The 144,179-nt window shown below is 46.4% G+C and overlaps 2 protein-coding genes across 4 annotated transcripts in view; both read left to right on the forward strand.

Annotated features, from left to right (window-relative positions):
• Positions 1-7,608, forward strand: part of IPO7 (importin 7) — a 56,565-nt gene extending 48,957 nt beyond the window's left edge. Inside the window, 5 exon segments of the mRNA XM_082270618.1 lie at positions 320-398; positions 400-526; positions 2,753-2,956; positions 4,426-4,542; positions 7,190-7,608. Of these exon segments, the coding sequence (XP_082126744.1) occupies positions 320-398; positions 400-526; positions 2,753-2,956; positions 4,426-4,542; positions 7,190-7,281 (619 nt within the window). The 3' untranslated portion in view covers positions 7,282-7,608.
• Positions 7,609-27,302: 19,694 nt separating this feature from the next.
• Positions 27,303-88,657, forward strand: ZNF143 (zinc finger protein 143). Of its 3 annotated transcripts, none has more exons than XM_082270748.1 (15): positions 27,303-27,451; positions 41,666-41,780; positions 44,060-44,152; positions 46,399-46,476; positions 50,747-50,824; positions 57,705-57,901; positions 57,985-58,059; positions 60,812-60,931; positions 62,486-62,561; positions 63,189-63,314; positions 69,192-69,371; positions 70,717-70,944; positions 78,730-78,857; positions 82,233-82,397; positions 88,157-88,657. In XM_082270748.1, exons 1-15 carry the CDS (start codon positions 27,410-27,412, stop codon positions 88,238-88,240), a joined length of 1,785 nt encoding a protein of 594 aa, XP_082126874.1. In that variant the 5' UTR covers positions 27,303-27,409; the 3' UTR covers positions 88,241-88,657. The 3 variants fall into 3 exon arrangements, with proteins under 3 accessions (XP_082126874.1, XP_082126876.1, XP_082126875.1); XM_082270750.1 differs by having other exon boundaries at positions 82,251-82,397; XM_082270749.1 differs by having other exon boundaries at positions 78,733-78,857.
• Positions 88,658-144,179: the final 55,522 nt, after the last annotated feature.

Here is a 144,179-nt window from a genome sequence, read left to right on the forward strand (position 1 = left end):
CTGACAGATGTCCAGGCCATGTCTTGTCAGTGGGGCCACGGGCCTAGTATTTTGGGAGGATTCACTGCTATAATGGCCGCTGGAGAGCCGACTCCTGGTAAAGTCGGACCGTTCCTGAAGAACAAGCCACAGAAATGGTCATTTGTCGTCAATACATTTTATTCCATTGAGATTTTTACACTTGCGCAAAACTGTTGATTTTTAGAAGATTGATCCCGTTCTCTGCTGATTTGAACATGTGACTTTGATGGCTTCAGGTTCATCAAAAACCAATATTTTGATAACTAATTGTTTTTTTCTGTTTTTTGCTCACGCTTAGATTACACGATCGGAAAATCTGCGTCCTTGGTCTGTGCGCCCTGATAGAACTTGATCAGAGGCCGCAGATTCTGGGGAGACGTCTCCACGCAGATCCTGCCCGCCTTCATCCTCTTATTCAACGGTCTGAAGAGAGCATACGCCTGCCATGCAGAGCAAGAGAACGACAGCGACGATGACGAGGATGGAGAGGAGGATGATGAAGCCGGTAAGTGTTGTCTCATTGGACACCCTAGGGCAGGGGTCTTCAAACTACGGCCTCCAGTTGTTCAGGAACTACAATTCCCATCATGCCTAGTCACGGTCTGTGACTTTGAGTTTTACAATGCCTCATGGGATTGGTAGTTCCGCAACAGCTGGAGGGCCGTAGTTTGAGGATCCCTGTCCCAGGGCTTCAGTAATGGTTGAATTTCTTCCAGCTATCTCTAAAGACCACCAAACAGAAATTTGCCGTGCTAAAATAACAGTCCCATAAATCTTTCAGTCCATTTAGAATTTGTATAGTCCAATCGTGAAACTAGTAGATCACTCCAAGGAAAATGTGAGGGATTTAAGTGTTCAACATCTATGAAAAAAACAGTTTGATAGTGAATATCGTATAAAAAGATGAAACACCCGGGTGCTCCTCCACCATATGAGATGGATGCTCGCAAGAAGAAATGGACTCTAGAAGTCAGCGCAGTACGATAGAATATCCTTAAGACCGGAGGAGTCGACCCTTTCCTTTGCAGTGAAACGGGAGACCACTATGGCTTTTCTTTGGTGTCCAATGGGAACACACATAGAGAATTGATGGCTCACCAGCAAATCACACATATAAAATTAATCAAAAATTTCCGTAGTGTGAAACCGTATAACATTTATTAGAGATACCAACTACTTGGAGGCCGTTAAAAGTGAGCATATATGCAATTGCAGATCTGTCCCGGGATTCAAGCCGACCACCTCATGGGGTCAGTGAGTGTGGTAACTTCGCGAGTATGGACTCTGCCCTACCTCTGAAGACTACAGAACAGAGGAGGGGGGGGGGGGGGTCTTTACGCTTACCCTAGGGCAGGGGTATCAAACTCCACTTCATTGCAGGCCGCCTTAGCTTCTAGGTTGCCCCCAATGGGCTTTTTGTAGCTGTAGTGTTAGATTTCCAGAGCACCACTGCCTTGCATCAAATGGCAAGAGCACCCCCCAAACCATCAAAAGCCAGTGTCTCTTCTGCAGCCCCCCCCCCCCCGTGCTACTGCCAGGAAGAAGCTGGGAAACAATGCAGGGTCTGGAGGAGGACTGTAGTCAGCTGCCAGTCTGCTGAATGCTGTGACTGGGGGAGGCAGAGACTACGAGATGCTGCACAGTTCTGCCTACTGCTGAGACTGGGGCCTGGGACAGACGAGCCCCTCTGCAGCTGCACAGAGAATCACCATATCTGGAGGAGTTCTGTCATTAACCCCCCCCCCCCCCCCCACTCACTGCTTGCTGAAATAAGGTGGGGACAGAGGCAAGGGGGTTGCTGCAGGAGAGGTGCAATGGCCACTTTAAACGGCCTGGTGGGTCAGTGTTTCGGCCCACAGGCCCTGTGTTTAACACATGTCTTAGGATGACAAATGTTGCTCCTCTATAGATGCAGGAGCCCCGTTGTCTGCTGTATTTATAACCCTCAGCTAATTGCTTTGCTGTATGGAAGGAAAGAACCTAAATTCCCCCCCCCCCCCCCCTTCAACATTTCTACCAGTAAATGTCCCCACAATGCCCGCCATGAATTCTTATTAACCCCGTGTCCCATCTTACTGACTGGCTGAGGTAGAGATCATGATGTCATCCGTCTGCGCCATTCAGAAGAAGCCTTGTAGTCATCCATGCTCTATTTTGTTCCTGGATTGAGAAGTGACGTTCTCGTCTCACTACTGGAACTCGGTGCTGTATGTAGCAGAGGCTAGTAAAGCGTGCCCAGTAGGTGCACCTGTTAGTGTAACTTAATAGTTCATTTGGGACAATAAAAAGTGATTTTAGGCAAAGTTTTTTTTTTTTTCCTATGGATGACAAGCAAGGACGCCTTTTAGTGACCGGACAATATAGAGGGTGTGTGCTGGACACATTTAGTCCCCGTTCACACTAAGGCGACCTGTGAGGTTACCTGGTCGCCTCACAGGTCGCCGTAGGTTGCCTTCCATAGGGAAGCTGCGGACCCATTCTAATAGGAGCGACACAAGTCGCTCCGACTTAGAAAAAGGGTCCGGAGCTTCTTTGGGGCGACCCGGAGGCGACCGCCATAGACTTCAATGTTATGAAGTCCGTGGCGGCCGCTCCGAGGTCGCATGCGCGCTGCTCGCACCGCGACCTCGGAAGTCGCCACCCCAAGTCGGATCGCGGCAATGTGAACGGGGCCTCAGTGTGTGTGGGTTTTTTTTTTTTTTTTTTTTTTTAAATTGTATGTTCCCCACAGAGCTGGGCAGCGATGAAGATGACATCGATGAGGAGGGACAGGAATATCTGGAAATGTTGGCAAAACAAGCCGGAGAGGACGGTGATGACGAAGACTGGGAGGAAGACGATGCGGAGGAAACGGCGTTAGAAGGCTATACGACTCTCATTGATGACGAGGATAACCCCATAGATGAATATCAAATATTTAAAGCTATATTTCAGAGTAAGTTTACTGACTTTTCTATTACATTTTTCTGTTTTTTGGTGATCGAACATTTTTATACCAAAAAGGTGAAGTTATTAATGAGCAGATCTACAAATCCGCTTGGAGGGAGGGGAGGTTAAAGGCCTAGCAGCTGCCTATCCCTTTTGAGACAGCGCCCAAGTGCTGCTTTGCTTCAGCGCCGTCATTCCAGGTAGAACGCAGAAGTAGCGGAGTGCTAGAAAGGAGTCTTGGCACCCGTCACTCGCTCTGTTCTCTGATCCAGTGCAACCACAACACAGCAGGCATCCAACACACCCAAAGCCATGGATGGTGAAGAATTTTTTTTTTTTTTTTTTTTTTTATATAGCTGCCATAGCTCTGCAAGTGAAAAGCTGTTGCCCACGGCGGGACTGTTAGGCTAGGTTCAACCAGTCCCATTTACAATAGTTTCCTATGGGACACATTCATATCTTTTTTTTTTTTTTTTTTCCCAGCTACTGACTTTTTGGAAAGGGTCAGCTTGCTTTGGGGAGCAGCCAAGCTGCAGCCCCATGTGTCCATTTATACACGGAGCTGCCATTCAGCCCTTGTGAGGTGTGAGGTCTTTTTGACCCCAGATCTCACAAATAGAGGTCCTGTCATGCCTATTTCTATTGCAAGGGATGTTTACATTCCTTGTAATAGGAATAAAAATGATCAAATGTATTTATTTTTTAAAAACGGTGTAAAAATAAAGTGAAGAGGGGGGAAAAAAATGTAAAGCGCCTTGTCCCCGTTGGCTCGCGCGCAGAAGCGAACGCATATGGAAGTCCCGCCCACGTATGTAAACGGTGTTCAAACCACACATGTGAGGTATTGCTGCGATCTTTAGAGCGAGAGCGATAATTTGAGCCCTAGACCGCCTCTGTAACTCTAAGCTGGTTACCTGTAGAAGTTTTTAAAATGTTGCCTATGGGCTTTTTAAGTAGCAAAGTTTGTCGCCATTCCGTGAGCGTGCGCAATTTTGAAGCATGACACGTTGGGTATCTAGTCGGCGTAACATTATCTTTCACATTATGGAAAAAAATTGGGCTAAGTTTGCTGTTTTTTAATTAAAAACAGTGAATTTTTTTCTGAATATTGCTCTTGGAACACCGCTGCGCAAATAGTGTGATAAAAAATATTGCAAGGATCTCCATTTTATTCTCTAAGGTCTCTGCTAAAAAAATAATGTTTGGGGGTTAGAAGTAGTTTTATAGCAAAAAACAGATTTTAGCTTGTAAACACCAAGTGTCAAAAATAGGCCCAGTCTTAAAGTGGTTAAAAAAAAAAAAAAAAATCACTTTAAACATTTTTGCTTTGTGTGTCCTATCATACGCTGGGAATGTTGCACGCTGTGTTCATGAAGAAGCTCACGTTGGCCTTTTTTGGCACATACTCCTCCTAATTGAAGCTTTGTGAGTATTTAGAGATCATTCCATTTTTTTTTTTTTTTTTTTTCCCCCTAGAGCTGCAAGGACATGACCCCGGTTGGTATCAAACTCTTACTCAAGGACTCAGCGAAGAGCAAGGAAAACAGTTACAGGACATCGTAACGCTGGCAGATCAGAGGCGAGCAGCTCACGGTAAACGCTGTAAAATAAAGTTTATTTCTTCCTGATCCCATTTCTTCCTGATGGCTTTGGGTGTCAGCCGGTGAAGAGCACTGCAAAAAAAATAGTCAAGATGCTGCTATTCAGCCTGCAGCCACAGATGAATAGTTTGAGAGCCTTGAACCAAGGCATGAGCGATCCTTTCTCTACCTGTACCCAGACTAATTTATTTCCAATAATAAAAAAATGTAATAAAGCATTTATTCTTGTTGTGATACAATTTTTTTTTTTTTTTTTTTCTTTTAAATTTGAGGGTTTTTTTTTTTGATTTTTATTGTGCATCCCTGTACAATATAAAGGGAAGACAGTTACAGTTTAATTTGATACAAGGTTAGGAGAGCCCTGCTTGTGAAAGCCTTCAACTTAAAAGGGGAGGAGCAGATGATGCAAAAATGTAATAACTGTGGGAATGATTGTCAAAAGTTTGCACTTCTAGCTAGAGGTGATATGGGCTTCCCTGCAATACATGAGTTTTTAGTGATCAACTAAAGGCAGACAGTAGCTTGAGATTAGACCGCTTGGGGTAGGGAGTTCCAAAGCATTGGATGGGAGAGGCTCTGGACAGATTGGGGTGAGAGCCGAGGATGGAAGAGGTTCTTGACGTGAGCTCCAGGGGATGGAATAGGCTCTGGCCACATGGGGGGTGTTAGCAGAGGAGAGGGGTAGAGGGTCTGGTTGTATTAGGGGGTGGTGTTCCAAAGGAAAGTAGAGGCACTGACAATATGGGGGTGTGTGTGTGTGAGCAGAGGATGGCAGAGTCTGCACAGATTGGCGTGTGAGCAGAGGATGGGAGAGGCTCTTAACGGTAGGAGAGAGAGACAGGCTCTGCACAGATGGGAGTGTGAGCATAGGAGGGTAGAGGGTCTGGACAGGTGGGGGTAGGGGGAGTTTTTCAGAGGATAAGAGGCTCTGCACAGACTGGGGTGTGAGCAGAGGAAGGGATAGGATCTGCTTGGATTGGGGGTGGTGTTTCAGAGGAAGGGAGAGGCTCTGGACAGATTGGGGTGTGAGCAGAGGATGAGAGAGGCTCTTGAAGGGTGCGGGGGGAGGTGAGTGTGCCAGAGCCAGGGGATTGGACAGGCTCTGCACAGATGGCAGTATGTGCACAGGAGGCTCTGGACAGATTGAGAGCAGAGGATGGGAGAGGCTCTGGACAGATTAGGGTGAGAGCAGAGGATGGGAGAGGCTCTGGACAGATTGGGGTGTGGGCAGAGAATGGGAGAGGCTCTGGACAGATTGGGGCGAGCAGAGGATGGGAGAGGCTCTGGATAGATTGGGGCGTGAGCAGAGGATGGGAGAGGCTCTGGATAGATTGGGGCGTGAGCAGAGGATGGGAGAGGCTCTGGATAGATTTGGTGCGTGAGCAGAGGATGGGGAGGGGCTCTGGATAGATTGGGGTGTGAGCAGAGGATAGGATGGGAGAGGCTCTGCACAGATGGGTGCGTGAGCAGAGGATGGGGAGAGGCTCTGGATAGATTGGGGTGTGAGCAGAGGATGGGAGAAGCTCTAGATCAGTGTTTCTCAACTCCGGTCCTCAGGGCACACTAACAGGCCAGATTTTAAGTATTACCTTGGGGAGATGCAGACTAGAATACTGCAATCACTGAGCAGCAAATGCTATCACCTGGGATGTATTTCAGTTTTCTTGTAAACCTGGCCTGTTGGTGTGCCCTGAGGACCGGAGTTGAGAAACACTGCTCTAGATAGATTGGGGTGTGAGCAGAGGATGGTAGAGGCTCTGCACAGATGGGGCACGTGAGGGTAGAGGGTCTGGACAGGATGGGGGGAGTTTTTCAGAGGATGAAAGGTGCTGTAGACAGATAGGGGTGTGAGCAGAGGAAGGGATAGGATCTGGTTAGACTGGAGGGGGAAGTGGGCGGGGAGAGAATGGAGTTCCAGAGGAAGGGAAAGGCACTAAACAAATTGGGGTGGGTAAAGTTTCAGGGGATGGTAGGGGCTCTGGACAGATTGGGGTGGGGGATGTTCCAGAGGAAGGGAGAAGCTCTGGACAGATTGGGGTAGGAGGTATTTCAGAGGATGGAATAGGCTTGGAAGGAGAACATGGGGGGAGGAGATGGGAGGTCTTGCAAGGAAGAGGATGGTTTGGGTGATATTTTGTGATGAGTTGTAGAAGGCTTGTATGTCCGTAGTTGAAATCTTATGTGTTGGGTGATCAGGAACCAATGGGGGGAGGGTTTGGCAAAGAGGGATGGTGGACATGGAGTGGTTGGCATGGTGGAAGTGGCTTTTACAATGCACTGAAGGGAGGATAGCCTGTTTAGAGGTAGGCCAATGAGGAGAGGTTGCAAAAGTGAAGTATGAGATGAGTGAATTGGAAGCTTGGTCGTATCAGTCAAGAAGTTGCGTATTTTGGAATTTTGTTCAATCTGTCAACGACATCCCTTGAATGACACCCAAACCTAACCTTGTTGCACTGATTCTCTTTATGACCCATCTTTAGAATTAAATGGTTGACTTAGTCATTTTTCCAGGACAATCCAATGGTTCCAAATTAACTTGGCAACCCCAGTCCAGATGTCCTACTCATAACGAACATCTGCAGCAGGTCACCGGTTTTGTTTTGGCTCCAATTTTAATATTTTTTCTCTTTTCGTCACAGAATCCAAAATGATTGAGAAACACGGAGGCTACAAATTCAACGCTCCAGTGGTGCCAAGTTCCTTCAATTTTGGCGGTCCGGGCATGAATTGAGCTGTTGCTTTTCTCTTCCTGCTAACGTGTGACTGATTGTAGTGAAGAAGCTTGTGTTCCTCCCAGTAGCGGTTCCAGCACCGGTTCACGCTCTCCGTCGCCCAATCCTGAACTCTTTGACATCTACCGGACACCTGGAAATGAATTCTGTTTGGAGAGCGTGTCATGAAATACCCGGCCCTGGGACAGTGAACAGAGGGGTTTCTGACTTTTATATATTTTTTTTTTTTTCCTTCCACTTATAAAAAAAAATAAAAATAGGAGCTCGATTTCCAGAACATACTGAGAAGATCAGAAAGCCGGAGGGAGGGGGGGGTCACATCATGGAGGCAGCTTTGTATTCGTTAAAAAAAAAAAAAAAAAAAAGTTTCCTCTTGGGAGGAGAAAAAAAATAAGACCACATTCAGGGGGGGCAAGTGGGGGGGGGAACTATTTAAATCATTCAGCACTCATGAGGGCCAATCACCATTTTACGTCACCAGTTTTAGTGTAATAGCTTCTAACACAGTTTCTGTTTTCTTGCCTCAGATTGGTGTTCGGTCTTTTATTGTAAACATAAAAAAACCTCAACAGAGGCAAATGAAATGTAGCCTTAGGTTAGGCTCCTCCCATTATCTGTATAGACTTTACTGTTCCTGATTGTAGAATGTCTGAACACTTGTAGCACTACACAAGCGACTCACCGATGTACATGACAGCACTTTTATATGGGAAAGTTAATCCTGCTCACCCGGTGTACAAAAATTGGCCATGTATTTGCTGTTTATACATTATACAACAAAAATAATAAGGGATAACTTAGGGATGGCTTCAAGTTAAAAGTGGTTGAACTTGACGTTCTTTTTTGTATCCGGTGACTTTTGTTGGGGAAAAGTCACTTCCTGGTCGTGACTTGAATCTGGATATGTAAAAAAAAAAAATAACATGAAAAATATTGGGGTTAAGTAATAATGCATTGCTGCTATAATTGGCAACACCCTCTGTGTCCTTTTTTGGTTATTTTTTTTTTTTTTCTGAATTCTATAAATGTACGAGTTCAATTTGGATACAAATCCAGTCATGTAAGCGCTGAGATAAAATTACCTTTTTATCTGCTGATGCATTTAGGAACACAAAGGAGATGAAGGTGTGACGTTTTGTGGATGGAACATCTATACATGCAATCTATTAAAGAGAGAAAAAAAAAAAACAAAAAGGTGAATTCGGCTAATTTGCTGACTCAGACTAGTTTCTTGGCTTTTGGAAATTCCCAGCAAAAAATAAAAATAAATTATATGAATGCATGAATTGGCAAATAAAATACATTCCTTTCTAGTTTGCTTTTGGTCTATATTAAAGCTTAACGTCAACCTTGTGCAGAAGAATATGGGTAAACCTGTATGCCACCTGGGGAGGGAAACCCCCCAAAATAAGGGGTTAAAGCAGAGTTCCGGCCTCAAATACTTTTTTTTTTAATAATTAAAAATACCCCTATACTACTAATCCATCACCATTTACAGAACCGCTATTCTCCTACTTACAAGGTGTACGGTATTGGATTTTAGTCAAAATCTTACTTTTAAAAACGCTGTCTGGGTGTGGGCATCTGAAGCCACAGTGTAATCTGCTGTGTCCTTCCCGATCCCAGGGAGTGTCGTGGGAGTTTTTCTCGATCCCAGGGAGTGTCGTGGGAGTTCTTCCCGATTCAAGGGAGTGTCGTGGGAGTTCTTCCCGATTCAAGGGAGTGTTCTGGGAGTTCTTACTGATTCCAGGGAGTGTTCTGGGAGTTCTTACTGATTCCAGCCTCCTGGGAGTGATGACAAACAGCTCCCAGGATGCAATACAAAGGCGGAAGTGATGTCGGTGGCCGCGGCCACAGAGGGGGGAGAAGGAGGAAGTACAATCAAAAATGCCCTGAAAATAAGGAAAGGGACCCCCGAAAAAAATTGAATACGCCCAATTGTTGATCAGCATAGCGAGCACTCCAGGAATCACTTAAGTTGCAAAATAGGCCGGAACTCCGCTTTAATCATTACTAAAAATAGGGGGTGCTAGTGTTCTCTGTCTGTGTTTTATCTGAAGATCAATAAGTATTTTGCATAAACCAAAATAACATTTATAGCAGATCAAATGTAAACCAATATTCTGATTTCAGTAATCTGTGACTTATATTTTTTTACAGGTACTTGTAGAGCGCTGTCAATTTATGCAATGCTTTACATATATATATATATTGTACATTCACATTTGTCCCTGCTCACAAGGAGCTTACAATCTAAAGCAGTGTTTCTCAACTCTGGTCCTCAGGGCACACTAATGCCCTGTACACACGTTCAGATAATCGGACGACTTATCGTTCGCATTTTGTTGCATGATACTAACATTGAATTCAACAATGCGTACAAACCGTATGATTTTTTTTTTTTTTTTGGGGAAAAGCTTCCTGGTTGCTTAGCTACATATCAGATGGTGCAAAACTAAAACAATGGCAGTGTTTCTGATCATGTGTGGTCTTTGTCGATCGATTTTTAGCAGACGCATAGTGTACTGATGAAACGATTGTCGTTCGTGGGGCTATCGTACGACAGAAGTTTTGTTGGATGAACTGTTGTGATCAGCTGTCCAAAGCTGTGTACTAACGATCAGATTATCATGCAATCAGGTCGAAAGCGAGTTTTATCGTACGATTATTGGAACGTGTGTACGGGGTATAAGGCTGGATACACACTATAGAACTTTTGTTGTTAGATTTACCTTCAACTATGTAGTGCAAGCGCCTGCCTGATTGCATACAAATTGAAAGTGTTTAGGATTGACCTCATATTATATGATTTTGGTAAATCTAAAGAAAATTGTATAGTGTGTATCCAGCTTTACACGCCAGATTTTAGGTATTAGATTGGGGAGATGCAGATTAAAATACTGCAATCACTGAGCAGCAAATTATATCACCTGTGATGTTTCAGTTTTCTTGCAAATCTGGCCTGTTAGTGTGCCTTGAGGACTGGAGTTGAGAAACATTGATCTAAGGCAGTGGTCCTCATCTCCGGTCCTCAGGGCCCGTTAACAGGCCAGATTTTAAGTATTACCAGTGTTCTATAAGCTTAAATGTAGACCTTAAATAATCTTAGGGTAGGTGTTATCCAAGGCCAACATCTCCTCCGTGCGTATAATGTCTTTCATGGTTGAGACCCAGGCGGCCCAAAGGCGGAGTCCGCTCCGTCTTCCAAAATAATGGAATAAGCTGACGGGCAGCCGAAAGAAAAAGACACAGCAGGCTCTTGAGAACCACAGCTCTATAAGCTTAAATATAGACCAGAAGATAAAAACACATCTATGTGCACTCTTACATTTAGAGTGCTGAACCGGCACTAATGCAGTCCGCAATGTATGTTAAGCCATGCTCCTGATGATGTCAGTGTGATGAAACGCGTTGAGGTGGAGCTTCCGATACTTGATTTTTCAGTTTACATAATTTCCGGATGGTGGAGCGTGGTTTACCATACATTGAGGGCTGTATTCTTGTTGGTTCGGCAACCTAAAATGTAAGAGTACACCTGTATGTTTTGTCTATTTAGGGGTGAAAATATATTTTTATTAATGTAGAAAAATTGTAACAAGTATAAGCAGGGGGAAGTAAAAGAAAGAGGAAAAAAAAAAAAAAGGAGGAAAGAGATAGAAAAAGTATGGAGGGGAGATCAGGAAAGATAAATTATAAGTAATGCACAGCAATAAACAGTAGAGCCGTAAACCGGCAAGGGGAGGGACCAGGGAAGGCCACGGGCAAGCTCCCGAAATTACAAGTCAAAAACATTTTTAGAAATTAGAGAGAGGAGCTTATTTTTAAGGGAGGCAGTGGAGGAGAAATGTTACCAAACAAGCCATAAGGCCATACATTTAGGGTAGGTGTTGTTATCCAAGGCCAACATCATTCTGTGTGCATAATGTCATTCATGGTTGAGAATCAGGCAGCCAAAGGCGGAGTCCGCTCCGTCTTCCAAAATAATAATGGAATAAGCTGACGGGCAACCGAAAGAAAAAGATGGAGCAGGCCCTTGAGAACCACAGCTCTATAAGCTTAAATATAGACCAGAAGATAAAACATCTATGTGCACTTTTACATTTTAGAGTGCTGAACCGGCACTAATACAGCCTGCTATGTAAGCCATGCTCCTGATGTCAGTGTGATTATACGTGTCGAGGTGGAGCTTCTGGTACTCGAGTTTCGGTTATATAACTTCCGGGCGGTGGATCGTGGTTTAACACATCGAGGACTGTATTCTTGTTGGTTCGGCACCCTACAATGTAAGGCAGGCCATAGACGATTCGAATTTCGTTCGCAAATCGTAAATGGCAGTGTTATCGAACGATTTTCGTATCGTTAGTGTGGTATGTAAAACGTTCGATTTTCGTACGACAGCAAAAATTCACATATCCAACATGTTGGGTTTTTTTGCGAAAATCGGCCGAATTTCGTATCATTAGTGGGGGAGTTGTATGATTTCGCCTAACAAAACACAGAACAGTAGGGAGTGTGTCCGGTAGAGATGTGGTTAAAAGGCACAAAAAATAGTGTTTTGTTGTACGATTTTCGGCTCACATTGATGGTACACTCGATGATGTGCACGAGTGCCGCTTTCGTTTATCGAACGATAAATCGTACGTAATTCGAATCGTCTATGGCCTGCCTAAGATTACACCTGTATGTTTTTTCTATTTAGGGGTGAAAATATATTTTTATTAATGTAGAAAAGTTGTAACAATAAACCAATCAAGTATTACAGACAATTTGGGTTTATAGGATCCAAAATTCGAAAAACAAATAAAATCCAACAGCAGGAAGCATTATTAGAGTTCAACAAAGACAGTTTCATATTAAACAATTGGGAACCAGGAAGCCATAAAAATACAGTGTTAAAGAAACTCGTTATACAAGAGAAAGCTTTTGGCTATCCCTCATAAGAAAATGTAAAAGAAAAAACTGTCAGACAACAAATAAAAAAAGTCTGTAAAGGAGAAAAAAAAATTAATAATTTTCAAGTATTGGGGGGGGGGTGGAGTAAAAAGAAAAAAAGGAGAGAGGGGGGGGAAGAGAAAAAAAAGGAGGAAAGAAATAGAAAAAGTATGGAGGGGATATCAGGAAAGATAATAAACTATAAGTAATGCACGGCCATTAACAGTAGAACCATAAACCGGCAAGGGGAGGGACCAGGGAAGGCCACAGGCAAGCTCCCGAAATTACAAGTCAAAAACATTTTTAGAAATTAGAGAGAGAAGAGCATATTTTTAAGGGAGTCAGAGGAGGAGAAATGTTACCAAACAAGGCCATAAATTTAGGGTAGGTGTTATCCAAGGCCAACATCTCCTCCGTGCACATAATGTCATTCATGGTTGAGACCTAGGCGGCCACTCCGTCTTCCAAAATAATGGAATAAGCTGACGGGCAGCCGAAAGAAAAAGACGCAGCAGGCTCTTAAGCCCCGTACACACACGCAGATCGTCGTCATACAAACGTCGGCGGACGAAAGATCTGCCGATTGTATGCGTGTTAGTATGGTGCCTCCGACAGATGTCTGCACACAATCCGCGGACAAGAGTCTTTCTTGCAAACATGAAAATTTTTGTCTGCAGACACCAGAACGGACGATTGTTCGCCTGTCAGTACAGAAATCAGCCGACAGACCGCAGATTTGCAAGACTGGGCATGCTCAGAAAATAAAAAACACAGGGAAAGTTAACCATTACATGACATCACTTCTGCAGTCAGCTGAAGTCTGCGGACAAAATTCTTGTGCTGTCCTTGTGCTGTCTTTGCACTTTTCAACAGACACCGACATCCCGGGGAGAAAAGACGAACATTTGTATGACGACGATCTGCGTGTGTGTATGGGGCTTTAGGAACCACTGCTCTATAAGCTTAAATATAGAGCAGAAGATAAAACAACATCTACGTGCACTCTTACATTTTAGAGTGCTGAACCAGCACTAATACAGCCCGCAATATATTTTAAGCCATGCTTGTGATGATGTCAGTGTGATGAAACGCGTCGAGGTGGAGCTTCTGGTACTTGATTTTTCGGTCATATAACTTCCGGGCAGTGGAGCGTGGTTTATCACATCGAGGGCTGTATTCTTGTTGATTCGGCTCCCCAAAATGTAAGAGTACACCTGTATGTTGTTTTGTCTATTTAATAAATTTGCTACACACTACCGAGTATTTCTCTTTGGATAGGTAGATGAGGTGTAATTAACCACCTGGCGCCCATGATATAGCCAAATGACAACTACAGCACAGGTTTACATTGCCGGGAGGGTGTCTATTAGCGTCTTCCCATGATCGTGGTCGCTCTGCCCTTTGGACACAGCTGATCACAGATCTGGGTGAAGAGCCAATCACAGCGGCTCTTAACCATGTGACCAGCTGTGTCCAGTCTTAGCTGATCACGGTGTAATTATCGATTATTTTTAATTAAAGTGATCTCATGATATCTGGTGAGGACGTAGTGATTTCACTGGTCACCGGGTGTTTTTCATTGGATCGGAGTGGAAAAGAAGATGAATTGATGGATCTATCAATATACACTGCTCAAAAAAAAAAAAAAAAATGAAAGGAACACTTTTTAATCAGAGTATAGCATCAAGTCAATTAAACTCCTGGGATATTGATCTGGTCAGTTAAGTAGCAGAGGAGGTTGTTTATCAGTTTCAGCTGCTTTAGTGTTAATGTAAATTAACGACAGGTGCACTAGATGGGCAACAATGAGACGACCTCCAAAACAGGAATGGTTTTACAGGTGGAGGCCACTGACATTTTTTTCACTACTCATCTTTTTTTTTTTTTTCACTAGTTTTGCATTTGGCTAGGGTCAGTGTCACTACTGGTAGTATGAGGCGATACCTGGACCCTATAGAGGTCTCACAGGCAGTCCAACTCCTCCAGGATGGCACATCAATACGTGCCATGACCACAGATTTTCTATTGGATTGAGGTCTGGACTTTGACTAGGCCAATCCAACACATTTACATGTTTCCCCTTAAACTACTCAAGTGTTGCTTTAGCAGTGTGTTTGGGGTCTTTGTCCTTCTGGAAGGTGAACCTCCGTCCTAGCCTCAAATCACACACAGAGTGGTACAGGTTTTGCTCAACAATATCCCTGTATTTAGCACCATCCATCTTTCCCTTAACTCTGACCAGTTTCCCAGTCCCGGGTGCTGAAAAACATCCCCAAAAGCATGATGCTGCCACCAGCATGTTTCACTGTGGGGGATGGTGTTCTTTGGGTGATGTGATGTGTTGGGTTTGCGCCAGACATAGCGTTTTCGTTGATGGCAGAAAAGTTCAATTTTAGTCTCATCAGACCAGAGCACCTTCCTCCATACATTTTGGAAGTCTCCCACATGCCTTTTCGCAAAATCAAAAACGTGCCATTTTGTTTTTTTTGCTGAAAGTAATGGCTTTCTTCTGGCCACTCTGCCATAAAGCCCAACTCTATGGAGGGTACGGCTTATTGTCCTATGTACAGATACTCCAGTCTCTGCTGTGGAACTGCAGCTCCTTCAGGGTAACCTTAGGTCTCTGTGCTGCCTCTCTGATTGATGCCCTCCTTGCCCGGTCCATGAGTTTTGGTGGGCGGCCGTCTCTTGGCAGGTTTGCTGTTGTGCCATCTTCTTTCCATTTGGTTATGATAGATTTGATGGTGCTCCTGGGGATCAGCAACGATTTGGATATTTTCTTATAACTTAACCCTGACTTGTACTTCTCAACAACATTGTTGTCCCTTACTTGTTTGGAAAGTTCCTTGGTCTTCATGGCAGTGTTTGGTTAGTGGTGCCTCATGGCAGTGTTTGGTTAGTGGTGCCTCATGGCAGTGTTTGGTTTGTGGTGCCTCATGGCAGTGTTTGGTTTGTGGTGCCTCTTGGCAGTGTTTGGTTAGTGGTCCCTCTTGGCAGTGTTTGGTTAGTGGTGCCTCTTGGCAGTGTTTGGTTAGCGGTGCCTCATGGCAGTGTTTGGTTAGCGGTGCCTCTTGCTTAGGTGTTGCACCCTCTGCGGCCTTTAGAGAAAGGTGTGTATATGTAATGACAGATCACGTGACACTTAAGATTGCACACAGGTGGACATCATTTCACTAATTATGTAACTTCTGAAGGTAAATGGTTGCACCAGAGCTTTTTTTTGGGCTTCATAACAAAAGGGGGTGAATACATACACAAATGCCAATTTTCTGTTTTCTATTTCTAAAAAATTGTTTTATGTATATATTTTTCTCATTTAATTTCACCAACTTAGACTTTTTTGTTCTGATCCATCACATAAATTTCAGATTAACAAAACATTGAACTTAAGGCTGTACCGTAACAAAATAAGTAAAAAGTCAAGGGGGGTCAATACTTTTGCAAGGCACTGTGTGTGTGTGTATGTATGTATGTATATATATATATAATATATATATATATATATACATATATACATATACATACACACACACACACACACACACACACACACTTGTCAAAAGGATTAATCCTTTACACTGCATTACACAGACTTCATTAGGTGATCTCTGGGTCCAAATTGAAGGTCTGCACCAAAAATAGAAAGGTTTTATTTCATAACATTAGCATGGGGAACGAAATATGAGCAGAATAAGTTTATGTAAACCCAATCACTAAAATCTTTTCTAAGCTTTGTCATCAAAGTAGCTTTATTAGGGGATTACTCCAGGATGAGAATACCTCATAGATGTGGTCAGCCTGGACAAGTATTCTAAAGTCCCAGTGAACATTGCAATTAAACGCAGCCCCTTCTAAACTGAAATGTAAGACAATTAGATAAATTTGAGAGATGTATCTGCACCCCCCTCCCCCTTCAGTTAATAGCAAAGTGACTCACAAACCTAAAACCATCCACAGCAGAAGTGCAATAAGGAAGGCAATGCCTTACCTGGAATATTCATGGAAAAAGGAGTATTAGGCTAGCCATAGACGGTGCAAAGTTCTTTCCTGCAACGGGTTGCAGGGAAGAAATTTGCATGATTTCCCCAACAACCCAGACAGTGCTGACAGGGGCAATCCCCCCAGCCGAGCAATTGTCTGCTCCCGGCGGGCTGACAGCCACTAGCGATAACCGCAAGGGATTCCGGCAGGCTGGTTGTACCCAAATTAGTTGATCAATCAACTTGGTACAGTCAGCCTGCCCACACATATGGAACTTTTCCACTGCAAGTACCGGCTCGGCCCTGCTTGCTTTTCCACTGCTGGTACCACATGGTATAGTGTCGGAACGGTTCGGTACAGTATAGGTTTGCTTTTCCACTAAAGTTAAGTGGGTGGGATAACAACGGGGTGGGTGGGATTCTCTGACCAATCAGTGGCTAGTAGTGACTGCATGCAAAGGATTGTGGGATATGGTACCAGTTTGGTACCTGTTGGAACCACAATCGAGTAGGTACCTGTTTTTTCAGAGCCGTACCGTTCGGTTCCATGCAGTGGAAAAGCAAACCTATACCGTACCGAACCGTTCCGACCCTATACCATGCGGTACCAGCAGTGGAAAAGCACAAAAGCGTGCCGAACTGGTACAGTTCCATGCAGTGGAAAAGCGCCAATAGTTTGGATGTCGGCCGATTCGAACTGTATATGGCCAGACTTAGATTTCCCAAATCCTCTTCCAGTTGGGTGTACTAGAGAGACTAGCAAGATGTTACCTAGGGTGGGACCATGGCCTGAAGCAAAACACACGCTGTGTAATTTACATTCTCCCTTCTATTTTCGTATATGGATGATGGCACTGTAATTATTTTAATAAAAAAAAAAAAACCCGTCTTAAGTACTTTTTTCCTAATTGATATACAGCTGTCCCAGCATTACCCAGCTCTCTCCCAGCCTGTCTGCAGGGGAAACATAAGCAGGAGGAGCTTCTAGTCCTTTGCTGCTGGTTACATGTTAAAAAAAAAATAAACACCCTTTGGGATACAGAGTAAAAATAAAAAATTAATATCAATACTTTTAAATTGTCATACAAATATATATATTTGAAATTAAATTCTTATTATTTTTTTGGCAATAACAGGGTGTGGGTGGATTTCTGCCAGTCACAGGCTGTGTCACGCTCCTCCAGCCTGTGTCTTAGAATAAGAGGGAGGTGAAGCCTCCATCAATCTACATGTAATATCCGGTCCTCATTGTGTTTAACTGGTTAGCTGGGAAGGAGGGGAGTGGGCAGTCATTTACTAGTGTGTACACACCCACATGTGTGACTCTATAGTCACATGGGCCGCCTAGATGTGATAGGGAGGAAATGCTAAGCATAGAAACTCACTGAAAACTGAGCATGTGCAGAGGTACCAACACTGCTCTGCAAAATTCCCAGCTGAATTGGGGACATGGACAGAAGGGGGAGATAGAGAGCAGCAGGATTTTTGCAGAATACAGCAAATTAATCTCATAGTGACTGAGTAAGTAGGATCAGCATGAAATAAACAATTTATTGATAGTTTTTTTATGATGTGGGTTTAGTGACACTTTAATCTTGGCTAGATAGGAGGTTAATCTGATAAAACATAATAATCCTGGTACCATGTGTCTGCTTTAAAGATCTGACAATGGCTCTCCTGATCTAAGCTATAGAGAGAGAGCTGTGATGTGTTAAGCCTCGTACACATGCGTCGAAAATCGGCAGGGAATTTTCGTCCGACGACCGATCCGCCGATTTTCAGCTTGTTAGTATGATGCTTCCGACAACTGACTCCGACTTTTCGGCCGAAAAAAATTCTGGCGTGCAGGCTATAAAATTTTTGTCTGCCGTCAAAACACGGCTGATTTTCGTGCAGTCAGTACAGATTTCGACAGGGAAAAATCTAATGAGCAAGACTGGGCATCCTCAGAGAAGAAAGAACACAAAGAAAGCAAACCAACACATGACATCACTTCTGAAGTAGAATTTTGTTGGGCGAGAAAATTTGTGTGCAGTCTAGGCACATTCCAACCAACAAAACACCACTCTGGACAAAAGACGGACGATCGGTCGGCCGATAATCGTTGCGTGTGTACGGGGCTTTAGTCAATAATAATGGTGAGGCTGATCCATCTTGGATGATTTGGGTGGCTTTCTTCTTAGGTTTGTAGAAGAAAATGAAGAGCGTTAGATTTCTTAAAGGACCAGGTACTGTCATGGAGTACGTATCTTTTCATATCCAAAGAGGCTGTATACTACTGTCAGATTGATATTCCAGGCCTCTATTACATTTATCCGTGAAAACCAAGCCCGTTCCGTAAAGGGAGCCTTCCTTTATTTCACGGTAGGGTCATTATGAGCACAAACTGTATCCAGCTTTCTTCCCCAACGTGGTGACAAGTATTCACAAGTATCATGAAGTGGTTCCACCGTCCCTCTGTCATGAAGTATTTGGCTTCCTTATAGGTTTTCTGCTTGATGACAGAAGGATGGTAAAACCACTTCTTGTGACCACGTTGGTGTGGCATTAGAATTCCTTTTGCCAAGTCCTGGAGACATTGCAACCAACCGGGGGGGGGGGGGGCCATACATATATAAGGGGCCCAAGCGTTCCACCCAGGCCCCATCCAACGAGACTGAGTTGTTACTGCTGTAGTAACTAGCAATAGCTAAAGCAGGGCAGCTGCAGAGTAAGCCGATGCAGCTGAAGGGATGACTCTTTCTTGAATTGCGTTGTCTCTTTGCTGAAAATTTGAGGCTGTCTCTTTGCTGGATTGGGATATCTCTTTGATGAATATATGAGACTGTTATTTTACTACATTGGGATGTGTCTTTGCTGAATATATGAGGCCATCTCTTTACTCGATTGGGATGTCTCTTTGCTGAATATATGAGACCGTCTCTACTGGATTGGGATGTCTCTTTGCTGAATATATGAGACTGTCTCTACTGGATTGGGATATCTCTTTGATGAATATATGAGGCTGTCATTTTATTACATTGGGATGTGTCTTTGCTGAATATATGAGGCCATCTCTTTACTAGATTGGGATGTCTCTTTTCTGAATACATGAGGCCATCTCTTTACTGGATTGGGATGTCTCTTCGCTGAATATATGGGGATGTCTCTTTGATGGATTGGATTCATTTTCATATATTAAGTTGTAAGATTGTTAAAATAGAAGTGGGTGCACTGAAAGATTGGGAGGGATGGCCAGTGGGTGGATTCGGTGGGATGGCCAGAGGGAAGGCCCTGCGGAATGTTGGTTGTCAGGCCCGGAGGGGCCCAGGCCTAAAGCTGTGTAAGGGGCCCAAACATTTCAGATTGCTGCCCCGCCTAGAGATAGGACCCTCCTTGGTCTTCATGAAGTGATTAAAAATTCTTCACTGTTCCATGCTGATCTTTCTGACCACTTTGCCCAAAAGGGCTGCGGGGGGACATATGCTAGCAGAAGGTCCCACATGGGGGCTAGTGCATCTAAGCCCATTGGGATGCCTTGTGAGTTTAGCAAGAACAAAAAAAAAAAAAATCACTTTGCTATTTTGAGCAGTGGCAAAGTTCTACTTGGGGACGTTATTATGGCCTAATGCTTAGCTAATAAAATTTTGATTGCAGTCAACTCTCCTTGTCGGAGTCATTTCCTTCTCGGTAGGTATTTTTATTTTCTCTCATAAAAGTAGCTGTATGTGTGGCCGGGTTTTCATTGACCCATGTGAGTATTAGCTCAGCTATGTTCTAAAGCAGTGGTCCCTAAACTTTCTAAGCAAAGGGCCAATTTACTGTCCTTCAGACTTTAGGGGGGCCAGACTGTGGCCATAGGGAGCAGAAATTGTCCTATAAATTATGTAAAAAATGCACCTTTGTTGTCCATGACAGGAATAGTTGCCCCATCATTGGTGTCAGAAGGAATAGTGCTCCAACATTGCGATCAGTGGAAAGAAAAGTGCCTTATCTTTGGTATCAGTGGAAGGAATAGCACCCCATCATTGGTGTCAGAAGGAGGAATAGCGCCTCATCATTGGTGTCAGTGGGAGTATTATCGCCCCATCATTGTTGTCAGTGGGAGGAATAGTGGCCCATCATTGGTATCAGTGGGAGGAATAGCACCCCATCATTGGTCTCAAAAGGAGGAATAGCACCTCATCATTGGTGTCAGTGGGAAGAATAGTGCCCCTTCAATAGTATCAGTAGGAAGAAGAGTGCCCCGTCATTGGTGTGAGTGGGAGGAATAGCGCCCCATCATTAGTATCAGTAGGACGAATAGTGCCCCATAATTGGTGGCAGTGGGATGAGTAGCGCCTCATCATTGGTGGCAGTGGGATGAGCAGCGCCTCATCATTGGTGGCAGTGGGATGAGCAGCGCCTCATCATTGGTGGCAGTGGGATGAGCAGCGCCTCATCATTGGTGGCAGTGGGAGGAATAGTGCTCCATCATTGGTGTCAATAGGGAGGTATGGTGCCCTGTTGGTGTCAGTTGAAGAAAAAGTCACCCATCGTTGGTGTAAGTCAGAGGAATAGTGCCCCATAATTGGTATCAGTGTGTGGAATTGTGCCCCACTGTTGATGTCAGTAGGAAGAATTATGCCACATTGTTGATGTCAGTGGGAGAAAGAGTGCTCCAAGGGTCGGATAATGGCGAGCAAACGAGTGCATCTGGCCGCTGGGCCACAGTCTGGAGATCACTGTCCTAAAAAGTCTTGTATCTGGCCCTTTAGACAAGAAGTCATTGCAATGTTATGACAGCACCGTTAAGTGTTTTGTCAGAGTCTTGGGTGCGAAGCGTGGAAGTTCCCCCCCCCCCCCCATTGCTTGCAGCTTTTTGTGATTTGATGGCCATACTTGAATAGGGATGACCATTTTGGCTGGCCAACCTTGTTTCCTAAGTGGCTCCCTAGCACCATGCACTGCCATCTATTGTAATTGTCACCTTAATATGGTTAACAATACAGTCTTTTCTGACTGAGGTAGGTTTCCCTGGTCCACTAATTTTATGATATACAGTCAGGTCCATAAATATTGGGACATGGACACAATTCTAATCTTTTTGGCTCTATACACCACCACAATTGATTTGAAATGAAACAAACAAGATGTTCTTTAACTGCAGACTTCCAGCTTTAATTTGAGGGTATTTACATCCAAATCAGGCAAACGGTGTAGGAATTACAACAGTTTGTATATGTGCCTCCCACTTTTTAAGGGACCGAAAGTAATGGAACCGAATACCAATCATAAATCAAACTTTCACTTTTTAATACTTGGTTGCAAATCCTTTGCAGTCAATTACAGCCTGAAGTCTGGAACGCATAGACATCACCAGACGCTGGATTTCATCCCTGGTGATGCTCTGCCAGGCCTCTACTGCAACTGTCTTCAGTTCCTGCTTGTTTTTGGGGCATTTTCCCTTCAGTTTTGTCTTCAGCAAGTGAAATGCATGCTCAGTCAGATTTAGGTCAGGTGATTGACTTGGCCATTGCATAACATTCCACTTCTTTCCCTTAAAAACTCTTTGGTAGCTTTCGCAGTATGCTTCGGGTCATTGTCCATCTGCACTGTGAAGCGCCGTCCAATGAGTTCTGAAGCATTTGGCTGAATATAAGCAGATAATATTCCCGAAACACTTCAGAATTCATCCTGCTGCTTTTGTCAGCAGTCACATCATCAATAAATACAAGAGAACCAGTTCCATTGGCAGCCATACATGCCCACGCCATGACACTACCACCACCATGCTTCACTGATGAGGGGGTATGCTTTGGATCATGAGCAGTTCCTTTCCTTCTCCATACTCTTCTCTTCCCATCACTCTGGTACAAGTTGATCTTGGTCTCATCTGTCCATAGGATGTTCCATAGATGTGAACCCTCTGTATTCACTCTGGTGAGGTCTTCTCTTGATTGTTGACTTTGACACACATACACCTCCCTCCTGGAGAGTGTTCTGGATCTGAGACACATACACCTACCTCCTGGAGAGTGTTCTTGATCTGGCCAACTGTTGTGAAGGGTGTTTTCTTCACCAGGGAAAGAATTCTTTGGTCATCCACCACAGTTGTTTTCCGTGGTCTTCTGGTGTTGCTAACCTCACCGATGCGTTCTTTCTTTTTAAGGATGTTCCAAACAGCTGATTTGGCCACACCTAATGTTTTTGCTATCTCTCTGATGGGTTTGTTTTGTTTTTTTCAGGCTAATGATGGCTTGCTTCACTGATAGTGACAGCTCTTTGGATCTGATATTGAGAGTTGACAGCAACAGATTCCAAATGCAAATAGCACACTTGAAATGAACTCTGGACCTTTTATCTGCTCCTTGTAAATGGGATTATGAGGGAATAACACACACATGGCCATGGAACAGCTGAGCAGCCAATTGTCCCATTACTTTTGGTCCCTTAAAAAGTGGGAGGCACATATACAAACTGTTGTAATTCCTACACCTTTCCCCTGATTTGGATGTAAATACCCTCAAATTAAAGCTGGAAGTCTGCAGTTAAAACACATCTTGTTTGTTTCATTTCAAATCCATTGTGGTGGTGTATAGAGCCAAAAAGATTAGAATTGTGTTGATGTCCCAAAATTTATGGGCCTGACTGTATATATATATTTATATTTTTTTTAGCATAGACCCTAGAGAATAAAATGGAGATATTTGCATTATTTTTTATCACACCATATTTGCGCAACGGTCTTCCAAACACAATTTTTTTGGGGAAAAAAATTCACTTTTTTTAATTAGAAAATAAGAAAACAGTAAAGTTTGCCAAATTGTTTTCTATAATGTGAAAGATAATGTTACGCCGAGTAAATAGATACCCAAAATGTCATGCTTCAAAATTGCACACGCTTGTGGAATGGTGACAGACATTGGTACTTAACCACCTCAATACTGGGCACTTAAACCCCCTTCCTTCCCAGACCAATTTTCATCTTTTAGCGCTGTTGCATTTTGAATGACAATTGCGCGGTCATGCAACATTGTACCTAAACCAAATTTGTGTCATTTTTTCCCCACAAATAGAGCTTTCTTTTGGTGGTATTTGATCACTGTCAGGTTTTTTCTTTTTTGGTGCACAAATAAAAAAAGACAGAAAAGTTTGAAAAAAAAAAAAGTTTTTTTGTTTAGGTTATAAAATTTTGTGAATAGATACGTTTTTTCCTGCACTGATGATGCCGCACTGACAGGCACTGATGAGGAGACACTGATTGGGTGGCACTGATAGGTAGCAATGATATGCAGCACTGATGGACACTGATATGTGGCACTGATAGATAGCACTGATATGTAGCATTGGTGGGCACTGATAGGCAGCGCTGATGGGCACTGATGGGCGGCACTGATTGGCACTGATGGGGGGCACTGATAGGCAGCACTGGTGGGCAATAATGGGCACTGGTGGGCAGCACTGGTGGATGGCAATAACGGGCACTGGTGGGCAGCACTGATATATGGCATTGGTGGGCAGCACTGATAGGAGGGCACCACTGGCAGGCTGTTTGCCATCCCTGGTGGCCATGGTGGGCATCCCTGGTGGTCATGGGTGGGCATCCCTGGTGGTCATGGGTGGGCATCCCTGGTGGCTCTAGTGGCATCCCCTCCCCCCAGGGCTGCACTGGTAATCAATCATCTGATTACCAGCACAGACCCCCCCTGTGATCAGTGAGTACTTAGAAATACTCACTGATCACCCCCAGCTCCAGTATCGATCCTCTTCTTCTCCTCCCTGACAGGATCAGTCAGGGAGGAGAAGAGATCGAAGCCGTTACAACGGCTGTATTTACATTGCATGACGGCTGTGATTGGACACAGCCGTCATGTGATCAGGAGGGCCAATCACAGGGCCCTCCTGACGCATCTTGTTGCGCTGTGTCCGAGGGACACAGGCACATCGGGATCGCGCCGCTGCGCGTGCCCGCGGCGGCGCGATCTCGCTCCTTCTGAAGGACGTTCCGGAACGTCCATTCAGAAGGACGAGACTCCCACCCGGCCGTATATGTACAATGGCCCGGGTGGGAGGTGGTTAAAAATCCCCATAGGCGGCACTTGAAAATTTTCTACAGGTTACCAGCTTAGAGTTACAGAGGTCCTGTGCTAGAATTATTGCTCTCACTCTAACGATCGTAGCGATACCTCACATGTGTGGTTTGAACGGGGACAGGGTGCTTTCATTTTTTTTCCTATTGTATCTATTTTTATTTTTTTTTGATCATTTTTATTCCTATTAGAAGGAATGTAAACATCCCTTAATATAATATATATAAGCATGACAGGTCCTCTTTAATGTGAGATCTGGGGTCAAAAAGACCTCACACTTAGGGTCCTTTCACACGGGGCGGACCGTTTTTTGAGCCGCTCCGGCACTTTTCTTTTTTTATGGACACTTATCTGGTCCGTATGTCCGTTTATCATCCCATCCATTTGCGGATGATAAAAACAGACCTAATGTATGTCAATGGGATTGCGGATGTCAGTGGATGACACCGCTGACATCCGTTTTTGCGTCCATTCCGTTTTATAAAACAGAATAAAAATAGGGTTTTCTTCGGTTCCAAAAAACGAAACTGATCGGAAAGGACGCAAATCGGATGTCAGCCGCAATCCCATTGACATGCATTATGTCCATTTTTCATCCGAAAACGTATGGGAGGAAAAACGGACATACGGAACGGCCGTGTGAACGAGGCCTAAAAAAGAAAAAAAATATATTTTTTTCATGATGGAAAAAAAATGGGCTCATTAAATGCGTTGCTAGGAGACGATGTTTGACGTTGCTCTGGTCCTCCAAGACCATAGAGTGGAGTGGGGGCCATCTTGCTCTCACTCGACTTCCTGCCTATACGGAACGCGGACCGGATCGTTTTCCCTGCTGCCAGCGGGTCCGGTAAGCAGGGAAAACCTCTCCCGCCACACCGTAAGGGTGATCCCGCTGCGAATTTGCCGCTGGGACCACCCTTTTAAGAAAGAGGCCCGCCGGCAGTCTGCTCACTAGAGCTCTACTGCGGCAAAGTGGCTCGATAACGTCTGGCGACGTAGACCTACATCGCCAGACATTCGACTTTCTCGGCGGCGCGCGCTGCCGGAGGCTCGCTCCCTCTGTATTCAGTCACAGCGGAAGTCGGGCCAGGGGAGGAGCAGCGGCAATCGCTGCTGCTCTTCCCTGATCGTCGGGGAATCGAGTGTGGAGATCCGCCTGCTTGTGTAAACACAAGCGGGCTGGTCTCCTAAGTGACAGGCAGGGTCAGATTGCAGGGTTCGGACGCTGCGAGAGTAGGGAGCTTCCCCCGCGGATTGGATGTCGCGGCGTAGGGAGCTCCCCCGCGGATCGGACGTTGCAGCGTAGGGAGCTCCCCTGCGGATCGGACGTTGCGGCGTAGGGAGCTCCCCCGCGGATCGGACGTTGCGGCGTAGGGAGCTCCCCCGCGGATCGGACGTCGCGGCATAGGGAGCTCCCCCGCGGATCGGATGTCGCGGCATAGGGAGCTCCCCCGCGGATCAGATGTCGCGGCATAGGGAGCTCCCCCGCGGATCGGACGTTGCAGCGTAGGGAGCTCCCCCGCGGATTGGATGTCGCGGTGTAGGGAGCTCCCCCGCGGAATAACGAACACCCCCGGCGTAGGGAGCTCCCCCGCGGGATATCGGACGCCCCGGCGTAGGGAGCTCCCCCGCTGGGTCGGACGTCACGGCGTAGGGAGCTCCCCCCGCGGATCGGACGTCGCAGGGAGCTCCTCTGCGGGATATCGGACGCCCCGGCGTAGGGAGCTCCCCCGCGGGATCGGACGTTGCGGCGTAGGGAGCTCCTCTGCAGGATATTGGACGCCCCGGCTTAGGGAGCTCCCCCGCGGATCGGACGTCGTAGCGTAGGGAGCTCCCCCGCGGATCGGACGTCGCAGCGTAGGGAGCTCCCCCGCGGATCGGACGTCGCGGCGTAGGGAGCTCCCCCGCGGATCGGACGTCGCGGCGTAGGGAGCTCCCCCGCGGATCGGACGTTGCGGCGTAGGGAGCTCCCCCGCGGATCGGACGTTGCGGCGTAGGGAGCTCCCCCGCGGATCGGACGTTGCGGCGTAGGGAGCTCCCCCGCGGATCGGACGTCGCGGCGTAGGGAGCTCCCCCGCGGATCGGACGTCGCGGCGTAGGGAGCTCCCCCGCGGATCGGACGTCGCGGCATAGGGAGCTCCCCCGCGGATCGGACGTTGCGGCGTAGGGAGCTCCCCCGCGGATCGGACGTCGCGGCGTAGGGAGCTCCCCCGCGGATCGGACGTCGCGGCGTAGGGAGCTCCCCCGCGGATCGGACGTCGCGGCATAGGGAGCTCCCCCGCGGATCAGATGTCGCGGCGTAGGGAGCTCCCCCGCGGATCGGACGTTGCAGCGTAGGGAGCTCCCACGCGGATTGGATGTCGCGGTGTAGGGAGCTCCCCCGCGGAATAACGAACACCCCCGGCGTAGGGAGCTCCCCCGCGGGATATCGGACGCCCCGGCGTAGGGAGCTCCCCTGCGGGATAATGAACACCCCCGGCGTAGGGAGCTCCCCCGCTGGCGGAGGGAAGTAGAGGAAATGTGTGAGAAGCCTCTGATGGAAGCTGCCCCTCACTGACACCACACAGGAGGAAAGCTGAGCGGTGATTGGAGGTAGCAGTATGTTGTGTCCGCTTCCCTCAGAGCCTTCTCACCCAGGTGTGCGGAAGGTGCGGTTGGACGAGCCCCGTTCTCTCCTCTCCGGTCCCCGGAGATAATTCGGGGTATATATCGCCGGAAGGACCCTCCACAGACCTCCCCGGAGCCCTTCCCGCTCCCGGCCTCCCCCCTACACAAGATGGCGGCGCCTTTCCTCAGCCCCAGAACCAGCAGCGTCTTCCTGGGCTAAGGTGGGCGGGTACCTTTTCTTCCTGACGTCCCTGCGGGCCAATCCCCGGGCGCGTTCGCTCCAGACTTCGTAAGCCGCCCGTCCAATGAGCAGAATGGGCGGGCCCTCGGATCTCCTCAGTGGAGCCCTGCGCCCTGGATAGCGGAACGAGCCTTCCTTGCGTGCGTCCGCCCGGCCAGGACCTCTCCTCCAATCAGAGGTCGCCCATGTGAAAGCAAGTCCTTGTTGTGGCCAATGAGAGATGCCGTTGCGCCGTCTCGGCCCCGCCCCCGGGCCTGATGTTATGCGGGAATCCCAGGCGCAGGGCGCAGAGCGCGGTCGTTTCCTGCCCTGATGCATGGTGGTCGGACGGAGGAATTGTTGGAAAATTGTGTCGGAGGTTGGTGTATAAATGTGTGTTACCCAGTGTGCCTTGTGTGTGAGGAGAGCCCGCCCGGGGGGACAGGCCCAGGCCTATCTCACCGCCCTCCCCCCCTCCGACACACACCGGAATACCGGGCCCAGGAGGGGGGAGAGGGACCGGGGAGGAGGGGAGTGGAGGAGGCCGGAGGTGACTTCCCTTCTACTGGGAGAAAGAGGGAGGAGGGGGCCATGTTACCTTCTCTACACAGGCCGGAGTATATATTATATATACTGCACTGTATACTCACCTCATATATATATATATTTATTCACCTCGTATATATACTCCGCTGTATACCGAGACTCCGATACATATACCTCTATTATATACTTACTGTATACTCACCTCCTATATATATATATACTCCACTGTATACCGAGACTTGTATACATTACTGTATACTCCTATATACCTCTATTATATACATTACTGTATACTGCATCCTATATACACTACGCTGTATACAGAGACTCCTATGTATACTCCGCTGTATACCAAGACTCGTATATATACCTCCATTATATACTTTACTATATACTCACCTCCTATATATACTGCATTGTATACCGAGACTCCTATATATATATACACACACACCTCCATCATATACATTACTGTATACTCCCCTCATGTATATATTTATTCACCGTCTATATGTACTCCACTGTATACAGAGACTCGTATACATTACTGTATACTCCAATATACCTCCATTATATACATTACTGTATACTGCATCCTATATACACTACGCTGTATACCGAGACTCCTATATACCTCCTATGTATACTCCGCTGTATACCAATATTCTTATATACCTCCAATTATATACATTACTGTATACTCCTCTCCTATATATAGTCCACTGTATACCAAGACTCATATATACTTCCATTATATACACTAAACTATACTCACTATATATATATATATATATATATATATATATACTGCGCTGTATACTGAGACTCTGATATATATATACCTCTATTATATACATTACTGTATACTCGCCTATATACTCCACTGTATACTGAAACTCCTATATACCTCCATTATATACATGACTGTATACTCACCTCCTATATATATATATATATATATATATATATACTCCACTGTATACCAAGACTCATATATACTTCCATTATATATATTACTGTATACTACTCTCCTATATATACTCCACTGTATACTGATACTCATATATACTGTACCGCCATTGTATACATTACTGTATACTCCTATATACCACCATTATGTACATTACTGTATACTCACCTCCTATATATACTCCACTATATACCAAGACTCATATACCTCCATTATATACATTACTGTATACTCACCTCCTATATATATATATATATATATATATACACACACTCCACTGTATATGAGATTCCTATATACCTCCATTGTATACATTACTGTATACTGCATCCTATATATACACTCCACTGTATACCGAGACTCGTATACCTCTGTTATATACATTACTGTATACTCACCTCCTATATATAGTCCACTATGTACCAAGACTCCTAAATACTTCCATTATATACACTACTGTATACAGAGTCTTCATATATATTATATATATATACTATGATGTATACCAAGACTGATGTATATCTCTATTATATACATTACTGTAAACACAGGCCTTTATATATATATATATATATATATATATATATATATATATATATATATATATATATATTCAAGTTACTGTATACTGAACCTCCTATATACCTCCATTATATACATTATTTTATACTATGTGTGTGCATATATATATATACACACACACTTCACTGTATACCAAGCTTCATTTACAGTATACCTACTATATATATATATATATATTTTACATTACTGTATAATGAGCCTTCATATATATTATATATACACTGAGCCTTCTATATACCTACATATATATTATATATACACTCCACTGTATAACTTCTGCTATATACCTCTATTATATACGTTACTGTATACTCACCGCCATTAAATACATTACTGTATACTGAGCGTTCATATATATTATATATACTTCACTCTACAATTTTATCACATTCACAATACTGTATATACCGAGCCTCATATATATTATATATACTTCACTGTATACACAGCCCTCTACTATATATATATTGCTACATACTGATCTCTATTATATACATATATCTATATACTGAGCCTCCTATCTACCCATATATATATATATATATATATATACACAGTCAGATCCATAAATATTGGGACATGGACACAATTCTAATATTTTTTGGCTCTATACACCACCACAATGGATTTGAAATGAAACAAACAAGATGTTCTTTACCTGCAGACTTTCAGCTTTAATTTGAGGGTATTTACATCCAAATCAGGAGAACGGTGTAGGAATTACAACAGTTTGTATATGTGCCTCTGACTTTTTAAGGGACCAAAAGCAATGGCACAATTGGCTGCTCAGCTGTTCCATGGCCAGGTGTGTGTTATTCTCTCATTATCCCATTTACAAGGAGCAGATAAAAGGTCCACAGTTCATTTCAAGTGTGCTATTTGCATTTGGAATATGTTGCTGTCAACTCTCAATATGAGATCCAAAGAGCTGTCACTATCAGTGAAGCAAGCCATCATTAGGCTGAAAAAACAAAACAAACCCATCAGAGAGATAGCAAAAACATTAGGTGTGGCCAAATCAACTATTTGGAACATCTTTAAAAAGAAAGAACGCACCGGTGAGCTCAGCAACACCAAAAGACCCGGAAGACCACGGAAAACAACTGTGGCGGATGACCGAAGAATTCTTTCCCTGGTGAAGAAAACACCCTTCACAACAGTTGGCCAGATCAAGATCACTCTCCAGGAGGTAGGTGTATGTGTGTCAGATCAGGAACGCTCTCCAGGAGGTAGGTGTATGTGTGTCAAAGTCAACAATCAAGAGAAGACTTCACCAGAGTGAATACAGAGGGTTCACCACAAGATGTAAACCATTGGTGAGCCTCAAAAACAGGAAGGCCAGATTAGAGTTTGCCAAACAACATCTAAAAAGCCTTCACAGTTCTGGAACATCCTATGGACAGATGAGACCAAGATCAACTTGTACCAGAGTGATGGGAAGAGAAGAGTATGGAGAAGGAAAGGAACTGCTCATGATCCAAAGCATACCACCTCATCAGTGAAGCATGGTGGTGGTTTCATGGCATGGGCATGTATGGCTGCCAATGGAACTGGTTCTCTTGTATTTATTGATGATGTGACTGCTGACAAAAGCAGCAGGATGAATTCTGAAGTGTTTTGGGGAATATTATCTGCTCATATTCAGCCAAATGCTTCAGAACTCATTGGACGGCGCTTCACAGTGCAGATGGACAATGACCCGAAGCATACTGCGAAAGCAACCAAAGAGTTTTTTAAGGGAAAGAAGTGGAATTTTATGCAATGGCCAAGTCAATCACCTGACCTGAATCCGATTGAGCATGCATTTCACTTGCTGAAGACAAAACTGAAGGGAAAATGCCCCAAGAACAAGCAGGAACTGAAGACAGTTGCAGTAGAGGCCTGGCAGAGCATCACCAGGGATGAAACCCAGCGTCTGGTGATGTCTATGCGTTCCACACTTCAGGCTGTAATTGACTGCAAAGGATTTGCAACCAAGTATTAAAAAGTGAAAGTTTGATTTATGATTGTTCATCTGTCCCATTACTTAAAAAGTGGGAGGCACATATACAAACTGTTGTAATTCCTACACCGTTCCCCTGATTTGGATGTAAATACCCTCAAATTAAAGCTGAAAGTCTGCAGTTAAAGCACATCTTGTTTGTTTCATTTCAAATCCATTGTGGTGGTGTATAGAGCCAAAAAGATTAGAATTGTGTCCATGTCCCAATATTTATGGACCTGACTGTATATATACTGTATGTATATATACACACGATATGGATAGATTAGGTTTAAAATATGGCACAGAGCAGTTTTAGCTTTCGGTTTTGACTGGACTTCTCCTTTAAAGGGGTTGTAAAGTCAGAAGGTTCATTCTATGCATTAAGATAAAAAGCCTTCTGTGTGCAGCACCCTTCATACTTACCTGGGCCCCATCTCTATCCAGCGGTGTCCACAAGTCCCTCAACCTTTCGGGACTCTCCTTCCTGATTGGCTGAGACACCGCAGCGGTGCCATGGGCTCCCACTGCTGTCAATCAAAATCAGTTAGCCAATCAGAAGAGATAGGGGGGTGGGGCCGAACGGTAGCCCTTTGTCTGAATGGACACAGGGAGCTGCAGCTCAGCTCGGGTGCCCTCATAGAAAGCTGCTTGCTGTGGGGGCACTCAAACAGGAGGGAGGAGCCAGGAGCAGCGAAGAGGGACCCGAGAAGAGGAGGATCCGGGCTGCTCTGTGCACATGTGTCACATCTTTGTTATTTAAAAAAAAAAAAAAAACCATGAGACTTTACAATCACTTTTACGGAGGGGTGGGAGGAAATGGAGAGGAAAAAAATGTAGCAGAATACATTTTGGCAAAAAATGAAGACATTTTTAATTTTTTTTTTCTGGATGTCTTTATAGCAGAAAGTAATAAAAATTGTTTTATTTTTAATTTTTTTTTTAAATGTTCTTTTTTTTAACGTATATCGCTGAAAACCCAGTGGTGATCAAATAACACCAAAAAATAAAGCTCTATTTGTGTGAAAAAAATGATATAAATCGTATTTGGGTACAGCGTTGCATGACCGCACAATTACTAGTTAAAGTAGCGCAGTGCTGAATAGCAAAAAAATGTCCTGGTCAGTGAAGGGGGTAAAACCTTCCGGAGCTCAAAAAAATAAGGCATTGATCCGTTCCAAAAAAACAGACAGTGACGGAAGGGGATGGAGATGGATTGGGAGCCAAGGAAGCAGTTTGCCTATTGAGAGGAGGAGGAGGGACTCGGGGGAACGTCTGTTAACCAATCCCTGATGTGAATAATGACCCCGGAAAGGATGACATCACTGCCGGGGTCACAGCTATCTTTCCTCACATTGTGTTCCTGAGGATTCAGCTTTTCATATAAGATCTGTGTTCAAAATAGCTGCATTGGAGGGCAGGGGAGACATAAGGGGTCTAATAGACCCCCAGTGTCTCCATAAAGTGTAGCTGTCACCTGACCGTTCAGTCACAAAAGGGGGCTTGTTCGCTCCCCTGTGATAGCAATAAAATTAAATAATTTATATAAAATATTTTGAAAAACATTTTAACCACTTAAGCCCCGGAGGATTTGGCTGCTAAACGACCAGGGGGTATTTTGCGATTCGGCACTGCGTGACTTTAACGGACAATTGCGCGGTCGTGCGACGCTGTACCTAAACGAATTTGGCGTCCTTTTTTTCCCACAAACAGAGCTTTCTTTTGGCGGTATTTGATCACCTGTGCGATTTTTTTTTTGATCACGCGCTATAAACAAAAAAAGAGCGTCAATTTTGCAAAAATAGCAATATTTTTCCCTTTTTCTTTATATGAAATTCCCCCCCAAAAAAATGTAAAAATCAAAATTTTTTAACATTTTCGGCCAATTTGTTTTATGCTACCTATGTTTGGTAAAAAAAATCGCAAAAAGCGTATTTTGATTGGTTTGCGCAAAAGTTATTGCGTTTACTGACTAAGGGAAAGATTTTTGTCATTTTTGTTGTTTTTTTTTTTAACGCGTAATGGCGGAAATCTGCGATTTATTTTTTTGCGGTACTGCGACATTGCGGCGGACAGATCGGACCCTTGACTGACATTTTTGACACTTTTGGGGTTACCAGTGACATTTCTACAGTAATCAGTGCTATATATATGCACTGTTACTGTAAAAATACACTGGTAGTGAAGGGGTTAACTTTATTTGAGAGGGAGGGGCTGTGTGTGTCCCTAGGGGCGTGATTCTTACTGTGATTGGCTGTGGCTTCAGCTGTATGCAGAGTGATCAACGGATCTACATAGTAGATCCATATGATCATCTCTCATACAGAGGGGAGAATGACAGGTGGCTTGTTTACACAAGCTGCCTGACTTTCTCCCTCTCCCCCGCCGATCGCAGAGTGGCCGGCGGACATCGGGTCCGCCGGTCACACGCGCGGGGGGGTCCGTGACCACGCGGGAGCGCGCCTCCGGCGGCGCGCGCTCGCTCCCTAGACCCTCACAAGCTAGTGACGTAGCCCTACGTCACTTTGCCTGTGAGGGGCTGACCGCCGACGTAGATTGGCGTGCGGCGGTCGGCAAGTGGTTAAAGCACCCGTATACACACCCCATATAAGAAGTGCAGCGTCTCCATAAAGAGTAGCTGTCACCTGGCCACGTTATCACAAAGGGGGCCTGTTAGCTACCTTGTAATAGCAAAAAAGTAAAAAAAATGATATAAAATAAATAATAATAATTGGAAAAACATTTTTTTAAAGCACCCCTGTACATGCACCAGATAAAAAGTGCAGCATCTCCATAAAGAGTATTTGTCCCCTCCCCGCAAAGGGGGCTTGTTCACTCCCTTGTGATCGCAAAAAAAAAAAAGTTAACAAATTAAAAATAATTAGAAAAACATTTTTAAAGCACCCATGTACACACCCTCGTGACAGCAATAAAGTTAAAAGAAAATTATATAGAATAAAAAGAATTTGAGAAACATTTTTAAAGCACCCCTGTGCACAACCCATATAATAGGCACATGTATGTAAGCATAGATTGCAACACACATGTGAGGCATCTCTGTGAACATGGGAGTGGGAGCAATAATTCTAGGCAGAGGCGTAACTAGAACCTTCAGGGCCCCGGGGCAAGAAACCATGAAGGGCCCCCCAGACCCCTGGCCGGGGCCCTTCTCTTCAAGTCGTGGGCTCTTCCCTCTGATCCTTTACTCTTGTTGCGGGGCCCTGTATTACGGTCCCGCAGCGGGACCCTTTCACAAGTTCTGCAGTGGGCCCCCTTCCTGCCATCTTGGGGCCTCCCCACGGTGGTGGAATGCCAGGGCCCGGTTGCAAGTGTGACTTTGCAATCCTGGAAGTTCACCCACTGGCGTCAGTAGTTTTTATTTTTTGGTATTTTAATTGTATTATTTTCTATCATTTTATTTTTTTTACAATGTCACTGACTAGGACTCTGTCCATTCAGAAAAGGAAGGAGCTGGTAAATTACATATTTACTGACCCCCTTCCTGGTTCTCTATTGTGACACATCCCCTGCAGCAGCCAGTAGGAGTGGGGAGGGAGTACAATGGGGGGCAGCACAGTAGGGTGGGGGGACCAGGGGAGCACACAGGGGCCCAGAGACAGCAGAACACAAGTGAACTGGATAGGAGGAGTGGCGGGGGCAGCATACAGAGGAACCAATCTCCTCCATTTTCCTCCTGCAGCTATAGGAGGAAAAAGGAGGACAGTGATTTCTCTACATGCTGCCCCCGCCGCCCCTCCTATCCAGGTGTACAGGGGAGCCGCACAGGTCCCTTGGAACATGGGGCCCGGTTGCAACTGCAACCCCTGCACCCCCTGTAGTTACGCCCCTGATTCTAGGGCCATATTTCAGGTTTGGTCTAAACTGAATACCTGAAAAGGCTTCTAAAGTGTCACCTATGGAGAATTCCGGTTACCGTAGTTTTTGTGATTCCACAGGCATGAACTACTTTAAAGCATGGCATGTTTGGTATCCATTTACATGATGCAACCCAACCTTTTATATTTTACCAAAAGTTGGGTATAATAATCGTGTTTTGCAAAAAAATTAATTTTAGTGTATTTTTGTTTCCTAAAAATATGCATTTTGATAAATAACTGCACAAATATCGTACGGCATAAATTGCAGCTATCACAATTTTATTCTCCGGGGTCTCTAACTTTAAAAAAAAATATTTACTTTTTGGGTTTACATGAATTTCTTTAAAAAACTGCAGAATTTTAAATGTGTGCAAAAAATTTTAAAATGAGGCAATTGGTTCTACTTTATTCTGTAGTGCGGGTATTACAGCGGGTAGAGCGGTCACAAATGGCGATGACTGGTGGGGCTTTCTGTCTTTAGTCCCTGGATTATTCTGTGATCACATTAAAGCCTGACAATGAACTTTCTCATTTGTTCTTTCTATCTGTTATATATGCAATTGAAAGTCTTTTTGTTATATCTGTTATTCTACTCCTTCAACCTGCCAGAAATCCAGTGAGCTTTGTAAGCTCAGTGCACTTTTTAGCGATATCCCAAACAATGTTATTAGGTCTGCCTGAGTTCTGCGACCCTCCGAACACCTAACCCTATTTAACCACTTGGTGACCGCGCACTGGCAATGTACTGCGGGCGCACAGATGCTGTAGGCAAAGCGACGTATCCGTACGTCGCTATCTACTTCCAGGTTTAACCACTTGCCGACCAGCCACCGCAGTTAAACGGCGGCAGATTCCCACAAATCGCCGTACCTGTATATGGTGGTCCACAGGAGCGACCCTGCGCACCCACTCGCCAGCGGAGAAGTTGATCCACTGGGCTGGCGGCCACGATTGCTCCCAGTGAAGAGAGAACAGCGGTCCGCTGTAAACACATCAGACAGTTGTTCTCTCTGGAATCAATGCAGAGCCCCTGAGTTTCTCATAATTTAGGAACACAGGTCTCTGTTTTGATTCCATTATATAATACAATTAAAAAAATTATAAAAAAAGTGTATTTTTTTTGTTTTTAATTATAAATTTTTACCCCCCCCCCCCCCAGTATACACCCCATATAAAAAGCATCTCACATAGGGCATACTTATGTATGTGTGTATATATATATATATATATACAGTATCTCACGAAAGTAATTACACCCCTCACATTTTTGTAAATATTTTATTCTATCTTTTCATGTGACAACACTGAAGAAATGAGACTTTGCTACAATGTAAAGTAGTGAGTGTACAGCTTGTATAACAGTGTAAATTTACTGTCCCCTCAAAATAACTCAACACACAGCCATTAATGTCTAAACCGCTGGCAACAAAAGTCAGTACACCCCTAAGTGACAATGTCCAAATTGGGCCCAAAGTGTCAATATTTTTGGCACTTTTCCACTGCAAGTACCGGCTCGGCCCTGCTTGGCCCGGTTTGGTTTTCCACTGCATGGTACGGTGTTGGAACAGTTTGGTATGGTTTGCTTTTCCACTAAAGTAGTACTAAATAAGTGGGTGGGATAACAATGATTCTCTGACCAATCAGTGGCAAGTAGTGACAAACAGTCAAGGCTGCATGCAAAGGATTGTGGGATATGGTACCGGAACGGCCCTCTTGGAACCACAACCAAGGTGGTACTGTTTATGGTACTGTTAAGAGAGCCGTACCGTTCGGTTCCATGTAGTGGAAAAGCGCCACCATACCGAACCGTTCCAACACCGTACCATGCAGTGGAAAAGCACAAAAGCGAGCCAAACTGTTCGGTTCCATGCAGTGGAAAAGCACCATTTGTGTGGCCACCATTATTTTCCAGCACTGCCTTAACCCTCTTGGGCATGGAGTTCACCAGAGCTTCACAGGTTGTCACTGGAGTCCTCTTCCACTCCTCCATGATGACATCACTGGGCTGGTGGATGTTAGAGACCTTGCGCTCCTCCACCTTTCATTTGAGGATGCCCCACAGATGCTCAATAGGGTTTAGGTCTGGAGACATGCTTGGCCAGTCCATCAACTTTACCCTCAGCTTCTTTAGTAAGGCAGTGGTCATCTTGGAGGTGTTTGGGGTCGTTATGTTGGAATACTGCCCTGCCCCCCAGTCTCTGAAGGGAGGGGATCATGCTCTGCTTCAGTATGTCACAGTACATGTTGGCATTCATGGTTCCCTCAATGAACTGTAGCTCCCCAGTGCCGGCAGCACTCATGCAGCCCCAGACCCTGACACTCCCACCACCATGCCTGACTGTAGGAAGACACACTTGTCTTTGTACTCCTCACCTGGTTGCCGCCACACACGCCTGACACCATCTGAACCAAATAAGTTTGTCTTGGTCTCATCAGAGCACAGGAGATGGTTCCAGTAATCCATGTCCTTAGTCTGCTTGTCTTCAGCAAACTGTTTGCGGGCTTTCTTGTGCATCATCTTTAGAAGAGGCTTCCTTCTGGGATGACAGCCATGCAGACCAATTTGATGCAGTGTGCGGCGTATGGTCTGAGCACTGACAGGCTGACCCCCCCACCCCTTCAACCTCTGCAACAATGCTGGCAGCACTCATACGTCTATTTCCCAAAGACAACCTCTGGATATGACGCTGAGCACGTGCACTCAACTTCTTTGGTGGACCATGGTGAGGCCTGTTCTGAGTGGAACCTGTCCTGTTAAACCGCTGTATGGTCTTGGCCACCGTGCTGCAGCTCAGTTTCAGGGTCTTAGCAATCTTCTTATAGCCTAGGCCATCTTTATGTAGAGCAACAATTCTTTTTTTCAGATTCTCAGAGAGTTCTTTGCCATGAGGTGCCATGTTGAACTTCCGGTGATCAGTATGAGAGAGTGAGAGCGATAACACCAAATTTAACACACCTGCTCCCCATTCACACCTGAGACCTTGTAACACTAACGAGTCACATGACACCGGGGAGGGAAAATGGCGAATTGAGCCCAATTTGGACATTGTCACTTAGGGGTGTACTCACTTTTGTTGCCAGCGGTTTAGACATTAATGGCTGTGTGTTGAGTTATTTATTTGAGCTGATCACCGCCATTACTAGTATAAAATAAATAAATAAAAATTCTAGTATATATCCCATAGTTTGTAGATGCTCTATCTTTTGGCAAAACCAATCAATATACACTGATTGGTATTTTTTTAATCAAAAACTTGTAGCAGAATACATATTGGCCCAATTTTATGAAGAAATTAGATTTTTTACATGTTTTTTTAATTGGATGTTTTATAGCAGAAAGTAAAAAAAAAATATATATATATTTTTTTTGTTAAATTGTTGGCTTTTTTTTGTTTATAGCGCAAAAAATAAAAACCACCAAGGTGATCAAATACCACCAAAAGAAAGCTCTGTTTGTGTGAAAAAAATGAGTACGCTTGGGTACAGCATCGCACGCCCATGTAATTGTCATTTTATGGTAACGCAGTGCCTTATAGCTATAAAAGGGCCTGAGCATGGAAGAGGGGTAAATCTTTGCGAGGTCAAACCTGCTCTGTAATGGTTTTGCACAGAAAAGCCACGATTCTCCTCTTCTCAGGTCCCCCACCTGTTGCTCCTGGCTCCTCCTCTTCTCCGAGTGCCCCTATAGCAAGCCCCTATGCTCCTGAGCCCCGACTCCCGCTGCCTCCTCACTGGCTGCAGGGCTGCTGTTAGAAATCATGGGGCCCCATACAGCCTTCCTAATGGGCCCCCTAACCCTGCCTACACCCCCATGAGGTGCAGCCAGGGCCGGCGCTACCACTAGGCGAACTAGGCAGCCACCTAGGGCGCACTGCCACCTAGGGCAGAGCCATGGCCAGTGCCACATTCCTCTCTTGTCATCTCCTCATCCCCAGTGGATGTCATCTCTAGCCACTTCCCCACTGCTCACTGAGCTGCTACTGCGGCACAGTGGCTCGTTATCGTCTGGCGATGTAGACCTACGTCACCAGACATTCCCCTCTCTCGTCGGCGTGCGTGCGGCGCCAGAAGCTCGCTCCCGCTGTATTCAGTCACAGCGGGAGTCGGGCCAGGGGAGGAGAGGCGGTGATCACCGCTGCTCTTTCCCGATCGTCTGGGAATCGAGTGTGGAGATCCGCCCGCTTGTGTAAACAGAGCGGGCGGATCTCCTAAGTGACAGGCAGGGACAGATTGCAGGGTTCAGCATAGCTCAACATGTGATCTGTCCCTGTGTCACTCAGTCACCTCCCCCCACTCACGTCAGTAAGCACCAGGCATACATTAACCCCTCCCTCTCCAATAAAGTTAACCCCTTCCCTGCCAGTGTCATTTTACAGTAACAGTGCATATTTATAGCACTGATTACTGCAGTAATGTCACTGGTACCCCCAAAAGTGTCAAAAATGTCAGTCAAGGGTCCGATCTGTCCGCCGCAATGTCGCAGTCCCGCAAAGAAAATCGCAGATCGCCGCCATTACTCGTTAAAAAAAAAAAACACCAAAAATGACAAAAATCTTTCCCTTTGTTAGTAAACGCAATAACTTGTGCGCAAACCAATCAAAATACGCTTATTGTGATTTTTTTTTTACCAAACATATGTAGCAGAAAACAAATTGGCCAAAAATTTAAAAAAAAAATAGATTTTTACATTTTTTGGGGGGGAATTTCATATAAAAAAATGTGAAAAATATTATTTTTTTTCAAAATTGTCGCTCTTTTTTTTTGTTTATAGCGCAAAAAGTAAAAAGCGCACAGGTGATCAAATACCACCAAAAAAAAAGCTCTGTTTGTGGGAAAAAAAGGACGTTAATTTCGTTTGGGTACAGCGTCGCACGACCGCGCAATTGTCAGTTAAAGTCGCACAGTGCCGAATCGCAAAAAGTGGCCTGGACGTAAGTCAGCAAAATCCTCCGGTGGTAAAGTGGCTAGAGAGGGGGGGCAGTGTGTACAGGAAGGGTTGTGTAGGGTTAAAGGGGGGCAGTGTGTATAGGAAGGTGGGTGTAGGGTTAAATTATGCATTATGTGCAGGAAGGGGGGCAATGTGTACAGTTTTTTATGGGGGGGGGGTGCAACTAGCTGGTCTTCCCTAGTGCGCAAAATAGTCTACCCTGGGTGCAGCAGAACAGCAGCACTGACTTTATCTGCCTGCACCCCAAAAATGAAAAAAAAAGTCTCTCCTCTGCTCCCAACTCCTTGGCCCCTCTGTTGATGTAATGGGGCCCAGGAAAATGTAATCTATGTCCTGGTAAGCAAGTAGAAGTGAGGGTGTGGTCTAGTAAAATCAATGTATTCATTTAGGCAGAAATGAACAATAAAGCTGCAGGGGCCCCCCTGTTTAGCTGATGAGGCCTGGGCCCAGTACAACAGGACCAGTTGTACTGCCTTATCAGAGGCCCTTACTGGCTGTGATTGACAGCAGCGGGAGCCAATGGCTCAGAATGCTGTATCTAAGCCACGGAGGAGGGAGTGAGCCTCGCTGGACTGAGGTTGGGCTCATGTAAGCATATGGGGGGGGGCAGCTGTGTGCAGAAAGCTTTTTTAACCTTACTGCATAGAATGCCTTCTGCCACGTTAAATGGAGAAATTGCTAGCAAGGGAATCATTGCTTGCAAGATATTAGATTTAGGGCTCTTTCACACACGTTCAGATCCGCCTGTCAGTTTTTGTGGCGGATCTGAACGGTCCCCCATGCATTTCTATGGGGCATCGGATGTCAGCAGAGACATGTCCGCTGACATTCGATCAAATCCGTCAAATCTGGACGGATGGAAACCCTATTGTCCGTCCAGCGGATCGGATCGGATGAGAACGGACCGAAGGTCCGTTCCCATCCGATTCCCCCATAGAGGTGCATGAGGAACTGACAGCTGTGTCTCCGTGCTGTGTGCGGCTGTCAGCCTCTGCTCAGCGGGGGATTGGCGGATCGATCCCCCGCTGAGATAAACGGAGTTGGACGGACTGTGTGAACGGGGCCTCGTTCACACGGGGAGTGCAAAAGCGTACCAGGTAAACGAGGCCCTCTATGGAATGCACAGGTGTTCTGCACCCCCATGCAGGCAGTCCCACTGCTGTCAATTGGAATGCAGCGGCTGCACGAACACAGCTGCTGCTCCCAACATCCAAGCGGGTGCAGGTAATGCACCCTGGGGCCATGCACACGCACAGTTGTCACAATGGGATCAGCAGCTATACCCGTGCAGCTGCTGCATTCCAATTGACAGCAGTGGGACTACATGCATGTGTATCACCATACAGGTAATCACGGCCCTCACACATGGAATGCATTCATATTCCCTCTGTGAGCAAGATCTTAGGGTGGTGAAACAGTTGCAGCAAACCGCCATGGCACTGTCTCTGTCCTGTCACTTCCTGTCCCCTGAACATACTGACACCAGGACAGGAAGTGAGAGTAAATCCATGGATATGCAGAGAACAATAAAAATCCAACAGATTCTAACTATTTCCTACTCTTTTCAATCAAAAAGTAAATAAAATGAAAGGAGTTTCTATTGTACGATTTCTGATAATGAATACAATGATATTAGAGTGTGTAATGCCAATATTTAAAGAAATAACCCGGACTTCTCTGTCTTCCAGGTAATAAACATGTTGCTGGCTCAGATAAACCGTGACTCGCAAGGAATGGCGGAGTTCACCGGAGGAGGCGGGGAGGGCCAGCATGTCACCCTGTGTCTCACCGAGGCCGTGACAGGTACAGTGACCTCATCTTCCTTCATCAGTGTCCCCAGAAATACATCTACTTCCTACAGAGATGAGAAACTCCTGAAAGCCGGCCTTGTTTGCCTGGATTGAAACCCCCATCATTAGTGTCAGTGGGAGGAATAGTGCCCCATCATTGGTGTCAGTAGGAGGAATAGTGTCCCATCATTGGTGTCAATGGGAGGAATAGTGCCCCATCATTGGTGTCAGTGGGAGGAATAGTACCCCATCATTGGTGTCAGTGGGAGGAATAGTGTCCCATCATTGGTGCCAGTGGGAGGAATAGTGCCCCATCATTGGTGTCAGTGGGAGGAATAGTGCCCCATCATTGGTGTCAGTGGGAGGAATAGTGCCCCATCATTGGTGTCAGTGGGAGGAATAGTGCCCCATCATTGGTGTCAGTGGGAGGAATAGTGCCCCATCACTGGTGTCAGTGGGAGGAATAGTGTTCCATCACTGGTGTCAGTGGGAGGAATAGTGCCCCATCATTGGTGTCAGTGGGAGGAATAGTGCCCCATCATTGGTGTCAGTTGGAGGAATAGCGCCCCATCATTGGTGTCAGTGGGAGGAAAAGTGCTGCATCATTGGTGTCAGTGGGGGAAATAGTGTGCCATTGTCTGTGTCAGTAAGAGGACTAGTGTGGCATTTTTTGCTGATAGTGGGGGGGGGGGGGGGGTAAATGCCCCAAGGGCCCGATAAAAGCAAGCAAAGGGCCACAGTTTGGAGGCCCCTGGTCTATAGTATGTTGATGAGGAGGGAGAGAGAGGAATAGTGCCCCATCATTGGTGTCAGTGGGAGGAATAGTGCCCCATCATTGGTGCCAGTGGGAGGAATAGTGCCCCATCATTGGTGTCAGTGGGAGGAATAGTGTCCCATCATTGGTGCCAGTGGGAGGAATAGTGCCCCATCATTGGTGTCAGTGGGAGGAATAGTGCCCCATCATTGGTGTCAGTGGGAGGAATAGTGCCCCATCATTGGTGTCAGTGGGAAGAATAGTGCCCCATCATTGCTGTAATTGGGAGGAATAGTGTCCCATCATTGGTATCAGTGGGAGGAATAGTGCCCCATCATTGGTGTCAGTGGGAGCAATAGTGTCCCATCACTGGTGTCAGTGGGAGGAATAGTGTCCCATCACTGGTGTCAGTGGGAGGAATAGTGCCCCATCATTGGTGTCAGTGGGAGGAATAGTGTCCCATCACTGGTGTCAGTGGTAGGAATAGTGTCCCATCACTGGTGTCAGTGGGAGGAATAGTGCCCCATCATTGGTGTCAGTGGGAGAAATAGTGCCCCATCATTGGTGTCAGTGGGAGGAATAGTGCCCCATCATTGGTGTCAGTGGGAGGAATAGTGTCCCATCATTGGTGTCAGTGGGGGGAATAGTGCCCCATCATTGGTGTCAGTGGGAGGAATAGTGCCCCATCATTGGTGTCAGTGGGAGGAATAGTGTCCCATCATTGGTGTCAGTTGGAGGAATAGTGCCCCATCATTGGTGTCAGTGGGAGGAATAGTGCCCCATCATTGGTGTCAGTGGGAGGAATAGTGCCCCATCATTGCTGTCAGTGGGAGGAATAGTGTCCCATCATTGGTGTCAGTGGGAGGAATAGTGTCCCATCATTGGTATCAGTGGGAGGAATAGTGCCCCATCATTGGTGTCAGTGGGAGGAATAGTGTCCCATCACTGGTGTCAGTGGGAGGAATAGTGTTCCATCACTGGTGTCAGTGGGAGGAATAGTGTTCCATCACTGGTGTCAGTGGGAGGAATAGTGTTCCATCACTGGTGTCAGTGGGAGGAATAGTGCCCCATCACTGGTGTCAGTGGGAGGAATAGTGCCCCATCATTGGTGTCAGTGGGAGGAATAGTGCCCCATCATTGGTGTCAGTGGGAGGAATAGTGCCCCATCATTGGTGTCAGTGGGAGGAATAGCGCCCCATCATTGGTGTCAGTTGGAAGAATAGCGCCCCATCATTGGTGTCAGTGGGAGGAAAAGTGCTGCATCATTGGTGTCAGTGGGGGAAATAGTGTGCCATTGTCTGTGTCAGTAAGAGGACTAGTGTGGCATTTTTTGCTGATAGTAGGGCGGGGTAAATGCCCCAAGGGCCCGATTAAAAGCAAGCAAAGGGCCACAGTTTGGAGGCCCCTGGTCTATAGTATGTTGATGAGGAGGGAGAGAGAGGAATCGTGGAGGGTAGATAAAACGTCAGCTTTGGAGAATACTATATATAGTGTTGATTGAAGTTTGTATACTGATGATGTAATTTCCTATTTTACAGATGGAGAAAGTATGGACACCATGGAAGGAGTCAGTCTACAAGCGGTCACGTTAGCGGATGGCTCCACAGCGTATATACAGCATAACGCGAAAGGTACAATTCCCGCTCATATATTGCTTACCCTCACTAGACTCACACACAGGAGCATCTCATAAAATTAGAATATTACATAAGACCAATAAAATTTTACAGGAATGTTGTCTTAGTAGGAAGTCTGTCCATGTACAGTATAGGGGGAGAAGTCTGTCCATGTACAGTATAGGGGGAGAAGTCTGTCCATGTACAGTATAGGAGGAGAAGTCTGTCCATGTACAGTATAGGAGGAGAAGTCTGTCCATGTACAGTATAGGAGGAGAAGTCTGTCCATGTACAGTATAGGAGGAGAAGTCTGTCCATGTACAGTATAGGAGGAGAAGTCTGTCCATGTACAGTATAGGAGGAGAAGTCTGTCCATGTACAGTATAGGAGGAGAAGTCTGTACATGTACAGTATAGGAGGAGAAGTCTGTCCATGTACAGTATAGGATGCACTCAGTACTTGGTCGGGGCTCCTTTTGCATGAATTACGGCATCAATGGGGCGTGGCATGGAGGCGATCAGCCTGTGGCACTGCTGAGGTGTTATGGAAGCCCAGGTTGCTTTGATAGCGGCCTTCAGCTCCTCTGCATTGTTGGGTCTGGTGTCTCTCATCTTCCTCCTGACAATCCCCCACAGATTTTCTATGGGGTTTAGGTCAGGTGAGTTTGCTGGCCAATAAAGCGCAGTGATCTCATGATCATGTGACCAGGTATTGGTAGATTGGGCAGTGTGGGGGGTGCTAAGTCCTGCTGGAAAATGAAATCAGCATCTCCATAAAGCTGGCCAGCTGGTTAAAAAACGCATCCAAGTCACATATATGTGAACCCAGCCTAAATGTCATGCATATTATTACTTGTACACTGGATCTGTCAGAAAGATCCAGAGAGTATTTTAATAAGGCCAGGTGCATGAGGCCTAAGGTTTTGTTCACATGTGTGACCGGAGGGTATTAAAACCAGGCAGTTGAGCTGCAGTTTTACCACCCTTCCGACCACACGACCTGCAGCTTTTCACGGTACACATACAGTGGCAAAAATTAACCACTTGCCGACTGCCGCACGACTATTTACGTCGGCAGTCAGCCCCTCACAGGGAGAGCGACGTAGGGATACGTCGCTAGCCTGTGAGGGTCTAGGGAGCGAGCGCGCGCCCCCGGAGGCGCGCTCCCGCGTGGTCACGGACCCCCCCCCCCCCGCGCGCGCGACCGGCGGACCCGATGTCCGCCGCTCACTCGGCGATCGTCGGTGCAGAGGGAGAAAGGCAGACGGCTGATGTAAACAAAGCCGCCTGTCATTCTCCCTGATGTAAGAACAGTGATCATACGGTTCTACTATGTAGGACCGTTGATCATTGTTCCTACACATCAAGCCACAACCAATCACAGTTAGAATCACGCCCCTAGGGACACACATAACCCCTCCCTCTCAAAAAAGTTAACCCCTTCACTGCCAGTGTCATTTTACAGTAACAGTGCATATATATAGCACTGATTACTGTAGAAATGTCACTGGTAACCCCAAAAGTGTCAAAAATGTCAGTCAAGGGTCCGATCTGTCCGCCGCAATGTTGCAGTACCGCAAAAAAAATCGCAGATCGCCGCCATTACGCGTAAAAAAAAAAAAAAACAACAAAAACGACAAAAATCTTTCCCTTTGTTAGTGAACGCGATAACTTTTGCGCAAACCTATCAAAATACGCTTTTTTTTTTTTTTCTTTTACCAAACATATGTAGCATAAAACAAAAAGTTAAAAAATTTTGATTTTTACCTTTTTGTTTTTGGGAATTTCATTTAAAAAATGTGAAAAATATTGTTATTTTTTTCAAAATTTACGCTCTTTTTTTGTTTATAGCGCATGATCAAAAAATCGCACAGGGGATCAAATACCACCAAAAGAAAGCTCTGTTTGTGGGAAAAAAAGGACGTCAAATTCATTTGGGTACAGCGTCGCACTACCGCGCAATTGTCCGTTAAAGTCACGCAGTGCCGAATCTCAAAATAGGCCCTGGTCAGGAAGGGGGTAAAATCTTCCGGGGCTTAAGTGGTTAAACAGCGTGTTGCTTTGGCCGGCAATGCATGCGATAGTAGTGCAGCATTAATGGGGTTAAATCAGCAGTTGAGGTGGCAATACATTGCCTTGCCGCCTGTCAAATGCCCTATGAAAAGTGCCCTTCAGAGGAGCCCTCAAATGTTAAAACACATTTTCAGCATCTGTGAAGCAGTACATTGAAGTAACCACAGCTCTTCTGTCTTCTGTCTGCAGATGGGAAACTAATGGAAGGACAGGTCATCCAGCTGGAGGACGGCTCTGCCGCCTATGTCCACCACGTCCCCAAAAGTGGTAAGTGTCACCACATGAGAACTTGTGTGTAGAAAGTTGGAATCTTTTATCATTTCTTTTTTTTGGGAAATATTGATTCTATTATTTGTGGTTAAAGTGTTACTGAACCAACAACAATAAAATCAGTCTGTATATGCAGTAACATACATATTCGCCAGCACACCATGGATCTTGCAAAAGCAATCCAAAAACTTTTTATTGCAGGTAGGATCACATTAAAAACAGTGCAACGTTTCGGAGTCATGCAGAACCATGACGAAGGGGTCCTGCGTTACTCCGAAACGTTGCACTGTTTTTGATGTGATCCTACCTGCAATAAAAAGTTTTTGGACTGCTTTTGCAAGATCCATGGTGTGCTGGCGAATATGTATGTACCTGTGATAGATCCAGTGTCCAGCTGGTGACCGCTTCAGCACCCACCACGTATGTGCCAATATCCAGGAAGGTGTGCGATGGGAATATGAACTTTACTGTATATGCAGTAAAGCATGCTTGTTATAAAAATAATTTTATACAGTAAACCCCCCTCCATTGCGGGGGTTACGTTCCGGACCCAGCCGCGAAAAGTGAAATTCCGCGAAATAGAAAAACCCTATTAAAATGCATTGTAGGCATGTTTTTTTTACTGTCACTGTACGTGTAAAAGCATTTTAAGGTCTTTAAACACACTTTTAAAACAATAGAAACTCATTTAAACACATAAAAGATACTGAGAGACATAGCAAGAGCTATGGAAAACACAAAAATATTCAATTTTTAATGATTTATATAGTAAAATAACATTACAAAAAAAAAACGCGAATTACCGGGACTGCAAAAACTGAACCGCGATGGAGCGGGGGATTACTGTAATTGTACTGCCCATGCTATTCTTTCCTGTGTAATATATAATAAATAAACTCAAAGTAAATGACGTATGAAAAATAAATAAACTCCAAAGTAAATGACGTATAAAAAATAATGTCACCACAAAGTGACAAACAATAAATACATGCAATTCCAGTGCATATATACCGATCAGCCAAAACATTATGACCACCCACCTAATATTGTTATTTAGGAATTATATAGCGCCGAAAGTTTACGCAGCGATTTACAACTTGAGGGTAGGCAGTACAAATACAATACACTTTAATACAGGAGAAATCAGAGGGCCCTGCTCATTGGAGCTTACAATCTAAGAGGGAGGGTCAAGATATACAAGTGGTAAAAACTGTGAGGGATGGGCTGATGGAGAAAATAAAAGAGTTGTTAGGTGGTTTCCAGATAGGTTTCTCTGAAGAGATGTGTTTTCAGGGACCGTCTGAAAGTAGACAAAGTAGGAGATAGTCGGACAGATTGGGGTAGAGCATTCCAGAGGATGGGAGAGGCTCTGGAGAAGTCCTGGAGGTGAGCATGGGAAGTGGTTACAAGGAAGCTAGAGAGCAGGAGGTCCTGGGAGGAACGAAGAGAACGATTTGGTTGCTATTTTGAGATCAGGTTAGTGATGTAGCTGGTGGCAGAGTTATGGATAGCTTTGTAAGTTATGGTTAGTATCTTGAATTTGAGTGGCAGCCAATGGGGGGATTGGCAAAGAGGGGTAGCAGACACAGAGCGGTTTGTAAGGTGGATTAGCCTGGCAACAGCGTTCATGATGGATTGAAGAGGGGATATAGTCTATTTAAAGGTAAGCCAAAGAGAAGGGAGTTGCAGTAATGGAGACGAGAGATGACCAGCTTTGTGGTGTAGTTGGTTAGGAAGGGCCGTATCTTGGAGATGTTGCAGAGTCCTGGGGGGATCAGATATAGTGAATGCAGAGTCCTGGGAGGATCAGATATAGTGAATGCAGAGTCCTGGGAGGATCAGATATAGTGAATGCAGAGTCCTGGGGGGATCAGATATAGTGAATGCAGAGTCCTGGGGAGTTCAGATAAAGTGAATGCAGAGTCCTTGGGAGATCGGATATAGTGAATGAAGGCTCCTGGGGGGATCAGATATAGTGAATGAAGGCTCCTGGGGAGATCAGATATAGTGAATGCAGAGTCCTGGGGAGATCAGATATAGTGAATGAAGGCTCCCGGGGGGATCAGATATAGTGAATGAAGGCTCCTGGGGAGATCAGATATAGTGAATGAAGGCTCCTGGGGAGATCAGATATAGTGAATGAAGGCTCCTGGGGGGATCAGATATAGTGAATGAAGGCTCCTGGGGGGATCAGATATAGTGAATGAAGGCTCCTGGGGAGATCAGATATAGTGAATGAAGGCTCCTGGGGGGGATCAGATATAGTGAATGAAGGCTCCTGGGGAGATCAGATATAGTGGATGCAGAGTTCTGGGGAGTTCAGATAAAGTGAATGCAGAATCCTTGGGAGATCGGATATAGCGAATGAAGGCTCCTGGGGAGATCAGATATAGCGAATGAAGGCTCCTGGGGAGATCAGATATAGTGAATGAAGGCTCCTGGGGAGATCAGATATAGTGAATGAAGGCTCCTGGGGAGATCAGATATAGTGAATGAAGGCTCCTGGGGAGATCAGATATAGTGAATGCAGGGTCCTGGGGAGATCAGATATAGTGAATGAAGGCTCCTGGGGAGAGCTGATATAGTGAATGCTGAGTCCTGGGGAGATCAGATCTAGTGACTGCAGAGTCCTGGGGAGACCAGATCTAGTGACTGCAGAGTCCTGGGGAGACCAGATCTAGTGACTGCAGAGTCCTGGGGAGACCAGATCTAGTGACTGCAGAGTCCTGGGGAGACCAGATCTAGTGACTGCAGAGTCCTGGGGAGACCAGATCTAGTGACTGCAGAGTCCTGGGGAGACCAGATCTAGTGACTGCAGAGTCCTGGGGAGACCAGATCTAGTGAATGCAGAGTCCTGGGGAGACCAGATCTAGTGAATGCAGAGTCCTGGGGAGACCAGATATAGTGAATGCAGAGTCCTTGGGAGATCGGATATAGCGAATGAAGGCTCCTTGGGAGATCGGATATAGCGAATGAAGGCTCCTGGGGTGATCAGATATAGTGAATGCAGAGTTCTGGGGAGTTCAGATAAAGTGAATGCAGAATCCTTGGGAGATCGGATATAGCGAATGAAGGCTCCTGGGGAGATCAGATATAGTGAATGAAGGCTCCTGGGGAGATCAGATATAGTGAATGAAGGCTCCTGGGGAGATCAGATATAGTGAATGCAGGGTCCTGGGGAGATCAGATATAGTGAATGAAGGCTCCTGGGGAGAGCTGATATAGTGAATGCAGAGTCCTGGGGAGAGCTGATCTAGTGAATGCTGAGTCCTGGGGAGATCAGATCTAGTGACTGCAGAGTCCTGGGGAGACCAGATCTAGTGACTGCAGAGTCCTGGGGAGACCAGATCTAGTGACTGCAGAGTCCTGGGGAGACCAGATCTAGTGACTGCAGAGTCCTGGGGAGACCAGATCTAGTGACTGCAGAGTCCTGGGGAGACCAGATCTAGTGACTGCAGAGTCCTGGGGAGAGCAGATATAGTGAATGCAGAGTCCTGGGGAGACCAGATATAGTGAATGCAGAGTCCTTGGGAGATCGGATATAGCGAATGAAGGCTCCTGGGGAGATCAGATATAGCGAATGAAGGCTCCTGGGGTGATCAGATATAGTGAATGCAGGGTCCTGGGGAGATCAGATATAGCGAATGAAGGCTCCTGGGGTGATCAGATATAGTGAATGCAGAGTTCTGGGGAGATCAGATATAGTGAACACAGGCTCCTGGGTTTAGTAAACCTTTAAAGTAGGATTCCAGCCTAAACCCAATTAGTCTTAAAAATGTCCCCCTAACACCTATACTGACTAATCTGTGTAAAAACTAGTTACACAGCTAATCTGGTTGAAAAAAGACACAAGTCCACCCAGTTCAACCAACATTTAAAAAAAAAAGGAACCCTCCATAGATACAATCCTATACCCACAGTTGATCTAGACTGCAGGGATATGCAAACTGTGGCCCGCCAGCTGTTGCAGAACTACAAGTCCCATCATGCCTCTGCCTCTGGGTGTCATGCTCGTGGCTGTCAGAGTCTTGCTATGTCTCATGGGACTTGTAGTTCTGCAACAGCTGGCGGGCCACAGTTTGCATATCCCTGATCTAGAGGAAGGCAAAAACATTGCAGCCCTCCACTTCTGCTATCTTCACACCTGTGGGCACGTTACGGTATACTTGATGTCCTTGTGTGCGGGAGGATCGAATGAAACAAACTCCCTTGCAACTGATTTAGACTTGAGTTAAGTTTCTGATCTTGTTTTACATTTTCCTCTTAGACAGTCTTCGTCTGGAGGATGGGCAGGCTGTGCAGCTGGAAGACGGAACCACCGCTTACATCCATCACTCTACCAAAGGTACCCGGATTTCATTACACTGCAGGCTGGGCAGAATGTTAGTCAGCTTGCAGCATTGCTGTAGGGTGCTTGGTACAGTTGGTACCAGTGCCCTCCCTATGTTAGTCTGAAGGATATAATAGCCCACCACCCAGTCTGGGTGCAATAACCTGTCCAGATAGTAATGGCAGTTAATTTGGACAGTAGTGACCCTTACCTTAACAACTTGCCGCCCGTCATATAGCAAAATGACAGCGGCAAAGTGGTTGCACTATCCTGACTGGCCGTCATATGACTTCCAGCAGGATAGACCGCTCTTTGCGCCCCCGGGGGGAGCGCAGAGCGGCAACCGATTGTGCGGTGTGTCACTCTGACACACCCCATCTCCGATCCCGGTAAAGAGCCTATGACATAGGCTCTTTACCATGTGACCAGCTGTGTTCAATCACAGCTGGTCACATAGTAAATAGGAAGTGCCGTTGATTGACTATCCTCAGCTCGCGCTTGACAGGTACGAGTAGAGGAGAGCCGATCGGTGGCTCTCCTGACAGGGGGGGGGGTCTGTGCTGGTAATCAGAGCATTGATTACCAGTGCAGACCCTTGGGGGATGCCACTAGAGCCACCAGGAATTGCCCACCCATGACCACCAGGGATGCCCACCCATGACCACCAGGGATCCCCACCCATGACCACCAAGGATCCCCACCCATGGCCACCAGGGATACCAATCAGAGCTCAGGGAGCGTGCTAGTGCCTTCCTCATCAGTGCTGCCCATCATTGCCATCTATCAGTGCCACCCACCAGTGCGCATCATTGCCATCTACCAGTGCCGCCTATCAGTGCCCATCAATTCCACCTATCAGTGCCCATCAGGGCCACCAGGGATGCCCACCATGGCCACCAGGGATACCAATCAGTGCTCAGGGAGCCTGCTAGTGCCCTCCTCATCAGTGCTGCCCATAAATTCCACCTATCAGTGCCCACCAATGCTGCATATCAATGCTGCATATCAGTGCTACCTATCAGTTCCACAGATCGGTGCCCATCAATGCTGCCTATCAGTGCTGCATACTAGTGCCACCCCATCAGTGCCTCCTCAATAGTGCCTGTGAGTGCGGCCTCATCAGTGCAGGAAAAAATGTATTTATTTACAAAATTTTATAACATAAACAAAAAAAAACTTTTTTTTTTAAACTTTTCGTTTTTTTTTTATTTGTTTAGCAAAAAAGAAAAAACCTTGCAGTGATCAAATTCCACCAAAAGAAAGCTCTTTTTTTGGGGAAAAAAATTACATCAATTTGGTTTAGGTACAGCGTTGCATGACGGTGCAATTGTCATTCAATTTGCAACAGCGCTAAAAGTTGAAAATTGGTCTGGGCAGGAAGGGGGTGACAGTGCCCGGTATTGAAGTCGTTCGATACAGCAGCTTATTCTGGTCCTCAATAATAAAGCTGATCGATCTGCAAAATGAAGAGGTCTTCTAAGATCAAACCAATACAACGCCCTGCGGTGTCACAGATATGTGGCTGACGTAGACTTCTGTGTAGTACAGCTAATAGGTTTGCTCGCCCTTGCAAAACACCCTACACCCTCCCCAGGTCCCAGCTGTACTTACCTCTGTGGGTGATGAGCTGTCGGTGCCCATGCAGTCAGTGTAGCGGTCTGGGGATTTGAAATCCTCGCTCTTCTCCTCCTTTCTGCATAACTTCCAGGACGGAGCAGAGCAATTCTCTGCACTGGCACTGACCAATCAGAATCCCTTTAATCCATCCTGCAAGCCCTGCAGAATGTAGAGGGAGAAGAGCGAGGATTTCAAATCCCGGGACTGCTACACTGACTGCATGGGAACTGACCGCTCATCACCCACAGAGGTAAGTATAGCTGGGGCTGGGGTGGGATGGAGAAGATGTAGGTGATATATTGTATCAAAAAAAGGAAAAAAACATTTTACATAAAGACAGACTAATAACCAATACATCTAAAATAATTCCTATTGTGGAATAACAATTGATACAGTAGGTCCTAATATGTAGTGCAGGTCTTCAACGCCAATGCGTTTCGCCGCATGCTTCTTCAGGGCTGAACAGACCATACATTACTTATCTACAACAAAAAGATAAAACTTAATTTGTCTATGGTCCATTGACTGACGCAGCCTCATCTTCATGAGCTATGTGGGTTCTGCTGCCACCTGCAGGAGTAATCTAGGCAGTACGTTAGTACAACATTTTTACATATACAGGGCTGTCCCTCCAGACATAACCCTCACAGACACAGCCCAGCACATCAGTGTTTCTGCCTAAAGAGTGCCTTTTGGGCTTTTCGCCATCAGGCCTCGGTTGTACAGGTTTGTAAGGCAGCACACCTTTACCAAATTTTACAAGGTGGATTTGTTGGCTTCTTCGGATGCCTCAAGGTTTTGCAGACTGCTGATTCATGAGAGAATGTTTTTTCTTATTCTCTTAGGGGTCTTTTACATAGGTGAGCTCATGTTGTTTTGGTTGAGCTCCATGTTACCCACTTGGCTAGGTTTAGCCTTTGGAGTTGACGTTACTGTCTGGTTGCGTTTTTTCCCACCCCTCATGCCTATACTGCTTTGGGATGTCCCACTCAGCTCATGAAGATGAGGCTGCGTCTGTCAATGGACGAAAGAGAAAATAAGATTTTTGTAAGGTCTTACCGTAAAATATTTTTCTCTGAAGTCAATTGACAGACGCAGCACCCGCCCCTCTGATTGGGGATGGTTTCTTTGTCTTCACTGCTTGCAACTAAACTGATGTGCTGGGCTGTGTCTGTGAGGGTTATGTCTGGAGGGACAGCCCTGTGGGCGTGTATATGTAAAAATGTTGTACTAACGTACTGCCTAGACTACTCCTGCAGGTGGTAGCATAACCCACACAGTTCATGAAGATGAGGCTGCATCTGTCAATGGACGATAGGGAAAATAAGATTTTTTGTAAGATCTTACTGTGAAATCTTTTTCTCTGAAGTCCATTGACAGACGCAGCACCGCCCCTCTGATTGGGGGCTTTTTTTTTTGTCTTCACTGCTTGCAACTAAACTGATGATTGGAGGGACAGCACAGTGAGCGTGTATATGTAAAAATGTTGTACTAACGTGCTGCCTAGACTACTCCTGCAGGTGGTAGCATAACCCACACAGTTCATGAAGATGAGGCTGCATCTGTCAATGGACGATAGGGAAAATAAGATTTTTTGTTAGATCTTACTGTAAAATCTTTTTCTCTGAAGTCCATTGACAGATGCAGCACCCGCCAATCTGATTGGGGACGTTTTTTTTTGTCTTCACTGCTTGCAACTAAATTGATGTGCTGGGCTGTGTCTGTGAGGGTTATGTCTGGAGGGACAGCCCTGTGGGCGCGTATATGTAAAAATCTAGTACTAACGTACTGCCTAGACTACTCCTGCAGGTGGCAGCATAACCCACACAGCTCATTAAGCTGAGGCTGCGTCTGTCAATGGACTTCAGAGAAAAAATTTTTTCGCAAAGATCTTACAAAAATCTTACACAGCAGGCGATAATCGGTGGGTCCTGCAGATCAGATGTCTGCCGGCACCCGCTGATCATCCTTGACACAGGCAAAACGGTGATCTGTCTTATTTACATAGCAAGGAAGGCATGGGCCTTGTTTCTGCAAAGCAGGGACATGGATCCATGTCTTCCTCTAGTAAAAGCACCTCCCCCACACCAGCTAGGCACACAGTTAACCCTTTGATCTCCCCCAATGTTAACCCCTTCCCAGCCAGTGTCAGTAGAGTAATAGTGAACTTTTTTTGCACTCATCACTGTATTAGTGTCAGTGTCCAATTTTTCTGCCACAATATCGCAGTCCCGCTATAAATCACTAATCGCCGCCATTACTAGTAGAAAAGAATAAAATTCCATAAATATATGCCATAGTTTGTAGACGAGATAACTTTTGGGCAAACCAATCAATACACGCTTATTGGGATTTTTTTTATTACCAAAAATATCTAGCAGAATACATAATGGTCTAAATTGATGAAGACTTTTGATTTTTACATTTTTTTATTGGATATGTTTTATAGTAAGTATAAAAAAAAAATATATATATATATACACACAGTCAGGTCCATAAATATTGGGACATGAACACAATTCTAATCTTTTTGGCTCTATACACCACCACAATGGATTTAAAATGAAACAAACAAGGTGTTCTTTACCTGCAGACTTTCAGCTTTAATTTGAGGGTATTTACATCCAAATCAGGAGAACGGTGTAGGAATTACAACAGTTTGTATATGTGCCTCACACTTTTTAAGGGACCAAAAGTAATGGGACAATTGGCTGCTCAGCTGTTCCATGGCCAGGTGTGTGTTATTCCCTCATTATCCCATTTACAAGGAGCAGATAAAAGGTCCAGAGTTAATTTCAAGTGTGCTATTTGCATTTGGAATCTGTTGCTGTCAACTCTCAATATGAGATCCAAAGAGCTGTCACTATCAGTGAAGCAAGCCATCATTAGGCTGAAAAAACAAAACAAACCCATCAGAGAGATAGCAAAAACATTAGGTGTGGTCAAATCAACTGTTTGGAACATCCTTAAAAAGAAAGAACTCACCGGTGAGCTCAGCAACACCAAAAGACCCGGAAGACCATGGAAAACAACTGTGGTGGATGACCGAAGAATTCTTTCCCTGGTGAAGAAAACACCCTTCACAACAGTTGGCCAGATCAAGAACGCTTTCCAGGAGGTAGGTGTATGTGTGCCAGATCAAGATCACTCTCCAGGAGGTAGGTGTATGTGTGTCAAAGTCAACAATCAAGAGAAGACTTCACCAGAGTGAATACAGAGGGTTCACCACAAGATGTAAACCATTGGTGAGCCTCAAAAACAGGAAGGTCAGATTAGAGTTTGCCAAACAACATCTAAAAAAGCCTTCACAGTTCTGGAACAACATCCTATGGACAGATGAGACCAAGATCAACTTGTAGCAGAGTGATGGGAAGAGAAGAGTATGGAGAAGGAATGGAACTGCTCATGATCCAAAGCATTCCACCTCATCAGTGAAGCATGGTGGTGGTAGTGTCATGGCGTGGGCATGTATGGCTGCCAATGGAACTGGTTCTCTTGTATTTATTGATGATGTGACTGCTGACAAAAGCAGCAGGATGAATTCTGAAGTGTTTCGGGGAATATTATCTGCTCATATCCAGCCAAATGCTTCAGAACTCATTGGACGGCGCTTCACAGTGCAGATGGACAATGACCCGAAGCATACTGCGAAAGCAACCAAAGAGTTTTTTAAGGGAAAGAAGTGGAATTTTATGCAATGGCCAAGCCAATCACCTGACCTGAATCCAACTGAGTATGCATTTCACTTGCTGAAGACAAAAATGCCCCAAGAACAAGCAGGAACTGAAGACAGTTGCAGTAGAGGCCTGGCAGAGCATCACCAGGGATGAAACCCAGCGTCTGGTGATGTCTATGCGTTCCACACTTCAGGCTGTAATTGACTGCAAAGGATTTGCAACCAAGTATTAAAAAGTGAAAGTTTGATTTATGATTGTTAATCTGTCCCATTACTTTTGGTCCCTTAAAAAGTGGGAGGCACATATACAAACTGTTGTAATTTCTACACCGTTCACCTGATTTGGATGTAAATACCCTCACATTAAAGCTGAAAGTCTGCAGGTAAAGCACATCTTGTTTGTTTCATTTCAAATCCATTGTGGTGGTGTATAGAGCCAAAAATATTAGAATTGTGTCCATGTCCCAATATTTATGGACCTGACTGTATGTGTGTATATATATATATATATATATATATATATATATATATGTGTGTAAATCTATATCCAATTTGTTTTCTGCTACATATTTTTTGGTAAAAAAATATCGCAATAAACGTATTTTGATTGGTTTGTTCAAAAGTTATCGCCTCTACAAGCTAGGGGAAAGATTTATGTCATTTTTTTTTACTAATAATGGCGGCGATCTGCGATTTTTAGAGGGACTGCAACATTGCGGTGGACAGATCGGACCCCTAACTGACATTTTTGACACTTTTGGGGGTACCAGTGACATTACTACAGTAATCAGTGTTAAAAATATGCACTGTCACTGTAATAATGACATCGGCAGGGAAGGGGTTAACCCTGTGGGTGATCAAGGGCTTAAATGTGAGCCTAGGAGAGTGATTCTAACTGTGTGGAGAAGGGCTTTTGAAATGACCATAGAGACCTGTGATCCTATATAGAAGGATCTGTGATCATTCCAGGGAGAAGAACGGTCAGCTGTGTTTACAACATCCGACCGTCCTTCTCTCTCAGCTGGGAGCGATCGCGGGTGGCCGGCGGCAATCGCGGCCGCCGGCCCCGTGCTTTGGCATCTCCGCAGCGGAGTGGGCGGCGGGAGCGCCCTGCCGCCGGGGCGCGCTCACCCCCTAACATCAGGCGCGAGACCGACGTCGGTTCGCGCAGGGGCCAGGCGGTCCTTAAGCTGTTAAAAATTGTCTGTCCGTCTTTTTTTTTGTTTATAGTGCAAAAAATAAAAACCCGCATAGGGGATCATATACCACTAAAATAAAACTCTACATCACATCAATTTTATTTCAGTACAGCGTCGCACGACCATGCAATTGTCAGTTAAAGTAACGCAGTGCTGTATAGCAACAATGGCCAGGAAGGGGGGAAAATCAGGAAGGGGGGGAAAATCTTCCGGTGGTCAAGTGGTTATAGACAAAGTTCTCAATATACCTTTTGAAATAAAAGGTCACCGTTCTTCCTGATATTTATAACAAAGCCCCATTTTATAAGTAGATCTGACATTTTCCTTCATACGTAATGTTGAAAGGTTTGCTGGAACTCTTCCTGTAGAGAAACATGGCGGTCTCTGTGTTCCGTTCTGGCAGACTCCTATGACCAGAGCTCTGTACAGGCCGTGCAGCTCGAAGATGGCACAACGGCGTACATCCATCATACGGTGCAGGTCCCGCAGCCCGACACCATCCTGGCTATCCAGGCAGACGGCACGGTGGCGGGTCTACACACGGGAGAAGCCACCATCGACCCGGACACAATTACTGCTTTGGAACAGTACGCCGCCAAGGTAAAGCTTTGATTTTAATCGGTTTGGCTGTTAAATGTGGATCATACTCAGGGCAGTGTTACAGAATGTTGGATTTGTTTCAGGTGTCGATCGAAGGTGGAGAGAATGTGGGCAGCAACACCTTAATCACCGAGTCTGAGACAGAGAAGAAAATGCAGGTTTGTTTAATGGGAAACTCCTGAGTGTTTTCAGTTACTTTGTCCTCATTCCCCAACATACACTGCTACAAAGTATTACACATCAGATCTGAATGGGGAAAAATATCATACTGGAGATCTATACTGGTATGGATTGGGTAATATGTTAGGCTCTATACTGGTATGGACTGGGTAATGTGTTAGGCTCTATACTGGTATGGACTGGGTAATGTGTTAGGATCTATACTGGTATGGACTGGGTAATGTGTTAGGCTCTATACTGGTATGGACTGGGTAATGTGTTAGGATCTATACTGGTATGGACTGGATAATGTGTTAGGACTTATACTGGTATGGACTGGGTAATGTGTTAGGATCTATACTGGTATGGACTGAGTAATATGTTAGGATCTATACTGGTATGGACTGGGTAATGTGTTAGGATCTATACTGGTATGGACTGGGTCATGTGTTAGGATCTATACTGGTATGACTGGGTAATGTGTTAGGATCTATACTGGTATGGGCAGGGTAATGAATTAGGATCTATACTGGTATGGGCTGGGCAATGTGGTAGGATCTATACTGGTATGGACTGGGCAATGTGGTAGGATCTATACTGGTATGGACTGGGTAATGTGTTATGATCTATACTGGTATGGACTGGGTAATGTGTTAGGATCTATACTGGTATGGGCTGGGTAATGTGTTAGGATCTATACTGGTATGGACTGGGTAATGTGTTAGGATCTATACTGGTATGGACAGGGTAATGTATTAGGATCTATACTGGTATGGACTGGGCAATGTGTTAGGATCTATACTGGTATGGACTGGGTAATGTGTTAGGATCTATACTGGTATGGACTGGGTAATGTGTTAGGATCTATACTGGTATGGACTGGGTAATGTGTTAGGATCTATACTGGTATGGACTGGGTAATGTGTTAGGACTTATACTGGTATGGACTGGGTAATGTGTTAGGATCTATACTGGTATGGACTGAGTAATATGTTAGGATCTATACTGGTATGGACTGGGTAATGTGTTAGGATCTATACTGGTATGGACTGGGTCATGTGTTAGGATCTATACTGGTATGACTGGGTAATGTGTTAGGATCTATACAGGGTAATGTATTAGGATCTATACTGGTATGGACTGGGCAATGTGTTAGGATCTATACTGGTATGGACTGGGTAATGTGTTAGGATCTATACTGGTATGGACTGGGTAATGTGTTAGGATCTATACTGGTATGGACTGGGTAATGTGTTAGGATCTATACTGGTATGACTGGGTAATGTGTTAGGATCTATACTGGTATGGACAGGGTAATGTATTAGGATCTATACTGGTATGGACTGGGCAATGTGGTAGGATCTATACTGGTATGGACTGGGTAATGTGTTAGGATCTATACTGGTATGGACTGGGTAATGTGTGAGGATCTATACTGGTATGGACTAGATAATGTGTTAGGATCTATACTGGTATGGTCTGGGTAATGTGTTAGGATCTATACTGGTATGGACTGGGTAATGTGTTAGGATCTATACTGGTATGGACTGGGTAATGTGTAAGGATCTATACTGGTATGGACTGGGTAATGTGTTAGGATCCATACTGGTATGGACTGGGTAATGTGTTAGGATCTATAATGATATGGACTGGGTAATGTGTTAGGATCTATACTGGTATGGACTGGGTAATGTGTTAGGATCTATACTGGTATGACTGGGTAATGTGTTAGGATCTATACTGGTATGGACAGGGTAATGTATTAGGATCTATACTGGTATGGACTGGGCAATGTGGTAGGATCTATACTGGTATGGACAGGGTAATGTATTAGGATCTATACTGGTATGGACTGGGCAATGTGGTAGGATCTATACTGGTATGGACTGGGTAATGTGTTAGGATCTATACTGGTATGGACTGGGTAATGTGTGAGGATCTATACTGGTATGGACTAGATAATGTGTTAGGATCTATACTGGTATGGTCTGGGTAATGTGATGGGATCTATACTGGTATGGACTGGGTAATGTGTTAGGATCCATACTGGTATGGACTGGGTAATGTGTTAGGATCTATAATGATATGGACTGGGTAATGTGTTAGGATCTATACTGGTATGGACTGGGTAATGTGTTAGGATCTATACTGGTATGGACTGGGTAATGTGTTAGGATCTATACTGGTATGGACTGGGTAATGTCTTAGGATCTATACTGGTATGGACTGGGTAATGTGTTAGGATCTATACTGGTATGGACTGGGTAATGTGTTATGAAGGAAAGGATGCTACACCGTTTGATGGAATTGAAAATTATCACCCTACAGAGGGCTGAATTAAAAGACACCCCAAAAATCAAAGTGAAAAAATGATGCAGCAGGCTTGCAGCAACTCCAAATGGTCCTCAGTAGTTTGTATGGCCCCCACGTGCTTGCATGCATGCCTGACAATGTCAGCAAGAGGAAGGAAGGATATATAGATCTTCATATCACTAGAGGGGTCACCGGCAGGAGGAAGGAGGACCCCATTCCTCTATATAGATCTTTAGGATACCTCATTAGAATACTGTGTCCAGTTCTGGAGATCTCACTTACAATAAGATATATTGATAAGATAGAACGAGTCCAGGGACGGGTAACAGAAATGGTGAAAGGTCTGGGGGGGATAAAACCTATTAGGAGAATGATCCTGAACAGTTGTCACAATCAGACCTTTACTTCAGATTGTCATTCTTGTTTTCTGTCCGGCAGATTGTATTACAAGGTCACCAGCCTCGAGTAACGGCAAAACCTCCGCAGACAAACGAGAAGGCCTTTCGCTGCGACTTCGATGGTTGCGGCAAACTATACACCACGGCACATCATCTTAAGGTAACGCCTGATCCTCGCCTGTTAGGGCCCCAGATTTTAATGACTACATTTTGTGGTGTAATTTGCTCAATTATAGGAGCGGTTAATTGTAATCTTCACGGTGCTGCAATCACCAACGCTCACCTAAGGGCCTGCGCACACCTATGCGGTTAATTGTAGTTTCCACCAGCACAGATCTATCTGACCGGACACTGGTCAGATAAGCAATACTACACTGTAGTTGTATATACTGCAGTTTTTAAATAGGTTTTATATCCCCAGAAATGCATAGAAACACAATAGTTATGCATTTTTATACATCTGAATAATGGGAATAATGGAAAAAGGGAGCACAAATGTACCTACATCCTAAACTGCTGCAGCAGGAGTGCAAACACATTTGAAAAAGGCCTAAAACTGTATGAAGGTCAACCTTTTTTAAAGTTCATTACCCCAGCTCTGCCACAAGGGGGCAGCCATACATTCTCAAACTGTGGCAAGAACTTCATATCCTCATACCAAAAGCTCTCTGTGGTTTCTCAAAATACATTATTTTTTGTGGTAACAAAACTCCGGCCTTCTTCTCTTGTACATCCTGTGACCCCCGTACTCTCCTCCTGTATAACCTGCGACCCGTACTCTCCTCCTGTATAACCTGCGACCCGCACTCTCCTCATGTACACCCTGCTACCCCGCACTCTCCTCCTGTATACCCTGCGACCCGCACTCTCATATACACCCTGCTACCCGCACTCTCCTCCTGTATACCATGCGACCCGCACTCTCCTCATGTACACCCTGCTACCCTGCACTCTCCTCCTGTATACCATGCGACCTGCACTCTCCTCATGTACACCCTGCTACCCTGCACTCTCCTCATGTATACCCTGCGACCCGCACTCTCCTCATGTACACCCTGCTACCCCGCACTCTCCTCCTGTATACCCTGCGACCCCACACTCTCCTCATGTACACCCTGCTACCCCGCACTCTCCTCCTGTATACCATGCGACCCGCACTCTCCTCATGTACACCCTGCTACCCCGCACTCTCCTCCTGTATACCATGCGACCCGCACTCTCCTCATGTACACCCTGCTAGCCTGCACTCTCCTCCTGTATACCATGCGACCCGCACTCTCCTCATGTACACCCTGCTACCCCGCACTCTCCTTATGTATACCCTGCTACCAGGCACTCTCCTCATGTACACCCTGCGACCCCGCCCTCTCCTTGTGTACACCCTGCGACCCCGCACTCTCCTCATGTATACCCTGCTACCCGGCACTCTCCTCATGTATACCCTGCGACCCCGCACTCTCCATGTTCACCCTGCGACCCTGCACTCTCCTCATGTATACCCTGCGACCCCGCACTCTCCTCATGTACACCCTGCGACCTCAAACTCTCCTCCTGTCCACCCTGCGACCCCACACTCTCCTCCTGTACACCCTGTAACCCTGAACTCTCTTCCTGTTCACCCTGGGACGCCGCACTCCATCTGTATTTCTGTGACTTGTTATATTATTACACCTTTGTAGAGTCAATTACAGCGCTAAGCTGAATGTTCTTGCAGGTCCATGAACGATCACATACGGGGGACCGGCCTTATCAGTGTGAACATGGCGGATGTGGAAAAGCATTTGCAACAGGTATTGTGGATGTATTTGCGCACTTTTTTTTCTTAACAGTGGCTGGTGCTGCTTTCCAGATCATTCTCCAACTGTCTTTTTTTCCAGTACTGGCCTTAATGTGATTGGTAACTTTAAAATATACGGATAATTATTATTTCAAACACTGTGTTCTTTACTATGCATGCTCTCACTGTCCCGCATCTGCTTAAAATAGTGTTGTCTCCAGTAGAAAGACTGAAAGGATCTCTGCTCACAAGCATGTTGGTATTCAATTAGAGCAGGCACAGGCAGACGGAGCTTGCCCACTCTCCCCATAGAAAGCTGAATCACAAGGACCAGCCACACACTAATGATACCGGCATTTACACATTGGAAGCCCCGCCTGGGACCCCCCCCCTCAGATGCGTATTAGTCTAGAGACCACTTTAGTTATAGAGATTCAGACTGTACCGTGTCAGAGTTGGGAGGTCCCAGGAGGGGCTTCTAGCGTGCACATCTGGAACAATAAAGTTTTATGCTGACCTCATTGGTGAGTGGTTAATCTTTGTAAATTTAGCCATAATTATATGTCTGCACTTCACCTGTTATCGCCTTCTGTCTGCCGGTGCCGTCATTCAGCGTCTGTCGTCATGTCCTGTTCCTTAGGTTACGGATTGAAAAGCCACGTACGCACTCACACAGGAGAGAAGCCTTACAGATGTACAGAGGAAAATTGCACCAAATCATTCAAAACGTCAGGAGACCTCCAGAAACACATCCGAACGCACACAGGTAACCAACATGGGGCCACTTATAATATCTTAACCTCAATCTGTGTTCACTACTGTAATACAAAAAAACAAACAAGAGCTAACAAGAGCGTGCCATAATCCTGGCATACACAAAATAGAATGACGGATGTGAAGAACACATAATGGACTTTAAAGGCATGCACCATGAGACATATTATTTATATTATGATAATATGATTATCTTATGATGGTGTTATCTGTCTCATGGTGCATGCCTTTAACCACTTAAGGACCGCCCACCACAGTTATACTGCGGAAGGCTGGCCCTCCTGCACGTGGTCGCGCACCTGCAGCTAGGGGGCGAGCGCGCCGCCGACGGCACGCTCCCGTCCCCACTTGGCAGTGGGGACTCCAATGCACGGGGCAGGTGCCTGACACCCGCGATCGTTCCCCGCTGAGAGAGGACGGTCAGATGTTGTAAACACAGCAGACCATCATTCTCTCTGGAATGATCACAGAGCTCCTGTGATCCTTCTATATAGGATTACAGGTCTCTGTGATCATTTCACAAGCCAACACAACCCTGTTGGTGATCAAGGGGTTAAATGTGAGCCTAGGGGAGTGATTCTAACTGTGGGGGGGAGGAGCTTATGAAATGATCATAGAAACATGTGAGCAGGATCGAATGGTCTCTGTGATGATCCCAGGGAGAAGGATGGACGGCTGTGTTTACCTCAGCCGTCCGTCCTTCTCTGTCAGCGGAGAGAGATCGCCGGTGTTAGGCGGCCATCAGAGCCGCCTGACACCCGCACTGGCTTACCCGCTGATGAGCGGGGGTGGGAGCGCGCCCCCTAGCTCCTCCCAGGCGAGTGCCGTACATGTGCGGGACTTCGCCTGGGAGAGCCAGCCTGCCACAGTACATCTGCGGCGGCTGGTCGTCAAGTGGTTAATTATATTTGGGTACAGTGTCGCAGGACCGCGCAATTGTCAGTTAAAATAATGCAGTACTGAATCGCAAAAAAAAAAAAAAAAGCTGGTCATTACAACCTTGGTATGCATATGAAATTTTTTGTTTATTCAGTAAAAAAAATAAAAACCCCAGTGGTGATCAATTACCACCAAAAGAAATCTCTATTTGTGTGAAAAAAAAAAAAAAGATAAAAATGTCATATGGATACAGTGTAGCATGACCGTGCGATTGTCATTCAAAGTGTGAGAAAGCTGAAAATTGGCCTGGGCAGGAGGGGGGTGAAAGTGTCTGGTATTGAGGGGGTTAATGACTGTAAAATAACTCTTCGTGTCGGTATTATAAGACATGACTGTAATTTATACGTTTTTCTGGAGGAATGTGGGAGAGGCCGCGCCGGCTTCCTATTCTAGGTCATTCTTGCCGTTATTAGTGAATTGTCCCGATCCCGCCGCAGCTCATTCATATCTTTGTGTTCTCTGGGTGGATCCGGTTTCCTCAGTAACGCAGTTTATGTAATAGTTATATAACTCCTCCTAACAGACGGGTGGAGAGGCCTCTGTGTTCTGGGCACGGCGCCTGCAGCCTCTGTGCAGAACATCGCGTTCCCCCCCGTCCCGGAGTCTGCAACACAAGACCGCAGCAGAAGCATATTTTGAATAGACAGCGAGGATTGTCATTGGCTGCGACTGCTATTAACACACACCTATCCTGTCCTAGTATGTGTGAGTTCTCATGGTATTATATGTGAGGTGCCCATCGCAGGAGCTGGAATGCCTTTAAACAAACCCAAAAATAAACTGCTGAGTGGCGGCCAGAGCATTTTATAACATCCTTTTTTTTTTTTTCTCTGAGGAAAAGCACTATAAATCCCAAGACATAACTGTGTGTGTATATGGGTATATATACTGTGTTTGTGTAAATATATTTATATTAAATATATATATATATATATATATATATATATATATATATATATAATATATTTATATTTTTACACACACACATATATATATATATATATATATATATATATAATATGTATATATACACATATATATATTATAGTAAATATTTCCATAAATATATTCAGTATTTTATTATATAATATAGTAGGTTTTTTTTTTTAACCACTTCCAGCCCAGGCCTACTATGGCACTCTTCTCTTACTTGTAAAAAAAATCATCATTTTACCTGCTATAAAGCCTATATATACCGTATTTTCCGGCGTATAAGACGACTGGGCGTATAAGACGACCCCCCTAATTTTCATATACCAGTAATACTTATACTTAGGTTACCTTGGAGATGATATACTCGGCGTATAAGACGACCCCCCATTTTTGGGCGATTTTTTTGAGGTTCAAAAGTAGTCTTATACGCCAGAAAATACAGTATATATATATATATACAGTGGGTACGGAAAGTATTCAGACCCCCTTAAATTTTTCACTCTTTGTTATATTGCAGCCATTTGCTAAAATCATTTAAGTTCATTCTTCTTCCTCATGAATGTACACATAGCACCCCATACTGACAGAAAAACACAGAATTGTTGACATTGTTGCAGATTTATTAAAAAAGAAAAACTGAAATATCACATGGTCCTAAGTATTCAGACCCTTTGCTGTGACACTCATATATTTAACTCAGGTGCTTTCCATTTCTTCTGATCATCCTTGAGATGGTTCTACACCTTCATTTGAGTCCAGCTGTGTTTGATTATACTGATTGGACTTGATTAGGAAAGCCACACACCTGTCTATATAAGACCTTCCAGATCACAATGCATGTCAGAGCAAATGAGAATCATGAGGTCAAAGGAACTGCCTGAAGAGCTCAGAGACAGAATTGTGGCAAGGCACAGATCTGGCCAAGGTTACAAAAAGATTTCTGCTGCACTTAAGGTTCCTAAGAGCAGAGTGGCCTCCATAATCCTCAAATGGAAGACGTTTGGGACGACCAGAACCCTTCCTAGAGCTGGCCGTCCGGCCAAACTGAGCTATCGGGGGAGAAGAGCCTTGGTGAGAGAGGTAAAGAAGAACCCAAAGATCACTGTGGCTGAGATGCAGAGATGCAGTCAGGAGATGGGAGAAAGTTGTAGAAAGTCAACCATCACTGCAGCCCTCCACCAGTCGGGGCTTTATGGCAGAGTGGCCCGACTGAAGCCTCTCCTCAGTGTAAGACACATGAAAGCTCGCATGGAGTTTGCTAAAAAAACACCTGAAGGACTCCAAGATGGTGAGAAATAAGATTCTCTGGTCTGATGAGACCAAAATAGAACTTTTTGGCCTTAATTCTAAGCGGTATGTGTGGAGAAAACCAGGCACTGCTCATCACCTGTCCAATACAGTCCCAACAGTGAAGCATGGTGGTGGCAGCATCATGCTGTGGGGGTGTTTTTCAGCTGCAGGGACAGGACGACTGGTTGCAATCGAGAGAAAGATGAATGCAGCCAAGTACAGGGATATCCTGGACAAAAACCTTCTCCAGAGTGCTCTGGACCTCAGACTGGGCCGAAGGTTTACCTTCCAACAAGACAATGACCCTAAGCACACCGCTAAAATAACGAAGGATTGGCTTCACAACAACTCCGTGACTGTTCTTGAATGGCCCAGCCAGAGCCCTGACTTAAACCCAATTGAGCATCTCTGGAGAGACCTAAAAATGGCTGTCCACCAACGTTTACCATCCAACCTGACAGAACTGGAGAGGATCTGCAAGGAGGAATGGCAGAGGATCCCCAAATCCAGGTGTGAAAGACTTGTTGCATCTTTCCCAAAAAGACTCCTGGCTGTATTAGATCAAAAGGGGGCTTCTACTAAATACTGAGCAAAGGGTCTGAATACTTAGGACCATGTGATATTTCAGTTTTTCTTTTTTAATAAATCTGCAACAATGTCAACAATTCTGTGTTTTTCTGTCAGTATGGGGTGCTATGTGTACATTCATGAGGAAGAAGAATCAACTTAAATGATTTTAGCAAATGGCTGCAATATAACAAAGAGTGAAAAATGTAAGGGGGTCTGAATACTTTCCGTACCCACTGTATATACATATATATATATATATATATATATATATATATATATATATATATATATATATATATATATATGTGACCTGCCTGCTCTCTGGTAGTCCATGTTTTATGTTTGCTGATTATGGCTGCAGAATTGGAGCCTCATTACATTACTTGAGAGTACTAGTGTGTATATGCTGTGACAGATTGCTCTTGATTGCTCTTGTAGCATATTCAGTGTTCATTCTTCATCTACTTTTGTTTTTTCTTTTTTGTATTTGAAAAATATAAAAAAGGAAAAATAAATTGTCAATTATAAAAAAAAAAAAAAATCTTTTTTTGCTTGAAAATTAATCAGAACCCCCAAACTAGTGATCGACCGATATCGGTTCTTTCATTGCCAATACCAATATTTTGGCCATTGAATATCGGTATTGGCCGATATTTTCGTACATTTAAGAAAAAACGTTTTTTTTTTTTGACAGGTACTGTGATGGAGGGATCTGGGGGTCTAAAAGACCCCAAACCCCTCCTCTGCACTTAAAAGCATTCAAAATGCCAAGTTTGGCTGTTTTTAATGCTGTCATTTTTTTTTTAATTTGGCACCGAGTACCCAGAAGTGATGTCACGACGTCACTTCTGGGTTTTTTACATGGATGCCCGATCAGAGCCGAATGCGGCTTTGATCAGGTCTTCGGCAGCGTTGGAGGTAGGATGCCCGGGTCTCCCGGTGGGACAGAACTCTGAGGTTGATTTACTAAGGCTCCGTACACATATTAGCTCCCTGGATTGCACACAGAATCGCTGCATTTCTGCCCATTAATCCGAATCATGGCAAATCGTGGGACGCCCGTGCGATTCCCGTCACATTCAATGGCACCCCAAACGTGGCACAATTTTTGCCACGATCGTCGCCTGTCGAATCACGGTAAAATCGCGCAAACAGAATCGTGTGACGCCTGTTGCCCAAAAAAAGTACAAGAACTTATTTTGGGCAACAGGCGTCCCGCGACTCTGCGCAATTATTTGTCAGACGACATTTGCGGCAAAATCCTGCCGCGTTTGGGGTGCCATTGGAAGTGATAGGAATTGTGCGGACATCCCATGATCTGGCGTGATTCATAATCGCGGCGATTCTGCCCAAGATCCGGGATGCCAAAATATGAATAGAGCCTTAGTAAATCAACCTCAGAGTTCTGTGTTTATGTAAACACAGAACTCTGTGTGTGATTGGACACAGACGATCAGCTGAATTCAGCCAAAATCATTGGTTGAAATCTGTGGGAACTGATGGGAATCGCGCGGGCGTCCCGCGATCTGCCATAATTCAGAATTGGGCAGATTCTGCCCGCGATCCGGGACGCCGGTATGTGAACGGAGGGTTAGTAAATCAACCTTCGAGTTCTGTGTTTTTGGACACAGACAATCAGCTGAAATCTGTTGCCAAACTTGTGTCCAATCACAGCATGGGTCCACAGGAGGGGAGCGCGCATGCGCGGACCTGGAAGACAGGTGGCGAAGTGCAGGTACGTTGTCGAGCCTACCTGCACTGCTTGCCCGCAGTAAAACTATATTGGGGAGGGGGCAAGTTGTTACTGGAGCTGAAGAGTGTTGTCTGTGTGGTGCCTCCTCCCCCTCCTCATACTTACACAACACACCGAGGGAAGCAGAGGAGGAGTATGACTCCATGATGGGGGCAGAGCTATCCGATGAATTAGGAAGAAGGAGCGGAGGCCACACCCAGCTCCTAATTATGGTTTCCTTCTTCCACATGAGCCTTACTGGTAAAGGCATGGGGACCCCCCATACACAGTAAGTGTTTTCACACAGAAAAGGTTGTCGTCATCTTTCCGTAATGGCGCTTCTGTTCTCTTGATCGTTCAGAAGATTTATTTTATGATAATTGAATGATTTTTCTTCCCCCGCAGGAGAAAGGCCTTTTAAATGTCCCTTTGAAGGCTGCGGAAGGTCCTTCACTACCTCCAACATCCGCAAGGTTCACATCCGAACGCACACGGGGGAGCGGCCTTATTACTGCTCAGAACCGGGCTGCGGCAGAGCGTTCGCCAGCGCCACCAACTACAAGAACCACGTGCGGATACACACAGGTACCGCTCTCCCATTTCTCTGTTTATAAGATAGGCCCTCCTGTACCTGTCAGATCTCCAACTCACTAGATTAACCCCCTGATGCCAGCCACTTGGCAGGTAGGCCTTAACCCTCCTAGCGGTATTCCCGAGTGTGATTCGGGGTTAATTTTCAGTACTAAAAGCGGTAACCCCGAGCCACACTCGGAATTACCCCAGAATCATACTCGCCTTCCCTGCGATCCCCCGCCATCCTCCCCCACCATCCTCCCCCCGCTGTCCTCCCCCCCGCTGTCCTCCCCGTCGTCCTCACACTCTCTCCCCGCTGTGTGCTCGGCAGATGCCGGCACTTGCCTTCCGGTTCCCTTCCCTGCGAGCGTTGCGACGCGGGGGGTGGAGCTGGCGCCAAATTCAAAAATGTAAATACACCAAATGAGATGATAGAAAGCTGTGATGGGATTACACTGTATCATCCCATCTCACCAAAGGATTTCACCTGGTGACTTTTCCAGTGCCCTGCCTGTGCTTTTCCAGTTCTTTGTGCCTGGAAAATAGAGGGCGACCATGGCGTCCAAAAAGCATTCTTTTTGCGCAAAAGCGCTTTTAGATGAACTGGAAAACAGCGACAGTGAAACAGAGTTACTTAAAGAACTGAGCGATGGCTATTGGTGGGAAAATTGGTCATCAGGTACGGAAAGGGACGACAGCGACGATTCTGATGTCTCTTTCTGGCACATCGCTCTGTTGGAAATTCTGAAGAATCATTTGATAAAGTTCCCAAATTCCACAAGCGATGTGCCAGAAAGAGGCATCAGAATCATCGCTGTCCTCACTTTCCGTACCTGATGACACGAATCGCTATCGCTCAGTTCTTCAAGTAACTCTGTTTCACTGTCGCTGTTTTCCGCTGCAATTTTTTTTTTTTTTACTGGAGGGCCATAGTTTGAAGACCCCTGCTGTAGAACAAAGGTCTTCAAACTACAGCCATCCAGTTATTCAGGAACTACAATTCCCATCATGCTTAGTCATGTCTGTGAATGTCAGAGTTTTACAATGCCTCATGGGATGTGTAGTTCTGCAAAAGCTGGAGGGCCGTAGTTTGAGAATCCCTGGTGTAGAATGTCAGCTTCCTTTATGGGGTTGATTTACTAAAACTGGGGAGTGCAAAATCCGGTGCAGCTGTGCATGGCTTCTAAAAAACTGAAAGCTGATTGGTTTCTATGCAGAGCTGCACCAGATTTTGCACTCTCCAGCTTTAATAAGTCAAACCCATAGTTGTAGGTGGACACAGAGGGACTGTGGGCTGAAGCAGCGACCTAGACTAGATTGCTGATCTTCCCTCCACATTGTTTTTTCCTCTAAACAGGTGAGAAGCCTTACGTCTGTACGGTACCCGGCTGCGACAAGCGCTTCACTGAATATTCCAGCCTATACAAGCACCACGTGGTTCACACGCACTCCAAACCGTACAACTGCAACCACTGCGGCAAAACCTACAAACAGATCTCCACGCTGGCCATGCACAAGAAGACGGCACACAACGACACGGAGCCCATCGAGGAGGAAACGGAGAGCTTCTTCATACCTCAGCCACGTAAGTGTCCACCAGTACCCGCTGTCCTCAGTTTGTCAATTGCAGCAAGTAAGTCATTGTTGGGTGCTGTGCATTGAGCCAGTCTCCACTCACACCATCGCTGGGCCGGTCTTGGCTGCTGGTAATTGGGGCACAGGGTGTACATAGTTATATATGTACTAGGGCTCGCTGCTTCCTCCTTCCTGTTGCCAGCTGTCCATTATAACCCAGCAGTAGACATTAGGATACTGCAAGTATGATACTGGAGATGATCAGAGATCACAGACATGCTATAGGTGCGGCTAGAGACCACAGACATGCTATAGATGCGGCTAGAGACCACAGACCTGCTATAGGTGCGGTTAGAGACCACAGACATGCTATAGGTGCGGCTAGAGACCACAGACATGCTATAGGTGCGGCTAGAGACCACAGACATGCTATAGGTGCGGCTAGAGACCACAGACCTGCTATAGGTGCGGTTAGAGACCACAGACATGCTATAGGTGCGGCTAGAGACCACAGACCTGCTATAGGTGCGGCTAGAGACCACAGACATGCTATAGGTGCGGCTAGAGACCACAGACATGCTATAGGTGCGGCTAGAGACCACAGACCTGCTATAGGTGCGGTTAGAGACCACAGACATGCTATAGGTGCGGCTAGAGACCACAGACATGCTATAGGTGCGGCTAGAGACCACAGACATGCTATAGGTGCGGCTAGAGACCACAGACATGCTATAGGTGCGGCTAGAGACCACAGACATGCTATAGGTGCGGCTAGAGACCACAGACATGCTATAGGTGCAGCTAGAGACCACAGACATGCTTCAGGTGCGGCCATAGACCACAGACATGCTTCAGGTGCGGCTAGAGACCACAGACATGCTATAGGTGCGGCTAGAGACCACAGACATGCTATAGGTGCGGCTAGAGACCACAGACATGCTTCAGGTGTGGCTAGAGACCGCAGACATACTACAGGTGTGGTTAGAGACTGCAGACATGCTACAGGTGTGGTTAGAGACTGCAGACATGCTACAGGTGTGGTTAGAGACTGCAGACATGCTACAGGTGTGGTTAGAGACTGCAGACATGCTACAGGTGTGGTTAGAGACTGCAGGCATGCTATAGGTGCAGCTAGAGACTTTCAGACATGCTATAGGTGCGGTTAGAGACCACGGACATGCTATAGGTGCGGTTAGAGACTGCAGACATGCTATAGGTGCGGTTAGAGACTGCAGACATGCTATAGGTGCTGTTAGAGACTGCAGACATACTGTAGCAGCTGGCTTTTAATATTAGGACACTTGCCTGTCCCGGAGTCCAGCGATGTCTGCACTGCAGCCAATGTTTCCATCGGCTATTGGGTGCTGCCCCCGCCATTGCCGGTAAGGGAACCCGGCAGTGAAGCCTTGGGACTTTGCGGGCGGGTCCCTACTTCTCATGCGCGAAGCGTGCTGCACATTTGAATTGACTCGGCAGCAAAAAAAACAAATTAAAAATGAAAGGATGGATTTCCACACCCATAACCAGGTAAGGAGATTGAGTATAGGGATCAACCCGATATCGAGGGCCGATGTGCACTTTCCCCGATATATCGGCTGAGAAGCCGCTCGGCTGTCATTACAAGAAGCGGGAGGGGACGTCCCAGCCCCCATCCCCCCCCCCCCCCACCGCCTTCTGCGGCTTGCCCGGGCAACCAGCCTGCACGCCCATCGAAGACTCAATCAAAGCCGCATTCGGCTCTGATTGGGTCTCCATGTAAGAACCCGGAAGTGATGTCATGGCATCACTTCCGGTTACTGGCGGCACCAGATTCAAAAAAAATGACAGCATTCAAAACAGCCAAATTTGGCATTTTGAATGCTTTTAAGTGCAGAGGAGGGGTTTGGGGTCTTTTAGACCCCCAGATCCCCCCACAAGAGTACCTGTCAAATGATAAAAAAAAAATGTAAATGTACAAAAATATTGGCCGATAACGATATTCAATGGCCAAAATATTGGCAACAAAAAAACGATATCGGTTGATCACTAATTGAGTATGATGATAAGGTTTGCAAAAAAAAAAGCAAGAAATATCCTTTCTTCACTAGGGGGCGCCATACTAAAAGTATGCATCGGGCTCTTTATAACCTGACCCGCCGCCCGTTATAGCTTTTCAGCCATGACAGATTGAGGTATCACAGCTCCAGCCCCCTCTATTGTGCACACTTTGATCCAGATAATCCGTCCCCCCCAGCTGTTGGGGAGACTCGTCATTGATACGGGGGATCACACAGAAGTGTCGGTTTATAAGAACAAAGCTCTTGTGCACACCTAGCAGGTTTGTTTGCCCGGGACACCTGGCGTGCCAGACCTGAACACCTCACCTCCAATCCTTGGCACACAAAGAACAGAGAGGCCCACAAACCATCCTTTTTTACCCTGGCGCTGGGTCAGCTCCCAGGATCCCGCCTGTGCCAAAGGGGCATTCAGTCAAAGCCACCGACTCGGAAACAGCTATCCATCCCACAAATAAATCAAATAAATCTTTTCTGCGACCATTGTTGAGCCTCGCGCAGGGAAAACCTCCATCTATTCTACTGTCACTGATATCTTCATGATATATTGGAGTCTTCTCAGAATTACAGCAAATCATAATCCTGGCAAATAAAGTATACAAGCTACAGACTACAGCACAATAAAGGTATGCAAATAGTAACAGTGTATCCGGAATGCGATTCATCCTCCATTAAAGCCCAAATCTGGACTCCAGAAAAAACGAATTACCTGTACAGTGCATTTGTCAGTTTGCCTTGATTGGGCAAAGTAACAGTTACTCTTTAATTAGCTTGCAGATTTTAACAGGTATCCAGTAATAAGAACCAATAAAGGTTCATTCCACCTAATATAAATGTTTTAGCTGTAGGAAAAGTCATGGGATGAGTCACATAGGCTTCTCATCTCCTGACAACTCCCATCAGGGGGGATCACTGCACCTCGGAGCCTGACTCTTTCCTCACCCGCCTTGGAGTTTCGGGCACTTTTCTTCTTGGGTTGTTCCTGCTCCATCTCTTTTGTTGTTTATTACAAAGAATAAAAATTCCAACAGGGAGAGGTGCTCACATTAAGCAGCAGAGTATACAAGCAAAACGAACAACCCAGCCACTGCTAAGTAGCAGAATGACATCAGCACCGGCTCCATCCTGACACGTTTCGTCTCAGAAGACTTTTTTTTGCACCAAGCACAGATTTTTCCTTTATACTTGTAATTCCTCTTTAACTCAGCATCTATTATTCAGCATGGGTGATCTCCCCATTACCCCCTGCAAGGCTGAACCACACACATTGGTTCATCCCTGCATAGATATGAAGAGCCCGGTAGATCAGCATATGATGGATCCTTACTGCACACATAAGGATTGTTTTTCTCTACATTGAGATGAAAACCCAGCAGTTTTGGTCTGTGTATGGGCAGATCATAAGACAGCACGAATATGGGTGACCATTATCCAAGAAAAAACATTCAAGACCTCATTTACTGGTCGTTGTGCCAAATAGGAGACCCTCAAGACTATTCTTGACCTGCTCTGCTTGTCATTGCCCCTTATAGAAGACCCATCCAGACGATCTTTGACCTTCTCTACTGGTCATTTCCCCAAATAGGAGATCCTCCTGACCATTCTAGACCTTCTCTGCTGGTCATTGCCCCTTTGAGAAGACCCTCCAGACCATTCTTGATCTTCTGTGCTTGTCATGGCCCCTTATAGAGAACCCTCCAGACCATTATTGGTCTTTTCCACTGGTCATTGCCCCAAATAGAAGATTCCCCCGACCATTCTTGATCTTCTCTGCTTGTCATTGCTCCTTATAGAAGACCATTCTTGATCTTCTCTGCTTGTCATTGCTCCTTATAGAAGACCATTCTTGATCTTCTCCGCTGGTTATTGCCCCAAATAGGAGATCCTCCAGACCATTCTTGATCTTCCCTGCTTGTCATTGCCCCTTATAGAAGACCCATCCAGACCATCTTTGACCTTCTCTACTGCTCATTGCCCCAAATAGAAGATCCTCCTGAACATTCTAGACCTTCTCTACTGGTCATTGCCCCTTTGAGAAGACCCTCCAGACCATTCTTGATCTTTTCCACTGGTCATTGCCCCAAATAGGAGATCCTCCAGACCATTCTTGATCTTCCCTGCTTGTCATTGCCCCTTATAGAAGACTCATCCAGAACATTCTTGACCTTCTCTACTGGTCATTGCCCCAAATAGTAGATCCTCCTGACCATTCTAGACATTCTCCGCTGATCATTGCGCCATATTGGAATACTTCCAGACCACTCTACATCTTCTTTTCTGGTCATTGCCTCTTATAGGAGATCATCCAGACTATTCCTAACCATCTCTGCTGGTTATTGCCCCATATAGGAATCCCTTCAGACCACTCTAGTCCTCTGCTGGTCATTGCCCTATTTAGGAGACTCCAGACCATTCTACATCTTTTGTTCTGGTCATTGCTCATATAGGAGTCCCTTCAAACCAAGATCCTCTTTGCTAGTCATTGTCCTGTATCAGAGTCCCTTTAGACCATTCTAGACCTCTGCTGGTCATTGCTTGATATGTGAGTCTCTTCAGATCATTCTAGACCTTCTCTGATGGTCATTACCCAATACTGGAGCTTCTTCAATCCACTTTTGACCTGTGTTGGTCATTTCCCCATATAGGAAGCCCTTCAAATCATTCTGGTCCTCTGCTGGTCATTGCCCTATATAGAAAAGTCTCCAAACCCTTCTAGACCTTCTCTGCTGGTCATTTTCCCATATCGGAATCTCTTCTAAATCCAGCACACTGCATACATGCTGTAGAGCACGTTGTCCTCCATCCTGTTTCCCGTTTCTTATCGTTGTGGAGATTTTCCTGCAGGTTTTGTTGCTCTGTGATTTAGCACATTGTAAATAGATGACATAAACTTTCATTGCATCACTCAGTTGTCTTGCTGGTAGTTATCTCCATGATAATATAGTATTTATCACTGAAATCATTTACTTATTAGGCTTACAGCTAGTTTCAGGGATTAGGTTCAGGTAAATGGTTAATTTTATTGTTTGCGTTCAGATTAAAGTGATCCCATCATTTTGCCCCATCAAGGCAAAAGAGGAGGTTATTTTTAAATCACACCTCCTTTATTATTTATGCTTATTGGGCCCCCCCCAAATGCCCCGCCATCCTGTTCTCCAGCTGAAGACCTTCCTTTACTGCTGGGCAGGGGGCGTGTCTCCATTGCTGGGCAGAAAGCGAGGCTCCATTGCTGGGCAGGGGATGCATCTCCATTGCTGGGCAGGGGATGCGTCTCCATTGCTGGGCAGGGGATGCGTCTCCATTGCCTGACAGGGGATGCGTCTCCATTGCTGGACAGGGGATGCGTCTCCATTGCTGGGCAGGGGATGAGTCTCCATTGCTGAGCAGGGGATGCGTCTCCATTGCCGGGCAGGGGATGCGTCTCCATTGCCGGGCAGGGGATGCGTCTCCATTGCCGGGCAGGGGATGCGTCACCATTGCCGGGCAGGGGATGCGTCTCCATTGCCGGGCAGGGGATGCGTCTCCATTGTCGGGCAGGGGATGCGTCTCCATTGCTGGGCAGGGGATGCGTCTCCATTGCTGGGCAGGGGATGCGTCGCCATTGCTGGGCAGGGGATGCGTCGCCATTGGTGGGCAGGGGATGCGTCGCCATTGGTGGGCAGGGGATGCGTCTCCATTGCTGGGCAGGGGATGCGTCTCCATTGCTGGGCAGAGGGGATGCGTCTCCATTGCTGGGCAGGGGCAGGTGTCTTCATTGGCTGTTATCAGCATCAGCAGTGAAATACGTGCCTTTGTGGCTGGGCAGAGGGCGTGCCTTTGTGGCTGGGCAGAGGGCGTGCCTTTGTGGCTGGGCAAGGGTGTACCTTCTTGGCTAGGCAGAGGGCACGCTGGCAAAAGCAGACTATGGGATCACAGACACACTGCGCACCAGCACAGCATCCTGTAGCTCTGATTTGTTAGCTGACACATGTGGCTGAGCAGAGGGCCTGCCTTTGTGGCTGGGCAGAGGGCCTGCCTTTGTGGCTGGGCAGAGGGCCTGCCTTTGTGGCTGGGCAGAGGGCCTGCCTTTGTGGCTGGGCAGAGGGCCTGCTTTTGTGGCTGGGCAGAGGGCCTGCCTTTGTGGCTGGGCAGAGGGCCTGCCTTTGTGGCTGGGCAGGGGGCCTGCCTTTGTGGCTGGGCAGGGGGCCTGCCTTTGTGGCTGGGCAGAGGGCCTGCCTTTGTGGCTGGGCAGAGGGCCTGCCTTTGTGGCTGGGCAGGGGGCCTGCCTTTGTGGCTGGGCAGGGGGCCTGCCTTTGTGGCTGGGCAGGGGGCCTGCCTTTGTGGCTGGACAGGAAGTGTCTACATTGCTGGGCATGGGGCGTGTCTTCATTGGCTGTTGTCAGCATCAGCCGTGAAATACAGTCCCTGTCCATGTAGGCTGTCTCAACAGAGCAAGGCCACTACAACAGTGCATGTCTATGCCACGGTTGTTCTGCACAATAACTGTGTGGCAATCCGATCTTCTAACAAGAATTGGTGCTCTTCTGTTGTCAGAACCATTATTCCACCCCTTGAGGGCGGCAGAAATCTAAATGGAGACTTGGGACGGTGACCTCATCTGATCCAACTGCCATTTAGTATCTCTAATCCTCCGTACAACCAAACAGAATCTGACCCCAGTGGTGATCAGGAGAGGGAAGATGAGATCATACGGGATCATTGCCCAGGCCTCATCTTCCAGCACCTCGATGTGTAGACTGTACTCTCCCTGGACTCTATCACTGCTTCTTATCAGAGCCGGCAGACCATGAATGATTGACTATGACCTCACTGTGTAAATATTGTGTCATTGTGTAAGTGGAGAACAAATAGGCTTCATCAGCAGTGTGATGGCGGCTTCTTCTGAGTACTCCGAGTGTGAGACCTTTATTGTGTGTTCTGTTAAAGTTTAACCTGTTCATGTGTTACTGAGGCGTGTCAGAGACTCTCCACACCGCACACTGGATGTAACATGTCTCTTTAATCATAGGAGGAATAGAAATGTCATTGCTGTGTTCCAAACTGCCATTTGCTTCAACGCCATGGTTACACGCGGTTATATCAAGGCGTAGGCAACGGACGAGAACGAACATAACTCTGTTACATGCCCTGTCAGTGTTCGAGAAGAATGGCAGCTCTCAGCACATGTCTCAGGTCCTCTCCTTACTCTGATTTCACTGCACACTGTGAGCTTCTCACAATGTGCATTAGAAGCTGCAGAAAGCCAGATAGAGCCTCACCTCACTTCCTGGCTGGAGAATGTCCAGTAGTATCATCTAGTACTTTCCTCCCCGACCTTACGGTGCCCGGCCCCATCTCGTTCATTCATTGGATTTCAGTTGTTTTAATCATGGAGGCTCAGCATCACGTGTGGGCGTTACCTATGCAAATACAGCGTGCCCAAGAACGCCCACTCCTCCATACTGACAGCCACCCATCAAGGCATTCTAATACTTGCATAACTCCTCCCACTGCGTGCATTAGTAATGAGGGTTTTTGAGAGGAGTACTGAGGCAGGGGGCTGGGATGATTTCAGAAAGCTATGTATAGCCCCTCCCACCAGCCATGTGTACACCATACCGGTGGGCAGTACCCTTAATACGTTTTGAGTTCTACAATGCAGTTATTTGAGTCTTCTGTACTGTTGTTTGTGCCAATGTTTATAGATTGGACTGACTGGCTCCTGAACTCTTTTCCCATTCATCCTGTTCTCTTCTCTACAGCAGAAGATGTCCTGAAAGGCCCTCAGATTGCATATGTCACCGGCATGGAGGGAGAGGACGGCCTACCGACAGCAGTGACACAATCGGGACAGCAGCTGGCTCTGATATCCCAGGATGGCACCCAACATGTAAGAATTGAGGGATAAAGGGGGAGCAGCCACCAGGCACACAGAGCTATAGCAAAAATCTTCTTTCTTCAACAGTGTCTGCAGCTTAGGATCTGTACATGGGAGTTTTTTTATTTTTATTAATCTAATCTAATATTGTCTGACCAATTCCAGGCATTCAACAACTAAATCCATCATTTATTTATTGCTCCATAAAGGTGTTCAGAGAGTTTTCAGGTGCCCATAAATGCATGTAGGTTAGTACCTGCTACTCGAGAGGAGGGTTATGGGTAGCAGGAAGTAGTTTATGACTCTCAGGGAGAGCAGCTAAAGTGGACCTTTCCCCTCCCCACTACCTAAAAAGCACCTCAGCATGCAGCTCTGACTGGGAAGGCTGTGTAACCAGTGCCTTCCTGTTGCCACCAGGGTGGGTTAACTCACCAGTGCCTTCCTGTTGCCACCAGGGTGGGTTAACTCACCAGTGCCTTCCTGTTGCCCCTGGCAGGGCTACATCACCATTGCCTTTCTGTTGCACCAAGGTGGGATACATCACTAATGCCTTCCTGCTGCCCTCTGAGAAGGCTACGTTACCAGTACCTTCCTGCTGCCCCCTGGATGAGTTATGTCACCAATGCCTTCCTGCCCCCCCCAGGTGGACAACATCACCAGTAGCTTTCTGCTGTCCCCTGGGTGGGCTACACCACGAATGCCTTCCTGCTGCCCCCGGAGAAGGCTTCATCACCAGTACCTTCCTGCTGCCCCCTGAGAAGGCTTCATTACCAGTACCTTCCTGCTGCCCCCGGAGAAGGCTTCATCACCAGTACCTTCCTGCTGCCCCCTCAGAAGGCTACATTACCAGTACCTTCCTGCTGCCCCCTGGGTGAGTTATGTCACCAATGCTTTCCTGCCCCCCAGGTGGACAACATCACAAGTAGCTTTCTGCTGCCCCCTGAGAAGGCTTCATCACCAGTACCTTCCTGTTGCCCCCTGAGAAGGCCACTTCACCAGTACCTTCCTGCTGCCCCCTGAGAAGGCTTCTTCACCAGTACCTTCCTGCTGCCCCCTGAGAAGGCTACATTACCAGTACCTTCCTTCTGCCCCCGGAGAAGGCTTCATCACCAGTACCTTCCTGCTGCCCCCTCAGAAGGCTACATTACCAGTACCTTCCTGCTGCCCCCTGGGTGAGTTATGTCACCAACAGTGGTGTATTTAGGTTTTGTGCTGCCCTAGGCCTGACTAAAGTTGGGCATCCCCAAATTTTAAAAATGACCCACCCCTTCCTGTAAAGGCCACACCCTTTCCTGTTTATGACCCGCCTTGTCATCTGTATACCACAGACCACAACCACAGTCTATCAGTGCCCATCAGTGCAGCCTCATCAGTTCCCATAAGTTTAGCTTCATCAGTGCTCATCAGTGCAGCCTCATTGCTGCCCATTAGTGCATCCTCATCAGTGCAGCATATCAGCGCGGCCTCATCAGTGGCAACCAGTGCAGCCTCTGAGTGCACATTGGTGCAGCCTATCAGTGCATCATGTCAGTGCCCATCAGTGCTGCCTTATCAGTGCAGCCCTAGCGGTGCAGTTTATCAGTCCTGCCTCATCAGTGTCTATCAGGGCAGTCTATTAGTGCCCATCAGTGCAACATATCAGTGCCCATCAGGGCAGCATATCAGTGCAGCCCCATCAGCTTTTTTGCTGCCCCCCTGCAAAGTGCTGCCCTAGGCCTGGGCCTTGTTGGCCTAGGCCAAGATACAGCACTGGTCACCAATGCTTTCCTGCCCCCCAGGTGGACAACATCACAAGTAGCTTTCTGCTGCCCCCTGAGAAGGCTTCATCACCAGTACCTTCCTGTTGCCCCCTGAGAAGGCTTCATCACCAGTACCTTCCTGTTGCCCCCTGAGAAGGCCACTTCACCAGTACCTTCCTGCTGCCCCCTGAGAAGGCTTCTTCACCAGTACCTTCCTGCTGCCCCCTGAGAAGGCTACATTACCAGTACCTTCCTTCTGCCCCCTGAGAAGGCTACATCGCCAGTGCCTTCCTGCTGCCCCCTGAGTAGGCTTCATCACCAGTACCTTCCTGCTGCCCCCTGAGAAGGCTACATTACCAGTACCTTCCTGCTGCCCCCTGAGTAGGCTTCATCACCAGTACCTCAGTACCTTCCTGCTGCCCCCTGAGGAGGCTACATCACCAGTACCTTCCTGCTGCCCCCTGAGAAGGCTACATTACCAGTACCTTCCTGCTGCCCCGAGAAGGCTTCTTCACCAGTACCTTCCTGATGCCCCCGGAGAAGGCTTCTTCACCAGTACCTTCCTGCTGCCCCCTGAGTAGGCTTCATCACCAGTACCTTCCTGCTGCTCCCTGGGTGGGCTACCTCACCAGTACCTTCCAGCTGCCCCCTGAGAAGGCCACTTCACCAGTACCTTCCTGCTGCCCCCTGAGAAGGCTACATTGCCAGTACCTTCCTGCATTACCAGTACCTTCCTGCTGTCCCCTGAGAAAGCCACTTCACCAGTACCTTCCTGCTGCCCCCTGAGAAGGCTTCATCACCAGTACCTTCCTGCTGCTCCCTGGGTGGGCTACCTCACCAGTACCTTCCTGCTGCCCCCTGAGAAGGCTACATTGCCAGTACCTTCCTGCTGCCCCCTGAGAAGGCTACATTGCCAGTACCTTCCTGCATTCACAGTACCTTCCTGCTGTCCCCTGAGAAAGCCACTTCACCAGTACCTTCCTGCTGCCCCCTGAGAAGGCTTCATCACCAGTACCTTCCTGCTGCCCCCTGGGTGGGCTACATCACCAGTACCGTCCTGCCCCCCTAGGTGAGCCACATCACTAGTGCCCTCATGCAATCCCCCCCCAGGCATGCTATAGCACCAGTGCCTTCCAAGGTCCTCTGTTGGGTAAACAAAGATTTTTGAAAGATCTCTGAGAAAAATGCTAAAGCCATTGCAATATGGGGTATTTGGGTATTTTTTTTATCAAATAGATATTTATTGACATTTTGTTAAGTTCAACAAAAACGAGAAACAAACAACACAAAAAAAGAAAGAAAAAGTAGTAAAGGTACATGAAAGAATCTGTAGCACGCACACCCGTCACCATCCTATCATGAAAAGACTTTAAAACGGCATAATATATTAAACTTTCCCACAAGTTCATATGATGATCACCAAGTGATGGCCAGCAGGAAATATACAGCTTGTATCTTAGTGATATTACTCATACTCTTGTACTCCTGAGAGTACCGGTCTATTGATTATTGGTCACTGGGCTGTGTAAGCGGCCTTTGTACTCTTTGATCCAGGATGTTACCTCTGATGCTCATACCATGAATTGGCACAATCTATTCATTGTAGAGTGCTTGTAATCATTGTGACCTTGTGATATCTAACCACCAGATTCGATGCCCTTTCCAGGTGGCCATTGTTGCTCAGGATCTCTCGGCATTCCACGCAGCCTCCTCAGAAATGAGCCAACAGCAGCATAGCCACCATCTCGTCGCCACCGAAACCAGGCCGGTCACCCTGCTGGCCACGTCCAATGGGACGCAGATAGCAGTGCAGGTAAGTCGGGGCCTTTGGTGAGCTGAGCAGAAGAGCCTAAGTACAACTTATTGAAGGTTGTTGTAGTGTCAGTGTGTGATCTGGGATTACCGATCAAGGTTCTAATTCCTGGTTATCTTTGATTACTGATCCTCATCTGTCTATGTAAACAGTCTGGGATGAAACTTTCCCAGCGGTACACATTGATAAGAACATTGTGTCCTCGACCTAAGCTGACCATCACAAATCGGTAAAGAAAAGTATATAAAAACAAGGGCTCACTCACACCAGATGCATTGTGGAACTACTCTGATTTCTGCAGGCGTGCGCATGAGCCATTAATGCCTAATGGCACCCCCACGCATCTAGCAAACGAGGGAGGAGGTGTATGACTAGGGCCTTCAATAAGATGGAGGAGGTGAATGACTAGGGCCTTCAATAAGAGGGAGGAGGTGTATGACAAGGGCATTCAGTAAGAGGGAGGAGGTGTATGACTAGGGCCTTCAGTAAGATGGAGGAGGTGAATGACTAGGGCCTTCAATAAGAGGGAGGAGGTGTATGACTAGGGCCTTCAGTAAGAGGGAGGAGGTGAATGACTAGGGCCTTCAATAAGAGGGTGGAGGTGTATGACTAGGGCCTTCAATAAGAGGGAGGAGGTGCATGACTAGGGCCTTCAATAAGATGGAGGAGGTGAATGACTAGGGCCTTCAATAAGAGGGTGGAGGTGTATGACTAGGGCCTTCAATAAGAGGGAGGAGGTGCATGACTAGGGCCTTCAATAAGATGGAGGAGGTGAATGACTAGGGCCTTCAATAAGAGGGTGGAGGTGTATGACTAGGGCCTTCAATAAGAGGGAGGAGGTGTATGACTAGGGCCTTCAATAAGAGGGTGGAGGTGTATGACTAGGGCCTTCAGTAAGAGGGAGGAGGTGAATGACTAGGGCCTTCAATAAGAGGGTGGAGGTGTATGACTAGGGCCTTCAATAAGAGGGAGGAGGTGCATGACTAGGGCCTTCAATAAGATGGAGGAGGTGTATGACTAGGGCCTTCAATAAGAGGGAGGAGGTGTATGACTAGGGCCTTCAATAAGAGAGAGGAGGTGTATGACTAGGGCATTCAATAAGAGGGAGGAGGTGAATGACTAGGGCCTTCATTAAGAGGGAGGAGGTGTATGACTAGGGCCTTCATTAAGAGGGAGGAGGTGAATGACTAGGGCCTTCATTAAAAGGGAGGAGGTGTATGACTAGGGCCTTCAATAAGAGGGAGGAGTTGAATGACTAGGGCCTTCAATAAGAGGGAGGAGGTGTATGACTAGGGCCTTCAATAAGAGGGAGGAGGTGTATGACTAGGGCCTTCATTAAGAGGGAGGAGGTATATGACTAGGGCCTTCATTAAAAGGGAGGAGGTGTATGACTAGGGCCTTCAATAAGAGGGAGGAGGTATATGACTAGGGCCTTCATTAAAAGGGAGGAGGTATATGACTAGGGCCTTCAATAAGAGAGAGGAGGTGTATGACTAGGGCCTTCATTAAAAGGGAGGAGGTGTATGACTAGGGCCTTCAATAAGAGAGAGGAGGTGTATGACTAGGGCCTTCAATAAGAGGAAGGAGGTGTATGTCTAGGGCCTTCAATAAGAGAGAGGAGGTGTATGACTAGGGCCTTCAATAAGAGGGAGGAGGTATATGACTAGGGCCTTCATTAAAAGGGAGGAGGTATATGACTAGGGCCTTCAATAAGAGGGAGGAGGTGAATGACTAGGGCCTTCAATAAGAGGGAGGAGGTGTATGACTAGGGCCTTCATTAAAAGGGAGGAGGTGTATGACTAGGGCCTTCAATAAGAGGGAGGAGGTGAATGACTAGGGCCTTCAATAAGAGGGAGGAGGTGTATGACTAGGGCCTTCAATAAGAGGGAGGAGGTGTATGACTAGGGCCTTCATTAAAAGGGAGGAGGTGAATGACTAGGGCCTTCAATAAGAGGGAGGAGGTGTATGACTAGGGCCTTCAATAAGAGGGAGGAGGTGTATGACTAGGGCCTTCATTAAAAGGGAGGAGGTGAATGACTAGGGCCTTCAATAAGAGGGAGGAGGTATATGACTAGGGCCTTCAATAAGAGGGAGGAGGTGCATGACTAGGGCCTTCAATAAGGGGGAGGAGGTGTATGACTAGGGCCTTCAATAAGAGGGAGGAGGTGTATGACTAGGGCCTTCAATAAGAGGGAGGAGGTGTATGACTAGGGCCTTCAATAAGAGGGAGGAGGTGTATGACTAGGGCCTTCATTAAGAGGGAGAAAGGTATATGACTAGGGCCTTCATTAAAAGGGAGGAGGTGTATGACTAGGGCCTTCAATAAGAGGGAGGAGGTGTATGACTAGGGCCTTCAATAAGAGGGAGGAGGTGAATGACTAGGGCCTTCATTAAGAGGGAGAAGGTGTATGACTAGGGCCTTCAATAAGAGGGAGGAGGTGTATGACTAGGGCCTTCAATAAGAGGGAGGAGGTGTATGACTAGGGCCTTCAATAAGATGGAGGAGGTGTATGACTAGGGCCTTCAATAAGATGGAGGAGGTGAATGACTAGGGCCTTCAATAAGAGGGAGGAGGTGAATGACTAGGGCCTTCAATAAGAGGGAGGAGGTGTATGACTAGGGCCTTCAATAAGAGGGAGGAGGTGTATGACTAGGGCCTTCAATAAGAGGGAGAAGGTGTATGACTAGGGCCTTCAATAAGATGGAGGAGGTGTATGACTAGGGCCTTCATTAAAAGGGAGGTGTATGACTAGGGCCTTCAATAAGAGGGAGGAGGTGTATGACTAGGGCCTTCATTAAAAGGGAGGTGTATGACTAGGGCCTTCAATAAGAGGGAGGAGGTGAATGACTAGGGCCTTCAATAAGAGGGAGGAGGTGTATGACTAGGGCCTTCATTAAGAGGGAGGAGGTATATGACTAGGGCCTTCATTAAAAGGGAGGAGGTGTATGACTAGGGCCTTCAATAAGAGGAAGGAGGTGAATGACTAGGGCCTTCATTAAGAGGGAGGAGGTGTATGACTAGGGCCTTCAATAAGATGGAGGAGGTGAATGACTAGGGCCTTCATTAAGAGGGAGGAGGTATATGACTAGGGCCTTCATTAAAAGGGAGGAGGTGTATGACTAGGGCCTTCAATAAGAGGAAGGAGGTGAATGACTAGGGCCTTTATTAAGAGGGAGGAGGTGTATGACTAGGGCCTTCAATAAGAGGGAGGAGGTGTATGACTAGGGCCTTCAATAAGATGGAGGAGGTGAATGACTAGGGCCTTCAATAAGAGGGAGGAGGTGAATGACGACTAGGGCCTTCAATAAGAGGGAGGAGGTGAATGACTAGGGCCTTCAATAAGAGGGAGGAGGTGTATGACTAGGGCCTTCAATAAGAGGGAGGATGTGTATGACTAGGGCCTTCAATAAGAGGGAGGAGGTGTATGACTAGGGCCTTCAATAAGAGGGAGGAGGTGTATGACTAGGGCCTTCAATAAGAGGGAGGAGGTGCATGACTAGGGCCTTCAATAAGAGGGAGGAGGTGTATGACTAGGGCCTTCAATAAGAGGGAGGAGGTGAATGACTAGGGCCTTCAATAAGAGGGAGGAGGTGCATGACTAGGGCCTTCAATAAGAGGGAGGAGGTGTATGACTAGGGCCTTCAATAAGATGGAGGAGGTGAATGACTAGGGCCTTCATTAAAAGGGAGGAGGTGTATGACTAGGGCCTTCAATAAGAGGGAGGAGGTGTATGACTAGGGCCTTCAATAAGAGGGAGGAGGTGTATGACTAGGGCCTTCAATAAGAGGGATTGTATGACTAGAGCCTTCAATAAGAGGGAGGAGGTGTATGACTAGGGCCTTCAATAAGAGGGAGTGTATGACTAGAGCCTTCAATAAGAGGGAGGAGGTGTATGACTTGGGCCTTCAATAAGAGGGAGGAGTAGTATGAAGTCGCCTGACAAGTCGGATCAGTGTGAACAGGCACTAAGGGTACGTTTACACTGAACGCGGGTTTGAAATCATGCAAATTCAGCTGAACTCGCACAATTTCAAGCCCGTATTTCTAGTGCGAGATTGGGGGCGATTTGAATGACATCTGTGCGGGTTCATGCACAGATGTCTATTGAAATCGCCCCCGAAGTCCCCAAAAGTAGTGCAGGAACTACTTTTGGAAATCAGTGCGGCACTGCAAAGTTGGCGCCGCATCGATTGGGACAGTGCCGTTGCCGACAATAGGCTGCGGTTTGGTATGCAAATCGCGTCAATGTGAACGGGGGCTAAGGGCTCATTCGCCCAGGTACTCTGGCCACATGAATGAGTGATTTGGTATGAACCCAGCCGCAGGTACTAATTTCACAGGTGAGCAGTCCTGAATACACAATGTCAGTATATGGGGCCATACACCTCCACCCACATGCCTGTCAAATTAGGACCTGTGGTTGTGTTCATACAGCAGCTACTGCTGCGTCCCAATTGCATAACATAGGCTGCCTGCACACAGCTGCAGGTGGCTCCAGTCACAAAAAAGACCACTGATTCACACTGTACAGGCCCCATGATTTCTAATGGTGGCCCCCAGGCTGGGAGGGGGAGCCCTGTCAGGTAGGCTGTACAGAGCCCCATGATTTCTAATGGTGGCCCCCAGGCTGGGAGGGGGAGCCCTGTCAGGTAGTCTGTACAGAGCCCCATGATTTCTAATGGTGGCCCCCAGGCTGGGAGGGGGGAGCCCTGTCAGGTAGGCTGTACAGAGCCCAAGGATTTCTAATGGTGGCCCCCAGGCTGGGAGGAAGAGCCCTGTCACGTAGGCTGTACAGAGCCCCATGATTTCTAATGGTGACCCCCAGGCTGGGAGGGGGAGCCCTGTCAGATAGGCTGAACAGAGTCCCATGATTTCTAATGGTGGCCCCCAGGCTGGGAGGGGGAGCCCTGTCAGGTAGGCTGTACAGAGCCCCATGATTTATGATGGTGGCCCCCAGGCTGGGAGGGGGGGGAGTCCTGTCAGGTAGGCTGTACAGAGCCCCATGATTTATAATGGTGGCCCCCAAGCTGGAAGGGGGAGCCCTGTCAGGTAGGCTCTATAGAGCCCCATGATTTCTAATGGTGGCCCCCAGGCTGGGAGGGGGAGCCCTGTCAGGTAGGCTGTACAGAGCCCCATGATTTCTAACAGCAGCCATAGAGTCCCATGTGGTTTATCATGGCTGTCCTGCTACCTATCATCTAGCTGAGAAGCCTGGAGAAGTCCAATCTTCTTTTTATTGAACACAGAATAACCAACTATTGAAAGTAATTTGATATCTTTGAATCCGGACTCTGAGTCTCCGACTGTAAGAGGAGAAGTCCTCCACCCTAACACTAAAATCCCTGCATCTACAGACATCCACGATCTAACACTCACCTATCTAGCCCTGTAAAGAAGAAATCAGTATATGTACCTTTTTTTGAAGCCGATCCGACCCGATCCCACCCTGAGCTGTCAGCCGCGGCTTCGCTGTGCAGAGGACACAGCCAACAACCGAAAGCCCCATAGTAAGTCTATGGGTGACATCACTTCCCATTCATTTCACAGCCGTCGCCGGCCACGTCCTCTGCAAAGCTTCCACCTCTGGAGATCGGGTCGGATCGGCTTCAAAAAATGTATACAGATTTCTTCTTTACAGGACTAGATAGGTTAGTGTTAGATTGCGGAGATGCAGAGATTTTAGTGTTAGGGTGGACTTGCACTGTAAGCTTATTTTTATGTTTTTTTGTGGTCTTTAATTTTGTGGTTCCTCCATCAGCTGGGCGAGCAGCAATCTCTGGAAGAAGCCATTCGAATAGCATCGCGGATACAACAGGGAGAATCTCCCGGAATGGACGAATAGCCTCCGCCTCACACTTCCTCCCCCCTGTGCGCTCATCAGACAGCCGCAAGCCGGGCGCTAACCCCCCCCGACAAAGACGTGCGGACATTGAGACACTTTGCCGCCAATTCCTACATTTCAACTCTGCATTATGGATATTTATAGGGAGAAAAGACTGGGATTTTATATTGGACTTGTAATATATTGGCCATCGTCGTGGACTGTGAGCGAGATCTATTGATAAAGTTACATTTCAGCGCAGTTCCTGCCTGCCTCCGCATCACCAATAACGTTCCTTATTCCTCTGGGCCTCTGCCAGCTTGTACTTATTGTAAATAGAGATCGTTAATGCTAAAAAGTGTTAATACTATTTTATCTTGGAAGAATTATGTACAAAGACTGCCGTTGTGAAATATTAAAAGTATTGAATACATTTTCCATTCTGGTATGTCGTATTTGTAAATCGTAGGGGAAACTGCCGCTTCCAAGCCCAGGATCTGCCCGTGAGCCGAATGGAGCGCGTCCACATTTTCCCGTATGTCGCAAGCAAAAATAATTGTTTAAGCATAAAACCGCCGCTCACCATAGCCAATCCTAGTGTGGATATATACATGTGAAAGCCTCAGTCAATGCCATTCCTCGGGCCATGCCCCGATATGTTTCAGCCCCGCCCACCGGGGCTGGCTGCACTCCACACAGAGCGTCTTCTTGAATCCTTAGGACAGTGGTACGCGCCACCTACAGGTGATTGGACACTGGCAAAAAAAGATAGGAAGTCTCCGCCTAGACATAACCCATCCCTAGTAGGCAGGACTTGAGTTTTCTTGCCAATGTCTGAAGGTGATAGCCACTGCTGTGCAGCTCTCTGCCCGATTCTACCAGATTCTCAACTGTTCCAACAGGATACTGGTTCTATCTGGACCAATTTTTCCATGGCTATCATTGCCTAGAGCAGGGGGTGGCCAAACTTTCTAAACAATGGGCCAGTTTACTGTCCTTTAGACTTTAGGAGGGTCGGACAGGGGCCATTGGAAGTGGAAATTGTCCTGGCATCACTGGGAGTAACAACGCATCTTTGGCATTAGGGGGAGTTGATAGTGCCCCATCATTGGTGTCAATAGGAAGAATAGTGCCCTCATTATTGGTGTCAGTGTGAGGAATAGTGCCCCTATCGTTGGTGTCAGTGGGAGAAATAGTGGTCCATCATTGGTGTCAGAAAGAGGAATAGTGCCACATCATTGGTGTCAGTGGGAAGAATAGTGCCACATCATTGGTGTCCATGGGAGGAATAGTGCCCCATCACTGGTGTCAGTGGGAGGAATAGTGCCCCATCATTGGTGTCCGTGGGAGGAATAGTGCCCGATCATTGGCTTCAGAGAGAGGAATAGTGCCCCATCATTGGTGTCAGTGGGAGGAATAGTGCCCCATCATTGGTGTCAGTGGAAGGAATAGTGTCCCATCATTGGTGTCAGTGGGAGGAATAGTGCCCCATCATTGGTGTCCGTGGGAGGAATAGTGCCCCATCATTGGTGTCCATGGGAGGAATAGTGTCCCATCATTGGTGTCAGTGGGAGGAATAGTGCCACATCATTGGTGTCAGTGGAGGAATAGTGCCCCATCATTGGTTTCAGAGAGAGGAATAGTGCCCCATCATTGGTGTCAGTGGAGAAATAGTGCCCCATCATTGGTTTCAGAGAGAGGAATAGTGCCCCATCATTGGTGTCAGTGGAGGAATAGTGCCCCATCATTGGTGTCAGTGGGAGGAATAGTGCCCCATCATTGGTGTCAGTGGGAGGAATAGTGTCCCATCATTGGTGTCAGTGGGAGTAATAGTGCCCCATCATTGGTGTCAGTGGGAGGAATAGTGCCACATCATTGGTGTCGGAGAGAGCACTAGTGCCACATCATTGGTGTCATTGGGAGGAATAGTGCCACATCATTGGTGTTGGAGAGAGTACTAGTGCCACATCATTGGTGTCAGTGGGAGGAATAGTGCCGCATCGTTAGTGGCAATGTGAGAAATAGTCCTCCATTGTTTGTCAGTAACAGGAATTGTGCCCTATTGTTTTTGTCAGTGGAGGGGGGGGGGGTGTCCCGAGGGCCAGCTAATAGCAAACAAAGGGCAGCCTCCGGCCCATGGGCCACAGTATAGAAATCACTGGCTTTGAGGCCCAGGACCTTGAATCGTAAGAAGAGGAGACGCGACCCAGAGACGGCCTGTAATGTTGCTGGTCGGCACTGGACCCAGTGTTTATGGAATCTTGTTGATATATTGTCCGCGAACCCGAAAGGAAGACTGGGTGAAGATGGAAGCCTCTGCAGCTGTGACAGCGGGCCGCTGGAGGGGCTTTATTTTCAGGTAAGTCTTTCACTATGTGCTGGTATGAGGTGCATACTAGGCACATTAGGATATTGCCTTGCAGGGAGAAATTTTTTTTTCATTTTTTTTTTTTCATAGACTTTACTACTGCTTTAAACTGACTGGCTACCATGCACCAACCCCAATGTGTGTCTCATGGTATGCAAAGATTTGGCTGGATTCTCAATCTTCAGAAAATCAGCATTGCTCCCAGCTCAGCTGTTTGAATATCTGGGTCTGATCCTGGATACTGCTCAGACGAGAGCGGTTCCTCCCCTGGAAAAATGCCTTGCTCTGAGGAATCAGGTGGCTTGGCTCAAGATACTGAAAAATCCCTCAGTTTGCCTTTGCATGAGATTCTTGGGGAAAACCGGTTGCCTCCATTGAGGTAGTTCCCTTTGCCCAGTTTCACTCCAGGCCTCTACAGTGGAATATTTTGATGGAATGGGACAGGAGGTCTCAATTGTTGGGATTCGTCAATGTCCTTACTCTCCTGTATGACTGGTGGATGTTTTTTGCGGCTGCTGGAGGCAGGATATTCTTTTCTCCCTCTCTCTTTGGAGGTTCTGATGACGGTCGCCAGCTTAACGGGTTGGGGGGGGGGGGGGGCTCTGGGAACTTGGTTGCTGCTAGAGAGGTAATTTCCCATCAACATTCTGCAGCTGTGGGCAATTTGGCTGGCTCTACTTTACTGGTGCACACAGCTGAGGGGGTCTCACTGTAAGGGAACAATCAGACAGCTCCACAAGAAGTCGATTGCCCAGGGGGAAGTGGATCTCATTCTGTCTTGGTCGGAAATTCATGTTCCTACTCTGTCTGCTGTTCACATTCCAGTAGTGGAAAACTGGCAGGTGGATTTTTTCAGTTGTCAGCATTGGTTGTTGGGGGAGTGGGCTCTTCAGACGGAGATGTTTAAGCAGCTCTGGCCACTCCAGATGTAGGCCTTCTGGCATCTAGGTTCATTGCGAAACTGGACAGGTTTGTATCCAGGGCCAGAGATCCTTACGTATTTGCAGCGAATGCTCTGGTGGCGCAGTGGGAAATGTTCTCCCTCTGCAACAGCTTCTCTTTTGTCTGCTTCACAGGATTCGGGTGGTGGAAACACCTATGATTCTGGTCACCGTGGCTTTACCCAGGAGAACATGGTATTCCGATATCATGAACGTGTCAGTGGTCAGTCCTTGGATTCTTCCGGTTCGATATGACCTGCTATATGACAAGGTCCAATTTTCCATCGTTTTTCACGGTCCCTGGCTTTATCGGCATAGCTATTGAAGCCAAAACCTTGAGATTCTGTTGTTCCTACTCTCCCTTGAAGACAAAGAAGGCTACCTTTGAGGAAGATTTACCACAAGATTTGGAAATCTTTTATTGCTTGGTGTGGGGCTAGGAGTTTTCATCTTCGCAAGTATGTTGTGGGCTGTATACGAGCTTTCCTGCAAACGGGTTGATCTCCGACTGGCCTTGAGGGGTCCGATTTTGGCCTTCAAAATCCTTTTTTAGAGGCTGCTTGCTTCTCATTCCTTGGTGTGTCATGGGTTTCATAAGTGTTTCTCCTATGGGCAGGCCACCAGACACTGGGGGATCTCAATTTGGTTCTTCCTGTTTTACAGAAATCTCCATTTGAGCCCTTTTGGTACCTACCTTTTGTTCTTTTGACACAAAAGGTTTTGTTTCTAGATGCCATTACTTGGCAGGGATTTTTGGAACTGGCTTCCTTTTTCCAGGAGCCATTCCTGATACTCCACAGTGACAAGGCAGTTCTTTTTTTTGCCTAAGGTGCTTTTGGCCTACTATCTCAACCAGTACTTTGTATTACCTTTTTATTGTCCTAAGCCTCAGTCGCCAGTGGACAAGGCTCTTCACATAGTTACATAGTTAGTCAGGTTGAAAAAAGACACAAGTCCATCCGGTTCAACCAAAAAAAAAACACTTTGGATGTTCCTGCTCTCAGGATTTACCTGAAGTCAACTACATTACGCCAATCGGATTCCCTGTTTGTGCTTCCTGGGGGGGCCCAAAGAAAGGGTCGTGCAGCTCCTAAGTCCCACTTTCCTATTGGAATAAGCTTATTTTTCAAGCTTACGGTTTTAAAGAAAAGATTCTAGCTTCTTTGGTGACTACTCATTCTACCGGGAGTGTAGATGCCTCATGGACAGTTCATCATCAAGCTTCAGTAGCTCAAGTTTGTAAGGCCACTATCTGGTCTTCACTTCACACTTTTAAAAAATGTTACCGGGTGGATGTTAAGGCTGCTGAGGACACTACCTTTGGTCACCGTGCTTTGCAGGCTGCTACATGAGGTTCTTTCCTGTTCTGTTTTTTTGGGGGGCCTGTTGCTGGGTTGCCCTCCCCTCATGTTCAGTGCTTCTGGACTTGTTGTAAGGACTAAGAAGATGCTTCGTGTCCGCTGATGTAGGATAAAGAAAATGTGATTTTTGGTTTACCTGTGAAAATCCATTTCTTATAACACACCGTGGGACATAGAGGACCCACCCCTTTATTTGTGGTTTATGGCTTGCTACAGAATGGAAGCCCTGCCTATCAGGGAAAGAGGGATTATGCCTAGAGGGTACTTCCTGTCTTTTTTGCCAGTGCCCAGTCACCTGGAGGTGGCAGCATAGCCCCCGTGTCATAAGTACTAAGACATGCTCTGTCCTGTGATGTACTCAAAGGAAAGGATTTTACAGGTAAATCAAAAAATCCATATAGATATACAGAAGGTATATACCTTCAGATATTGAACAAGGAAGCTGAAATACATTTATCTAGGAAACATGTATAGCTTCACAAATGGTGTACAGAGAGAGTGGAGCCTTAGGATAAAAAAAGGAAACAAAAATGCATATATGGATATGGAAAAAAAAAAACCCCATCCAATGATGTAAAACTGATGACACAAGCTCACCTGAGGTGCAGGGTTTAAGCACTAGGTATTCACAAGAGCTCCTGATGGTGGAGATGGGTTTTGCTGTATGTAAGTACCAGGTCACGGTCCTCAGGATCGTCCCAGAAGGCTGTAAGCAAGCCGCGGTCCAGTAGTCATTAAAGCAGGTAGGGGTCAAACAGAATGATAGTCAGTAAACAAGCCAAAGGTCAGTAACAAGTGGTTGCAGTTTGAGGTCAAGCTGAAGCGTAGTCAAGGAACAAATCAAAGACCGGTAACAAGTGGTTGCAGGCTGGGGTAAACCAGAAGCTTAGTCGAGGAACAAACCAAAGGCTGGTAACAAGTGGCTCCAGGTTGGGGGTCAAGTGAAAGCGTAGTCTAAGAACAAAACAATAGTTAGTAACAAGTGGCTCCAGGTTGGGGTCAAGCAGAAGCGTAGTCAAGGAGCAAGCCAGAGGTCAATAACAAGTGGTTGCAGGTTGGGGTCAAGCAGACATGTAGTTGAGGAACAAACCAAAGGTCGGTAACAAGTTGTCGCAGGTTGTGATAAAGCAGATGCTTAGTCGAGGAACAAGCCAAAGGTCATTAACAAGTGGTAGTGGAGATAAGGACAGCTGCAGGTACACAAAGGAGCAAGATATCAGCTGGAGAGAGCACAGGATTTTCTGGCAAACAGGAAGTGAAGAAACATGGCTAAAATCAGGAAGTTCATGGGAGTAGCAAAGAGTTCACCAGGAACAACACAAGACAAGATTATTTCAAGAGATCAGACAAGGAGCTTTCCAGCATCTCTGGTAGCACAGTGAGAAGGGCCACCGCCGGGCACCACAGAGGTGGTAGGTTCAGATCCGGGCCCTGGGCAGATGACAGGTCTTCTATATAGAGACATCAGGCATCTATTATATCATGCTTGATTAGCTGCTTCCCTGGCTAGACCTCTGAAATCGGAATTTACAAAATCATTGTTGCTTCTGGGTTCATTAATCACAGAGGAGATCAGGGAATGGAAGTTATTATTATACAGGATTTATATAGCGCCAACAGTTTACACAGCGCTTTACAATATAAAGGGAGACAATACAGTTACAGTACAATAAAATACAAGAGGATTAAGAGGGCCCTGCTTAGAAGAGCTTACAATAGGGTAGGGCAGGTGTTACAAGAGGTTGTAACTGTGGGGAATGAGCTGATGGAAGAGGTAAAAGATTAGTTGGAGGAGTGATAGGCTTCCCTGAGGAGATGAGTTTTCAGGGATTGCCTGAAGGCAGCTAGAGAAGGAGATAGCTGGACAGGTTGAGGTAGAGCGTTCCAGAGGATGGGAGAGGCCCTGGGGAAATCCTGGAGACGAGCATGGGGGGAGGAGGAGACAAGGGAGCTTGAGATTAGGAGATCTGGAGAGGACGGCTTGGGTGATATTTGGAGACAAGATTGGTGATGTAGCTTTGTATTAAGTTGAGAATGGCTTTGTATGTTGTGGTCAGTATTTTGAATTTCCTCAATCTCCTCTGTATCTAGCTACCCCAGCCGCCTACCACTGTCCCTGGAGGAATGGGAGAACCCAGGAACCGTCGCGGACAGCAGCGGGAGGGGAGGACTGACCCTTCTCGCTGTAGAGGGCCTCCTGACCACTTTTTCTGAACAGCTGATTACTGGCTGTAAAAAATGATACCAATTTCATGGATGCAGCCACCAGGACATGTATACTGTGCAATCCACAGCTTAGCCCCTAGCTACATCACCAGCTTCGTCTCAAAATACCAACCTAATCGCTCTCTTCGTTCCTCTCAAAACCTCCTGCTCTCTAGCCTCCTCATCACCTCCTCCCATGCTCGCCTCCAGGACTTTTCTAGAGCCTCTCCAATCCCATGGAACTCCTTACCCTTATCTGTCCGATTATCTCCCACTCTATTAGCTTTTAGGCGATCTCTAAAAACCCTCCTTTTCAGAGAAGCCTATCCTACCAACCCCTAACAAATGTACCTCCATTTTCTCCATCAACCCATCCCCCACGGTTATTGCCTTTTGTTTCACTTGACCCTCCCTTCTAGATTGTAAGCTCTAACGAGCAGGCCCCCCTAGTTCCTCGTGTTTTGAACTGTATTGTAACTGTATCGTCTTCCCTCACATTGTAAAGCGCTGCGCAAACTGTTGGCGCTATATAAATCCTGTATAATAATAATGTTTGGCAAGCGTGAAGTGGTAATGATAAATGGTGGAGCTTTATTGAATGAATGATCCTGTTTCTGTATATTGTGACATGTCGAGGAACAAACCAAAGGCTGGTAACAAGTGGTTTCAGGTTGGGGTCAAGTGAAAGCGTAGTCGAGGAACAAACCAAAGGTTAGTAACAAGTGGTTGCAGGTTGGAAGCAAGCAGAGGTGTAGTCAAGGAACAAGCCAAAAGGCTGGCAACAAGTGGTTGCAGGTTGGAAGCAAGCAGAGGTGTAGTCAAGGAACAAGCCAAAGGCTGGTAACAAGTGGCTGCAGGTTGGGGTCAAGCAGAAGCATAGTCAAAGAGCAAGCCAAAGGTCAGTAACAAGTGGTTGCAGGTTGGGGTCAAGCAGAAGCGTAGTCAAAGAGCAAGCCAAAGGTCAATAACAAGTGGTTGCAGGTTGGGGTAAAGCAGAAGCATAGTCGAGGAGCAAGCTAAAGGTCGATAACAAGTGGTTGCAGGTTGGGGTCAAGCAGAAGTGTAGTTGAGGAACAAACCAAAAATGTGGTGGGAATTTATTCCCACAAAATCTTAAAGTGACTGACGGGTCCACTTCAAATGTACACATCCAGAGACGGCCCAATCTTTCATACAAGCTTTGGTTTTTTCAGTTGAACTCCCGACCTGTGTTAGGATCCCGGCACGCCGAGGGACAAGTTCAGACACTTCTGTATTCCTCCCTCTGGCGTTGAACTTGCCGCGCTCCCCCTCAGCTGTGCGGATTTATTTTTACGCTCAGCACCTGTTTGTCTGGAACGAGAGGCGAATGATTCTAATTTTCTTTACAGTGGTCACATACCGGTCCCGCCAGCTGTGCGCCCCGTCCCGTGTGATAATTACTATGTTCAGTCCCAGCGTCTGTGCCGGCATCTGCTTCCATTCCTGAGAAAGACCGCACCGAGCTGAACACTATCATCATTTCTAGGACCTGACCCCAGTGATGACTTCCACAGAAATATGACCTGTCTGTGTTCACCACCTGGGAAAGGACATAGTTGTACATGAACGTTAAAGCGGTATTTAACTTTATGTTTTCACTTATAAACTTATAATAAGTCTTACCTGTAGGTACAGCGCATCCGGAAAGTATTCACAGCGCTTCATTTCTTCCACATTTTGTTATTTTGTTTCAGCCTTATTCCAAAATGGATTAAATTCATTATTTTCCCCAAAATTCTACAAAAAATCCCCCATAATGACAACGTGAAAGAAGTTTGTTTGAAATCTTTGCAAATTTATTAAAAATAATAAAGGAAATAATCCCATGTACATAAGTATTCACACCCTTTGCTCAATACTTTGGTGAAGCTCCTTTGGCACCAATTACAGCCTCCAGTATTTTTGAGTATGATGCTACAAGCTTGGCACTCCTATTTTTGGGCAGTTTATCCCATTCTTCTTTGCAGGACCTCTCCTTCAGGTTGGATGGGGGAGGGTCGGTGCACAGCCCTTTTCAGATCTCTCCAGAGATGTCCAATCAAGTTCAAGTCTGGGCTCTGGCTGGGCCACTCAAGGACATTCACAGAGTTGTCCAGTAGCCACTCCTTTGTTATCTTGGCTGTGTGCTTAGGGTCGTTGTCCTGTTGGCAGGTGAACAATGGTCCCAGTCTGAGGCCCAGAGCGCTCTGGAGAAGGTTTTCATCAAGGACGTCTCTGTTCATTGCTGCATTCATCTTTCCCTCCATCCTGACTAGTCTCCCAGTTCCTGCCCCTGAAAAACATCCACACAGCATGATGCTGCCACCACCATGCTTCACTGTAGGGATGGTATTGGTCAGGTGATGAGCCGTGCCTGGTTTTCTCCAGACATGACGCTTGCCATTCAGGCCAAAGAGTTCAATCTTTCTTTCATCAGACCAGAGAAATTCGTTTCTATTTTTTTGTTTGTCAAGAGCTGCCTCTTGGCAATCTCCAGGAGGGCTGTCATGTGACTTTTACTGAGGAGAGGGTTCTGTCTGGCAACTCTACCATACAGTCCTGATTGGTGGAGTGCTGCAGAGATGGTTGTTCTTCTGGAAGGTTCTCCTCTCTCCACAGAGAAACACTGGAGCTCTGTCAGAGTGACCATCGGGTTCTTGGTCACCTCCTTGACTAAGGCCCTTCTTCCCCGATCGCTCAGTTTGGCCTGGTGACCCGCTCTAGGAAGAGTCCTGGTGGTTCCAAACTTCTTCCGTTTACGGATGATGGAGGCCACTGTGCTCATTGGGACCTTCAATGCTGCAGAAATGTTTCTGTACCCTTCCCCCGATCTGTGCCTCCATACAATCCTGTCTCCAAGGTCTACAGACAATTCCTTGGACTTCATGGCTTGGTTTGTGCTCTGACATGCACTGTTACCTGTGGGACCTGATATAGACAGGTGTGTGCTTTTCCAAATCATGAATTTACCACAGAGGGACTCCAATTAAGTTGTAGAAATATCTCAAGGATGATCAGTGGAAAAAGGATGCACCTGAGCTCCTGCTTGAGAGTCATGGCAAAGGCTGTGATACTTATGTACATGGTTTTTATTTATTTATTTTAAATACATTATCAAAGATTTCAAACAAACTTCTTTCACATTGCCATTATGGTGGATTGTTTGTAGAATATTGAGGAAAATAATGAATTGAATCCATTTTGGAATAAGACTGTAACATAACAAAATGTGGAAAAAGTGAAGTGCTGTGAATACTTTCTGGATGCACTGTACCTTGGAAACTCTCTAAAGGGCCACCCTTTAGTAGATAGCAATGTCGCCTTCAGCATGGTTACCACTGCATGCGCCATGATAGTGACTCCCATACACATTATGGCCAAGCCAATCAAGTGGCCTGAGAGCGCAAACCGAGAAGGAAGATTGGATGAAGATGTAAGTCTGACTTGTCAGGTATGTCTATTATAGTCAGTCTTGCACAGATGTACCGGCTGCACCCCTTCAGTCTTGCACAGGTGTACCGGCTCCTCCCCCTTCTGTCTTGCACAGAAGTATCGGCTCCTTCCTTTCAGTCTTGCACAGGAGTATCGGCTCCTCCCCTTCAGTCTTGCACAGGAGTATCGGCTCCTCCCCTTCAGTCTTGCACAGGAGTATCGGCTCCTCCCCTTCAGTCTTGCACAGGAGTATCGGCTCCTCCCCTTCAGTCTTGCACAGGAGTATCGGCTCCTTCTTTTCAGTCTTGCACAGGAGTATCGGCTCCTCCCCTTCAGTCTTGCACAGGTGTATCGGCTCCTTCCTTTCAGTCTTGCACAGGTGTACCGGCTCCTCCCCCTTCAGTCTTGCACAGGTTTATCAGCTCCTCCCCTTCAGTCTTGCACAGCTGTATTGGCTCCTCCCCTTCAGTCTTGCACAGGTGTACCGGCTCCTCCCCCTTCAGTCTTGCACAGGAGTATCGGCTCCTCCCCTTCAGTCTTGCACAGGAGTATCGGCTCCTCCCCTTCAGTCTTGCACAGGTGTATTAGCTCCCCTCCTGGACTGAAACGGCTTCCTCTGATTTTACTGCACACTGTGAGCTTCCCACAATGTGCATTAGAAGCTGCAGCCAGTCAAAGAGAGCCCTGATGAGGACTCTGGTTTAGAGGCTCAGTCACACCAGCCACTGCATTGTGGTGTGGCGGGGCCTAGGTCAGCGCAGTGTTTTTTCAAAACATACTTTAATGAAATGTTACATGCCTCGCACTGCGTTGTGCTGGAAAAAAAGTACTGCGTTCTGTGGTGTGAGCCGAGCACATAGGAAACAAGGCATTTCACCTCATCCGTTCAGTGGGACTGCTCTGGAATAGCCACCCAACACAGTCCCACTGCATATGGGGCTCAGGGGAGGACCATGATGTAAGGGAAGGGGGGGGGGGGCTCAGATCGGCACCCTGATGTAAGGGAGGGCTCTGATGAGGACCCTGATGTAAGGGGGGCTCTGATGAGGACCCTGATGTAAGGGGGGCTCTGATTAAGACCCTGACATAAGGGGGGCTCTGATGAGGAATCTGATGTAAGGTGGGGCTCTGATGAAGACCCTGACATAAGGGGGGCTCTGATGAGGACCCTGATGTAAGGGGGGCTCTGATGAGGACCCTGATGTAAGGGGGGCTCTGGTGAGGACCCTGATGTAAGGGGAGGGCTCTGGTTAGGACCCAGATGTAAGCAGGGCTCTGATGAGGACCCTGATGTAAGGGGGGGGGGGCTCTGATGAGAACTCTGATGTAAGGGGAGGGCTCTGATGAGAACCCTGATGTAGGGGGAGGGCTCTGATTAGGACCCTGATGTAAGGGGAGGGATCTGATGAGAGCCCTGATGTAAGGGGGCTCTGATGAGGTCCCTGATGTAAGTGGGGGCTCTGACGAGGACCCTGGTGTACAGTGGGGCTCTGATGTGGTCCTTGATGTAAGGGGGGCTCTGATGGGGATCCTGATGTAAGGTGGGGCTCTGATGGGGATCCTGATGTAAGGTGGGGCTCTGATGGGGATCCTGATGTAAGGGGGGGCTCTGATGAGGACCCTGATGTAGGGGGGGCTCTGATGAGGACCCTGATGTAAGGGGGGCTCTGATGAGGACCCTGGTGTACAGTGGGGCTCTGATGTGGTCCTTGATGTAAGGGGGGCTCTGATGGGGATCCTGATGTAAGGTGGGGCTCTGATGGGGATCCTGATGTAAGGTGGGGCTCTGATGGGGATCCTGATGTAAGGGGGGGCTCTGATGAGGACCCTTATGTAAGGGAGGGCTCTGATGAGGACCCTGATATAAGGGGGGCTCTGATGAGGACCCTGATGTAAGGGGGGCTCTGATGAGGACCTTGATGTAAGGGGGGAGCTCTGATGAGGACCCTGATGTAAGGAGGGCTCTGATGAGGACCTTGATGTAAGGGGGGCTCTGATGAGGAATCTGATGTAAGGTGGGGCTCTGATGGGGACCCTAATGTAAGAGGGGCTCTGATGAGGACCCTGATGTAAGGGAGGGCTCCGGTGAGGACCCTGATGTAAGGGGGGCTCTGATGAGGACCCTGATGTAAGGGAGGCTCTGATGAGGACCCTTATGTAAGGGAGGGCTCTGATGAGGACCCTGATATAAGGGGGGCTCTGATGAGGACCCTGATGTAAGGGGGGCTCTGATGAGGACCTTGATGTAAGGGGGGAGCTCTGATGAGGACCCTGATGTAAGGAGGGCTCTGATGAGGACCCAGATGTAAGGAGGGCTCTGATGAGGACCCTGATGTAAGGGAGGGCACTGATGAGGACCATGATGTAAGGGAGGGCACTGATGAGGACCATGATGTAAGGGAGGGCTCTGATGAGAACGGTGATGTAAGGGAGGGCTCTGATGAGGACCCTGATGTAAGGGAGGGCTCTGATGAGGACCCTGATGTAAGGGAGGGCTCTGATGAGGACCCTGATGTAAGGGAGGGCTCTGATGAGGACCCTGATGTAAGAGGAGCTTTCTATTACTGTAGTTCTTTCTCTTTTGTTCTGAATCATATCATGCTGATTCCAAGTAAAATGTATCCATCCATTTATTGTTCATTGATTTAGAATGCTTTTTTTTTTTCGGCCTGCAAATATTTGTAAAATATATGATATGGCGCCCCTGCTGAAAAGTTTGGAGACCCCTAGCACAGAGGTAAGAGACCGGAGTACAGGGATGAGAGTGCCAAGCCGTAGGGATCAGTACAGGTATATTTTTATTTTATTTTTCACAATAATGTGTTTTGTGTTGACTGTTACCTTTTAACATTTTTTTTTTTACATTTTTTTTTTAATTGCGACGAAAAGTATATCTGGAGCGATCCCTACAAGTTGACACATTTATTCTATAAGCAGCAGTTCCAACACATTACAGAGACATGATCCACTGTTGTCACCATCGGGAAACCCGCCCTGAGAAACGCCGTGCTGGAGGGCATGGAGACAGGAAGAGGCTGCAGGAGATGTCACAAAGGAGGAAATAAATGAAAAACAAAATTTTATTTACATAAACAGGGAAACTGTTTATGATACATTGCGTAATGTTTACGATTCCTTGCTTAGTGCTTGTAATACATTGTTTAGTGTTTATGATACATTGTTTAACCAGTTCTGGTCGGGAAGCATTAGTCCCCTTAATGACCAGGCCATTTTTGCGATTCGGTACTGCGTTACTTTAACGAACAATTGCGCAGTCATGCAGTACCGAAATAAAATTGATGTCTTTTTTTTCCCACAAATAGAGCTTTCTTTTGGTGGTATTTGATCACCTCTGCGATTTTTATTTTTTGCGCTATAAACAAAAAAAGAGCGACAATTATGAAAAAAAAACAATGTTTTTCACTTTCTGCTATTAAACATTCCCAAAAAAATGTAAAAATCAAATTTTTTTTCATCCTTTTAGGCAAATTTGTATTCCGCTATATATTTTTGGTTAAAAAAAAATCCCAATAAGCGTATTTTGATTGGTTTGCGCAAAATTTATTGCGTCTACAAACTAGGGGAAAGATTTATGTCATATTTTTATTTATTTTTTTGCTAGTAATGGCGGCGATCAGTGATTTTTAGCGGGACTGCGACATTGCGGCGAACAGATCGGACCCCTAACTGACATTTTTGACACTTTTGGGGGGACCAGTGACATTACTACAGTAATCATTGCTAAAAATATGCACTGTCACTGCAATAATGACACTGGCAGGGAAGGAGTTAACCCAGGGGCGATCAAAGGGTTAAGTGTGAGCCTAGAGGGTGTTTACTAACTGTATGGGGGAGGGACTTGTGAAATGAACACAGAGACCTGTGATCCTATATAGAAGGATCACAGGTGCTCTGTGATCATTCCAGGGAGAATAATGGTTGGCTGTGTTTACAACAGCTGACCGTCCTTCTCACTCAGCGGGGAGCGATCGCAGGTGTCAGGTCCTGTGGATTGGCATCCCCGCTGCCTAGTAGGGGCGGGGGTGCGCCCGCCCTCGGGAGCGTTCCCGTGAACCGTTGTACAGCTACGGCGATTTGCGCAGCCGAGCCAGCCTTCCGCAGTATATATGCGGCGGGCAGTTGGCTAGTGGTTATTTTTTATGATACATTGTTTAGTGTTTATAATATATTGTTTAGTGCTTGTAATACATTGTTTATTGTTTGTATTATATTGTTTAGTGTTTCTGATACATTGTTTAGTGCTTGTAATACATTGTTTAATGTTTATGATACATTGTTTATAATACATTGTTTATTGTTTATGATACATTGTTTAGTGTTTCTGATACATTGTTTAGTGCTTGTAATACATTGTTTAATGTTTATGATACATTGTTTATAATACATTGTTTATTGTTTATGATACATTGTTTATTGTTTATGATACATTGTTTAATGTTTATGATACATTGTTTATTGTTTATAATACATTGTTTATTGTTTATGATACATTGTTTAATGTTTATGATACATTGTTTAGTTAGTAGTTTTTATAATTAACCAGTTCTGGGGAAATCTTCCCATTTCCACATCATAGGTATATATAAAAGCAAATAATATAGAGGGGAAACCCCTTAAAAAAATAAAGAATAGGACTTTATAGGATATGGAATTGTCACTGATGTCAGCACAAGCACTTCCATTTGAATAAAAAAAAAATAATTTTATTATACAAAATTAGGTAAAACAGTACAGTTGAGTAAAAAAACATGCCAAGATATACAGACATTGTTTATTGTATACAGAGTATACGCCATCCAGTTCCATTTACTTTTTGGTATTTTGTAAATAAACTTTTCAGGGAATCAGAGGACTGAACAGTTATTTTTCGGAGTTTTGCATTGTATTTTGAATAGAGAAAGGGGGGGTTGGTGGTGGTGGTGGTGAGGGGGGGGGCGGGGTGTCGGTGGGGGTTACAAGGGAAATGTAAACATGACGGCGCAGAGTTTGCGCACACAATGGATCTGGATTGTGATGATGTCTCTGGATGAGGCCTGCTGGAGCTGAGTTCATTGTCCCCGCCCCCGTATTGTCTTGCTGAGACTGGAATGAATCACTGTCTATAGACTTCACATTCCAGGAACATTACAAAAGAGGCCAAAGGTGGGATGACTTCACCCATCAGAGCCGCCCGCTTACCAGAATCTCCCAGCAGGATCTCCAGGGTGCTGAGTGTGCCCAAATAAAAGCTGGAGAAGCTTCTGGAAGAGTGGGGGGGGGGGAGCATGGTGTAAGCTGCTCACCACCCTAAAATAAGCAATGAACCCCTTGTTTATTAATGGCGGGGGGCATAGTAACCCTTTGGCTGGGGGCATAGTAACCCTTTGGCTGGCCATTCATGTTCAATTTTCTTGTACAATTTTCTATTCTATTTACCAAAATCCATATAATATGAGATCAAAACTAAACAACACTTCCAATTGTATCCAAATAGGCAGGTAAACCTTCTAGATTGTAAGCTCTTAGGATCAGGGCCCTCTAATTCCTCCTGTATTGAATTGTACTGTAACTGTATTGTCTTCCCTCATATTGTAAAGCGCTGCGCAAACTGTTGGCGCTATATTAAATCCTGTATACTAATATAATAATAATAATAATAATTGAAAGAAAATTGTATAATGTATGGCCAGCCTTTCTCTGCCAGAGCCGGTTTTACATGTTTAACCACTTCAGCCCCCGAAGGTTTTCCTACTTAACCACTTAAGCCCTGGAGGATTCGGCTGCTCAAAGACCAGGGTCTATTTTGCGATTCGGCACTGCGTGACTTTAACGGAAAATTGCGCGGTCGTGCGACGCTGTACCTAAATGAAATTGACGTCCTTTTTTCCCACAAACAGAGCTTTCTTTTGGTGGTATTTGATCACCTGTGCGATTTTTTTCTTTTTGCGCTATAAACAAAAAAATAGCGACAATTCTGAAAAAATAATGGAAAATTTATATCAAATACTTACCGTAATTTTCCTTTCCTGATGGACTCCATGGCAGCACACGTATTGGGTTTGGAGGCGGGGCCAAACCCAATACGTATGCTGCCATGGAGTCTGTCAGGAAAACAATATTTTTCACATTTTTTTATATGAAATTCTCAAAAAAAAAAAAAATGTAAAAATCTAAATTTTTTAACATTTTAGGCCAATTTGTTTTCTGCTACCAATTTTCGGTAAAAAAAATCACAATAAGCGTATTTTGATTGGTTTGCGCAAAAGTTATTGCGTTTACTAACTACAGGAAATATTTATGTCATTTTTTTTCAACGAGTAATGGCAGTGATCTGCGATTTTTTTTGCGGGACTGCGACATTGCGGCGGACAGATCGGACCCCTGACTGACATTTTTGACACTTTTGGGGTTACCAGTGACATTACTGCAGTAATCAGTGCTATAAATATGCACTGTCACTGTAAAAATGACACTGGCAGGGAAGGGGTTAACTTTATTAGTGATCAAGGGGTTAAGTGTGTCCCTAGGGGCGTGATTATAACTGTCAATGGGCGTGGCTTGTGATGTAACCACAGAGACATACGATCCTACATAGCAGGATCGTATAGTCTCTGTACTTACATCAGGGAGAATGACAGGCGGCTTTGTTTACATCAGCCGTCTGCCTTTCTCCCTCTCCAGCGGGAGATCGCGAGTGACCGGCGGACATCGGAGCCGCCGGTCACTCGCACGGGGATGTTAGGGAACGAGCGGGGGCAGGAGCGCGCCTCCGGCGGCGCGTGCTCGCCCCCTAGAGGCCCGTGGGCGAGCGACGTACCGATACGTCGCTTTGCCCAGGAGGGGCTGACCGCTGCAGTATATGTACTTGCAGCGGTCGGCAAGCGGTTAACCACCAGAAGGATTTTCCCCCTTAATGACCAGGCCATTTTTTGCGATTCAGCACTGCATTAATTTACCGGACAATTTGCGCAGTTGTGCAAAGCTGTACCCAAATAAAATTGATGTCCTTTTTTTCCCACAAACAGAGCTTTCTTTTGGTGGTATTTGATCACCTGTGCGATTTTTATTTTTTGCGCTATAAACAAAAAATAGCAACAATTCTGAAAAAAAAAAAATTCTCAGATCACCCCAATTCCTGCACCTTCACCCCCCAGATTAGCCCTACTTCCTGCATCCGTCTCAATTCCAGCGCCTGTAAATTAGCAGTTTGCAATAGCTGGGTAATTACCAGTGACAGCAGGCAGCTTGGTGAGTCCGACACAACTCCAGGACCAAATCTAGTCTATCAGATGTGGGGGTGCAGTAAAAAATGTCAGTGGGGCAGGCAATGGGAATTCAGCAGGGCAGAGGATAGGGTCAGCGGTTTGTAGGGCAGTGTACAGAGGCATGCAGGGAAGATGATGAGAGGTCAGCATAGGAGTGTACAGGGGTCAGCAAAGCAAAGGGCAGGGTTGTCAAGAGCAGCAAGCAAGGGCAGGGATCAGTAGGGCAGAGGATAGGGTGTCAACAGGGCAGTGTGGAGAGGATGGAGTCAGCATGGCAGTGTACAAGGGTCAGCAGGGCATAGGATGGGACCAGTAGGGAAGGACAGGGGGTCAGTGGGGCATAGGATGGGGTTAGTAGGGAAGAGTACAGAGGGTTAATGGGGCATAGGACGGCATCAGCAGGGCATGGGATGGGGGTCACAGGGTATAGGACAGGGTTGAGCGAGGCATAGGATGGGCTCAGCAGGGAATGGGACAGGGGTCAAGAGGTCATGTATGTTAAGGTATGGTCATGTGTGGTCAGGTATGGTCAGGGGTGATCAGATGTGGTCATGTGTGGTCAGGTATGGTCATGTGAGGTCATGTATGGTCAGGTATGGTCATGTGTGTTCAGGTATGGTCAGGTATGGTCATGTGTGGTCATTTGTGGTCATGTGTGGTCATTTGTGGTCATGTGTGGTCATTTGTGGTCAGGTATGGTCATGTGTGGTCAGGTATGGTCATCTGTTGTCAGATAGGATCATGTGTGGTCATGTATGCTCATGTGTGGTCATGTATGGTCATCTGTGGTCAGGTGTGATCAGATATGGTCATGTAGGGTCATGTGTGGTAAGGTGTGGTCATGTGTGGTCAGGTGTGGTCATGTATGGTCATGTGTGGTCATGTAGGGTGATGTGTGATAAGATATGGTCATGCGTGGTCATGTAAGGTCATGTGTGGTCAGGTATGGTCAGGTGTGATCAGATATGGTCATGTGTGGTCATGTAGGGTCATGTGTGGTAAGGTGTGGTCATGTGTGGTCAGGTGTGGTCATGTGTGGTCAGGTGTGGTCATGTATGGTCATGTGTGATCAGATATGTTCATGTGTGGTCAGGTATGGTCATGTATGGTGATGTGTGATAAGATATGGTCATGTGTGGTCATGTAAGGTCAGGTATGGTCATGTATAGTCATGTGTGGTCAGGTATGGTCATCTGTGGTCTTGTGTGGTTATGTATGGTGATGTGAGGTAAGATATGGTCAAGTATGATCATGTATGCTCAGGGGTGATCAGATATTGTCATGTATGCTCATGTGTGGTCATGTATGATCAGATATGATATTGTGTGGTCAGATAGGGTCATGCGTGGTCAGCTTACCATAAAGTTTTGTTGTTTCCCAGTAGAGATGTTTATATAAAGTGAACTCTCCTCTGAAGCCTGAGGATACAACAATTCATCATAACGATGATCTGCTGAGTGTAAGTGCAGCGGGGTCGCTCTGTGCCGCAGGCGTGAACATGACACGCATGTAATTACACTGTCAGCTCTGCACCATCTCTGCCATGGTGACGGCAGCAAACACCCCCCAGGGGCTGAGCTGTGACAGAAGAGGAAGGATCAGGATGTTGTCACCATGAGGCAATGGAGAGATTCAAACCCAATACAAACTGAGCAACTCCGACCACACACCTCCCAATCCCGTCATACAATTCTCTGCAATTTCAGTCTGAGGTTAATGATGACATGTCTGCAAATTTGTGATCATCGGCCTGCTAAAAAATGTAATTTAAATATATTCCTCAAAAGCCACAAATGATATAAATCTGTGAACAGCAAATTCTGCTACAAACACAGATACAGTATTATCTAAAAGGTGTGCTGGATGTCTTCAGCATTCACACAACACAACCAATTGTCACCTTATTGTTTGTAATATCTCCTATGATTTACTCCTAGGATTGTCTCCTATGATTGTCTCCTAGGATTGTCAGCTCCATCTAGTGGCCATACTGCGGTATTTATTTGCATTGAGACATTTCAGAGTAATTTTACATAATGACCACTAGATGGCGCTGATGATCATAGAAATGCAGAAGACATCCACACAACAAATTTTCTGTACTCAGACCCCAAGTGATTGGGTCGTCTATAGAGGGATGGGGTTGTATGACACTAATTCAATCATTGGACTGCACAGACACAGAGATCTGATTGGTCTCCCGGATCCGTGTCCTAAAATCTGTGATGAAGTTTCCCGGACTCGGTGTAGAACGCAGTGTGAAAATTTTCTGCCCTCAGGAAATGTCATCTGCAGACGTCTGAACTGTTATGGTGCTCTGAGCAGAACATCGCGTCCTTCTATGAAAATGTCGTTCTGCTTTCCTGCTGTGTAACGTGATTCATGCCAGGAACAAATCGTCCCAATAAGATAATATACATACAATCTCCCTTCCCTGGTCCCCTCCCCCCCTCATGGTAATGAAATGCCTAAATAAAACCTTTCCACTGTCTTTAAATATCTTATTTTAGTGCCAGTGATGTCATCACTGGGTCTCTGTGCTTCTCTATGCAATGCAGGCAGATTATGGCTGGTGGGAGGGGCCAGCAGGGGGCGGTACATAGCTTCCTGGAAACATCACAGCCCCCTGCCTCAGTACTTCTTTCAAGAGCCCTCAGTCCTGATACAAACTGCAAGCAGTGGGAGGAGTTATGCAAATATCTATATGACTTGATGGGTGGAGTAAGTCTGGAGGAGTGGGCGTTCCTAAACAGGCTGTATTTGGATTGGTAATGCCCACATGTGATGCTGAGCCTCCATGATTGAAAGAACTGACAATAAATTAATTAAAGGGGCGGGGCCAGGGACAGTCAGGTTGGGGAGGGACGGGCTAAATCAGGAGTAGGAAACCTCAGCATGCCAGTTGTTGTGGGACAACCAGTGCCAGGACAAGGCCATCCAGCGCCCAGGGCAAAGATGCCAAACTGTGCCACCTCCTTCCCTTACGGTTAGGGTCAGGGAGCCCAAATCACTGCAATAAACCATTGCGCCCAGGGCAGTGAACCCTTGTGCCCACCCCTTGTCTGGGCCCTGGGGACTATCATTCCCAAGATGCATTGCAAAACTCTGACAGCCCTAGACATGTCTCCAAAGAGAAGGGGGGTGATGGGATTTGTAGTTTCAGTGCAGCTGGAGTGTCAAGGTTGCCTACCTCTGGGCTAGATGATACTGGACGTCCTCCAGCCAGGAAATGGGGCGGGGCTTTATCTGACATGCTGCAGCTTCTAATGCACATTGTGGGAAGCTCACAGTGTGCAGTGAAATCAGAGGAAGCCGTTTCAGTCCAGGAGAGGAGCCGCTACACCTGTGCAAGACTAAGGGGGAGGAGCCGGTGCACCTGTGCAAGAATGAAGGGGAGGAGCCGGTACACATGTGCAAGACTAAAGGGGAGGAGCCGGTACACCTGTGCAAGACTGAAGGGGAGGAGCCGGTACACCTGTGCAAATCTGAAGGGGAGGAGCCGATACACCTGTGCAAGACTGAAGGGGAGGAGCTGGTAAATCTGTGCAAGACTGAAGGGGAGCAGCCAGCACACCTGTGCAAGACTAAAGGGGAGGAGCCAATACACCTGTGCAAGACTGAAGGGGAGGAGCCGGTACACCTGTGCAAGACTGAAGGGGAGGAGCCGGTACACCTGTGCAAGACTGAAGGAGAGGAGCCGGTACACCTGTGCAAGACTAAAGGGGAGGAGTCAGTACACCTGTGCAAGACTGAAGGGGAGGAGTCAGTACACCTGTCCAAGACTGAAGGGGAGGAGCTGGTACACCTGTGCAAGACTGAAGGGGAGGAGCTGGTACAACTATGCAAGACTGAAGGGGAGGAGCTGTAAAAAACTGTGCAAGGCTGAAGGGGAGGAGCCGGCACACCTGTGCAAGTCTGAAGAGGAGGAGCTGGTACAACTGTGCGAGACTGAAGGGGAGGAGCCAATACACCTGTGCAAGACTGAAGGGGAGGAGCTGGTACACCTGTGCAATAATGAAGGGGTGGCTGGGGAGGAGGATTTAGGGGAGGGACAATGGGTGGGCAGGAGGGACGGCTACCCTGGGCACTGTGGTATCATGTGAGGTGCGGGAGCACCGCAAGGAGATTGAGGGGGAGGGGATTTGTGTTGGGAGGAGGAATTTGGGGGGTGGCAGAGGATAAGAATTGTTCTAGGAGGGGAAATTGGGGGGGGGGGGTATGCTAGGAGGGGTGATTTGGGGGATTTGTGTTGGGAGAGGGGGGAGGGGATTTTTTAATTAGAAGGTGAGATTTTTTTTTTTTTTGGGGGGGGGGGGTGGTTATGGTAGTAGGTGATTTTTTTTTTGGGGGGGGGGTTGGGGATTTGTGCTAGTAGAGATGATTAGGAGGGGGGATTTGGAGTGTGGGGGGGGGTATTGTATACTTGGCGGGGAAATTTGAGGGGTAGAGGATTTGTGCTAGGAGAGTCTTTTTTTGGGGGGCGGGGGGGCTGTCATTTGTGCTGAAGGGGGTGGATTTGTACTGGGAGGAGGGAGAAGTTATTCTTAGGGGTAATCATGCAGATTAGTGCCCAATTTATTTATTTATTTTTTGGGGGGGGTGGCAGTTTGGCATGTTTGACCTGGGCTCTAGGTAACCTTGTCCTGGCACTGGGAGGATTTAAATAGCAATCTGAACTACTGAGCAGAACCTCTGGGCCAATCACATGCAGTCGCTTTTAGGGTATTCTGACAGGTGCTGTCTTAAGTGGGTTGTGGGGGGGGGAGGGGATTTTTTTGGGAGACTCTTTCACTTTGCTGTGAACATGGATTGTCCTCGTACATAGCTCCGCCCTCTACGTTCTTTATATAGAACAACGCTCGGTACACAGGGTGACCTCCTTGACCCTCTGACCCCACACACTCAGTAAATACTCTCTGTATACATCGCGTTTACCTGCTAAAGGTCACCAGAGGAGTCAATGTACAGAGAGTCCCATCACCCACCTCCAACAAATATTTCCTTATCCAGAAGAAGGTCCCCATGGACACATTGGGGGTGGGGAAGTTCGGTGTTCACCGGACATACAGGCGACCTCTTTTATGTGTCAATGCGTTTTCCCATTCATCCCATTTACATAATGAAAAATTGTATCAAATCCTTACCGTAATTTCCCTTTCTTTCCAATCCATGAGAGCGTACTACCCTATGTGTGCTGCCATGCTGGCGCCAGGAAAATTATATCAAATACTTACCATAATTTCCCTTTTCCGGTGCCAATCCATGGCAGCGTACCACCCCTTGTGTGCTGTCACGTTGGCGCCAGGAAAATGATATCAAATACGTACCGTAATTTCCCTTTCTTGGCACCAATCCATGAGAGCCTACTACCCCATGTGTGCTGCCATGTTGGCGCCAGGAAAATTATATCAAATACTTACCATAATTTCCCTTTTCCGGTGGCAATCCATGGCAGCGTAAGACCCCTTGTGTGCTGCCATGTTGGCGCCAGGAAAATTGTATCAAATACTTACCGTAATTTCCCTTTCTTGTCGCCAATCCATGAGAGCCTACTACCCTATGTGTGCTGCCATGTTGGCTCCAGGAAAATTGTATCAAATACTTACCGTAATTTCCCTTTCTTGGCACCAATCCATGAGAGCCTACTACCCCATGTGTGCTGCCATGCTGGCGCCAGGAAAATTATATCAAATACTTACCATAATTTCCCATTTCCGGTGGCAATCCATGGCAGCGTAAGACCCCTTGTGTGCTGTCACATTGGCGCCAGGAAAATTATATCAAATACTTACCGTAATTTCCCTTTCTTGGCGCCAATCCATGAGAGCCTACTACCCCATGTGTGCTGCCATGCTGGCACCAGGAAAATTATATCAAATACTTACCATAATTCCCCATTTCCGGTGCCAATCCATGGCAGCGTACGACCCCTTGTGTGCTGTCACGTTGGCGCCAGGAAAATGATATCAAATACTTACCGTAATTTCCCTTTCTTGGCGCCAATCCATTAGACCCTACTACCCCATGTGTGCTGCCATGTTGGCGCCAGGAAAATTATATCAAATACTTACCATAATTTCCCATTTCCGGTGGCAATCCATGGCAGCGTACGACCCCTTGTGTGCTGTCACGTTGGCGCCAGGAATATTGTATCAAATGCTTACTGTGCTTATTTTTTATAGCCATGTTCTATAATCGATGACAAATTATTGTACTAAGAGGTTATATTAAGATTGCAAAGTGTTAATTTCTTTGTACCACCTTTTGCAATTTTAAATTGTATCAAAAACTTACTGTAATTTCTTTCCTGATGCCAATCCTTGGCAGCGTATGACCCCATGTGTGCTGCCATGTTGGCGCCAGGAAAATTGTATCAAATACTTACCGTAATTTCTTTCCCCGTGTCGATCCATGGCAGCGTATGACCTCATGTGTGCTGCCATGTTGGCGCCAGGAAAGTTGTATCAAATACTTACCGTAATTTCTTTCCCAGTGCCAATACATGGCAGCGTATGACCCCATGTGTGCTGCCAATGTTGGCGCCAGGAAAATTGTATCAAATACTTACCATCATTTCTTTCCCGGTGTCGATCCATGGCAGCGTATGACCTCATGTGTGCTGCCATGTTGGCGCTAGGAAAGTTGTATCAAATACTTACCGTAATTTCTTTCCCAGTGCCAATACATGGCAGCGTATGACCCCATGTGTGCTGCCAATGTTGGCGCCAGGAAAATGTATCAAATACTTCCCATAATTTCTTTCCTGGTGCCAATCCTTGGCAGCATACAACCCCATGTGTGCTGCCATGCTGGTGCCAGGAAAATTGTATCAAATACTTACCATAATTTCTTTCACTGTGCCAATCCATGGCAGTGTATGACCCCATGTGTGCTGCCATATTGGCGCAAAAAAAATTGTATCAAATACTTACCATAATTTCTTTCCCGGTGCCAATCAATGGCAATGTATGACCCCATGTGTGTTGCCATGTTAGCGCCAGGAAAATTGTATCAAATACTGTCATTTCTTTCCCGGTGTCAATCCATAGCAGTGTATGACCCCATGTGTGTGTCCCAAATATTTACAGTAATCACCTTTTTGTGGCGCCAATCCATCGTACATCTGGTAGTATACTGCCATGTTGGCGCCAGGAAACCATACTTGCGGCCATGGCAGACTTGCCCTTCTCCATCATGGCTACACCCTTCCCTTCTCCACCAATACCCTGGTCTTTTCACTGGCCAGTGAAAGAAGAAGCAGCACAGCAAGGGGCCCGTATCTCCGTCACACTGCTCTCTCCTCCTATCAGTCTGCTTCTCGTCATCACATCAGCTGATTGGCTATTTGTTCTGCTTCTTTCTCTCACATGCTGGCCCTGCTGTGCAGGGACTGTGAAAGGCTGACATCAGGTCATTAATGATTACACAGCTCCATTCTTCCGTGTATTTTCTGTCTTCTCAGAGGTTAGCTTTAAACTTCTCTTGTTGTTTACCAACATAAGGAAACTCACATGACTCTGCTTCCATCATCGCTTCCATCATCGGTGTCACTGGCAGACAAGGTGTCACCTCTGACTAATGGAGGAAACCAGAAGAGCAACCAGATCATCATCAGTGATACTTCATCATTTATAGGAGGAGTATGGAGCACTTACCTGTGTGAGGAACCCCCCTAAATCCTGACACTGTTCTCACCTGGGAAACCCTCATAATGGGCACAGCGGGTGTACAGACCCGGGAACTCAGCACAGGGATGGTGGGAACCCCTCATAATGGGCACAGCAGGTATACAGACCCAAGAACTCAGCACAGGGATGGTGGGAACCCCTCATAATGGGCACAGCAGGTATACAGAGAACACAGAGCCAGTCACATCAGTCTCTGTACCAGAGGAGCTTACACTCTAATGTCCCCTCCCCCACAGTCACATCACTCTCTGTACCAGAGGAGCTTACACTCTAATGTCCCCTCCCCCACAGTCACATCAGTCTCTGTACCAGAGGAGCTTACACTCTAATGTCCCCTCCCCCACAGTCACATCACTCTCTGTACCAGAGGAGCTTACACTCTAATGCCCCTCCCCCACAGTCACATCAGTCTCTGTACCAGAGGAGCTTACACTCTAATGTCCCCTCCCCCACAGTCACATCACTCTCTGTACCAGAGGAGCTTACACTCTAATGTCCCCTCCCCCACAGTCACATCAGTCTCTGTACCAGAGGAGCTTACACTCTAATGTCCCCTCCCCCACAGTCACATCAGTCTCTGTACCAGAGGAGCTTACACTCTAACGTCCCCTCCCCCACAGTCACATCAGTCTCTGTACCAGAGGAGCTTACACTCTAATGTCCCCTCCCCCACTGTCACATCAGTCTCTGTACCAGAGGAGCTTACACTCTAATGTCCCCCCCCCCCCCCCCACAGTCACATCAGTCTCTGCACCAGAGGAGCTTACACTCTAATGTCCCCTCCCCCACTGTCACATCAGTCTCTGTACCAGAGGAGCTTACACTCTAATGTCCCCCCCCCCCACAGTCACATCAGTCTCTGCACCAGAGGAGCTTACACTCTAATGTCCCCTTCCCCACTGTCACATCAGTCTCTGTACCAGAGGAGCTTACACTCTAATGTCCCCTCCCCCACACAGTCACACACTATTATTATTATACATTATATAGCTCTGACATATACCGCAGCGCTGTGCAGAGAAGACTCTCTCTCGGAGGTGATTATTATGGGCGTCTCCATTTTCCGAGTCTCCAAGGCGACAAGTGACAGCCCTGACAACAGAAGGTAAACATTCGGTTGCCGGGAGAACAGAACAGACGTCTGTCACTGGTTTGGAAAATTTTCCCCAGCGAATCAGAGAGTTTGGAAAAATGAGGGAAACTTAAAAGTTCTGGAGACAGAGGGGGGTTTGTGTGTTATGAGTCAGACGGGGGGTGGGGGTCGGGTTCCCAACATGACACACATGGAACGTTTCCACCAGCAACCTGCTGACCAATCAGCGAGCTCCCCTCTCCTGGACAATTCTGAATTAAAGACATTGGAGGTCTAATAGAACCCTGAGGTCTCCATAAAGAGGACCTGTCCTCTGCATTATCACATAGAGGGCTTGTTAACCCCCCTTGTGATAAAAAAAAAAGTTAAATGAAAAAAAGTTTTTAAAAATTATTATAAAATAAATAATAATTAAAAAATATATAAATAAAAGTACCCCCGTCCACCCTGCGCATGCGTGTAATTGCAAATGCACGTAGGTCCCGCACATGTGGTTGCATGACACGAAGTATCACCGCGAACGTCGTTGTGAGAACAATAATTCTAAAGCCATCATTCTAAACTGACAACCTGTAAAAGCTTTTAAAGCGTCACCTATGGAGTATTTTCGGTATTTGAAATCCTGCTCTTCTCCCCCTTCCTTGTGCAGCTCTCCTGGATGGATCTATTAGTGGAGCCCTCGAAGAGCTGCACAGGGAAGAGGGAGAAGAGTGGGATGTCAGTTCCCTGGACCACTGCATCAGCTGTGTGGGCACTGACAGCTCATCACCCCCAAAGGTAAGTACAGCAGAGACTGACGGAGGGTAGTCAAAAACATCAGCAGGGGGGAGGGGGTGGATAAGCCATGAGCTTGGTGTCTCTTCTGGGACGGATAAGAGTGATTCTAAATGGTCAGCTGCTGACACAGAGCATTGCTCTGATCTGCCCTGGAAGAGCTGCACAGGGAAGAGGGAGAAGAGCGGGATGTCAGTTCCCTGGATTACTGCAGCAGTTTTGTGGGCACTGATAGCTCATCACCCACAGAGGTAAGTAAAGTGGAGAATGAGGGAGGATAACCAAACATGTTGGGGGGATGGATGAGCCATGAGATTGGTGTCACTTCTGGGACAGATCAGAGCATTTCTGATTGGTCAGTGCTGGCACAAATCGTCGCTCTGATCCACCCTGGAAGAGCTGCACGGAGAAGAAGAGGATGTCAATTCTCTGGACCACTGCATCAGCTGTGTGGGCACTGACAGCTCATTACCCACAAAGGTAAGTACAGCAGAGACTGTGGAAGGATAACCAAATATGTTGGGGGAGGGGGGGGTGGATGAGCTCTGAGCTTGGTGTCTCTTCCAGGACGGATCAGATTGATTCTGATTGGTCAGTGTATTGCTGTGATCCTCCCTGGAAGAGCTGCACAGGGAAGAGGGAGAAGAGCAGGATGGATGAGCCATGAGCTTTGTGTCTTTTCTGGGACGGATAAGAGTGATTCTGATTGGTCAGTGCCGGCACAGAGCGTCAATTTCCCTGGACTACTGCAGGGGCTGCGTGGGCACTGCCAGCTCATTACCTAGAGAGGTAAGTACAGCAGAGACTAGCGGGGGATAACCAAATATCTTGGGGGTGGGGGGGGGTGATGAGCCATGAGCTTTGTGTCTCTTCCGGGACAGATCAGAGAAATTCTGATTGGTCAAGGCCAACACAGAGAGTCGCTCTGATCTGCCCTGGAAGAGCTGCACAGGGAAGAGGGAGAAGAGCGGGATGTCAGTTCCCTGGACTACTGCAGTGGCTGAGCGGGCACAGACAGCGCATCACCCACAAAGGTAAGTACAGCAGAGACTGGGGGAGGATAACCAAATACGCTGGGGAGGGGGGGGGGGGATGAGCAGAACTCTTACTTTTAAGTGAAATTTCCTTTAAGAAGATAATACTGTAGTCCATTAGTGTAATGATCCTCCAATATATACTCCATGTTGTATACAAATCCCCGAATACACAACTGACCTGAGGACATGAATGGCGGGGAGGGGGGACCTGCCCAGCCCCCATGCTGAAGCAGAATAAACATATTAAAGGAAAAGTCCCATTGTAAGGACAATAAACCTGATCATGGACTGTGTATTCCCCTCATAAACCTACAAGTCTCTCCAGAAAAACAAACACCATAATTGTCCTCAGACAGCCATTGTCCTCTAATCAGTGATTGCTTCATGTCCCCATACACAGAGTGACAACCAGTCTGGTTTCAATGGCTCTTATCAGCAGTCTGCAGGGTGGGGGAGGGGCAAGACTCTTCCTATCTACAGAAACAATGTAACACAAGGTGACACTTTCACTGAGACGCAGGAAGGACTTAGAAATACAGCGCATCCGGAAAGTATTCACAGCGCTTCACTTTTTCCACATTTTGTTATATTACAGCCTTATTCCAAAATTTATTAAATTCATTATTTTCCTCAAAATTCTACAAATAATCCCCCATAATGAAAACTCAAAATCTTTACAAATGTATTAAAAATAAATAAATAAAATCCCATGTACATAAGTATTCACACCCTTTGCCCAATACTTTGGTGAAGCTCCTTTGGCACCAATTCCAGCCTCCAGTATTTCTGAGTATGATGCTACAAGCTTGGCACTCCTATTTTTGGGCAGTTTCTCCCATTCTTCTTTGCAGGACCTCTCAAGCTCCATCAGGTTGGATGGGGGAGGGTCGGTGCACAGCCATTTTCAGATCTCTCCAGAGATGTTCAATCGGGTTCAAGTCTGGGCTCTGGCTGGGCCACTCAAGGACATTCACAGAGTTGTCCCATAGTCACTCCTTTGTTATCTTGGCTGTGTGCTTAGGGTCGTTGTCCTGTTGGAAGTTGAACCTTCACCCCATTTTGAGGTCCAGAGACATCAAGGATGTCTCTGTACATTGCTGCATTCATCTTTCCCTCCATCCTGAATAGTCTCCCAGTTCACACCCCTGAAAAATTTCCCCATAGCATGATGCTGCCACCACCATGCTTCACAGTAGGGATGGTATTGGCCAGGTGATGAGCGGTGCCTGGTTTCCTCCAGACATGACGCTTGCCATTCAGGCCAAAGAGTTCAATCTTTGTTTCATCAGAGCAGAGAATTTTGTTTCTCATGGTCTGAGAGTCCTTCAGGTGCCTTTTGGTAAACTTCAGGCGGGCTGTCATGTGCCTTTTACTGAGGAGTGGCTTCCGTCTGGCCACACCCATACAGGCCTGATTGGTGGAGTGCTACAGAGATGGTTGTTCTTCTGGAAGGTTCTCCTCTCTCCACAGAGAAATGTTGGAGCTCTGTCAGAGTGACCATCGGGTTCTTGGTCACCTCCCTGATTAAGGCCCTTCTCCCCCGATCGCTCAGTTTGGTCGGGTGGCCCGCTCTAGGAAGAGTCCTGGTGGTTCCAAACTTCTTCCATTTACAGATGATGGAGGCCACTGTGCTCATTGGGACCTTCAATGCTGCAGAAATGTTTCTGTACCCTTCCCCCGATCTGTCCCTCCATACAATCCTGTCTCCGAGGTCTACAGACAATTCCTTGGACTTCATGGCTTGGTTTGTGCTCTGACATGCACTGTTACCTGTGGGACCTTATATAGACAGGTGTGTGCCTTTCCAAATCATGTCCAATCAACTAAATTTACCACAGGTGGACTCCAATCAAGTTGTAGAAACATCTCAAGGATTATCAGTGTAAACAGGATGCACCTGAGCTCAATTTCGAGCGTTATGGCAAAGGGTGTGAATACTTATGTGCATGGGATTTTTTTTTTTCGTTTTTTATTTTTAATAAATTTGCAAAGATTTCAAACAAACTTCTTTCACGTTGTCATTATGGGGGATTGTTTGTAGAATTTTAAGGAAAATAAGGAATTTAATCCATTTTGGAGTAAGGCTGTAACATAAAATGTGGAAAAAGTGAAGCGCTGTGAATACTTTGCGGATGCACTTGTAGCACCCTACAGGTAGGTGCCTCAGAGTCAGAGGGACCTGACTCATTTTGGTGTGGGGTGGGTGTAGCACCCTACAGGTAGGCGCTAGGTAAATGCATAGTGGGCCTTGTCTGCCTAACAGCAGGGCCATGATTGTATTTTTTTCGTTAGAGTGTCATGGCTCCCAGGTGTGTCTGCTAAAAGGGGAGTCTCCCTACTGGCTCTGTGAGAGGCTTCTCATAGGGCAGTGGAGGAAACCCAATCAGGGACACATTCAGGCTTGTAACTACCCCAGAAGGCAGATTTTGCTGCAAAGGATTCTGGGAGTGGGGTAAAGTCTGAGTGGCGTGCGTGACTTGTGGTCTTTGGCGGGAGTAGAGTCCCAGGAGGGAGAGTGCGGCTGTCTCTCCTCCTGTCAGAGGAAGTGGATGTCTCAGATGCTGCCTGAGAATCCAGAGAGTGCTGAGTTGAGCTGAGGGGGATCCGGTGTGCCGAGAACCTGCAGAGAGCGATAGGGGTCCAGTCTCAGGAAAGCCTACACAGGTTGTGAGTACTGAGGATTGCCCCTGGGGGTCTGCCTAGTGTCAGAGGTTCTAGGATCCAACTGTAGGTCATGAGATACTGTGACCTGCCCTGTTTCCTTGTTGAAGTGCTTGGAAGGAAAGCAGAGGGCGCTGTGCTTCACTTCTACAAAAGGGACTCTGCCTAGACAGCTAGTGTTAGGGGACAAGCTCTTCAAGGGAGTAGAAGACCCTGGCGTGTCAAGACACTGGATAGTAGAGACAGTGAAAATGATTGCATTGTATTTTTTCTTTGTTGTTCTCCACCAAGTGAGTTTATTTGGTGGAGGGTGCATCAGTTCCATGCACCTTAAATTGTTTGTAAAATTGTGTACAGCAGAGGTATAAAGATCTATTTTTTTTTTTTACAGTAATTTATTTGTAAATTAGTTTTCCCTTTTCCCCCTTCTCCAGGTTTGTGGGATTCTCCTGAATTTTGGCAGAGTTTTGATAGGAGGCGGTTGCCTCAGAGTCAGAGGGACCTGACTCATTTTGGTGTGGGGTGGGTGTAGCACCCTACAGGTAGGTTCTAGGTAAATGCATAGTGGGCCTTGTCTGCCTAACAGCAGAGCCATGATTGCTTTTTGGTTAGAGTGTCATGGCTCCCAGGTGTGTCTGCTAAAAGGGGAGTCTCCACACTGGCTCTGTGAGAGGCTTCTTATAGGGCAGTGGAGGAAACCCAATCAGGGACACATTCAGGCTTGTAACTACCCTAGAAAGTAGATTTTGCTGCAAAGGATTCTGGGAGTGGGTATAAGTCTGAGGTGTCTAGTGTCAGAGGGGACCACTCCGGAGAAGGTTCTAGGATCCAAGTATCATCTAGCTGTAAAGGGGGTGCCCGGTCAGAGGACCCTGAAGTGAGTGTGTAGTGCATCAGTTAGGAGTTGCAGCCATACAGGAATCCACAGCAAGCTACCTCAAGCCAGTGCAAGGCTGGAGGGAGTAGTCAGTGACTTAGCAGTGCAAGCATTGTCAGAAGTTCAATGTTCTACAGTCCTGGATCTTCCTCCTTGTATTCTAGTTATGCCCTGGTACTCTGGATTCACCTCATCTCTACCTTGATACACTTTGGCTATCTATGTATATTCCTTTGGTATTCTGGCAGCTCTTTTGATCTTTTTGGACATATATGACCACATTTATTATGATATATATCCCCCACTTTTTTCTCCCATTTGATTATATTTTTTACATAATCACTATGAAATATGATGAATACACTGGTAAATTATGATTTTATATATTAATAATCTTTTTCAGATTATTTTGGTCACAATGTTTTTTCTCTGCCACTGCTGATTTCTGTGATGTGTCGTTCTTCTCCCTCTATGGGTCCTTTCCAGCCTCCCCTCCATCTCCTTCTCCCCATGCTCCGACCTCGGCCAATTTACCCGCCTCAGCCCCGGGTTAGACAGTCGCTGGGTTTTGATGACCTCCCTCCTTTTTTGGAACTTTCCCCTTTTTTTTTGGGCTACCTTAGTAAGTAGCTGTTTTTATTTATATTGGAGCAATGGTTATTTTTCCTACATATATGTTACACCTGACCTCAATGTTAATCTATATTTACAGACCCAGAATTTCAAACTAGCTCCTGATATATGGACGTTGAGCCACGAAACGCGTAGAGCCTATAAGATATGAAGATAAACTATTTGAAGACTGATTTACATGTTGCTTATTTATACAATGTATTGATAGATTATGTATTCATTGATTGATTATTATGCAAATATCGTTTTATGAATTTATATACTTCATGTTCAGTTTTTGATATGTGGATATTTTTAATTTTTTATCTGTATTTATAATATTGTACCTTTCATCAAATATGTTATAAATTATTCATTTTTGTGACATTGCATATTACCTCTAATATTTATTAATGACTGACCTCGCTCAAAGTCCCACAACCTTTGCTTTTTTCCTATATGTATACTAGGGATGGAGGTTCAGTCATTAGTCACACTTCAGATCATGCTCCCCTTCCTTTATCTTTTGGACTTAAGTCGGAGTTCCAGCACAGCTTTCAGAGATACAGTGTGTTCAAAGCGCCAGTGAGCGTTGGCTAGCGTCGGCTGGCGTCAAGACAACGCTAACGGGCATTTTTACTATTAAGTCCCGGAATGGTATATAATCGAGCCAAAGGAGTATCCCACTCATTCCCTTCTCCCATCCCCTAAAACTACAATATAACAACCAAACAAAGATGGCGGAGTTGTCAATGTCTCAGTTATCACACCCAGGGCCGCAGCTCACATGGGCTGGAGAGGTAACCGGTAACAATGGCAGACCCACAACAAGCCCAATGCCTGGAAATATTGCTACACACTGTATATTGTTATTACACTGAACCTAAAAATAATAATTTATAAAACAGAAGAGTCACCCCACTCAGTGCGGGGTCCCCAAACTGTTCCATTCGAGGGCCACAGTGTATCATTTACAAATCAGATTTATAAAACAATGTATAATATACACACATATAGAATATATGAATAAATACGTTTTAATTGAATTTTTTTTTGGAATGGCATAATTCAGAACAAAAAAAACATGCCCCCCCCCCCCCCACCTTATACATCCAGGTCCTGATCAAAGTCCCTCTTACATCAGATTCTATATCATAGAATAACAACAAAAAAGAAAACCCAACCATACAATCCCATATACACAATCCTATACCCACAGTTGATCCAGAGGAAGGTGAAAAACCCCAGCAAAGCATGATCCAAAGACTTGCTGCCAGGTTAATTAGCTTCTGTCTCAATTTCATATACAGTATATACATAGATGAATACTGCATTTTAACTCCTCCCACTTCCTTAGAGTACCCCCTACTGCCTTTCTTTTCCCCCAAAAATGTCCTCTTCATCTAATGGCGCAAGGGGTCTTGAAAGCTGTAGAGAATAGCGCCACCTAATGAAGTGCGCCATTCTCCTGTGGGCCCAGGACAGCTTTATAATGTGCATCCAGTGGGTGGGCCCTTGACACCCTGGGCTCACAGGAAAGTACAAGTGCTGCATCACAGGGCCAAGTGTCGGAGGTCAGATGAGTGTCGCACCCTGTACTGAGGGGTCTTACATTGGAGAGCAGAGTCCCAGAGGGAGGGGGGGTGGCTGCCTCCTCCTCTGTAGAGGTGCCATGCGAATGCTGGAGGTCGCCCTGAGATCCAGAGGAGCGGTTGAGAGGAGCTGAACCCAGAGGTCCAGGGAAGCTGACTGAGAGGGGAGACACTGGAGACCGTGTGGCTGCAGTATCCTTAGTACAGGGACTCGTGTCAAGGGGCTTGACCTGAGGGGGCACATTCCTGCTCATAGGATAGTCATTGGACGGGTGTCAGCAGAGAGTGAGAGAGAGTATACTAGCAGTGGCGGCTGGTGTGTTGGGGGCGCAGGGGCGCCGCCCCCCCTATCCATGCATCCGGCCCCCTAATCTACATAAGGGGCGCCGGACGCATGGAGTTCAATGGTGTTTTTTTTTTTCTGAATCACCTGATTAGAGCCAGAGGCTCTAATAGGTTTCAGAAAAGGGTGGACCCGGGGCGCAGAGCACTGCGCCCTAACCCACCCATTTGTGTGACAATAGCGAATGAAAATTCGCTATTGTCACACGGATCCTCCTCCTGGCCAATCAGGAAGCAGGTCTGAGACCCGCTTCCTGATTGGCCGAAAGGCAAACCCATGCCATTGGCCGAGGAGGAGGAAGGAGGACTCAAGGAGACGCGGGGGAATTAGGAGCAGCTGCCGCTGCAGGTAAGTGCACTGGTCTCTTTCATTGAAAGGGGGCATGCTGGTCACTCTGCATTGAAGGGGGCACGATGGTCACTTTGCATTGAAGGGGGCACGCTGGTCACTCTGCATTGAAGGGGGCACGATGGTCACTCTGCATTGAAGGGGGCACGATGGTCACTCTGCATTGAAGGGGGCACGATGGTCACTCTGCATTGAAGGGGGCATGCTGGTCACTCTGCATTGAAGGGAGCACGATGGTCACTCTGCATTGAAAGGGGGCATGCTGGTCACTCTGCATTGAAAGGGGGCAAGCTGGTCATTCTGCATTGAAAGGGGGCATGCTGGTCACTCTGCATTGAAGGGGGCATGCTGGTCACTCTGCATTGAAGGGGGCACGCTGGTCACTCTGCATTGAAGGGGGCACGCTGGTCACTCTGCATTGAAGGGGGCACGATGGTCACTCTGCATTGAAGGGGTCACACTATACCTTGATTACTGAAGGCCCCTTTCACACTTTTGTGACCTCAAAGTCACGCAAATTTTACAGCGTTTTTTGCCGCAAAGTAATGCCTATTATATTTTTCTGTTTGCGCCCCCCAAAAAATTTTGAGAACCAGCCGCCACTGGATACTAGGGAGAGTGTCCTGAAGATAAGAGTTTGTCCATCAAGTCGTCTTGAAGGAACCAAAGTGGCAGGATGGATCGACAGCCTGGCTGTTCCACATCTAAAAGCAAAGTAGAGAAGATAGAAGTCCTCAAATACTGTGAACAGTTAATTGGAGTACCCCACTTTTTCCTTTTCCTATCCCCATTATAAAATAAACAACAGAACAACCAAATACCCCTGGACTGATTATTGAAGTGTGAGCCAAGAGGACATAAGAAATTGCATTTGCTAATGGCCGTGTGCTGGTAACCAGGTGGACCCGCAGAGTGAATATACAGCAGCTCTAACGGGGGCAGTGTTACATGAGTATTACTGACATTTCTTTAGATAAAGCAATTTTTTTTTTGTAATGTTACTCTGGAGTTGAGCTTTAATTTTACATGCCACATATATCACACATGTGGTCTCGTGTATCGATGTCGCCATCCTTCAGATTTATGATTGGCGCGTATATCAGGGAGAAAATAAACATGATTTATAGTAAGCCGAGCTGCGGGCACATTCTGTTAAACACAACTTGCAGAGCAGTTCCTCTTTTTCAGGAATTCCCCAGAAATTTGTTTAGTTTTTTTAAAGTTTGACATTCTTGCAGAAGTGAAAGAATTACGATCGCCCCCTTCCACCGCCCTTCCCCAAATCAGTAATTATATATGTTGCTGTGAATGCAATCCTCCTCCTCCACCCCACCCTCATATATTAATAATAGATGACAAGACATTCTTCTTTCATATCTAGCGTTGGTCGATGTGATGACTTTTCTGCCGCTCTCCTGAACCAAAACCAATGTCTACAACAATCCAAAACAGTCATTGGATCCATTGGACCTGTGAACAGGATCTGCACGCCCAGAAATGAAGGGTCAGATCCTTCAGTCCTCTCACCCAACAGGCACTTCCAATATCTTAAGCATATTGGGCGATATACCAGCTTTCCTCAACCAGGGTTCTTCCACAGCTTGTGAGGAGTTCCTTGAGCAGCAAGCCATGGTGGCCTGATCTCCTGCTTATACCGACCACCAATGTTTGGGGGCACCTCTCCACTAACAATCAATTATAAGGGGCCTTCTCCACTGACCACCGATGTTAAGGAAGCCTTCCCCACTGACCAACAAAGTTTGGGGCCTTCTCTACTAACCACCAATGTTAGAAGGCATTTCTCCACTGACCACCACATTTTTGGGCCTTCTCCACTGACCATCAATGTTTGGGGCCTTCTCCAAAGACCACCAATGTTAGGGGCCATTTCTCAACTGACCACCAAACTTAGAAAGCCCTTCTCCACTGGCCGTCAATGTTAAAGGGCCATTCTCCACTGGCCACCAATGTTAGGAGAGCTGTCTCTATTGACCATCAATGTTAGAGGGGAAATCCCTACTGACCACCAAAGTCAGGACACCCTTCTCCATTGATCACCAATGTTAGAGGGCACGTCTCTATAAACCACTAATGTTAGGGGAACCTTCTCTGCTGACCACCAATGTTAGGGAAGCCTTCTCCACTAACCATCAATGTTAGAGGGCCATTCTCTACTGACAACCAAAGTCAGAGGGCATTTCTCCACTGACTGCCAAAGTTAGAAGGGTCTTATCCAGTGACCACGATTGTCAAAGGGCCCTTCTCCACTGGCCATCAATGTTAGGGGAGCTTTCTCCACTGACCATCAATGTTAGGAGAGTCTTCTCTATTGACCATCAATGTTAGAGGGCACTTCACTACTGACCACAAAAGTCAAAAGACCCTTCTCCACTGAACTCCTATAGACCACTAATGTTATGGGAGCCTTCTCCACTGAACATCAATGTAAGAAGGCCATTCTCTACTGACCACCAATGTTGGGACAGCCTTTTCCATTGGCCCCAAATGACGGAGGGTCCTTATCCACCTCCCATTATTGTTAGAGTGCTCGTCTCCACTAACCATCAATGTTAGAGGGCCATTCTCTACTGACAACCAAAGTCATAGGGCATTTCTCCACTGACCGCCAAAGTTAGAAGGGTCTTCTCCAGTGACAACGATTGTCAAAGGGCCCTTCTCCACTGGCCATCAATGTTAGGGGAACCTTCTCCACTGACGATCAATGTTAGGGCAGCCTATTCTCCACTGGGCACCAATGTTAGGAGAGCCTTCTCAATCGAACATCAATGTTAGAGGACACTTCCCTACTGACCACCGAAGTCATAAGTCCCTTCTCCACTAAACACTTATGGACCACTAATGTTAAGGGAGCCTTTTGCACTAAACATCAATGTAAGAAGTCCATTCTCCACTGACCACCAATGTTGGGACAGCCTTTTCTATTGGCCACCAATGAAGGAGGGCCCTTATCCACCTCCCTATAATGTTAGAGTGCTCGTCTCCACTGACCATCAATCTTAGAAGGACCATCTCCACTAACTAGCAAAGCCTTTTCCACTGACCACCATTGTAAGAAAGCCTTCCCCACTGACCAACAAAGTTTGGGGCCTTCTCTACTAACCACCAATGTTAGAAGACATTTCTCCACTGACAACCAAAGTTTGGGGCCTTCTCCACTGACCATCAATGTTTGGGGGCCTTCTCCACTGACCACCAATGTTAGAGAGTATTTCTCCACTGAACACCAAAGTTTGGGGGCTTCTTCAATGACCACCAATGTTAGGGGCCATTTCTCAACTGACCACCAAACTTAGAAAGCCCTTCTCCACTGGCTGTCAATGTTAAAGGGCCATTCTCCACTGGCCACCAATGTTAGGAGAGCCGTCTCTATTGACCATCAATGTTAGAGGGGAATTCTCTACTGACCACCAAAGTCAGGACACCCTTCTCCATCGATCACCAATATTAGAGGGCACTTCTCTATAAACCACTAATGTTAGGGGAACCTTCTCTGCTGAACACCAATGTTACGGGAGCCTTCTCCACTAACCATCAATGTTAGAGGCCCATTCTCTACTGACAACCAAAGTGAGAGGGCATTTCTCCACTGACCGCCAAAGTTAGAAGGGTCTTCTCCAGTGACCACGATTGTCAAAGGGCCCTTCTCCACTGGCCATCAATGTTAGGGGAACCTTCTCCACTGACCATCAATGTTAGGGGAGCCTTCTCCACTGACCATCAATGTTAGGGGAACTGTAAGAGGAGGTTTGCTGTTCATAGGCAAAGACATGCTCCTGTGAAATTCCGAAGAGACTTGGCTAATGCGCATGCGCGAACGCGCAAACGCAAGCACGCAACGTGTGACAGATACTGGCGCCAAATGGGATATTTAAACCCAGCCTTGGCTCAGCTCCAGTGCTGCTTTGTCTTCAGCCTTTGTTGACCTGTACCTGCAACCTGTATCCTGTTTACCAGTTCCAGACCCGGCTTGTCCTGACCATCCTTTGCTCTCCGCCTGTACCAACCCTGGTTTGTCTTTTGACCTCCTTCTGGCTACTGCATTACCGTTTGGCTTCTGACCTGGCTTGTCTCACTACGCTCCTGTCTTCTCCAGATCCGATCACCTGCCCAGGGAAGGTTCTGTCAGCCAACCCTGCTTTCCTGACTCCTGCCTCCAGCACCTGCTGCCTGCACACCTGCTTATCCACTGGATCTAACTGGCTATCCCTGTCCGTGGACACCGGCCTGCTTTCAGCTTCCACCAGGCACTCTTGCTACTCTATACTCCGGCGCCTCCTGTCTGCACTATCAGGGGCCCTGAGTCAGAGGCGTAAGAGAGGCCTTCCTCACCATTTCAGGCTCACCTTCAGGTACGTGATAGGAACCTTCTCCACTGACGATCAATGTTAGGGCAGCCTATTCTCCACTGGGCACCAATGTTAGGAGATCCTTCTCTATTGACCATCAATGTTAGAGAGCACTTCCCTACTGACCACCAAAGTCAAAAGACCCTTAACCACTGAACACTTATGGACCACTAATGTTAAGGGAGCCTTCTCCACTAAACATCAATGTAAGAAGTCCATTCTCCACTGACCACCAATGTTGAGACAGCCTTTTCTATTGACCACCAACGACGGAGGGCACTTATCCACCTCCCAATAATGTTAGAGTGCTCGTCTCCACTGGCTATCAGTCTTGGAGGACTCTTCTCCACTGACCATCAATCTTAGAAGGTCCATCTCCACTAACTAGCAAAAGTTTTTTCCACTGACCACCACTGTAAGAAAGCCCTACTCCACTGACCACCAATGTATGACTCATCTGGCTGCATGTTTGCTTATAGGTGGGTAGTTGGTGTTGGGAGGGGGTTGGGGGCAATAAAATCACAGCTCAACTGCCTATTTTTACAACCTTATTGATGCCTGTGTAAAAGAAGCCTAATCCCACTTCAGACTGTATATCTCTGTTATGTGTCAATGTGCGTTTTTTTATGCGTCAATGTGCTTTATAAGGCCTAATGACAATATCAGTGCATAAAAACGCACAATTGTTAAAATCGCATACAAAGGTGTGAATTCCACCTGAATGTAAAGTGCGGAAACAGCCGACACCCCGCCTCGTCCAATGACGTCAATGTAAGCCCCATCACACAAAAGTTCTATTGAAGACATATAGGTTCTCCTGAGTCTAAACGTTCTTTTAATTCTGGGGAGTCTGGCGGGATTTCTGCTCACAGAGCTGGGATTGTTTGTAGCCTCAGGAGGGACTTTATGATGGGAGCGCGGAGTGCGTTGTAGAGACGGCCCAGCCCTCGGTAAATACTATGACTTTTTTTTACGATTGTACGTTGTATGAGATTTAAAATTTCCTTCTTCGTCTCGCTCAGTCTTCCTCGCAGCGTCCCGTGTTTGTCACATCAGTGAAGTGGAACTGATTTCCTTGGCTGAGGATCTGCCAAACCGGTTCTTCCAGTTCCTGCTCTTTAAACCCGATAATCTCCATCCAGGTGAGGAATTGTGCTGAACGTGGCAGGGACGCCTTCCAAGTTTCTGAACAGCGAAAAGATACCCTGAGGATGGAAAATTAAGCTTTGCAAATCATTTTTATCCAATAAATCCCATAAAATGAAAGATGATTTTGAATTTTTTTTTTCTAGGCCTGAGGCGGCCCAGCCCCGTGCACACACCCCGCGCTCTGTGTCTGCGACGCCGCGTGCACAGATCCGACCTGCAAGATTATTCTGAAGGTTCAGGTCTTCGGATTTTACATCTATTACCCAACTGTTAGAAAAGCCAAAAGAAAAACTTCAACCTGAAATAAAGTTCAGTTTTTAACTTGGCCCATTTACACTTGGGGGGGGGGGGGGGGGTCGAATGATGTTCATTGCCTTGGAGCAGTCCATTCATTTCATATGGGCCCTTAAAGTAATAGTAAGTGATATCTTCATTCTCCAAAAATCATCCATACACATGGAGAGAGCCCTGCGCTTTAGTTGTGGTCATGTACACTACACATCCCATAGTCCAAAGTCTTTCCTGGAAGCGAGCAAGAGAGGGTAACTACATTCCTACATACAGTGGGACCTCAGTCTCTGTCCTGTGTACACAACAGGAAGTGAAAGGAAAGATCTATAAAGGGAGGAAATCCTTTTGGCCCTCCCTTTTGCTTCCCTGGGGGGCACTCTTCCACCAATAAATTGAGGGTCAATTCTCCCCGGAAGTGCATTATCTCACTGACACCAATAATCTAGAGAGCTACTCTACTCTGGGGGCCACTATCCCACTGACTCCAATGATTCGGACAATGACTCTATTCTGGGGGCCATTATTCCACTTACACCAATGACTTGGGGAGCTTTTCTTCCCCAGTGGCCACTATCCCACTGACACCAATGATTTGGAGTCCTACTCTATTCTGGGGGCGACCATTCCACTGAAACCAATGATAGAGGGCCTATGCTATCTTGTGGCCACTATGCCGCTGACACCAATGATCTGGAGAGCTACTGTACTATGGGGGCCAGTATCCCACTGACACCAATGATTTGGAGAGCTACTATACTCTGGGAGCACTATCCCATGGACACCAATGGCTTAAAGAGCTATTCTTCCCTGGTGGCGACTATCCCACTGGCACCAATGATCTGGAGAGCTACTGTACTCTGGGGGCCACTATCCCACTGACACAAATGATTCGGGGAATGACTCTATTCTGGGGCCACTATTCCACTGACACCAATGATTTGGAGACCTATTACATTCTGGGGGCCACTATTCCACTGACACCAATGATTCGGGGAATGACTCTATTCTGGGGCCACTATTCCACTGAAACCAATGATGGAGGGGCTATGCTATCTTGTGGCCACTATGCCGCTGACACCAATGATCTGGAGAGCTACTGTACTATGGGGGCCAGTATCCCACTGACACCAATGATTTGGAGAGCTACTCTACTCTGGGAGCCACTATCCCATGGACACCAATGGCTTAAAGAGATATTCTTCCCTGGTGGCGACTATCCCACTGACACCAGTGATTTGGAGGGCTACTCTACTCTGGGGGACACTATCCCACTGATACTAATAATGAGGGGGCTATTCTATCTTTTGGCCACAATCCCACTGACACCAATGACTTGAAGAGCTATTCTTCCCTGGTAGCGTCTGCCCCACTGACTCCAATGATTTGGGGAGCTACTTTATCATGGGGGCCATTATCCCAGTGACACTAATGAATTGAGGGTCTATTCTTCCCTGGGGGCCACTATCCCACTGATACCAATGATTTGGAGAGCTACTCTACTCTGGGGGCTACTATCCCACTGATACAAATGATGGAGGGGTAATCTATCTTGTGTCCGCAATCCCAGTCACGCCAATGACTTGGTGCGCTCTTCTTCCCTGGTGGCCACTGTCCTACTGACACCAATGATTTGGAGTGTTACTTTACTCTGGGGGCCACTATCCCACTGACATCAGTGATAAAGGGGTATTCTATCTTGTGGCCACAGTCCCACTGACAACAATGATTTGGGGAGCTACTCTACTCTGGGGGCCACTATTCCACTGATACCAGTGATGGAGGGGTATTCTATCTTGTGTCTGCAAACCCAATTGATACCAAGGACTTGGTGAGCTATTCTTCCCTGGTAGCCACTAACCCACTGACACCAATAATTTGGAGAGCTACTCTACTCTGGTGGAAGGGGGGCACTATCCCACCGACACCAATGACCTGGAGAGCTACTTTACTCTGGGGGGGGGGGCACTATCCCACTGACACCAATGATAAAGGGGCATTCTATCTTGTGACTACAATCCCACTAACACCAATAATTTGGGAAGCTACTTTTTCACTGTTGGCCACTATTCTACTGACACACAGAGGCGTAACTAGAACCTTCAGGGCCCGGTGCAAGAAACCATGAAGGGCCCCCCCGGACCCCTGGCCAGGGCCCTTCCCTTCAAGCCTGGGGCTCTTCTCACTGATCTTTGGACCCTTTACTCTCGTTGCGGGGCCCTTTATTACGGTCCCGCAGGGGAACCCTTTCACAAGTCCTTCAAAGACAGCAGAACACAAGTGAACTGGATGGGAGGAGTGGTGGGGGCAGCATACAGAAGAACCAATCTCCTTCATTTTCCTCCTGCAGCTACAGGAGGAAAAAGGAGGACAGTGATTTCTCTACATGCTGCCCCCACTGCCCCTCCTATCCAGGTGTACAGGAGAGCCGCGCAGGCCCCCTGGAGCATGGGGCCCGGTTGCAATTGCACCCCCTGCAACCCCTGTAGTTACGCCCCTGCTGACACAGTTGATTTGGGAAGCAGTTTTTTCTGTTGGTCACTTTTACAATGACTTTCTATAGGAAGGGGCTACTCTCCCCTGAGGTGCTACAATGCCACTGACACCAATGATTTAGGGACTATTCTCCCTATTTATTACATTTTAAATACATATTAGCATTATTGGATTGTATGAGTATAAACTTTTTTTTCCCAGTGGGTGCATGGAAGGTTTTGGAAGGATTTACCAATCCCTAGTCTCGTGAAGTTTGAGAACCCCTGACTCAGAGCACTTTATTTATTAAAGAGAAAAGTGAATAGGGATGAGCTAAGATTCAGGTTGAACTTAGATCAGGGAAAGAATGAAAATTGCATAACGCAGTCAGGTGGCAGCATCCTGAGCGCTTAATAAGTATGGCCATAGGCTATGTACTAGAGTTCCTCATCCCAAAATTATAGGGAAATGTTTAAATGATTCAGGCAAGGACTTTTACGGCACCACAGTAATTTTATAAAATAAACAATTTATTCATGAACATATTAAAAAAACATCAATAATGGTACATATACCCCCAAGGGGACAAAACAAAAGGGGGTGAGAAAAGTTCAGGGAAAACTGTCAAATGACAGCAGGCTGTCAGCTGGGGTCATGGAACTCCCAGCCCAGCATGTAACAATATAGACCCATGGCCAATGGTCACGGTCAATGACATTCTCCAGATATGGGCATGTGGCCATATTTGGTCAAAGATGTCTCCAGTATCCCCACCACTTTGTTATGTAAGACTGCATGACAGGGAATTCCATGGTCTCCGTTGACTGAGACAGCGGCCTGCCGTCATTTGACAGTTTCAGTCGGGTTCGGGCTGAACTTAGCTTATCCTTAACCACTTGCCGACCGCCGCACGACTATTTACGTTGGTGGTCAGCCCCTCACAGGCAGAGTGACGTAGGGCTACGTCGCTAGCCTGTGAGGGTCTAGGGAGCGAGCGCGCGCTGCGGAGGCTCCCGAGTGGTCATGGACCCCCCCGCGCGTGTGACCGGTGGACCCGATCGTCCGCCGGTCACTCGCGATCGTCGGTGGAGAGGGAGAAAGGCAGGCGGCTGATGTAAACAAGCCGCCTGTCATTCTCCCCTGTGTAGGAATAGTGATCATACGGTTCTACTATGTTGGACCGTTGATCTCTGTTCCTACACCTCAAGCCACAGCCAATCACAGTTAGAATCACGCCCCTAGGGACACACATAACCCCTCCCTCTCAAAAAAAAAGCTAACCCCTTCACTACCAGTGTAATTTTACAGTAACAGTGCATATGTATAGCACTGATGTCACTGCAGTAATGTCACTGGTAGCCCTAAAAGTGTCAAAAATGTCAGTCAAGGGTCCGATCTGTCCGCCGCAATGTCGCAGTCCCGCAAAAAAAATTGCAGATCGGCCCCAATACGCGTTAAAAAAAAAACAACAAAAACGATAAAAAATCTTTTCCTTTGTTAGTAAACGTGATAACTTTTGCGCAAACCAATCAAAATACGCTTTTTGCGATTTTTTTTTACCAAACATATGGTAAAAAAAAAAATTGGCCCAGAATGTTAAAAAATTTTGATTTTTACTTTTTTTTGGGGGGAATTTCATATAAAAAAATGTGGAAAATATTGTTATTTTTGCAAAATTGACGCTATTTTTTTGTTTATAGTGCAAAAAGTAAAAATCGCACAGGTGATCAAATACCACCAAAAGAAAGCTCTGTTTGTGGGAAAAAAAGGACGTCAAATTCGTTTAGGTACAGCATCGCACGACCGCGCAATTGTCCGTTAAATTCACGCAGTGCCGAATCGCAAAATAAGCCCTGGTCAGGAAGGGGGTAAAATCTTCCGGGGCTTAAGTGGTTAAATATGAACGCTGAGTTTCGAAAATCCAACCTCTTGTTTCAATTTTTGTGGTGTGTACGCAGGGCTGCTGTTAGAAATCATGGGGCCCCATACAGCCTACCTGGCAGGGCCCCCCCCACCCCCCGAATTTATTAAGACAATATTATTACTAAAAATACACTAAAATCATTATAAGCAGACAGAAACAAACAGAGAACCTATGCGAATTAGCCCTTTTTTGATTGTTTTTTTACATTTAAAAAAAATTTATAATTTTTTTTTGTGTGGTGGCCCGTACGGGGAACGAAAAATAATTTTTTTTTTAAATGTTAAAAATGTTTACAAGTATTTTATTTTTCTATTTTTTTTAATTATGTATTACTATCTTTAATTATTTTTATTTTTTTTTTTTTACAATTTGTCATCACTAAAGATATTATTACTAAAAATACACTAAAATCATTATTAGCGGACACAAACATAACAGAGAACCTGTGCAAATTAGCCCTTTTTTGATTGTTTTTTTTTTCATTTAAAAAAAAAAATGTATAATTTTTTTTTTTTTGGTGGCCCATACGGGGAACGAAGTATAATTTTTTTTTTTTTAAATGTTAAAAATGTTTACAAGTATTTTATTTTTCTATTTTTTTTAATTATGTATTACTATCTTTAATTATTATATATTTTTTTTTTACAATTTGTGTCTCCCTCTGTGGCAGGTGAAAGCTGGAAGGAGGGCTGAAGAGAGCCACACAGGGTTTCTTTCTGTAATTGCCCCTCTTCCCAACTGCACCGATCCCCTGTGCTGTTGGGGCCCCCCTGTGTGCCCGGGCCCCCTACAGGAGGACTGGTGGTCCCCCCCTATCAGCGGCCCTGTGTGTAGGTATATGTTGCTGGTGGCCATTATCCCAATCCTGGTGTGGGCACCACCTGTCCTCTCCTGCACCTGCTGTAAGGAATTAACCCATCGCGTGCATTCAGGACAGGACGTAAAAAGACGCCTCTCCACCATGATTATAGTACATTAGATACCTGTGTAGGGACTCTGATGGGATTTTGTCCCCCAGGTGTCATTGCACGGAGGAAGTGCCATCTTATATTTTGATGCTAATGTGTTGGAGTGTCAGTGAGACAACAATGGTGTTCCTCAATAAATGAATAGAATGGGAAGACTCAGCCCTCTGTTCAATGTATTCAGAGGTTCCAGGAACTCAATCACAGCCTCCATTGTGCCGCTTCCTCCCTCCTGACGGCTGATCATCGCTCCTCATGGAATCTCTATGATACTGATAGAAGGAAGATGAATTCCTCTGAAACCGATAGAAGAGGAAGGAGGAAATACAGTAAAAGGAAAATCCTTTTAAAAGAACATAAAAAACAGCAATAAACACTCAGGGTGAAAAGATTTATACTTCTGTCCTGGAAGGAAATTTGGGGCACCTGTAGGTTCGGGGGAACAAACTAGCTATTACACACAATGCAGGTTCGATGATCCCTGAACTTTCCCATATCTACAAAACTGAACATTAAATTAAAAGCCATTCATGCCCCCCTAGATCAGGAGTCTTCAATCTACGACCCCCGGTCCACTATAGGATTTTATGTGGCCTTCAGCCAGGGTCAGTGACATGATATCCTCAGAGCCAGTGCACAGACTGAGGATTTAGATTAGTTGGCCATCAGATCAGATGGGGACCCTAATGTAAGGTGGGACTCTGATGGGGACCCTGATGTAAGGAGGGACTCTGATGTAAGGGAGGACTAGGATGGGGACCTTGATGTACGTGAGAACTGTTAGGGGACCATAATGTAAGGGACAACCCTGATGTAAGGGGGGACTCTGATGTACGCGAGGACTCTAATGGGAATCCTGATCTAAGGGGGGACTCAAATGGGGACCCTGATGTAAGGAGGGACTCTGATGTAAGGGAGGACTATCATGGGGACCTTAATGTAAGTGAGAACTGTTAAGGGGACCCTGATGTAAGGGGCAACTCTGATGTAACAGGGGACCCTGATGTAAGGAGGGACTCTGATGCAAGTGAGGACTCTAATGGGAATCCTGATCTAAGGGGGGACCCTGATGAAAGGGTTGGTTCTGATGGGGACCCTGATGTAAGGGGGGACTCTAATGGGGATCCTGATGTAAGGGGGGGGGGCTGATGTAAGAGGGAACTGTGATGGGGATCCTGATGTAAGAGGGAACTGTGATGTCAGGGAGGACCCTGATGGGAATCCTGATGTAAGGGGTGACTCTGATGAAAAGTGGGACTGTCATGGGGACCCTGATATAAAGGGGACTGTGATGTAAGGGAGGACCCTGATGGGAATCCTGATGTAAGGGGGGACTCTGATGGGGATCCTGATGTAAGGGGGGACACTGATGGGGATCCTGATGTAAGGGGGGACTCTGATGCAAAGTTGGACTGTCATTGGGGACCCTGCTATAAGGGGGTCTGTGATGTCAGGGAGGACTCTGATGGGTATCCTGATATAATGGGGGGACTCTAATGCAAAGTGGGACTGTCATGGGGACCCTGATTTAAGGGGGAATGTGATGTCAGGCAGGACTCTGATGGGGATCCTGATATAGGGGGGACTCTAATGCAAAGTGGGACTGTCATGGGGTCCCTGATATAAGAGGGGCTGTGATGTCAGGGAGGACTCTAATGGGCCCCTGATGTAAAGAGGGACTGTGATGGAGACCCTAATTTAGACTGATTGATACACACAGCGTGGCTCGGCCCTGCCCCCCGGACCAAGCCTTCCTTCTCACTGGCTGTGACGGACAGCATCAGGAGCCAATGGCTCCCGCTGTTGCTTCTCTGCAAAGAAAGAGAAAGCAGAGAGAGAGAGAGAGCAGAGAAATAGAGCAGAGAAAGAGCAGACAGAGAGAGTGGAGAGAGAGCAGAGAGAGAGAAATCAGAGAAAGAAAGTGGAGAGAGAGCGGAGAGAGTGAAGAGAGAGATGAAGAAGAGCAGAGAGAAAGAGGGAGTGGAGAGAGAGTTAAGAGAGAGCAGAGAGAGAAAGCGTAGAAAGAGCGGGGATAGAGAGGGAGAGAGTGGAGAGAGAGAGAGGGAAAGCAGAGGGAGAGTGGAGAAAGAACGAAGAGAGAGCGGAGATAGAGTGTAGAGAGAGCGAAGAGAGAGTGGAGAGGGAGAGTGGAGAAAGAATGAAGAGAGAGAGCGGAGAGAGAGAGCGGAGGGAGAGCGGAGAGAGAGAGCGTAAAGAGAGCAGAGAGAGCGAAGAGAGAGTGGAGAGAGTGGAAAGAGAGCAGAGAGAGTGGAAAGAGAGCAGAGAGAGTGGAAAGAGAGTGGAGAGAGTGGAAAGAGAGTGGAGAGAGTGGAAAGAGAGTGGAGAGAGTGGAAAGAGAGCGGAGAGAGTGTAGAGAGAGCGAAGAGAGAGTGGAGAGAGAGAGTAGAGAGGGAGAGTGGAGACAGAACGAAGAGAGAGAGCGGAGAGGGAGTGGAGAGAGAGAGTGGAAAGAGAGCGGAGAGAGTGAAGAGAGAGTGGAGAGAGTGTAGAGAGAAAGCAGAGAGAGACTCTCCTCTCGTGCACAGCACTGGATCGAGATCGGGCTCGGGTAAGTATAAGGAGGGGGGCTGGGTGTGAGCACACTGAAGGATGTTTATATTAAGAGAGTGGAGAGAGCGGAGAGAGAAAGTGGAGAAAGAACGAAGAGAGAGAGAGTGGAAAGAGAGCGGAGAGAGACGCACAGCACTGGATTGAGATCGGTCTTGGGTAAGTATAAGGGGGGGCTGGGCTAGGCTGGGGGGGGCGGGGGAGGGAGCTGAAGGATTTTTATAGTAAGAAGAGACTGCATTCGAGGTAACAATCCTTCAAGCTTTAGAACCACTTTAAAAGCAAATAAAATTTTGAAGTGCTTTCTAACAACAAGTCATCGAATGTACTCAGGATTTTTGTACGAAGGTTTGTTCAAAAAGTGTGGCCATTGGCCAGCTTTCTCCATGCACACCAAGCTCCATGCTTTGGTCCTTTGTTTATTAAATACAGAAATATTAGCCAATCATCGCATACAATGTCTCCAATGTTGCTCTGAGTGCAGTAATGGGATTAGTAGAGGGGCCCTCTGTACCTGGAGAGAATTGGATGGTAATTAGGGCCCCTTGTAATCCCTCTAATGACCGTCCCCGCAGTAATGTCCTCTATAATTACACCAAACAGCCTCATTATCCCCCACACTCACCCAGTTGTGGATTGCGGGGACAATGGCTCCCAGTGAGACGCATTTCACAGCCAGTAATAAGGTGAAACTGGACGAAGGTTACAATGTTTCCATGGGAAGGATACAGAGTTCATACAATAGGGGATTCCAGGAAAGGATTGATCACTAGACATGGGCGATTAGTTTTATTACCGAAATTCGGATGAGTTTTTGTTATACGGATTTATCCGAATCTCCGAATCACAATACTAACAAATTTCAAGGAATCCAAAATAATTTATAACAAAAACAACAAATTCATTTGTTTCATTCAGGAGACTCGATGTAACAGTTTAGGCCTTTTATTAATGCTTGAAACATCCAAAATAACGTTACAACATAAGGAATGATCCAAATCGATTCGGTTCCATTCATTCTTATTCTAGTGAGCATAGCATGAATATTCTAATAATCAGCTGATTATTTTGCATTAACATTTTTAATTATGATAAAAACGGCGTACAGATGAAATAGAAACAAATTACAATAAATACAGGAAGGTATAAAAGTGAAATAAGATAATTCCTGCCTATTGTGTTCGGATTGGATGGAGGGTGGAGCCATCAGAATCTCCGAATCATAACATAACGAATGAATCCGAAATTAGTTTAATTCCATTCGTTACTTTCCGATGCATGCGACTGCAGGCAATATTGTCCAATCAACTCATTCCATTCCTCTTTCTAGGTTGAACCAGCAAGGATGGAAATAATGAATTAACATTAAAACGAATGGAGCCAATCTTCCGAAAATACAAATCGATTCGGAACAACAAATATATGAAACAAACTAAAAAAAAAAATCATTCTCACACAACGAATACAATGAAATAAAATTATTTACTGAACCCTTTCCCGCCAGTGCTATAGATGAATGGCGGCCACAGTGCGGGTTTACTTTGCAGGGAGGACGCCATATGACATGACCACACTGCGGGCGGCGCGCTCTGTGATCGCTGAGTCCTTTAGACTCCACTGATCACAGATCAGGGTAAAGGACCAATGAGAGCGGCCCTTTACCACGTGATCAGCTGTGTCCAATGACAGCTGATCAAGTTGTAGACACAAGCCGGTTATTGGCTTTACTTTCCTCACACTGACAGCAAGAGGAGGGAGAAGAGAGCCAATGAACGGCTTCTGTTGAAGGGACATTGGCACTGATAATCAGTGCACTGATTATCACTGTCCTGATTATTAGTGCAGTCCCAACAGTGGCTACCAGCCAATCAGTGTCCACCAATGTAGCCAATCAGTGCCCATCAGTACCTCCTCATCAGTGTCACCTATCTGTGTTGCTTATCAATGCCCATTAGTGCCGCCTATCATGCCCATCAGTGCCGACTACCAGGACCTATCAGTTCCTATCAGTACCCATCAGTACCGCCTAAGAGTGTCTATCAGTGCTGCCTATCAGTGCCCTTCAGTGGCGCCTATCAGTGCCCATTAGGGCCACCTATTAGAACCCATCAGTACTGCCAATCAGTGCCCATCAGTACCTTCTCTTTAGTGTCATCTATCAGTGCCCATCAGAGCCACCTACCAGTGCCCTTTAGTGCTGCCATTAGTGCCCATCAGTCTGACCTATCAGTGCCACCTATAAGTGTCCATCAGTGCCGCCTATCAGTGCTGCCTCATCAGTGTCCACCAGTGCCTCCTCTTTAGTGCCCATCACCATCAGTGCCACATATTACTGCCTATCAGTGCAGCCTATCAGTGCCCATCCATACCGTCTAAGAGTGCCCATCAGTGCTGCCTATTAGTGCCCTTCAGTGGTGCCAATCAGTGCCCATTAGGACCACCTATTAGTGCCCATCAGTACTGCCAATCAGTGCCCATCAGCGCCTTCTCATTAGTGTGACCTACCAGTGCCTATCTGTGCTTATCAGTGCTGCCTATCAGTGCCCATCAGTCCCACCTATCAGTGCCACCTATCAGTGCACATCAGTGCCACCTATCAGTGCTGCCTCATCAGTGCATCTTCATCAGTGCCTCCTTATCAGTGCCCATCAGTGCCACATATTCGTGCCTATCAGTGCAGCCTATCAGTGCCCAACAGTGCTGCCTCATCAGCGCACATCAGTGAAGGAGAGAAATGACCTGTTTGCAAAATTTTATAACAAACTATGAAAGGTTTTTTTTTCAAATTTTTAATTTTTAGTATTTTTTAATTTTTCTTTAGCAAAAAATAAAAAAACCCAGCAGTGTTAAATACTGCCAGAGAAAGCTCTATTTGTGTGAAAAAAGTGGTGAACGCATAGGTAAGTCCCACCCACATATGTAAACTTTGGTTCAAACCACACATGTGAGGTATCGATGCAAACGTCAGAGCGAGACCAATAATTCTAGCATTAGATTTCCTCTGTAAGGGCTCTTTCACACACTCCGTCCGTTGGACGGAGTCCGTTTTTCTCAGCGGGGGATCGAGCCGCCGATCCCCCGCTGAGCAGGAGGAGGACAGCTGTATCTCCGTGCTGCGTGCGGAGACACAGCTGACAGTTCCCCATGCATCTCTATGGGGGAAATCGGATGTCAACGGACCGTCAGTCCGTTCTCATCCGATCCCATCCGATCCGATCCGCTGGACGGATGGAAAATAGGGTTTCCATCCGTCCAGATTTGACGGATCGGATCGGGTCGGATGTCAGCGGACATGTCTCCACTGACATCCGATGCCCCATAGGAATGCATGGGGGGACCGTTCAGATCCGCCAAAAAAGCGAACAGGCGGATCTGAACGGTCCGCCTGTGTGAAAGGGGCCTAACTTTAAACTGGTAAATGTCACCTATGGAGATTTATAATACCATAATTTACCGATATTCCCTAAGCACAAGCGTGACATGTTGGGTATCTATTTACTCGGCGAAACATCACATTTTGCAAAAAAAAAAAAAAAATGGGTTATATATTGTTTTTTTTTTTTTAATTTATTAACCACTTCTGGACGCCAGCCGCAGTTATACATCGCTATTTGATGTTAAATCGTGAAAAATACTTTTTTTTTTTGCTTTTTTGACCCTAGATCTCACATTAACCACTTGCAGACCGTCCGCCGCATATATACTATGGCAGGCTGGCTCGGCTGCGCAAATCGCCGTACCTGTATGGCTGTTTGCAGGAGCACTCCTGGGGGCAAGTGTGCGCCGCCGGCGGTGCATGCCCACCCCCACTAGGCAGCAGGGATGCCGATCCACAGGACTGGCGGCACCGATTGCAGCCGGGCACCTACGATCGCTCCCCGCCGAGAGAGGACGGTCAGATATTGTAAACACAGCTGACCGTTGTTCTCTCCGATATGATCACAGAGCGCCTGTGATCCTTCTATATGGGATCACAGGTCTCTATGATCATTTCTCAAGTCCCCTCCCCCTTACAGTTAGAAAACACCCCCTAGGCTCACATTTAACCCTTTATCACCACTGGGTTAACCCCTTCTTTGCCAGTGTCATTATTACAGTGACAGTGCATATTTTTAGCACTGTTTACTGTAGTAATGTCACTGGTCCCCCCAAAAGTGTCAAAAATGTCGGTTAGGGGTCCGATCTGTCCGCTGCAATGTCGCAGTCCCACTAAAAATCACAGATTGCCACCATTACTAGTAAAAAAAAAAAAAAAAAATGACATAAGTGTTTCCCTTAGTTTGTAGAGTCAATAACTTTTGCGCAAACCAATCAAAATACGCTTATTGCGATTTTTTTTTACCAAAAATATGTAGCAGAAAACAAATTGGCCTAAAAGGATGAAAAAATTTGATTTTTTTTTTTGTGAATGTTTATATAGCAGAATGTGAAAAATATTTTTTTTTTTCAAAATTAAATTTTTTTGTTTATAGCGCAAAAAAAAAAAAAAAAAATTGCAGAGGTGATCAAATACCACCAAGAAAGCTCTATTTGTGGGAAAAAAGGACATCAATTTTATTTAGAATTAAAAAAAAAACGGCCTGGTCATTAAGGGGAAAATCTTCCGGTCCAGAACTGGTTAAATGGGTAAAGTGTATTTTTTTTTTTTTTTTTTAAATTGCTGCGCAAATACTGTGTGACATAAAAAATTGCAACAATTGCCAATTTATTCTCTAGGGTCTCTGCTGCTGCTGCAAAAAAAAAAAAGAAAGTCTGGGGGGCAAACAATGGCCTGGTCATTAAGGGGGGAAATCTTCTGGTCCAGAAGTGGTTAAGTGGTTAAAGTGTATTTATTTTAAAAAAAATTGCTGCGCAAATACTGTGTGATATAAAAAATTGCAGTGATTGCCAATTTATTCTCTAGGGTCTCTGCTGCTGCTGCAAAAAAAAAGTGGGGGGGCAAACAATGGCCTGGTAATTAAGGGGGAAAACCTTCTGGTTTAAGTGGTTAAAGTGTATTTATTTTTAAAAAAATTGCTGCGCAAATACTGTGTGATATAAAAAATTGCAGTGATTGCCAATTTATTCTCTAGGGTCTCTGCTGCAAAAAAAAAAGAAAAAAAAAAAAAAAAGAAAGTCTGGGGGTTCTAAGTAATTCTTTTTAGCAAACACAAACTTTCAGGCTGCATTCACATGTCAACGTATAGATCGCGGGCAGAATCGCCGCGATTCCGCCCGCGATCTGGAAATCATTGCAAATCGCGGGACGCCTGTGCATTGCCCGTGATTTGCAATAGCACCCCAAACGCTGAGCGATGTTGCCGCGATTTCCACCTGCCGAATCGCGGTAACATCGCGCAAAAAAAAACTGCGGGACGCATTACGCCCAAAAAAGTACAAGAGCTTCTTTGGAGCGTAATGCGTCCCGCGATTTTTTTTGCGCGATGTTACCGCTAAACGGCAGGCGGAGATCGCGGCAACATCGCTCAGCGTTTGGGGTGCTATTGCAAATCACAGGCAACGCACAGGCGTCCCGCGATTTGCAATGATTTCCGGATCGCGGGCGGAATCGCGGCGATTCTGCCCGCGATCCATACGCTGACATGTGAATACAGCCTTACATATATGAGAGAAGTGGCAGAATTGGCCCGGCAGGCAACAAGCACGCCTGTGTGAATGAGACCTTACGTTCGTGTGCATGTACCCAGTGCCGAGACAAGGTCATCCAGCGCCCAGGGCAAGGATGCCAAACTGCGCCCCCCCTTCCCTTAGGTTTAGGGGTCAAGGTGCCCCCCCCCATCCCTGCAATAAACCATTGCGCCCAGGGCAACCGTCCCTCCTGCCCACCCCTTGTCCCGACCCTGCATGTACCCTTATAAAGCACAACGATGAGATTTACAAATGTGCATCGAGCACAACTGCCTTCAGGAGTCTGACGTCTGGATCTAGCAGAGTGCAATAAAAATGAATACATTGTATTCAAGGAAATATCGTTGTATTTTTTCTTACTTGTTGACCACTTGCCGACCTCCGCACGACTATTTACTGCGGCGGTCAGCCCCTCACAGGCAAAGCGACGTAGGGCTATGTCGCTAGCCTGTGAGGGTCTAGGGAGCGAGCGTGCATCGCCGGAGGCGCACTCCCACTCCTGCTCGGTCACGGACCCCCTACGCCGGTCACTCGCGATCGTCCGTTACAGCGGGAGAAATGCAAGCGGCTAATGTAAACAAAGCCACCTGTCATTCTCCCCTGTGTAAGAATGGAGATCACACGGTTCTATTATGTAGGACCGTTGATCTCTGTTCTTACACTAGTAGCCACATCCAATCACAGTTAGAAGCACGCCCCTAGGGACACACTTAACCCCTCCCTCTCAAAAAAAGTTAGCCCCTTCCCTGCCAGTGTCATTTTTACAGTAACAGTGCATATGTATAGCACTGATTACTGCAGTAATGTCACTGGTAACCCCAAAAGTGTCAAAAATGTCAGTCAAGGGTCCGATCTGTCTGCCGCAATGTCGCAGTCCCGCAAAAAAAATCGCAGATCACCGACATTACTCGTTAAAAAAAAAAACAACAAAAATGACAAAAATCTTTCCCTTAGTAAACGTGATAACTTTTGCGCAAACCAATCAAAATACGCTTATTGTGATTTTTTTTACCAAACATTTGTAGCAGAAAACAAATTGGCCTAAAATGTTAAAAAAAATTTTTTTCATTTTTTTGGGGAATTTCATATAAAAAAATGTGAAAAATATTGTTATTTTTGCAAAATTGACGCTCTTTTTTTGTTTATAGCGCATGATCAAAAAATCGCACAGGTGATCAAATACCACCAAAAGAAAGCTCTGTTTGTGGGAAAAAAAGGACGTCAAATTAGTTTAGGTACAGCGTCGCACGACCACGCAATTGTCAGTTAAAGTCACGCAGTGCCGAATTGCAAAATAGGCCCTGGTCAGGAAGGGGGTAAAATCTTCCGGGGCTTAAGTGGTTAATTCATTGTATTTCCACTTTCTGGTTTGTATAAAAAACAATAACCTTCAATAAAAACGAATTAAACGAAAAATAAATACATTTTATATAAAAAAAAAAGTAAAAACGAGTAAAAGTATTTTTTTTTTTTTGTCACAAGCGAAATTTGCATAAGCAGCTCAACAAGTGAAAAATGAGGAACCGCCCCAAACGCCTGTTATGGCCGATGGAGGACACAACATTGATGACACCATACATGACATGAGAGTCAACGTTTAGGTTGCGACACGCGGACCAGGAAGCTGAGGGAGATATAAATAGAATTTTACATGAGGACCAGCAGACTGATGAGTCAGCATTACAGTGAAGGTGAAGCTGATGAGTCAGCCAATGAGACGCATCCATCAGTTCACACCTGGGCGGGCGATGAATCACATGACATCAATATTGATATTCTTTGTGAATAGCTACAAAAAGCTGAATGGCTCTGCCAGGCTTGTTATCTACAGGAGGTGCCAACATTAACCACTTCAATGCCGGAAACCTTCACCCCCTTCATTACCAGCCATTTTTTGCGATTCGGCACTGCGTTGCTTTACCTGACAATTGCGCGGTTGTGCGACGCTTTACACAAATAAAATTGATTTTAATCGCTTGCCGACTGCCGCAAGTACATA

The sequence above is a fragment of the Pelophylax lessonae genome, assembly GCF_965119305.1.
Source record: "Pelophylax lessonae genome assembly, chromosome: 10".
NCBI lineage: Eukaryota > Metazoa > Chordata > Amphibia > Anura > Ranidae > Pelophylax > Pelophylax lessonae.

What these genes read in the sequence shown, in the direction of transcription:
- ZNF143 (XM_082270748.1), top strand. Translation starts at nt 27,410, where the DNA reads ATGGTGGTCGGACGGAGGAATTGTTGGAAAATTGTGTCGGAG. An exon ending in CCACCACGTCCCCAAAAGTG is followed by an intron (nt 46,477 to 50,746) that starts GTAAGTGTCACC and finishes TTTTCCTCTTAG; the next exon opens with ACAGTCTTCGTCTGGAGGAT. An exon ending in CCACGGCACATCATCTTAAG is followed by an intron (nt 60,932 to 62,485) that starts GTAACGCCTGAT and finishes ATGTTCTTGCAG; the next exon opens with GTCCATGAACGATCACATAC.